The 144,179-nt window shown below is 37.1% G+C and overlaps 3 protein-coding genes across 18 annotated transcripts; 2 read left to right on the top strand and 1 right to left on the bottom strand.

Moving 5' to 3' along the window:
- Positions 1-374: 374 nt before the first annotated feature.
- On the top strand, positions 375-12,916 carry HPF1 (histone PARylation factor 1). Of its 4 annotated transcripts, none has more exons than XM_087963343.1 (9): positions 375-618; positions 1,905-2,026; positions 2,450-2,609; positions 5,107-5,293; positions 6,285-6,383; positions 7,801-7,951; positions 10,624-10,711; positions 11,629-11,801; positions 12,686-12,916. In XM_087963343.1, exons 2-9 carry the CDS (start codon positions 1,958-1,960, stop codon positions 12,815-12,817), a joined length of 1,059 nt encoding a protein of 352 aa, XP_087819469.1. In that variant the 5' UTR covers positions 375-618; positions 1,905-1,957; the 3' UTR covers positions 12,818-12,916. The 4 variants fall into 4 exon arrangements, with proteins under 4 accessions (XP_087819469.1, XP_087819470.1, XP_026534661.1 ...); XM_087963344.1 differs by having other exon boundaries at positions 375-447; XM_026678876.2 differs by having other exon boundaries at positions 375-444.
- A 2,774-nt stretch (positions 12,917-15,690) lies between these two features.
- On the bottom strand, positions 15,691-62,398 carry CLCN3 (Cl-/H+ antiporter 3). Of its 13 annotated transcripts, none has more exons than XM_026678866.2 (14): positions 62,122-62,398; positions 56,119-56,295; positions 41,723-41,886; positions 40,768-40,867; positions 37,552-37,739; positions 35,633-35,755; positions 34,637-34,843; positions 33,851-33,931; positions 31,614-32,159; positions 29,878-30,064; positions 28,161-28,559; positions 24,804-25,020; positions 21,671-21,746; positions 15,691-18,832 (listed from the first exon to the last, which is right to left on the bottom strand). In XM_026678866.2, exons 2-14 carry the CDS (start codon positions 56,276-56,278, stop codon positions 18,674-18,676), a joined length of 2,607 nt encoding a protein of 868 aa, XP_026534651.1. In that variant the 5' UTR covers positions 56,279-56,295; positions 62,122-62,398; the 3' UTR covers positions 15,691-18,673. The 13 variants fall into 13 exon arrangements, with proteins under 13 accessions (XP_026534651.1, XP_026534650.1, XP_087819476.1 ...); XM_026678865.2 differs by lacking the exon at positions 62,122-62,398 and adding an exon at positions 61,856-62,056; XM_087963350.1 differs by lacking the exon at positions 21,671-21,746.
- A 2,576-nt stretch (positions 62,399-64,974) lies between these two features.
- On the top strand, positions 64,975-121,432 carry NEK1 (NIMA related kinase 1). The gene is made up of 28 exons (XM_026678857.2): positions 64,975-65,136; positions 70,417-70,564; positions 70,644-70,740; positions 72,483-72,580; positions 74,735-74,818; positions 77,346-77,413; positions 77,501-77,587; positions 78,448-78,502; positions 79,355-79,555; positions 82,462-82,522; positions 83,161-83,315; positions 86,340-86,399; positions 86,599-86,646; positions 86,789-86,836; positions 86,935-87,009; positions 87,103-87,275; positions 87,358-87,489; positions 96,663-96,765; positions 100,129-100,212; positions 100,606-100,689; positions 102,450-102,527; positions 107,680-107,775; positions 108,632-108,778; positions 111,345-111,407; positions 112,045-112,270; positions 114,506-114,658; positions 119,707-119,871; positions 121,314-121,432. Exons 2-28 carry the CDS (start codon positions 70,448-70,450, stop codon positions 121,430-121,432), a joined length of 2,877 nt encoding a protein of 958 aa, XP_026534642.2. The 5' UTR covers positions 64,975-65,136; positions 70,417-70,447.
- The last annotated feature ends 22,747 nt before the right edge of the window (positions 121,433-144,179 follow it).

The following is a 144,179-nucleotide window of genomic DNA, read 5'->3' on the forward strand; positions in this document are numbered from 1 at the left end:
AAAATAAATTTACAGAAGCCTGGCTACAAAGTAGTAAATTGAATTCACATTGGAGGTGCATACACACACTTTTCACCCCATCAGAAATTCTACTACGGTAACAACTACTGACTCCATTATTCATCCAACCCGCATCTTAAAAGGCGCAGCGGAAGAGACATCGACAGCAGCTTCTACGCTCTCAAAACAGAGACGACTCAAAGATGAAGCCGGCTGAACTCCTTTCTTGGAAACAAAAATAAAAAAAAAGCTCCGACAGCAATTCTCCCGCCCTGCCGGCAGAGGCGCTCTTCCCCGCGAAGCCGGGCAGTAGCACAGGACTCTCTGCTCACGGTTTTCCCCTTTGCTGGGAGGCTATTTAATTCCGCTTCCGTGAGAAAGAGCGAGAAGCGCGAAGTGGAAGGGAGGCTCGTCGTCTTCGTTTTGACCTCGCAAGGAAGCGTGGTAGTTTCCTGGCGGTTTATTTTTAATTTGTCTGGTTTTCGCTCTTGCTTCTAATAAGTTGCCCCCTGTTTTGCTCTTGCCAATTGTGCTGTCTTTCCCCCCACCCTCGTTCTACTCTCCTTTTTATAAGCTGTTTTTCTCCCTTTTTCGCCTCTGTAAAATAGTGTAGGGAAGGTGAGTGTTTTACCTGCTGTAATAAAAAATGTAAGGAAACTTGGATTCGGTCGTTTCCAGATATGTTTTGCCTTCCTTCAGATTACCGTGTGTGGATACCGATTCCCTCTGCCCTCCCGTCCTCTTTTTTTCAATCGCCCCAGTTTCCTCGATTCCTCCTATTTAAAAAAAAGTCCGAAATGCCTTAAAGATAAACACAGGCATGACTGTTATAGACACACACACACCTGTAACTACACTCTAGTCTTCAGGTGGACCTCTGAGGTATCCCAGAATTGTTTAAAATAAGGTTGCTACAAGAACAACGTGCCTACCGTCCCTGTCCTATTGTTTCTTTTATTTCTTTTAATTTTTCTTACATGTATCCATGTATTCATAACTGTGTTTTTTACTTATACCTATTATCTTGTAAGCAATTGACAAAAATAAATAAATAAATAAAAATAAATAAATAAATAAAAACAGGCTTAACACAGCTCTCCTCTTTTAGAGCTACTCCCAATCCGTTCGTTTTGAGCTTGTGGCCTCTCTCTTATTAGCAGTGATCGTCAGAAGGTCAGAACAGCAGCTCTCCAGTTTGTTCTGTTCGTAATTTCCATTTTTTTGGTGGTACAAAAAAGTCCCTCTGCCTTTCTCTTTTACTGTTGAGGTTTAGGAATGATGTAGTAAAGTATTCGCTTTGATAGAAATTTGTATTTGCTTTGATAGAAATTCTGCAGAGTTGGGGGAGGGCATGGAAAGGTAAATACAAAAATGTAATTAAAGATGTCTTCTCAGGGCATAGCTTACTTTTGTCTGTTTAAAACATTTGCTCATCTGATTCATTCCAGATAGGTTAGCTAAAACACCTGTCTCTATGATTATGCTATCAGGATAGTGAGAGTTGGAATCAATTTATCTGGAAGGAATCAAAATGGAAAATGCTGTCCATGTAATTATTTTGAACTTAGCAATACAAATATCTAGCATATTATTACAATAGTAGTTAGAAGCATTGGTTTAATGCTGCTATATGAGATATGAGACTTATTCCTCAGCAAGAATACGTCTAACATCACAACATATCCCTATGTTTTCTGGGAAGTTCCCATTCAGTTCAGTAGTGCTTGCTTAAAAGTAAACATCATATTATGAGCTTAACAGTTTATGAGCAATACTGCAATGTTTTGCTTGCTGCTTCATTTATTTTTGTACCAGTAATCTTAACATTTACTAGCTACCCAAATTGCAGTATGCATGCCGTCTTATCCTCTTCTATTCTTGATTGACTTCCTTTTGTGCAATAGCATCACAAGGAGAACTTGGAAACTCTTACTATTGCAAAAGACAGAATATAGCAATGACCACAACAGGTACCAGAATGGCTGGAGGTAGGAAGCAGAGATGTCATGCAGAAGCACAAAAGCAGGTATCAGTAATATGTTCCCATCTCCATTTGCACTCTATCCAAGATCTGGAATTTTTGTGTCCTTTAATTATTGGGACAGAAAGAGTTCAAATACCATTCTAATATCACCACCCATCCTCGGGATCTTTGATACAATAACAAATACGTTAACGTTCATACAAAGTGTCTTGGTCTCATATGTTGTTTAGAAGCGGGTTTTCGAGGGTAGAATGTGTAACTTCCTTTAACTCGACATATTTTTTTAGTTTGAATCTGTAAGCAGTTGCGCACAAACAATATGGAGAATTACATATTTTTATGCTTATTTCTTAGTTTATCATTTTGCCTAATCACACATTACCCTCCAGATTATGTTCAACTCTTGGTTTCTTTTCCTTGTCTTAAATTATGAGCTTATTTCCTTGATTTTCTGTTTATTGGTAGGGTGGAAACATTAAAGAAATAAAAAATGTACAACCTGGCAAAGCAGATGTCTCTGATTGTGTTCGCCAAGAAATTGAAAGCTGTTACCGACTCAAAATGCCTGAAGATTTCTATCATTTCTGGAAATTCTGTGAGGAATTAGAACCCGCCAAGCCATGTGGTAGATATAAATGTTTGTCTTCTCTATATGAATGTTTGTGTGTTTGTACATATATAGGTGTGTGTGTGTGTGTGTGTGTACGTGTACAATTTTATTATAGGCATAATAATATCTTCAAAATTTTGATATTTATTTTAGAAATTTATGAGGCTACCCAACTGTAAAATGACTGTGGGTAGCATCCAGTAAAAGTAATATACCGTATTTATCGGCGTATAACACGCACAGGCGTATAACACGCATCTTCATTTTAAGAGGGAAATTTCAGGAAAAAATTTAAATTTCTAAATAAAAACTTTGAAGCACCGCCCGGCCTCCGCTTGCCTCCGCCGCACCGCCCGGCCTCCGCCGCACCGCCCGGCCTCCGCTTGCCCTCCGCTCGCACTGCCCGGCCTCCGCCGCACCGCCCGGCCTCCGCTTGCCCTCTGCTCGCACCGCCCGGCCTCCGCCGCACCGCCCGGCCTCCGCTTGCCCTCCGCCGCACCGCCCGGCCTCCGCTTGCCCTCCGCCGCACCGCCCGGCCTCCGCTTGCCTCTGCTCGCACCGCCCGGCCTCCGCCGCACCGCCCGGCCTCCGCTGCCCTCCGCCGCACCGCCCGGCCTCCGCTGCCCTCCGCCGCACCGCCCGGCCTCCGCTTGCCCTCCGCTCGCACCGCCCGGCCTCCGCTTGCCCTCTGCTCGCACCGCCCGGCCTCCGCCGCACCGCCCGGCCTCCGCTTGCCCTCCGCCGCACCGCCCGGCCTCCGCCGCACCGCCCGGCCTCCGCTTGCCCTCCGCCGCACCGCCCGGCCTCCGCTGCCCTCCGCTCGCACCGCCCGGCCTCCGCCGCACCGCCCGGCCTCCGCTTGCCCTCCGCCGCACCGCCCGGCCTCCGCTTGCCCTCTGCTCGCACCGCCCGGCCTCCGCTTGCCCTCTGCTCGCACCGCCCGGCCTCCGCTCGCACCGCCCGGCCTCCGCTGCCCTCCGCTCGCACCGCCTGCCTCCGCTCGCACCGCCCGGCCTCCGCTTGCCCTCCGCTCGCACCGCCCGGCCTCCGCCGCACCGCCCGGCCTCCGCTTGCCCTCCGCTCGCACCGCCCGGCCTCCGCTTGCCCCTCCGCCGCACCGCCCGGCCTCCGCTTGCCCTCTGCTCGCACCGCCCGGCCTCCGCTCGCACCGCCCGGCCTCCGCTTGCCCTCCGCCGCACCGCCCGGCCTCCGCTGCCCTCTGCTCGCACCGCCCCGGCCTCCGCTGGCTTCTTAACATTATATCGGCGTATAACACGCATACATCATTTGCCCCTATTTTCAGGGGAAAAAGTGCGTGTTATACGCCGATAAATACGATAATTAAAATTAAAAAGTCCGCCCCCCTCCGGTAAAGCAGACATTAAAATACAAATTTGCTACCAACTCTAACCCAATTCCTATGAAAAGAACCAGGTTTTCAATGCTCTTTTGAACATAATCAGAATGGAGACAAGATGGAGGAGAGGGAATTACTCTCCAGAAAGCAGGTGTTGTGACCAAGAAGGTACACTTCCTAGGTCCCATCAGGTAAAATTACTTAATTGATGGGATCTGGAGCATGCCAGCTTGCCTGATTGGCTCACTTGACTTCTCACTTGACAGATTGGACTTGACCACAAAGAACAAAGGGGAACCTCTGTTCAATGTCTTTCAGTCCCATATGGTTGACTAGACGGATGCTACGGTTGATACTATGGTTTGATACTATTTAATATCAGTAGTAGTCCTTTCCACATGCAATATAAAATGTATTTATCCTTCATCTTCTAATAATCACCATCTCATGTCAATCAGCATGTTCAGTTCTGGGGGGGGAGGGGTGTGTGTGCCATTTTGGGCTTATTTTTTTATTTTACCAGTCTTTTAATTCTTCCATGTTTGCTGAACTATAGCGCTCTGTATAGAGAGCAATTTTGGCTTTTTAAGGATTTGACTCTAATCTTTGAGAACAGAGAGAATTATAGATATATAAAGCATACATTATATGAAAACAATAACTGTTTTGTATATTTAATGTATTTAAAACTGGCTGTAGGAAACATACTACAGAACTTAAACCCAGAACTTTTCATGTAATGTAGATCAGAAATCCAATATTTTTTTTTTAGTTAGTCTTTATTTTCTCCAACCTTTGTGTAACATAACCAAGGTAGTTATGTTAATTGAAGTTTGGTTTGTTTTTGCCTTGATCTTGGTTGTGTATATTATTTTCATTGTTGGTTGTATTTTATACTATAACTGTTGTTAGCTGCCCAGGGTCGATGTGGTCAGATAAGCAGACATATAAACTGAATAGAATAAACAAATAGTACTTTATTTTGTAAGCTTAATGAGAAGGTGAATCCAAAGTGTTAGCTGCAACCTTTCCATTAATCCTAGGAGCAGAAAGTATAGTAGATAAATAAAAACAATAGCACCTTTTAAATAATTTTAAATGTATATTTTGTATATTTATAGTTATTATGAAACAATAGGTGTTTTTATGTTGTAGACGCTCTCAAATCAAGTATTGGACTTCAGCTTGTTGGACCATATGACTTACTTTCTGGAAAACACATAAACACAAATAAATCAAAAATAAATTTCAACCTTCATTGGAGATTTTTTTATGATCCTCCTGAATTTCAGACAATTATTGTTGGAGAGAGCAAAACACAATATCATATGGGATATTTCAGGTAAGAAATACCTTGGCCCCCAAAGGGGACAGTTATATCTTAAATGTTCTTCTTGCTGTTGCTTTAAAATAATGAGCAGGGCATTACTGAGTTTTCCTTTTTAAGATCTTTTCATTCAACAGGATATAAAGTTGAAAAACATTTCTAACATAAAAATGTTGAGATAATCAAAAGGTATGTTGTCTATCTTGGTGTGGCATTAGGATGTTTAATTCATATGTACTTGCCAAGAATATTTTAGAATAGAATAAGTCATTTTGCCAAGTTTGCTGGCATGTTGTTATTTATTTTGCAGGTGAATTTTGAGTTGGTATCTTCAAAATCTATTGTATTTGTGCTAGATTGTATTATCCAGTTTTGACTTAGGCAACCTAGCTTACAAAATTCATTTTATTGTTTTAAAAAAGATTTTTGTTCTTTTAGCAATTTAGAATGATCCGGTACAACAGAATTTACTTTCATTATACTGATTGTCAATATACAAAATGTTTGTTATGTAACAAACGTTCGTTATCCATTGTGGATGTATTTTTGTAAAATCTGTTCTCCATAAAAAGCTGTTTTCCAATGTAGCAAATTGCAATATTGTCTTTTTTACTTTTTAATAATTTAAATTAATTTAATAATAATTTAATAATTCTTGATAAAATTTGAGATCTTATTAGGTACACTTTAAATTTACAGTCCATTCGTCCTCCTGACAATGTTGATCCAGCTGTGCTAGGGGTAATCAACTAGATTTCATAAAGTAATCATCTGATCTGGAAGCAATTTGGATTGTTCTGATTGGAATCCCATGTCTGAAACATTAAATATTTACAGTTTGAAGGATTCCTTTCAAAATTTTCAGTTTAAAGGATCGGTCTTGCATGTATCTTTTTAGATACTTTTTTGGTAGAAAAAACAGTGTTTGAGAAATCTCTAGTAACATAGCTGCTTCAGCTCTAATTCTTAAATTGTGTTCAGTTTTAATATCTTGTATATTTTATAGAGATATACCAGATCAACTGCCAGTGTGGGTTGGTGAAACTGAAACCCAGAAAGGCTGTACAATTTATCAAGTTGGTGACAATATATTTGCAGCTGTAAAGTAAGAATTTAACATTTTCATCCTGTAAAAAGAGGTTAATTTGGAAATAGCAGTCTCAGTTTGCACGGGACTTTTTTTTTCTTCTACTCACATATAATTAATGCTATGTAGCTTTGTGCCATTTGAATTAGGAAAATACACCCCCACTTCAGTATATTTTACATGTTCTTACTTTGAGAAAATGATTTCGTGGGTAAAGTACTGAGGTGAAGCTTATTCTTGTCCTCTTTTAAAACTGAATACAAGTCACTGTTAACAGAATCCTCTTGCTTGTACAAAAAAACTGTTGCAATATAATCCCTATTTATAAAAGTCAAAATCTATCTCATGATCCAGAAAAAGGTGCTGCACTTTTTTTTATTTATGGCAGGAATTTGTACTTGGCTCAGAATTTAATGGTAGAATATTGCTTAGTTTGCTTCTCAAAATTTCTTATTCAAATAGTTCAGCAGCATAGTTTACATGTTATTTGCTGCTATACACTAATTTGAGAATATTTTGGACAACCATGTAATATTTTTAATCTGTAAAATATTTTCTACAAAGTATGGCTGAATTCTGCTTTTCTGTTGCATTTCTATGAATTGCATTGTTCATTAATGCATTGTAAGAAACTTTCACATAGTTTATATTCTGGTTTGGAATATTGGAGGATGTATATATTACTTTCCATATTTAATCTTTCTGAATATAGTGATGTGAAAATAATTTGTGTATGTTTTTAGCTGTTTGCTGCAAAATATATTCAGCCACATTTTTAGTAGTTTGCTGAAAAATATGTATAACAAAAATTTTTATTATTGTGATGGGCTTTTGCTTGTCTCAGCTTAGCATAAAATGTGATTTTTAAGAGTGAATATCCCAAAAGTGCTTTTTTCAAGAGAGAACGGGACTTTTGGGTTTTCTTTGAAGATATTTCGATTCTCATCCAAAAAGCTTCTTAGATGAGAGGTGAAACAACTTCAAAGAAAAACCAGAAAGTCCAGTTGCCTTTTGAAAAAAGCACCTTTGGAACAAACATGACCTAGATGACTGAGAATCTCCATAACACTTAAGAGTTAATGTTCCACAGAAAATTTTTGAATCAGCCTACTTACAGGGTTGTTTTACATATGGCTATGAAAGGATGAAGATTTTATCTGGTGCCTATTTGTTTAGAAACAGCTATTTAGTTATTAGTAAAATTCCTTTCATAGAACTACTAGAAAAACATTACCATCTCTATAAATTTTTCATAGTACTTCTGATAATTTGCTAGCACTTCTGATCATTAGAAGTCTATTCTGGTACACAGGAGCAACTTTGGGGATTTCTACTAATTGTACTGTTTTGATGTGTGCTTCTGTTAGCTAGTAAAGGCATCTTTGAGTTTTTTCAAGACGAATGAACTGTAGGATTTTGTGCTCTTTTGTTTCAGGTTATTTTTGTCTAAAAAGCTTAAAGAACTGACTAACAAAAAGAGAGGTGGCCTATTAAGGGACATAGATGAAAAACTAACTAAAACAGCAAAACAATTGGGTTACTCATTGGAACAAAAAAGCTTGAAGGTGAAACAGCGAGATAAGAAGGTAAGATTTGATTTTTCCAAACTTAGTAAATTTTAATACAGCATTTATCTTTTTCCTAGTTTGTGCTAAAATATGTTTACTCCTAAGGCTCCTCCAAAACCAGAGAATCACATTTAATTATTGTGATCAACACAGTAAAAAGTTGAATTCATAGCTAGTATAAATGGCAACAAGCATGCTGTAAATATTACAGATAACTTTAAAGGATGTTACCACCCAGTCTTAAAAAGGTAAAATATATTTATTTAAGAATGGAATTAATCAGAAAATACTGCTTCATGTTTATTGAACTCCAGATAATATTAGGAACTGATTGGCTATCAGATTTTTTGGGCTGACAATGTAGCAAATTTAAGGATTCATTAATGATTTGGCATTTTACACCCTGTTTGGTTTCAAGCTATAGCATATATTAATACAAGCTGGGTGAGGGGAGGTGTAACCAATATATGAATGTATATTCATGAATATACCGTGTTTCTCCAACAATACGGCCTCCCCCAATAGGAAGTCCCAGCATGTTTTATAGGCATAAAATCAAATTAAGCTCCTCTCCCAAATTAAGGCCTATATTAAACATGCGAAATGGCGGGGGGGGTGGGGGCTTGCCGTTAGGAAGTACTTTTGCATACCCAGATATGGCGCTGCCTGCGTTGACCTCAGCGTTGGTGGGGCACTTCGTATCGGGAGACCTTCCGCCACTGTTGCTTTCCCTTCTCCCCATGCTGCCGCGGCATTTAGAGCAACACCACGGTGTTTGGTGCAGCCACGCGCGGCCAGCCAGGGATCCTCCCTGAACCGGAGCCCGGCAGAGACACTCAGCTTCAGGCGCTCCTGTCACCGCCTTCCCGGGCATCGTTCCAAGGCAAAGCCTATTCTTTTAAAAACGACGCCCTACTACCGGTACGACAAAGCCTCCCTTGGCCGAGAGGCAGTGCTGCTTCCCTGGCCAGCAGGTCCGGCAGAGAGAGCCCGAAGCCACCCGTCCTTTCCACCCCTCACCCAGCCCATCCCCGTCCCCATGCATCTCCAAACGAGCTGGCAGCTCCAAACGCTGCAGCGGCACGAGCATCGGGCAGAGGCACTCACTCGGCGGGGCTCAGCTCGGAGGACGACGCACCGGCCAGGGAAGCAGCGCTGCTGTCACCTTGCCTCCCTGTCCATGTGTGGGCGCTATCACTGCCTCGGGCGGCCTCTCCTGGTGGCCCCTTCAGGTTTGGGCTGGAGCGACTTGGGAAGGAAGCCAAGCTCAGGTTGGCCCAGCTCTTTCGCTTGGCAGGCGGGCACGCACCCGTGGCTCACTTTCCCGGCTCTGGCGCGGCCCTGGCGGGATGAATGGAGGGCCCAGCGGGGAGGCGCTTGCTGCCTTGGCCAGAGCTCCGCCACCAGGCGGGAGGGCCCGCCTGTCAGCTGCGCTCTTTGCACTCTACCCAGTGCCAGGCAGGGATGGCAGTTGGGCGCTTCTCCCGGGGTGGGCCGATCCTGTGCTGCGGCCCCGGGAGATTTGCCTCCTCACGTGGGGTTGGGCTGCCCTCTCAGGCAGGGGAGGCTTTGTCATACTGGTAGTAGGACGTCGTTTTTAAAAGAATAGGCTTTTCTGTTTATATTCTGGTGCCATTTGAATTAGATGAATAGGCTTCGCCCCCTCCCCTCCACCAGCAATGAGCCCAGGTCGGAGGAAGAGGAGGGGGCTCCGGGCACCTGGCCATTGCACTGTGCCCCATCCTTAACAAAGCAGAGCCCTGAGAGGGATGAGAAAACTGACACCGCCGCCCTGTTCCGGGCCTTTGAACTGGATGGTGAGTGCAGACTTGCTCACTCTGCCACCTCCCACCACCACCAGCCGGTACTTTTCCTGCCCCGGGCCATCCCTACCGCTTGTGGCCATCGAAGAAGAGCCCAGGCCAGGAGAGGCAAGCTGGAAGGTGCAGGAGCAAGTAGTGCCAAGCTCCCTCACCTTCCAGCCATCTCAATTGCCACTTCAGCCTGCCTGTGCCACCAGCCTGCTCTTGCTGCAACAGCATCATTACCTTGTCCTGGCCGGCGAGGGGTGCACTGTTTTTTGCACGTTGCACCATCCACAAATTTGCACATTACAGGTGCCAGCCCCTATGGCAGAGTTTTCCAACCCCACCATGGGACGGTCCCATATTCCAGAGCTGCAGTAGTCACAAGACTGGCCCTTTGGTCATCCTGGAGCAGTTCATCCATGGTAGGCCAGTGCAGAGGCCAGTTCTGTGACTACTGCAGCTCTGGAATATGGGACCAACTTTCCCACTAATGTCAGCAAGACACCGTCAGTCAAAATTCATATTAGTGGTCCGCAGGATTTGAAATTATGAGTTTGGTGGTTCCTGAGGTCCAAAAGGGTGGCAACCCCTGATCTAATGAGTGTAAGCTTGCCATTTGTTTGATAAGACAGTTTATAGGAGAGATGAAATCAGAGGGTAATTATTAGTGGCATTCCTAGGCAATAATCAATTTACCTAAAAGTCTTTCCTTCTCTTTCAAATTAACAGGATATCTTTACTTAAATGTACACTTGACTTATTAATCAAATAAACAATAAAAGCAAAATATATGCTTGGTATTTGAAGACTAGTGTGTTTGCACAAATATCTAATGTTAAGGTTTGTAAAGTACTTGGGTTTTTGGTTTTTTTTTCAAAACAGGTAGTAACAAAGACATTTCACGGAGCTGGTTTAGTTGTTCCTATAGATAAGAATAATGTTGGATACAGAGAGCTTCCTGAAACAAATGGTAGGTATTGTAGAGCTTTTCTCAAAATACAAAATTAAGAAAACTTCCATTTAGCCATTGTTAATGGTGTGCATTTAGACATTTGACTACAGCCAAATGCCTTTAAAAGGAAACAATGAACATATCTTCCCAGTGTCTTATCAGAATGGACAGGAATATTTTTTTAAGGCATAAAGTTAGTAATTAGGTTTCACCTCATGGTTTTATCTAATAAGGCCATATATAAAAACAGAATTCCATAGCAGACAAATAATTATTAAGACATGATGTCTTAATAATTATTTGTCTGTGCTATGGAATTCTGTTTTTATATATGACCTTATTAGAAACAGGATGTTCTTATACTGAGCATATCATTAAAAGCACTATAGTATTTGCTATAGCAACAACTGAATGTCTGTCCTGAAACTCATTAGGCTAGACTTAGATTGGTTGCATTTATTGTTGGGACCATTGTCATAATTTAAATCCCATTGGTTTCAGTGGGACTTTAGGTTGTAATTCTGCACTTATTTTGTAAGATAGGTGATGGAAAATAATACTAATTAACCTCCATTTTATATTAATATTGACCAGGAATATGATACTATCAAAATCTTGAAAGATCTGTGGTATAGATTAGCATATATTATGCAGTTAAAATGATTTTCCTTTAAAATAATACATATATTGCATGTATTGCAGAGAATAATATAGAGGTGTGCAGTGCTTATTTGATTTGGAAGAGGTGCTTCCAAATGTAAAGCAATGTGACGCACAAAGCACAAGAAACAGGTTGCAGCTGCTTTAATGAATTGCAGGCAGTTACAATTTGTGCTCCTGTGCATCCCAAACACATCTCTAAAATCAAATTTTAAAAACTGTATAGTCCTAGAATATATTGTAATATAGTTCTCATGGAATCTTTTTCTTCGTAGCAAATCTCAAAAGAATTTGTAAAACCATTGTAGATGCTCCTAATGATGACCAAAGATTGAAAGCCTTTGCTCCTATTCAGGAAATGTTAACTTTTGTTCATTTTGCGAATGATGAATGCGACTATGGAATGGGATATGAACTGGGCATAGACCTCTTCTGCTGTGGGTCACATGTAAGTTCATGTTTTTCTGTGTAGTACTGTATTTTTTGCACTATAAGACGCTCCAGATGCACTTAGCTTTTGGGTTCGGCAGCAATAGGTGGTGGCGGTGGCGATCCCTGCCTGCAATGGGCCAAAAATGAGATGCGCGGAGGCCGAAAATGGGGGACACGGAGGCGGCGATAGGTGGTGGCAGCAATTGGTGGCAATCCCTGCAGCCTGGAGTAGCTGATCAGCGGTATTCCGGGAGACTGATCCAATCGCCAGTCAGCTGCTTGTGCTAAATCAGGCTGTGCTGAAGCTGACCAGGCTGTTTGCTGCAAGGAGGCAAATTGCTGGGAGGCAGAGGCTGAAGGATGGGTGCTGGCAGGTGGGTGGGCTTCAGCAACATTTGCTCTGTAAGACGCACAGACATTTCCACCCACTTTTTCTGGGGTGGGGAGTGCATCTTATAGTTCAAAAAATACGGTAATTGAGATATGAATCATTGTCTCTATCATAAGTGGCTCTGAAATAAATTGACTCCAAAAGTTCAGTAGTCCAAAAGGTGCTTTTTCAAAAGGCAACTAGATTTCGTTCTTCTTTGAAGACATCTTGCTTCTGATCCAAGAAGCTTCTTCAGTTCAGTCAGAACTTAAGAAGCTTGTTGGATAAGCGAAAGGTCTTCAAGGAAAAACAAAGTCCAGTTGCCTTTTGGAAAAGCACTTTTGCGGCAACTGAATGACTGAAAATCTCCATAGACAAAGGTTCAGTAGAGAATAGCTATCTATATAATAATTTCAGTGCTTAAGAAATTGAGAAAAAGGTGGAAATGAGAAACAAAGCATTTTATGTTGCTCTGAAATGCATTATCAATTTCAATAAAACCATTACCATTGTCTTTTAATTTTTTGCAGTATTTTCACAAGATTATCAGCCACCTGTTGCCTCTTGCATATAGTCTGCTGAAAAGAGATCTGTTTGCAGAGATAATTGAAGCTCATTTAGCTAATAGAAGAAAAGAGAAGGTAGATCTACTTGCAGCATGATAAACACTAAAATACTGTAAAATACTATTTGTGAATTTTAAATGTTTTTTCTACTAATGTGTACTTATTGTGTGATAAATAAACATTTTTTCTAAATGAGTTATTTTGGCTATAGAATCTAAATTATATCAATCATTAATATCTTTTTAGTTTCTAATATAACTTTCACTGAAGATTAATAAAACCCTGTACATTCCTTAATAAGTTGCTATATGAAGACAAACTTTTTCAAAAGTTTCCAATATATAAGAGGTTGTCATAAAGAAGAGGGAGTTAACCTATTCGCCAAAACACCTGACAGCTGGACAAGAAGCAATGGGTGGAAAAAATCAAGGACAGTAGCAACCTAGAACTAAGGAGAAATTTCCTGACAGAACAATCAATCAGTGGAACAAGCTTGTCTTCAGAAGTTGTGAATGCTCCAATATTGGAAAATATTCATGGGAAAAATATTCACGACTAAATGTAATACAAATATTCTTCTTCATGAATATTTTTATTCCCTGGCACTTGGAACACATTGCTATTTCTGAAATTTTGTATAGTGTTTATAGTTTATACTGTAGTTTAGGTATATTTTTGGAAATTCATTACTGCACACAGATTTTAGCTTGCTTTAAAACCTGGTAATTTGAACTATTTACAGTGGATATAAAAAGCCTATATATAATACCTGTTAAAAAGCCAGGTGTTTAACATGTTAAAAAAATCTGGCCAAATCATTTTAGAAATTTTTCCACATTTAATATAACATACAAGCTATACAATTCAGTTGAAATACTGAATCCTTTAGGGAGGAAATAATGTACAATGTGGTATCAATGTGAATATCTTAAGACTTTGTTTAAGCATCTTTTGATTTTCTGACAGCATTCAATTTTTTGAGGTAGGAGCCAAACATGATATATCTTGCCTTGGACATCTGCCACTCTTCTGTGCTCCACAATTGTCTGATTGCGAGGGGATCTCCTATGCACACCTCTCTTCGGGTCACCCCACAGATTTTCAATTGGATTTGGTCCAGACTCTGACTGGGCCATTCCAAAAATTTGGTCTTTTTTCTGGTGAAGCCATTCTTTTGTCAATTTGGAAGTATGCTTTAGGGTCATTGTCATGTTGAAAGTGACATTCCTCTTCGCCTTCAGTATTTTATCAGAGGTCTGAAGGTTTTGTCAAAATTGATGTTTGGAACTGTAATTCCTTCCCATCTTGATCATGGCTTTTGATGTAAGAGGCAACTGAGTATCAGAAAACTACTAGAACAGCTGAATTTTATATGGGCTTGATCAGAGTCACTGTAATTGATGGCAGGCGTGTACTATTTAACATGAGTTTGAATGTGATAGGCTAAGACACATCCATACTTATGAGAGTGTATGAACACTTACACAATCATACCTGTGTTTCCCCAAGAACAAGATTGGGTCTTATTTTGGGCCCCAAAATAAGCACGATATTTTATTTTTGGGGAGTCTTATTCCCTCCCAACCTTATCCGCCCCCAATGTACAGGAGGCCCACTTTTTTTGATTGTTCACACCGAGGCAGTGCAGTGCGCCAATGCCACACTGAAAATAACGTGATTTTTCATGCTGCTTGCAAGCCCTACCCTGGAAATAAGCCCTAGTTAAGAACATCAGCAAGGGGAAATAATAAAGTACAATACCATTTCCCCCCAAAATAAGACCTATCCCGAAAAGGCAGTGTTTTTATGCATGCACCTAATATAAGCTAGCACATATGTGTGAAGGGAACCTTTACCTTAATATAAGCCCTACCCCCAAAAAACAGCTCTACTTAAGAGGCTGCACAGCCATCCATTTTGTCTGGTTGCTCATAGTACCGCAGGGGGTGAAGCTGCCCTATGTACCCCACACCAGCTTACTTCAGGGCCCTTGCAGGCAGGCCACCCACAATGCGGCATTCACAGCAGCAGCACTGGCAGCCATGTGCAGCAGGAGCCCATGTAGTCACCATCCCACTTCTGCTTGCCACAGCCACAACTGAGCAGGAGGCTAAGAGACGACATGCCAGTGCCACGGCTACAAGGCAAGGTAGGAGGATGGAGCTACTCTACGCATACTGCATTGGCTTACTTCAGGGACCCTGCAGCCAGGCCATCCATGCCCTGACACCTGCCTTGCCTTGCGGCTGCAGAACCAACAAACTGCTCGGCCTCCTGCTCCGTTGCAGCCATCGGCAAGCAGAAGTGGGTGGCGGCTATGTGGGCACATGCTACAGATGGCTGCCAGTGCTGCCGCTGTGAGGTGTTGGGGTGTGGATGATCTGGCTGTGGGAGCCCTGAGATAAGCTGATGCAAGGCACATGGGACAGCTCCACCCTACCATGATACCGTGAGGAACCAGACAGAATAGATGGCTGTGCAGCCTCTCAAGTAGGGCTTATTTTGGGGGGGGGGGTAGAGCTTATATTAGGTGCGTACAAAAACACGCTAGACCTTATTTTCGGGGGTAGGTCTTATTATCTCCCCTTGCTGATGACACTTTTAACTAGGGGTTATTTTGCAAGCAAGAAAAATCAGGCTAGGTCTTATTTTCGGGAAACCCGTTATTTGGCAGCATGAAGAGAAAAAAATGAATTATCAAATTCTATTTTTCAGGGTCTGTCAGTTTTGTTGGCACAAGTCTGAATCTAATTTGATGCATTCATTACTTTCACAGTCATCTATTGATAACTATCAAGTTAGATACTTTAATAATTAGCATGATTTTTCTTATTTATTGCATTTGCCCAGTGCAGTTGTGTGGGAAAATCTATTTCATTCTTCAGGTTGAATTTCATTTTTAGGATGTCATATTTTCAGTTAAGGGGACATGGCTTATGAGTACTGTAATTAAATAAAAAAAAAAGATCTAGAACAGTCATACATAAATGTTTAATGTATTTTCTAATGAAATGGTCACAATAAAAGAACTTTATTTTACTGTAATGAAATGCAGTTTTACCACACCAGTATAAATTAAAACATTAAGATCAATGTTTAATACAGTTCTAGAAATAGTACAGGTGCAATTGTCATAATCAGCAACTGAACCGTTCAAACAAGAAAAAAAAAATGTCTCCCCAGGCATCCCATTCTGTTCCAACAGAAATAAGGCTCATTAGTATTATTACAGGTAAAATCCTTTTTGCTGAATGCTCAGATGTGCTAATTTCAAACTCTCTTAACATATGAGCAATGGCACATTTTATGTGCTTGTAAGAAGTTGTGTAAGAATATAAAACACTGCATTAGATCATACTATAGACATGAATTACTAAATTAAAATACATCTGGGATATGAGTTGGTATCACTTCACATCACATTGTAAATTAATACAATAGGCAACTTTGGTAGAGAGCCTATGGCAAATGAAGTGTATTGATGAGAGTTTGAAACTTAAGTTTTAAAAACATGCTACAGGAAAAATCATTTTAGATCTGCATGATTACCACAAAGAATAGAAGGATTAAATCATGTTTAATTTTAGAGGAAGCCTCCCAAGATTCCTAAAATGTTTTTTACATAAGTAAAATTCTGTTAATGGTCATCTATAAACGTAAGAGGTATACAGGTGCAAAATTCATTGTTTAGCCACAACATATACTTTTATGTGAAGGTGTAATCATAATGAACAATTATTGTAGAGAAACATTCTCAAGCATTCTGAAAAGCCATGTAATATTATCTGGGCTATTTAACAAAGCAGTTTGCAGTATTTATTCAGGATTTTTACTCTGAAATATTTTTTTTCAAAGACATGGTTCAGTATCTTTGGATTATATGATTTACACCAAAAATAGAGACTACTTTGGCAACAAAAATAACCTCTTGTTACAAGGACTTGCATGCATAAAGCATCTGATTTTGTTTGCCCTCCTTAAAGTGACTTCCTGTGCAGTTTTGATAATAGTTTAGATATTTACTTTCAAAACAAGCTTATCAATAGAGGTAGGAAGGGCAAACAAAGCAGAAGTTATACTGTGCAAACAAACCTTATAATGTAACTATACTTTATCACTAATTCATGTTTTCAGTAATATTTGAATAACCAAGATGGTACAACCTTTAGAATTTTCAATTGCCCATCACTCATATGTATCAGTTTTATTTGGTAAATAAAACATCATATCAAATATTTGCAATACTTCTCCCTAATAAATGAATATTTAGAATGCAAAAAGTTTATTAGGTAAAGGTAAAGGTTCCCCTTGCACATACGTGCTAGTCTCTTCGGGCTCTAGGGGGAAGTGCTCATCTCTGTTACAAAGCCAAAGAGCCAGCACTGTCAGAAGACATCTCCGTGGTCATGTGGCCGGCATGACTAAATGCTGAAGGCGCATGGAACGCTGTTACCTTTCCCACCAAAGTGGTCCCTATTTTTCTACTTGCATTTTTACATGCTTTCGAACTGCTAGGTTGGCAGAAGCTGGGACAAGTAACAGGAACTCACTCCATTACACAGTGCTAGGGATTCAAACCGCCAATCTTTCTGATCGACAAGCTTAATGCCTTAGCCACTGAGCCACTGCATCCCACAAAAGTTTATTAAGGATGGTAAAATGCAGTTGTTACGTCAGTTCTTAGCTTGTATTTATGTATTACAGAATTTTTCAAGTAACGCAATTCCATTTCAAATCAATTATTACCACTTCAAAATTCCTCAAAATAAACATTTCAAATTATATAATATTTACAAATAAGAGTCTATTAATAATCTAGTTCCTTAATTAAACACAAATGAATTTAAAACTATGGTAATCAAGTATCAGGAAGGGTTACAAAGAAATATAAAAATCCTTTCATTAGAAACTTGCCAAGCTTATGAAGGATTTTGAATATAAAAATCACATTATTAAAGTAAAATCAATCGTGTGACTCATTTAATATATCCTGATCTGTAGAAAAAAAAACTATGATATGCATATTTCATGTAAATTATAACATTTTTCTTCCTTTATTTGATATAGGTATGTAAAACAAAAAGACCTTCATTTCAGGGGAATATTCTCCAGTGCTTGAACATGCAGTTGCTATCAGATACACAAACTGAATGAACAGAAACAGAATTGTTCCAATTATTAGTAGAATAGTAGCATCCTCTGTACATTTCACAAAATTGGTATATAACAGGATTTTTAATAGTACAAAAATTGCATAAGCCTAAGTCATTATTTTGCAACACAAACATAGTTTAAACAGACTTGGCTATTTAATTTGCAACTACTAAACTGCGGTGTTTAACATGCTTCACCCACATTTATTAACCTGGTCAATCTGTTTTTCTTGCAGTAGATCTAAACTGTCACTTTTATGATATCCAAACTCTTAAAACTTTAATGGCACAAGAAATTCTTCCTTCTTGTCATCAAATTCAGCGTGTCACACAGTACATCTCAATATGAGAAACCACCATTTTAATCAGATGCATCAATTGTAAGGAGGCTCAGTTGGGGCTCAGGAGAGAGAAATGTTCTTCTGGAATGTAAAGAGGTAATGCAGAATAACAATACATTTCATGAATTAATCCAATAATGGTCTGTTGTAAAATGGGCCAAATCTTACCATTTTCAAGACAGCTCAATTCAAGATGACCATCAATTTCTTCCATGCTAAAGCAGAAAGGCCCAAACTCGAGCTTATGAACTTCTTATGAATTGACTTAACATCCAACTGCACTATCATGGCAGACCTAGCAATTCAGAGTGCATCCAGTGCAGGTTTTCAGACTTTGTTTTCCTCATCTTTCTTACTTTGTAAAACCACATATTCCTAAATCAACTCCTAAATTCCAGCAGTTTACTTTTCAAAAAAATCCAGCCTTTCTTTTGTATCACAAAACTATGCCTTATATATTAAAGTGTTGTACTGTTCAACAAATGAACCTCCTCTTCACTTTCTTCTCTCTCCTCAGCTATTGAGTTCAGTTGAACATTATTGATGAGGGATCTTGGTTTGCCATCTGGGCCATGTGTCGAAGGATATCTTTTTTTGTGATAATGCCAAGGAGGCGCCTAGAAAGAGACACACAAAATATGGCTAATTAACTACAATATTTAAAGTCAATCAATTTTTCTTGTAGACAAAATCTTTTTTGTTGAAAGGAAAAGAGCAGCAAAGCCTGATTATTTTAAAGAATGCATTTTGACAGGAAGTAATCATCATTTTATTAAAACTATAAAAACTGAAAATAAAGAGAGGATGGTCACTAAACTATTAGCTACTTTCACCTAAGAAATAACCAAGCTACCCCCCCACACACACACCTATTATTTGTTGCTGATTATCATAGGCCAAAAAACGTAACAAAGGCGAAAAAAGATTTGAGTAAATGAAATTGATCCCATTACAAAGATGAAATATAGTAGGCAAACTCAAAATTGGTTGATAATTCAATTTTGAGGAACTGAACAGAATGTTTTAAGTGTTTCTATAAGAGATATGCAGATAAGCTTGAATGATAATCACAATTAAATCCATCTGAAATTCAGATTTTTTAAAAAAGAAATTAGTCATATTTTCCCCAAATTAAAAAGCAATGCTTTTAAAAATCAGTCTTGATATTATCAAAGAGTGAAGCTTTCCTAAGATACACTATTACAGGAGAGGCAGAGAGATATGTTATACTGATTAGTAATTGTACTGCAACTGACTTTATAAGAGGAGGCATGAAAAACTTATGAAGTATTAGAAAAAATGCAAGTTAAATAAGAATGTAAGCTGTTAACTTGGAAAGTGGGGTCTATTTTTAATTTTTTAAATTGCAGAGAGCAGCAATTGTAATCTAAGTGTCTTAAAATACAGCAAAAGGGATAACTGATAAATATCATTCGGGTTCATCGGAAAATACAGGAAATCCTAAGGGAAGATCTAAAACAGTGGTTCCCAAACTTTTTTGGTCTACCGCCCCCTTGGTGCTACAAACTCATCCTCGGTGCCCCCCACCCAGGGATGGGATTCAAATTTCTGTGGGCGTGACCTAATTTGAGAGTGGCTTGCTGGTCATGTGACTGGGTGGATATGGCTTGCTGGTCATGTGACTGGGTGGGCGTGGCCAGGTGACTGGCAAACCAAATACAAGTGGTCCTCACTTAATGACCGGTTGTTCAGCAAGTATTCTAATTTATGACTGGCCTCCTCAGAGCTACTTGACCTGTTTTTGGAGTTTTGACAGCTTTCGATCAGGGGCCTAAATCCCACCCCTGCCTGTGTGTGTGAGAGAGAGGGGGTGAGAGAGGGAGAGAGAGAGGTTAGATCAGATCTCTCTCTCCCACCAACTCCAGAAAGCCATCGTCAGTCAAAATTCATATTAGTGGTCTCCGGGATTTAAAATTATGAGTTTGGGGGTCCCTGAGGTCCAAAAGTTTGGCGACCCCTGATCTAAAGGGGTGAGCCTGAGAGAGGGAAAGAGAGAGAGAGAAAGAGAGAAAGAAAAGAAAAAGGGAAAGAAAGAAAAAGAGACATATAAAGAAGGGGGGATGGAAGGAAGGGACAAAAAGAAAAAGAAAGAAGGAGGGAGGGAGGAGAAAGATAATGAGATATCTATTCTAGTCCAATCACCTGCTCCAGCAGGGTTAGAAGGGAGTGTGTGTGTGTGTGTGTGTTCTCCTTGTAATTTACCAGTACATTTTGGGTTTGCCTTCTTCAGAATTGGCACTGTAATACATTGGGGAAAAGTAATTTTTAGGGTAGAGATCTGGTTCAATGGATCCTGTTTAAAGCCTCAACAAAATGTGAGAGCTTCCTGATAGTCTTGACCATGTTTCGTCCACAAAACCTTTAATAGAAGCCAAATAGGTTTCAATGTGCTGGCAAAGATGTTTCAATGTGGAAAAGGGCCTCAGTCTAAACTAGGCATCATTCAATCTGATGCATCAGGTCTCTCTCTCTCTCTCCCTCCTTCCCTCCCTCTCAGACTGGCTTTGCTCTACTTTCCCGATGTGCCTGCTGGGCCGGTGCTTCGAACATGGATGGATGGATAGAGAGATAGACAGGCAGGCAGGCAGGCAGGCAAACAGACAGACCTTTTGGATGGATGGACAGACAGACAGACAGACAGAATGTGACAGCGGCAGCACTTTGGGAAAACGGTGGCGGCGGCCTTTCCCAACGTGCTGCCGCATTGGAGGCGCCAGGTCCGGAGCGCTGCTAGTCAATGGGTGAACCTGCAGGGCTGGCCGGCACCTCAAATGCCCCCCTGCCGCCTCTTAGCGCCCCTCTGCCAGCCCCCTTGGGTACGCTAAGAGGTGGCGGGGGGCGGCACATCGAGCGCGGCCACGGTGGCATATAATGTGCCACCGTTTCTGCATTGGAGGTGCTGGCTCCGAAGCGGTGCTACAGTCAATGAGTGAATCTGCAGGGCTGGCGTCTTGAACCCCACCTTGCCTCTTAGTGCCCCCCTGCTGGCCCCCTTGCCTCTTAGCGCCCCCCTAAGGCATCCCACTTTGGGAACCACTAATCTAAAATACCCTGCCGTAGATATCAAAACTAATGTGTCATATGCAGGTTAAGTAATACCTAAAATTAAAAATAAAAACTCTAATCACAGAGTTTTGGCAGGTTTTATGTAATTTCACAAAACCGGGGGGGGAATATATGTTGTTATATATGAGAATACCAGAATTTCTAGCACCAAGATAGCTAAAATACTACTTGGATCCTAACTTTACTCAGCATGTTTCCAACAAATGGATGTTAAACAATATGTTTCAAATTTACATATTTTAATTTAAATGCTTTTAGAATTGTATATGATTGCTTGTCCAGATGTTGTAATAGAACACTGAACAATTCACAAGTTTCATGCTTCCTAATGTCTAAAGTGTCAAATGAGATCTGATATATCTAATCACCAAGGGTTCGACGTGTTGCTTTAGTTGCTCGAGATGCTCTAATATGTTCTTCTTTGTGATGATCCCCAAGACAATCCTGAAACAGATCATGTTATGCTAATAACTGTGTGTGCAAAAAAACCGAAATGAAATGAAAACATGGATTGCAGAATTGGTAGTAATGAAAACAGTGAAATGAAAACCTTTGTGGTCAACATCTCTTTCAAAAGATGTAAAATTTACAGTGAGGACTGAAAACAAGAATGAATTTAAACATGATGAACACTGGTTACACATTTACTCCTGTCACTAAAACCTCCAGTTTCCTAAGGCTGTAAAAATGAAATGCAAGAATGAGCTTTAGTATCTCTGCAGCTAGGAATTCTGAGCTTTTTACAAATATCAGATGCTATGCATTTTATCTAGCTTCTTCTGGATTCAAATCATATGAAAGATTTTAAATATGTATTTAAATAGAGCCATTTATTTTGATTTCTGCATTTAGAATAAAGTAAATTGCATACTTTTTTTTCTTTCGAGTATAGTGCAGTATTTTCTTTCCTTGATAATATAAGAAGTATTTGAAAACCATGTAACTGAACTGTTAATCAATTTCTTAAAACAGAAAATTCCTTAGATTTTTCTGACACATATATTTTTACGGTATCAGATTTTCAACTCTTTCTTTAGAGAAATGTCCGAACAGAAAAGTCTACTGCTAGAACTGTTGCACTGATGGTGGAATACATACATGGTACCAGTTAATGAATATTTCAGCTTTAACCACAGCAACACAAGAGCACACAACAGATATAAACTTAATATAAACTACTCCAAACTCGATTGCAGGCAGTATGATTTCAGCAACAGAGTGGTCAATGTCTGGAACTCACTACCTGATTCTGTTGTCACCTGCTCAAACCCTCCACTCCTTTACCCTCAAACTAACCTCTGTTAATCTTACCCCATTCCTAAGAGGTCTGTAAGGGCGTGCATAAGTGCACAATTGTGCCTACTGTCCCTATCCTATTGTCCCCAATTATTAGTTCCTATTTCTTATATTTAAACTTATGTTTATTCTTATTTCTATTGTATTGTAAGCTTTTGACAAAACAAAAAAAAATAGAATGCAGAAATTTGGAAATATTCAGCAATGAAATAAGTCAGGAATAGGTGGCAAAACTGGAAACTCACCATGTAGTTTTTAAACCAGCCCTATTTTTTGTGGCATCTCAATATGTTTTTCTTTTTTAAAAAAAAAAGTTTAAAAAATAAAACAAAAGGACAACCAAACTTTTTTTTAAAAAAATAACCTTGTAAATTTCATATTTCTAATGGAAATGCAGAGACTGCAAATTATACCAAAGCTCCATTCAACCCATTGTGGTCAATATCTGGTTGGAATGTGTAGTCCAACATCTGGAAGTATTAAACTAGAAACAATTACTTAAAAAAAATCACACAGGAGAGATGGATATCTTCTAAGGCAGTGGTGTCAAACTCAAGGCCCAGGGGCCAGATCCGGCCCACAGGCTGCTTAGATCTGGCCTGTGGGGCCACCCTGGAAACAGCAAAGGATTGGTCTGCGGTGCCTCTGCCATCAAGAACAGAGCTCGGGTGGGCTGCACACAGCCCTCTTGAGTTCCTTTTCACTGGCAGAGGGTTGCAGGAGGCCATTGCAGCCGAAAACAGAGCTCAGGAGCCTGTTTTCTCTGGCAGAGCACTTGGACAACACAGGCGCCCCCAACACAAGTGACATCGAACTGGCCACACCCACTCCGCCCCTCTGAGGTCAAATACAACCTTGATGCAGCCCTCAATGAAATCGAGTTTGACACCCCTGTTCTAAGGGATGGAAGGCCAACCTGTAGATATAGGGACATTTGAAATGCTTGATAAATTTCAAAAATATTCTGAGTAGATTATGCAGTGTAGAAAAGTACAGAATAAGAAATAAAAAATAGCAGTTTGCAGGGAATGGGGAGACACTTGTCAAAACAAGAAAAGTGAATGACTCAATGACCATTTTTACTCTAGCCCCAATGATGACTTATTTCACCTCACTGATAACAATCATACAGATCCTAAGAAATTAAGTGGTTTTTGACAGAAAAAAAGATTGCAGGAGCTCAGCCTTGGTAACCACAGTTCATCCTAACAACCAAAACCTGGGAGAGGGATTGATATGAATAGCTACCTCCAAATACATGGTTACTTTCTTGACTGAGCAGAAACTTGAATCTAGACTTAATTGATTATATTCCAGCATTTTACATTACCATACTAGCTTTTTAATAACTTTAAAATAAAATGATACAGAACGAAAGTAGTTTCAAATGCATTGTAAGTTTACAATTGTAAACAATTACCTATTTAAAATATATTTTAAATACAAACTAGAAGAATGACCAAGTTTCCTATGAACTTAATATGATAATGAAATCTAGTATATTCCACCCTATAAGGAAAATATCACAGTAGCCTGTTACTTGCTTTTAAGAGCTGACTAAGAGATTCAAGAAAATTCCAAGAAATTACATAGAACAGGGATGCCCATTACCGGGCTACAGCCTGTTTGAAACCAGGCTGTGCGAGTGATTGGCAAGCATGCATATGAAGCTCCACTCATGTAAGCAGTGGGCCCTTGTGCTCGGACATGAAGCTCTGCTCGCAAAAGCGGGCAGTTTATGTAGGTGGCAGTTGTGCTTAAGCGTGAAGCTCCATTCACTCAAATGGAGCTTTGTGCAGCACTCTCTGCTTGCGTGAGCAGAGCTTCATGCACGAGCATACTCCACTCGTGTGAGTAGAACTTTGCGCATGAGCACAAGCGCCCTCCGCTCATGCGCAAAGCTGTTTGTGTGAGCAGAGGGGTGCTTATGCACGCCTGCCACTCATGCCAACCCCCGTGCCACCAAGATGGAAAGGTTGGGGTCCGCTGACATAGAACACAGAATAGAATTAAAAGGGAACTTTGAGGTCTTCTAGTTTTTATTTTTACTTGAAAAATAAAAGTTATGGGTGGAGCAAATATAATATGTAAGTCTAACATTTTTAACAAAGTCTGAAAGAAGTCATTAAAAAGTCATTAAATAATAATCTGGAAAAAACAAACCTTGGCAGAATACAGAAGAAATTTTTTCAATAAAGAACTCACCCATTGTGTGTTACAAGACACTGTCTTAGGCCCAGTTTGCGGAATATGTCCACCACAATCTCCATTGGTGTGTGATCTGTAACTGTAAAAGGGCTCATATCAAGAATGCTCCTGAGCTTCAAAGGTCGAGGACTTTCTGCTGAAAGTGATAAGGTATGCTGGGCAAAACAGACTCTGGAACTGCCAACAATGCCTTCTTGTTTCTTTCTGGCACTTTCTTCAACAAGAACAAAAAAGAAAAATCAGTATGAAGGACTGGATTTTTTAAAAAGAAAAGTATTGCTAGATTTCAGCCAATTGCTTCATGTGTGTATTATTATTTCAAATTAATTTTCTCTTCTGAACACCCATGTATGCATATAATTCATATTTCCACTGTAAATATGTATAAAGAAATGAAATAGTTGGGTAGCTAACTGATGTGATTAAAAATATCAAAAATTTGATAGCATACATCCAGGCCATGCAATAATTCTCTCCCTATGAATTCTATCTGTATGTACTCATAAGCTCACATGGGAAAGTCAAGGACTTTAAACAATATGATAAAAAGTAGCCCCAATAACGATCTGCTTCTTTAGTGAGTGAACTTTCCTTTCTTTTCTCCTTTCATATGAGTTTTTTTTCTTCCTATTTTTTCAGCAGCTCCTTTCTCTTGCTAGTCTATTGATGACACCTGAACTGTATCTGCATATCTATCTGGTCTCAGTCTCCTTCCAACTAAATCTCCAAGGGAGCCTAATTATGAATAATCCTAAATTGCACATTTTAAAATACTATAAATACCAAATTGGAAAACATTAATGGAGAATAAATTCCAAAGCCTTCTGAAAGAAATCTGTCTTGGACCGGTATCTAAAAGCAGCAGCAGCAGTCCAAAATAGGCTCTGGAAATTCTTTACCCTTTGTAGATTCACAGATATCTGATTTAATAAATAATGAGGATTTAAGGCTTTAAGTATGAATAGCATGTTTAGATAAGATTAAGGAAAGCAAACTGCACTTGCACTAGTATAAAATGAAATGGCATCCAGATATCACCACAGCTAACTCCCTAATGACTCCACCTACATATACAGATGGAACAATTGATTTAGGAGTTAATTCAGGATTAAATTTGTGTCTCCAGAGATTTTAATTGGCTAAATTCCAATGGGTTAATTAATATTTTTATTATGGTCACTAACCAGTATTTAAAAAACACAAAAATAAAGCGTAAACAAAACAAGATAAAATATTACAATTGATGGTGGGTTTGTCAATATATCATAAAGTTGCCCCATTTTACTGGCAAGATAATAAAATTTATGTTCAAAAAGAATGAATCATACTCTACATTTAAAAAAACAAAAAACAAAACAAAAAATGAAACAGAATTTCCAGGATATTTTACCATGTAAGAAGTAATAAGGTGGGTCCTTGAGTCCTGAGTCAAGACTCCTGACAAAGGATACAGAATAGTGGCCTTAAGTTGTACAGATGGTTCTTGACTGATAACCATTTATTTAGCAACTAATCAGTTAAAATGGCACTGAAAAAAGTGAATTAAGACCAGTCCTTGCTCATACAACTGTTGCAAGCACCAAATTTTGACAACCATATTTGCAATAGTTGTAGCATCCTGGGACCCATGGCTGCCATTTTTATCCTTTGTGGATGGCTTCCAACAAGCAAAGGCAATGAGGAATGCCAGGGTTCACTTAACAATGATATGACTGACTTAGCAACTATGGCAATTTGCTTAACCTTGGCAAAAATAAGGTTGTAAAATCATCATGACTCGTTTATTAACTGCCTTGCTTAGCAATGGAAATTCTGGTCTCAACTGTAGTTGCAAGTTTAGGACTACCTGTAGTTTCAACAGCCCCTGGCTTATAAGCACAGTCTTAGCCAATACGAGACTCTTTTGTATTAGCCCTCCAAAACTACTGCGTGCAGAGTGTTAAAGCATGTTGAAATGAGTGCTCTTTGTAATTTAGAAATAATTATGAGATGTAGTCTCTCACTGGTTTATAAAAAGGCTGCTGAGAAAGATTATTTTAGGCAGAGCCTGCTAGTTCTGTTGGAATTCCAGGTCTTGGATATGCAATTTAAATGCCTAAGTGCATGCTATAACCTACTATTGGGACCACTTTCCAGGAGATGCTGATTTTGAGGTTTTTGTGAGATTCCCAATGAGATGCAACCTTATCTTCCACAGATTCAGTTTCAGCTCTCCAGCCACATTCATATAGCAGCATTGTTCACATCAAGTAAAGCAATGGAAACAAAGCTGCTTCCACACAGAACCCCAGCGAGGAGTAACTCATATGACAATGTGGCCATACCAACGATCCTTTATAAAAAAGGAAGTCCCAAAGAGTCTTTCAAAGATCAAGGTCTTGTAAGTAAGAAATGCCCACAACAATCTAGTTATTGTATAGACACCTGGACCTTAAAATGTATGAAATCTCATTTAGTTATCACAAGGCCATAGAAGGACAACTTCACCGGGGTCTGTTCTGAAATTCTTATGTTCTATTCAAAATTCTGGATGGCAAAAGATCTACCAAGCATTTCATCTGAACTTTCGTACCTGCACTGTTCTTAAAACATCTTTGCAATGATAGAATAGCTATATTTGATTTAGATGTGTATGATCTATAAAAATAGTTTGTTGAAGATTCTTCTCCATTTGGCAAGGAAACAGAAAGAATGCAGGACATGTCCAAAATACATGAGAGCAACCTTATCTGCTGTTTGAACACCACGTCCCCACTTCCTTCCTTAGGGTCATGTGTACTTTCTGTACACAGACACAGACTTCAGAGGATAATTAGGACTGCAGAAAAAACAATTACTACCAACCTGCCTTCCATTGAGGACCTGTATACTGCACAAGTCAAAAAGAGGGCTGTGAAAATATTTACAGATCCCTCATATCCCGGACATAAACTGTTTCAACTCCTTCCCTCAAAACAACGCTATAGAGCACTGCACACCAGAACAACTAGACACAAGAACATTTTTTGTCGAACGCCATCACTCTACTAAACAAACAATTCCCTCAACACTGTCAAACTATTTACTAAGTCTGCATTACTATTACTATTAATCTTCTCATCACTCCTTATCACCCATCTCTTCCCATTTGTGATCGTATGACTAACTTTGTTGCTTATATCTTTACGATTTACATCGACTGTTTCCTAGTATGATTTGATTGCTTATTTGTACCCTATGACTATCATTAAATGTTGTACCTTATGATTCTTGACAAATGTATCCTTTCTTTTTATGTACACTGAGAAAATTGCACCAAGACAAATTCCTTGTGTGTCTAATCACACTTGGCCAATAAAGAATTCATTCAATTACCTATTGCAATAGTCAAATCTCTCCTTAGCGCAAATCCTACTAATCTTTGGGATTCTTTTGACATTATTACAGGAAAACCATTATAGCTGGTTTCATTGATCAAATTTTCAATATCATCCACAGTCATATTATCTTGTGTTAATACTGCCAATGGGGCATCATTTCTTCGAGGTCTCATGACATCAGCAGCCAGGGTTGTATGAGTAAATTCTTCCTTAGCATCCAAGAAAGGATATCCATTCAGACGGATGTGTGCTTCATAGATGCCTTCTCTGCCAAAAGCATCTCCAACCCATTTGCTTGTCATTACTGCAGCCATAAGAGGTACAATATACTCTAGTCCCCCTGTTAACTCAAACACAATAACCACTAGAGATACAGTCATCCTTGTCACTCCACCTGGAAGGGAAAATAAAAATGGCTTAATCAGCATCTATAAATATTTCTAGATACCAACTACCAAATTATGCTGCAGAGACAGCAGCTAAACAAATTAACAACAGAAACATGCAAGGAAGATGTTTAAGTAGTATACAGCCAGTTAACTGTGAGGTCAAAATTAAATTGCAACCCTGCTGGTGCTTATTTGTGAGCAGATTTCACTGAGCTTCTACACACACACACACACATGCTTTACAAGTATTTTAATAAAGAACTCTACCAAATCTTACATTCCTAAAAAACCCCAAGAGGTGTTCAAAGAACCATATCTGCCAAACCTTTAACCAGCTGGGGCTCACGGTATCAAGGAGCAAAGTACTTTTGTTGAATTATTTATACTATGCTTAGACTTGCATTGTAAAAATTAACTGAGGAAATTGCTAAATCTAGATTCCAAATATATCACCTCTGAGGTTTACAAGGATTTTTCTTGCTCCTAATGGATAATTATTAATTTGACTTATTGTTTTCAAGATTCTAATTTTTAAAAAGTATTAGGCATGAAGATAGTATACTGCTAAGCATGCTTAAAGCTTCAACTTTATTTCCAATCTGTTTCTGGGCTGTACTTGGTAAGTGGCTACTGTACAGTGTTTGTTTTAACAGCATACCACTTCTCCCCCACCCCCACCCCCAAAAAAAGCAAATGGAATGGCAAGGAATACCAAAGCTCTAAAAAATATATCAAGTAACAACTTCTCCAGCGGATGTAAAGGAAAAGGAGTACAGGTAGACCTTGACTTATGAACACAATTGAGACTAAAATTTCTGTTGCTGAGTGAAACATTTGTTAAGTGGATTTTGCCCCATTTCACATCCTTTCTTGCCATCGTTGTTAAATGAATCACTGCAGTTGTTACATTAGTAACATGGTTGTTAAGTGAATCCGCTTTTCCCATTGACTTTGCTTGTCAGGTCACAGAAGCTGATCCTCTCTGGAAAGGTCATAAATATGAGTCAGTTGCCAAGTGTCTGACTTTTGATCACATGACCATGGGGATGCTGCAATAGTCTTAAGTGTGAAAAATCATCATAAGTCAATTTCTTCAGTGCCATTGTAACTTCAAACGGTCACTAAATGACCATTGTAAGTCGAGGACTACCTGTAGTTGTGACTGGTCAACTCACAATGGCAATTATTTTTTGGTACAGACATCCTTCCATATCATACCACTACAGTTTTCTACAGTTAAATATTTTAGTACGCAACAATCAGGTCAAATATTTGTATCCATTTGTAACATAAAATTGGCTGGTCACTGGCTGTTATAATTACCTAAGCATGCAGCAGCACCAACCATAGCATAGAGGCCCGGAGTTATGCAATCTGCTCCAACTTCACACCACTGCTTGAAGATAAACCAGTCGTGATGATAATACGCCAATTGTTCCACAGCAATTCCAACAATTCTGCCAGCTATTGCTCCAATGGCCATACTGGGTATGAACAAGCCTGATGGAACCTAAAACAACAAAATGTCGAGGAAGATTGTGACTTAGAAAAGTTTTTTAGAGTTCTGAAAAGGTTTGGAAGAATTTGCTTGTACAAAGAATCCAGAAACAGGACACCTAGAAGCCTCATTTCTGAAGAAGAGAATCAAAACATGCAATGCAAGCAAATAAATAGCCTGTAAAAGACTTGAATAGCTTGTAGTAACTACCGTGTTTCTCATATAATAAGGCCGGGTCTTATTTTTTTTTGAGCCCCGAAAAAATGGCTAGCTGTCTTTTCGGGTGACTTATCCCCTGCATCACGCTTGGATGTTGACCTTGGCATTGGCGGCACTTCGATCGGGTCACGCAGGCAGCACCATATCCGGTGTGCAACAAAGTACTTCCTACGGCAAGCTCCCCACCATTCCCCCATTTCACATGTTTTAATATGGGCCTTAATTTGGGGAGGGGCTTAATTTCATTTCATGCCTATAAAACATGCTGGGACTTCCTATTGGGAGGCGTTTGTTGGAGAAACAGGGTATTGTCACCAGTAATCCTTGCTATGCATATTTATCTCCCTCACATACTTCAGAATGGCAGTGCCTCAGACATTGTGTATGCGAACATCCTAGCAATATGCTCTTTTTCATATAGCAGCGTAACAGAATTAGCACATCAACATAACATGTTTTTCTACCATACTGTTTGGAAGCAAATTTTCTACAATTAAATTAGAAAAAAAATTAAAAATGTTAGTCTGAAATTAAAAACTGGCTTGGAGATGAGACAATCAGGGAACTAGTAAATAAGATGACAAATCTCTGTTTCTTTAGCATTTCCGTTAAGAGACAGGATTTTAGAATTATATGACCAAAATCAGAATAAGCTTTTTATCCAGTATTATCCTTTGACTTTAGAGTCTTGACTATGCTCCTTCATCCAGCTATCTGGAATATGCTGCTAAATAAATATAAAGGGTTGAACCCTTTAGTGGCACTGTACAAGCATGAGTGAAGAGTGTACAAGACCCTGAAATCTTACATCAATTTGTCCAACATTATTTCAAAGCAACACAGGTAGTCTTTGACTCACAACAGTTTATTTAGTAATCATTCAAAGTTACAACAGGACTGAAAAATGTGACTTATGACTGTTTTCCAGTTATGACCTTTGCAGCCTCCCCATGATCATGTGATCAAAATTCAGATGCTTGGCAACTGGTTCACACTTATGACTGTTGCTGTGTCCCCAAGGACATAGGATCACTTTTTGCAACCTTCTGACGAAGTCATTGGGACACCAGATTCACTTAACAAACGGGTTGCTAACTTATCAACTGTAGTGATTCACTTAACAACTGTGGCAAAAAGGTTGCAAAATGGGACAAAACTCACTTAACAACATAAATTTTGAGCTCAATTGTGGCCGAAAGTCAAGGACTACCTGTAAACAGTTTATCTTATAGAAATAAATTATCTCCATTCAATTGCCAGTAGAGAGATGGAGAACTAATCAGGGCACTGGAGAAAGAAAAATGAAAGAGACCAAAACAAGGAAAAGTTTGTTTCATCTTACCTTAATACCGAAAGTGAAGACTGTCATTATAATCTTAAATATAAGGGCTAAGCACAGCTGCCATATTGCTGAATAGACTCCAGTGCCTGCTGGACGGTCAGGAATGTCATCTACTATTTTACTAGCGTTCATGTCATTTCGATAATCACAAAGGGACGATGACTCCAAAGGCCCACAGTCTGTGAAAAGTTCTTTAATTAGCTCACTGGTGTTGACTCTGGTATAAGGGTTTGGAAAAGCAATGACAGCTGTTATCGCTGCTACAATAATGACCTCAAGAACTGGATACTTTCCAAATTTGGTTGATTTCCGTCGACGGCACCAAGCAATATTGGCACGGATGAAAAATGCTCCCCACAGTCCACCAAATACACCCAGAAGAATGAAGGGCAGTAGTTCAAATAGATACCATGGAGTGTGATATTCAACATAAAAAAGAACCAGACGACTGTTTCCAAATGGATTGATGGATCTCAAAACAAATGCAGCCACCAAAGCAGCAAAAAACGATCTCCACAAAGTCTTCAATGGAAAATAATAACTAACCTATAAAGACACAAAAAAGAGAATATGAATGGATCTATGGACAAGATTACTTTATTCTACCAGTAAGTAGTCTGTGACACACAGCAGTAACCCTAATCAGGTCTCCAATCTTTATTGCCAATGAATCAAACAGGTACCGTGCCTTTCCTGGGATGTTTCAGCAACCTCAAAGTATCTAGCCTCAAAAGAATCCATTTGAGCTGGAGAGACAGGGCTCCTGTGACACTGGACACTGTAGAGGCAACAACTCTTCCAGTGCTTGTATTATTTATTTATTTGAGTTTTTAATGCACCTTTATTATTTTATAATAAAGGCAGCAAACATAGATAATATTTCTTCTTCCTATTTTCCCCACAACCACCTTGTGAGATGGACTGAGCTAAGAGAAAGTGACTGGCCCAAAGTGACTCAGCTGGTTTTCATGCTTAAAGAGGGACTAGAGTTTATAATTCTAGGGCAGCACTTTAACCACTAAGCCAATCTGGCTCCTTACAGAGACATTCATACTGGCCTGATCTCATCGTTACTGCTTAACCCTTGGAGCACAAAGGACAATTTTACAAGTCCCTGCTGCTTGCAGACATTAATCTTGCTATAACCTACAATGCTGTCAAGTTTTTGGCAGCAGCACTTAAAATTACCGTATATACTCGAGTATAAGTCGACCCGAATATAAGCCGAGGCACCTAATTTTACAAAAAAAACTGGGAAAACTTATTGACTCGAGTATAAGCCGAGAGTGGGAAATGCAGCAGCTACTGGTAAATTTCAAAAATAAAAATAATTAATTTGGGAAACGATCTCACTATCATGAAAGGTTTAATTGATTCACTAACCCAAAAGAAGAAGATGATGATGACAGCGGGAGGCAGGAGTCACTCTCTTCCCCTCCCTCGGAGGCCCCCTGAGTCAGGAGTCACTACCGCCGGCGCGGCCCCAGTCCCGCCGCCTCGGGAAGGGAAAGGCAAAGCGCTTTTTGCCTTTCCCTTCCCGGCTGGGCTGTTGGGAGTCGCTGCCGCCAGAGGCCGCGACTCCACACCATTTTTTTTCAGAGGGGAATCTGACTCGAGTATAAGCCGAGGGGGATTTTTTCAGCACAAAAATTGGGCTGAAAAACTAGGCTTATACTCGAGTATATACAGTAGTTAGAGATGACTTGTGCCATAAAGTAGAATGCTTATTTACATTTTGTAGGTATTATTCTATAACAACCAAGATATTGTCTCACATATTAAGTGGAAAGCTATTTATTTTAGATTTTTAAATGATCATCAGAACAAAACCTTTAACATCAATAATACAGACAAACTATTGGTAGCTATGATTGATCATTGATAACAAGAATAAATTCATGATAAGGATATACATTTACAACAAACTTCAAGAGTTATAGCAATACAGATTTTCCTACATTAAATAGGAATTGTCTCCAGAAAAAGGTTTTATAGATGGTACAATTTTTATTTCATTCTGTTAAAATGATGTAAACGATTGCTTAAATAGATCAAACATATATTGTGTTTCCTGATAATTTACCATCAATTTTCTGCAGAATATGTTGTAAAATATTTCTTTCTATTTGTTACTGAACCACTCTATGCAGTGGATGAAACCATGCTCAGTTACATCTGTAAGTGACAATAACAAGTAACAAGAAAATCCAGGTATTTTCAGTACTGGGTAAACATACTTCTTCTAGGCTGAAAAGAACTCCTCCAATTGGGGCACCAAACGCTACTGATACTCCAGCTGCTGAAGCAGCAGATAATACCTAGAAAACAGATTAGATAGTTTTAGATTATCTAAATACCAATTAATGAAATATGCTAAACTTACGTTCCAAAGGATTTGACCTGGCCTATGCAATATTAAATATTACAATGTGACATTTATTTTTTCCTTAACTCAAACATTAATTTATTTTTTGGGGGTTGCATGGCTATCAAAAAAGAAGAGGAAAAGGCAGAGTTTCTTCATGAAAGTAATGAACAAAGGCAGCGAGCAGCTCAATTCCCATCTATAGCACCTTTTCCACTTTGGATCCAAACAGGTACACAGCCCTGTACAGCACTCAAATAACAAATCCTCTTTGCATCAATTAAAACTCCTTGCGCTTCTTAATTATGCAAAATCCACGTACAAACTTTTCTTCCAACAGAAAGCAACTGCATTTTTATTGAAGTAAGGAAGAAGAAAAGTCTCTTTGTGGTGTATACTTCTACATTTAGCCTCGATTCCTTATCAAATTAATCCATTAAATCAATAAACACTTCTTTCCATGTTACAAAAATATTTACAAGCATGTTTTTTTTTACAACAAAAAGATCCTGCTATACGTGAAAAATTAGAGATTTGTCCATTTAAAATGTAATATTTGGCACACCACCGGCCACATGTAATTTAAAAACATTTTTGAATCTGAAATATATTTCAAGTTCTACTGAAATTAAAAAAATGAAGTTTAAAAAGGATATACCTCCCTTTTCTTTGCTTCATTTGTGCTGTACTTGGGGAAGAGGTACGAAAAGATGTTTCCCCAGCAACAGGCAACATGTACAAGAGGGCCTTCTTTCCCCAAGCTCAGGCCCGAGGCCACCGCCAAGACTAAAGTGACTGTTTTAATCATCAATGTCCACTTGCCCAGGTACCCTCGAATGATGAAGCCGCTCAATATTGTTTTGATCTAGAAGAAAAGTACATTCCAAAGAAACGTTTCTCAAAATATTTTATCATTTTCAGAATGTATGGTTCTATTTTAGTTATTTGTAATTCTTCATGTTTTTGAATCTTTGGAAGGGTTATTTATTTGACTTTATCCGGATGGCCAAATCTATGCATATAGAATTAATTATAAATTAATGTTATAATATTTATTATGGGATTTCTAACATAATACACAATATTATGTAACTTGATTATTTAGATATGTTGACATGCATTATGTAGATATTATTTATATGTATTATTTAAATACATTCTCTCATAACATATATTTTAAGAGCTCATTTTCAGCATATTAATGTTTACTGTAATAATCTCTTCCTTTATCAAATAGTATTTTCCATTCAGTATAGACGAAATAAAAATTAAGATTGCAAAGAAAAACCAAAAATAATCTATTGTAAGGAATTTCTTCTATTTTCTTTCAAATGTATTATACATCTACGTATAGGTTAAGCTGCATTTACAATCATAATATGCTAAGGCATTCAAATTTATAAGTAAGGTAATAACTTTTTCTCAAGTATAATTTAATTTTCCAAGAGCTATATTAATATATTTCTTAATAATATTTGAGAATACTTAAAATCTCTTTCCTAAATTGCAATATTCATATAGCCTGGTCTCTTTTATCAAATTCTAGCTTCTTATTTCTTCTATAAAACAACAATATACAATTAGTTATATACAGCAATATTTTTTATAAATTTATTTTCAGCACAGTTAGGTATAACTATAATTTATTTCTTACCTCTGGTATCCCTGATCCACAAGCATAAGGTGCAAACACCTTCACCAAAGAAACTGCTAAGAAAGCAAAGCTCAAAGCCCAGAAAATGTACATTATGTAGTTCATTATATAGGAACCTGGTCCCTAAAACAAAACAAAGTCAACTTTAGTAAATCACTTATTTTTCAAATAGATTCCCAGCTTTAAAATCAAGCTTACAAACACATCACACTTTATGATCAAACATATTATTTAGAATACTGATGAACCATGAGCATTTGACCTATGACCATAAAGTTACAACAGTAAATGTATGGTGGTTATGACTGGTCCTCAGAGTTTTGTGCCCCATTACCTCCGCAGTGACACCATTCCAATCTGAGTCTTGGCAACTTGGCAACCGGCAACTTACGGCCAATTATAGCGCCCACAATTACACCAATACTATTTGTCACCTTCGGTGCAGGTTTCATCCAAAAGTTAATGGGGAACCTGGCAAGGAAAGTCTCAAAATCACTGGGATAAGTCTTTTCTGTTGTGCATTCTTCTCCCCAGCCCTCCGGTGCTAGAGCCATGCTGGCTTTGTACATCCTCCCCAAACCATATAATGCTTCTTGCACATCCCTGATTCTCACTGCACATTCACACAACTTTCCCGACCCATTCCTCATGCACACCCTCAGACACTTTGACTCATGCCTCACACAGCACCCTAACGCCTGCTCTTGACCTTCACTGCATCATGCCTCCCTGCACACCCCCTTGCTCTTTTTCCTACCTGAGCAATTACTTACCGGTCTACTAGCCTGGGATTTGCAACTTCCTACCGGTTTCCACATTTTGTTTGTGGGAAGCCAGCAGGAAATTGCCTTGCTTAATGACCCTGGGATTTATTTTAACAATATCAACTTGAACTGCAGGATTGCTATCATTAAGCAATGCAGTTGTACTTTACAACTATATTCCTTCACAACAGAAATTCTGGTTCCAGGCTTTCATAAGTAAAAAAAACTACCTGTGTTTATTGTCCAAAGAGTGATTTATAGCATGCAGGGGGGGAAAAAAGATAGGATAAGTTTTAGTAGTACTGTAAGGAGACAAAATTTATGTATTAACTAAAAAAATTTCAATAACATCCATGGCCACCCTGAAAATCTCATACCTCAAATATGGTTAATAAAAATGCTCTTTAATATTTGTGATAAATAGCTAATCCATTACAGAAACAATGCTTAATAAAGTATCATTTTGCCCTTTGGAAGGCCATCAAAATCTAGCATTTTACCCTGGTGTTGGGCTAGAATGAGAATATCTGGAATTGGTTATGGGATGTCCCAAAGGGATGACTGAGGCACCGAGTTTTGTTTTGATAATTTATAATTTTACAGTTCTGGGTTTTATTGTTAATATAAACCTCCAAGAACTATGTTTAAGATATACAGCCATACAAATCTTATAAATAAATTATAAATAGATAGATAGATGATAGACAGACAGACAGCCTGGAGACTAAAACATATGAAGAATAGTTGCAAGAATTGGGTATGGCTAGTCTAGAGAAAAGAAGGACTGGGGGGATGTGATAGCAGTATTCTAGTATCTGGGGGTCTGCCACAATGAAGAGAAAAATCAATTTATTTTTCAAAGCACCAGCAGGTACGACAAGAAACAATGGATGGAAACTGGAAAAAAGCAACATGAATTAAGGAGAAACTTCATAAGAGTGAGAACAATTAACCAGTGGAACAGCTTGCCTTCAGAAGTTGTGGGTGCTTCATCACTGGAGGTTTTTAAAAAGAGACTGAACAGCCAATTGTCTGGAATGGAATGCTTGAACTAGAGGTCATTTCCAGCTCTATTCTGATTGATCTAGAAAAAACTTTCCTATTGTTAGGGTTTTCTCATCAAGGCACTGATTTCTCCTTAAAGACTTTACTTACCTCTGCTTGACCAATTATTAATTCTGCCCATGTTTTCCATAATGGACATTTATCTCTCTCTTCAAATGTTGTTTCATTGGACGCCCAGCAACATTGTTCATGATTGAACCACAGAGCACTGAGACAAATGCCTTCCTTTAAATCAGTCATCCAATCTGCAGCAATATCTATCAATCCAGCCAAAGCACCTAGTGCATAAATACAGAATGTTCCATACTTTCAAAGAATAGACACACTCAAAATTATAATGTACTAAAAACACAAGTCTTACTGAGGTTGCTTTTTTTGTAAGAAAAAATTTAAATATTACTTTCTATAAATAATTTTACAAAAATGCGGAACATCATAACTTTGTCTTTTTCATGTTAAAATATTGAATATTACATCATATCAAGAACATGGGACATACTTTGGAAAAAATAAACATATCGTATAAAGCTTATAATCATGCTGCTTCATGCTAGTTATTTATAATTAACATAAAATTAGTGTAACAAAACATAATATTAGCAATACATAACCATACAATAATAAAAATGTTGGAAGAAGGGATTCTAATGAATAGAGTAATAAATTTGATTCTGGTATTTCTATTCATAAATAGAGATTGACGTAAAAATCCTGATTTCTTCATTCCCTATTTTAACATTTCACTATTAGTTCATATGTTAATTTTTGCTTGGGTAAACTATAAGCCATAAAGTTTATAGCTCCAGCAGTCTGATGCTTTGGGGATAAATAAGCAAAGAAAGCAACCAACGATACTGAGTCAACCAGCTATTGCTAACTTGGATTACATGCTTAATTGCTCATTTCATAATTAAATATGCATGATTAAGGCATGCATATTTAAATATTACAATAACAATGCATGTTTTTTCTAATGGACCTATATACTATATGAAAATAAATGCATAGATTAATATAATTTCTGTACATTCTTTTTAAATAAACAAAATTATACTATCCAAGTTACTCTTCTGCAAAGCTTCTCTATTTGTGATTAGTCACCACTGAATGTTTCTAATTTCTTTTAATTTTCTAATATATCTAGTAACTCCTTCTTCTTCTTTTTTGGAGGACAAAAGAAGCTGCAGTAGAAGAATAGGCATAAAACTCCTCTGTACCATACAATATAACTATCTGGTAGTCCTTACCATCACAATGGAGCCCAGAATTTTAGTCATAAGTTGTTGTGGTTGTTCAGGCACTATGAGAGTCATAAAGTGAGTCACTTTGGTTGTTAGGCAAATCATGTGGTTGTTAAGCAAATCATATGGTTGTTAACAAATCCATTCTTGGAAACTAGCAAAAAACACTAAAAACTGGTAAAAATATTGCAAATTGTAGTCATAAATGCGAGCCTGTTTGCTGAACACCCAAAATGCAACCACATGATCATGGCACAATACTCAATTATGAGACCTGGTTGTAAGTAGTTGTTTTTAAGTACATTGTAACTTCAAACAGTCATTAAATGATGGATCATAAGTTGAGAACCACCTACAATTTAATATTTCCGTAAGATGTTGGGTTATCTGTATCTTTGGGGATATATGCTGGTCCATATGACTATACTGCAGCCATATAACCTTTTGTATTTTTATAAATCATAATTACATTTCAAGAACTAGGAAAGCAACACGTAAACAACTACTAAGCAAATAGATGTCTGTATAAATTGAAGAAATAATTGTAACAACATCTTTGGAAGAGTGAATTGTAAGTGAATTACTGAAAAATATAGTTGACTTAGGACAATGGACATTAGACACACAGTTATTGATAACATGAATTTATGCTGATATAGTGCATGCTGATATATGTGGAACTTAGTATTCCAAAAACCGAGTTCTGATAAAAAATACAACTCTAAAGGAACTTTACATTTTAGCCTCAACTGCAATTCCAGCATTTCCTCCAGGTTATCACCACAGTTCACGACTAAATCCTGTTTTTCAATCTTAGTTTTAAAAAAGCAGTTAAATTGCATTTCCTGGTTAGGATGTCACAAATAGGTAGAAGTTGGAAGAAACAGAAATACAATACATTGCTCTCGTTGCTCATTCATGCTCCAATGAACTGAGGGGTTTGTTTGTTTTTGTGGAACTAATATGATTCAACAAACTAAAATGTACAAGTCTTCAACTAAAATGTACAGGTCTTCTTGTATCCATTGCTTCAACTTTTAAAAAGTTAAATGGAACTTTACAACTTGCTTGATTTGTTCTGTGCCCAAAAGAAAAAACTTATCTAATGTATATAGGTTAATATTTTATTTGGCATAAAACCAAAGAAGATTTTTTTTTCTCAACCAGCAATACTTGAACATTTTATGTTCTACCATAGATCCGTAGTATTTTAGTAGAAATAAAATGTGAAAGGAACTCTTCTAGTGCAATTAGCAGAATTATATGACTGATTCAGGACTGGGAAGCAAAAGTTCTTGTATATAAACTGCATAGCTTTCAATACCAAGCAGACAGAAAAATATGAGAATCCTATCTAGGCTCCATTGCCAATTTTCACTGAGTACTATGGTTATCCTAAGCTTATTTATACAAGTAGTCCCCTTTTAGCAACCACAAGTGACAAGAGGAAAATCACAAGACCATGTCTATGTTTACAATTTTACTTCAGCTTTCCTTTGCTCTACAGCAGGAGTGTCAAACTTGATCCCGTCATGGTCCGCATCAAGAGTTTGTTTGCCCTTGGGAGGCCAGGCTGGATGTGGTCTGGTCATCGTGGCCAACTGGGTAGGATGGGCGGGCCCGGGGCAGCAGGGCCCATTCCCTCGCTGTCTCTAGGATGGCCCCGTAGGTCAACACAGCAGCCTATTGCGGACCACATCCAGATCACGTGTTTAACATGTCTGCTCTACAGCATCAGAATTTAATCCCAAAATGGTGGAGATGATTTCTGGAATGAAACTCGGAGTGAGCCAAGTAAAAGGGCAAATCTTATAACATCTTTTCTCCACTCCCTTGTCGTTTGGAATATTCTCCCCATCCCTAGGATAAATTAGCAAGAAGAGTTAATTTTTTTTATCACCACTGGAATTTTGAATAGTTATTGCCCAAGGCAGTCTCTGAGCAAGATCTTCCTATAGATGGAATCTTGAGCTTTTCCTTCAGAGTAGGTTTCTACTGAATTCAACATGATTTATTTCTGAATAGAAATATTTAGAATTATATAATTAAAAAAACAAGTTCCTACCTGATGCCAATCCAGTTAGTGTCACAACCAGCCATCCTGACCATGCATCATACAAACTCTCTGTCATTTCCCATGCTGATTCTTTTTTCTTGCTATTAATCTAGATACAATATATAATTTAGATTAATACAAATCTTAATTTTATTTACAAAGTAAGATACAGTACAGATAATCCTCGACTTATGATAATTGCGTACCAAATTTCTGTTACTAAACAAGACAGTTAAATATGCGTTGCCCCATTTTTTGACCTTTCTGCCACAGTTGTTAAGTGAATCACTACAGTTGTTAAGTTAGCAACACAGCTGCTAAGTGAATCTAGATTCTCCATTAAATTTGCTTGTCAGAAGGTCACAAATGATCATCATGTGAGCTCGGAATACTCAACTGTCAGATGCCAGTTGCCAAACATCTCAATTTTGACAACATGACCACAAGGACACTGCAACAGTCGTTAAGAATGAAAAACGATCAAAAATTACTTTTTTCAGTGCCACTGTAAGTTTAAATGGTCTCTAAATGAATGGTTGTAAGTCGAGGACTACCTACATTTGTTTCCTTGTTAAACTCAGAGAAGCAGAGAACAGTGAAAGCAATGATGAGCTTCTTATGGATGGGTGGATGACCAATATCTTGTTTCAGAAGGCGGGCAAATGCTTATTTTTTCAGATGAACATATAAGGCAAAATCTAAACAGAAACATCCAGCATTTGAGCATTTAAACTGATTGCTTAAGCATGTCACATTAATGTGAGAAACAACAAGAATTAAGAACTTTTTTTTCCACAAATGAATGTTTACCTATCTCTTCGAATCAAAAACCATTGGCCACCAACAACATGCTATTAATAGCTCTCCTTCCCCTTGCACTCGCTGGTCTTTCTTCCTTCAAATCAATTAACCATAAACAGTTTATAAAAGCATCAAGAAAAGTACATTTACATATTATAAATACCCTTCTGTGTCTCTCTCTGTCTTTGCATTTTTCTCGCACCCAATCAATTGTGTGGAAATCATCATAGGTTCCAACTCCAGGAATGGGCTCTTCAAGAAGATCCAGTAAATGTGTTGTACTGTTAATACTGCCTCCATTTGTCATTGTATAATGAGTTCCTGCAGCTAAAATAGGATAAACAATGACTTAGTTCTGTAAAAAGGAAAATATATAATTCAGTAGCAAAAGGAAATGGGAAAGGAAAGTAAATATACACATATAAACAGACACACATACTACATACAAAGTACAAAGAAAAAAATGGAAAATGATGCCTGATGAATTAGAGAAGCGGCAATATCTTGCAGTGGAACAAATGGGGTGCTGCAAGTTTACTAACCTCCCTCAGGCTTCCCTTCCATGCAATCAAAATAGCTGTATTAGAGGATGTATTGTATTTTTGAATTCAAAATACCACTTTCCTGCCAGATTACTTTGATTCAGCATCAGCCTGCCTCAGTTACATTGAAATGGAAGCTCCATTGTGAGGACATATCAAAGCAAGCTTGTTTGGATGTTATATGGAGAAGTTTTCATTCTTTTGAAGTTATATAAATTGCACTTACTTTATTTAATTTCAAAGAATGAAGACTTCTCCATATACATTGTATGATTCAATATATTGAAAGGTTAATTGAAAATCGATGAGCCATGAAGAATCAAATACTGTAAATTACTACTTTTACTTTTCTTTTCTTTTTTTGCAATAACAACATTTTCAAAAATAAAATAAAATAAAAGGCAGATGATGCAAAGATGTCAAATGCTACAAAAGACACTAATAAGATTCTGGAGGGCAAAGGCAGTGCCATGTAATGACTTGCCTTCCAAATATCGTCAGGATTTTACCCTGAAATACTGTAGAGTGGAGATTGCAGCTCCTGTCTTAGTGCTGAACAAAGAGAAAGCCACCACTCTATTATTTTCTTTTGGGGAAAGGAGGTCATTTTCCCTGCTCTGCATCAAGCAGCAAATATCTTGAAGCAGCTTTAGTTAGGATAGGTCAATCTAGCAATCTAAAAAGCATTTAAATAATAAAAGTGTCGTGCTGACATAAACAATTTGATATATATAATTTGATATATTATAAATAATTTCATTTTTTTAAAAAAGTAGACACCAAGAAGCAATCTATATAGCAGAAGATAAATATACAAGTATTTAGCAAATTATCATTTAAATGTACTTATCTCCTTAAACTGCATTTTACTAAATTAACTATTGTTAACAGTATTATAGAAGGTTATCTAGAAATTATGACAAGGAATAAGACAAAGTCAAGAACAGAGCACTGTATGAAATTAAAGGACCTGTAGAAAATATTGGCATTGCAAACAGAAGGCAAATATACAGTATTATTAATATCCATAAAGAACCCACTTGGGAGATCATCATGACTCAAAGCCCTATCCAACAACAGTAATCAAAAATGGCAAGAGAATTTACTGCCATTCTGAGGGAGGAAATGAAACTGTGAGAGGGAGGGAAGGAGAGAGATATGATTCAGAACTACATGGTCCCAATCCTTCTACATTGTTGCTTCACCCACTGAAGCCAATATTATCACCAAAAACATAAATGCAGCCTAACAGCCACCAAAGCTTATCAGTTTGTGATAAAATTTATTGTATCCAAAATAAAAGAAACTAAATCATGTAAATTGAAAAAAAAAAACCTGAATTGAACTGAATACTTTATTTGGCCATGTAATTAGATACATAACAAATTTATTTCTGGGGCAGAAGCTCTCAATGTATATGCAAAGCAACAGAATAATGATAGTCATAGTACCAATAAAAGGGGGTAGTAAGGAAGATAATAAGAGACCAAATACTAACCATACTGCAGCCGTACTAAATGGGCAAATACACGTAGACATTAGACATCACTATGAGCATTGTTCACATTTGCTAATACCATTCTATCTATTTTCCAGACTTTCATCAAATAAATTTTTTCACACAATTACCTTCCTTGCACAATGTTTTTAGCAATTCAGGAAAGCAATCAGCTGAAGAAATGCTCTGAAAGTGTCCTTGGTAATAACAGGCTCATCAAAATAGGTCACACACTACAAGAGTATTAGCTAACAAGTTTCAAATAACATGTTTCAAAACAAGAGCAGAGAAACTTTCAGAACACCAGCTGTGTGCATGAATGACTTTACAGCAGCCTCCCCCCACCCTAAATCATATGTGTCATTTAAACATATGCAATCATTTCAATGTCCCAGAAACCTAATCTATTTCTTTCAAATAAATATGTATTAATACCATCAAATTCCAATATGGGTATGGCTTTATTTCTCCTTCTTATGGCTATGAATTCCTTATTTTCTTATAATTAGTCATTTTTCAAATAAATACAATACAAATTAATAGCAAACCCATTGTTTCTCAACTAAACAACTTATTGATAACAACAAGAAGCAGAAAAATATAGTGGTTAACAGCACTGGATTAGGATCCAGTGGAGACCAAGATTCAAATCCCCAGTTTGTCTTGAAGCTCACTGAGTGACTTTGGGCAGACAAATATATTTTCTTTCTACAAACATATAGGTAGCCCTTGACTTACAACCACAATGGTGACAGGCAATGGTTAAGTGAGTTGTGCCTGTTTTACAATCTTTTTTGCCATGCTTGTTAAGTGAATCATTGCAGTGAATGTGATTGTCTCAATAACTGCTATGATTCACTTAACAACTGCAATCCGCCTCCCCCCCCCCCATTTATTTAGCTTGCCAGAAGCCAGCTGGGAAGGTTGCAAACTGCAATTACACGACTGCAGGACACTGCAACTGTTATAAATACACATTGGTTTCCAAGGGCCTGAATTCTGATCACATACAGTGGGGATGCTACAGCGGTTGCAAGTGTGCATCCCTGTATCTCAATAACTATTTTTTCCTTCACTATATTTGTTATCTAACTGAATTCATTCTATATTCATTAAGATATACTTGTTATTATTATATAGCATCTCAATAACTACTTCTTCCTTCACTATATTTGTTATCTAACTGAATTCATTCTATATTCATTAAGATATACTTGTTATTATTATATAGCAACTTATATAATATAGATTGCTGAGATACGGGGCTTGAAAACCATTTTATGCTATTCCACCAATTAGAAATCTTAATGGGAAGATTTACTGGGTCTTTTGCTTAATTGGAAGAACCTGGAATAAAATTATGGCTATTTGCTATGTTTTGATTGGCTGTTACTGTGAATCACCATCAGTTCTTTCAATCAATCAATCAATCACAACTGAATGTATACAGAACATATAATCAACCAATAAAAGGCTACAATCTCCATAGTTATATTAACTGTCTTATGTATAAACATGTTTTATTCCCTAGTAGCTTTGCAATTTTTCTACCAAAAACCCTCATTCTTTGTAATACCAAAAAATTCATTCTTTATAATATTTGATCAAACAAATACTTGAAATTATTAACTTCCCAGTAACACGGTCATGCTTATAATTAGAAATGAGAAACCTGATAATGAAGTACAATACAGATGACTAAGACAGTTTCAACAAGAAAGAGATAAGGACTGGCTTGCTGTTCCCCTTCAGTTGTTTTAAATCAAGTCTCTTTGAAACACTGTTGTCTACTAGACATTATAAAACCTGCACATATATCTCTACCGATAGATTATCCTGACTGCACCAACTATTCTTAACTTTTGAATGATTCAGGAATGGGAAGACTACAGGCCTGAATATTCCTTAATCACATACATGTTTCTTTTTTTAAAAAAAGCTGCATAGGGTTTTTTTTATGAACAATATTTTATTTTATTTTTTGTGCTCTGCATTATATTTTAAAGTTAGCAGCAGAATGTCAGAAGGAAAGAACAATTTCTGAGATATATTACAATGTAAGAAAAAAAGAGAACAAAATGAAGTCTAGGTAACCTAGTGTCAAGCATTCAACAGAGCATTCATATTTAATAATTAATTGTAGTATATTTGCAACCTTTAACCTGCATTAAAAAAGAGAGAGAAATGGAATCAGTAGCTCCAATGTCAGCATGACAGGAAAGAAAACTGTTTTAAGATTTCATAATTATATTGTTCAGCTGGCAAGGGTTACATATCTGTTTGGACTAATCGGAGTTTTTCTCTCTCTTTCAAAACATTAGCATCAAGGCTTATCCATTTAAGATGCTTGGAGATTTCAAACACAAAATAACTTTTTCACAAAATACATACTTAACTTGTGGAATTCAATATTGCAAGGCATGGTGTTAGCAACTAACTTGACAGGCTGGAAAAGAAAACCAGATCTACTACTCTGTAGTTTTCCAACAGGGTTAGACCAGCGATCCTGCTGATGTGTCACCTCCCTCAGAAAAAAAGAGGTAATTTTTCATTTATTTTTTTAAAAATACAGTCCAATCATGTGTGTGATCCCCAGGATACGCTGCATGCCACTTCCTTCAGTATTCTCTTTCTATTGACAGGCCCATATAGTCTACCCAATGCAAATCCAGGTCATATAAGGCTTTTGTTCTTAAAGAATGCTCTTCTGCAGCTGCTGAAAACTGCTTGAAAGCACACCTGGTTCTCACATGATTATCAGAAGTTCCAGAGCATGGCTGTCAAACTTGCGGCCCACGGGCCAGATGCATCATCTGCTGGCCATGCCCCCGCCCAGTTTAGCAAAGGGGGGGAAAGTCTTGATACGTCACATGACGCTGCTATGATGACCCGAGTTTGACACCCCTGTTCCAGAGGCCATGCAAAAGCACACCCTATTCTTGCAGGCCTCTGCAGCTTCCAAAAGTAGTTCAAGACTAAAGTGTGCTTTCCAGCACAGTTGTTTTTAGGAGTTGGTGGATGCTGGTGTGTTACCCAAAATGTTGTGGTATCTCACTTTTGACATGTGTATCTTAAAGGATTTACCATCAATGGATTAGACTCAGTAGCGTTTTGGAATATGGCAGTATGTCTTTAAATAGCAATGGCAGAGGATAACTGCAGGAGAAGGATATATCTCCCTTACTGCATAGCTCCAAGAATTTATAGGCCATGGTGAGAAACAAAATCCTGGTGTCCTATGGGCCTTGGCTGATGGCTATCCTTACATTCTTAGAGAAGAATCTCCATTCAAACAAAACAAGATTAATAACTCAGATCAAACATACAGATCAACAAATGCTCACAGATTGAAAATTTACATCAAAATCAAATCACCCATTATACACTGCAGTTAAAGCACAGGATATATTAGTCAAAATATACGTAGAACAAAATATTTCCTTCAGTTTCAATGCCATATGACAGTCACATGAATTTTTTTTAGCAGTAGCTCACCAGAAGTTTACTTTGTCTGGTTATATAAGAATTCAACCTCATATGTTACAGAAAAGATAACCTACTGTTCAGTTTTAAATAATACAAAATGAAAGGCATAAACAGTCTTAGTACAACATTTAGAGCAAAGTCCAGGCACACCCTAATCCTGTTTAAACATTTTATTCATTATACGTATGAATAAAGTTCTCAGAAAAAAGCCCACATACCTTTGAAATAAATGTACGATTTTATTTTAGTTACTGTAATTTAATTTATACTATACTGAGTGCTGAAAAGAAAGCACTTAAAAGAGGAAGTTTCAAGGAAACCCAATATTATAGAAATAAAATATAAAGCACTATAAATATAGTGCTAATTTACTAATTCTTTTTCCTCTAGCTTATAGATTTAAGCTAAGACAGCAGCTTCCTTGATAAATACTGAAACTGGAAAAAGAAACAGTGTTATATTGAAAAAAACCTGTCTATCATATTTGTGTGCTGTTTTGCATAATCATTCCATGTCACAATCACTTCTTTAGACTGTAATAGCCATATTAACCACAAAAGTATATGTCTGCTATTTAAAATACTATTTGAACAGACTATGAATTGAATCAGCTCCCTCAATTACACCTTCTCCTTCTCCTTTCTCCATAACCTGAAAACTGCTCATCTAACAATGCTTTAAAGCACCCGGTATCGGAAAAAAGCATACAAATATCTTATAGCATACAGCATACATAATGGCATATCAGTAGAAAAATAGCACTGAAATCAAAACTTCCCGAGATTGAAAATAAAAACCAATATAATCAATTTTGTTTTTACAATAAAGGTTTTTAATCATGCAGTACATTCATATTTTACCAAGCATTCAGAGTTCCATGAAGGCGTTAAGGAGTTAATGCTAAACAGCACGTAGAGAGGCTTCAACGCCTACTAGGAACAGCATTCTCTTTCACCGAGGAGTCAAAATAGCTTCCTTAACTAATTCTGGTCATTCCAGTTCTTTCAGCCATTACTGTGGGGTTATAGTATTACACAATTTACATCAAAGCTTAAGTCTTCTATTTAAAAAAAACAAAAAACAGATACCAAAGATGGAGTCACCTGCTGATGATCTTAAGGAAAAAAAATGGCTTATCAGCAAGGAAGCACAACGCATGTAGGTAGATCTAGTGTAAAACAAATAGGAGAGGCTTGCCAAAAATGCAGCTTTTAAAAGAAATAAAAACACAAACCTTCTCTCTCACTCTGAAAGCAACTGGCCACATGACAAAAAGATAAAAGAAACTAAATCACAACACAAATTTGCTATACCTCTTTTATGCAACTCTCTTAATGGAATGCCATCTCCTCCCCCATCGTATGGTAAATAAGGATCAGAAGATACTTCCATGAGCTTGACAAAAGGGGCTTTAAGAGCACAACAGCGAGATGGTTTCTTATAGCACAGTAGCAGGCTGGGAAGCTGCCATATTCAATCAGGATTTGGACTGTGTGCGGCTTATTGCAGCAACTCTGTTCTTCCACGTTCGATGATGTCATCAAAGGGAAATTATTGCAGCCTGGTTGCTACTGACTACAAACTAGGAGTGCTTAAAGGTAGAACAGCAGATTTAATTTATGAAATCTGGTGTTTCTGAAGGTGACTAAGCAGAATGAACTGGTTTAAGGAAGTCCAAGCTAAATCAAGCAATATCAGCTTCTAAGCACTAAGTCTAAGCACTGAAAAGGCAGCCAAATCAGCCTTACAGCTTGTTTTTTATACAGTCCAAATATTAGAGATTCATTTATCTAAGAAAAGAATAATAAATACAACCTCTTCTATCCAATGCTCACTTTTTATGTTTAGATCTAGATCTGTAAACTATTACAAAGTAACAGACACAACTCACAAAATGGCTTAAAATAATTAATTTATATTCACATTCAAAAAATGGAAAATTTGCAGCCATTTAATATATTTCATTTTAAGAACACCATTGTAATCACTTAACCAATGCAAAAATCTAAGTAAAACATTCTAGTTTTAAAGCTTAAAGGTTTTAAAGCTTAAACTATTGAGATTTACAACTGTGGTATGAAACATAGAATTTGTATGCGTATCACTTTCCATATTCTTTAAGCCTGGAAATAAACAGCTGAATTCAACTTTTGAATCTCACGTCTATCAGGATAGTGGCTTCTGCTTCTGCAACATACTAGTTTGAAAAAGAGTGAATAACCAAGAGACTCAACATAAGGATTTTTGGCAACTGAAGTAGGAATGCTATTATTTCTAGAAGCCCAATTGTGGTTTTAAGCTTTAAAAATGCTTGGCAAGTTTTAGAGTTCAAGTATACTAAGTAAGGATCTTCATTTCCACAGCAGAAAAATGCTAGACATATTATTGTTCATTATTTTCAAAATCATATCCAAGAGATTGTTGTGGAATAATCCAAATTTGAACAGAGAGAGGGGGGGAGGGGGAGACTGGTCTGCCTTAGCAATCCTCAGAGATACCTACCAATTCAAGATCTTTAAGAGATCCAAAGTTTGAAGTGAAACCAACAACTACAACTCTACTTGATATGAAATAGAAGGAAGGCTAGCATTAAATAACTAAAGTGTGGAATACAAAATTGACATATCCAATTTTAGAAAAACAATGGATCTACATTTTGAGAACCATAACACATATTTCTCATATAAGAATGAAGTTAATTCATCAGAAAATTCAATTTCTTATCAACTGGATCTTGTACAGCTATAACTGATTTCGTTTCAATTCACAATTCACAGACTAATAAAATTTTAGAAAGAAGTGTAACTGTTGAATATCAGGATATGAGTCTGTTATTTGTTTCTTAAAAGTCTTTCTTTTCTAAAATATAAAAGTTTAAAAATGAGAGGATGTAGCAGTATGTTAAGACAAACTTAATTAATTCATCTTGACACTCAATGGCCATTATATGAATCTGTTTTGCTTTCTATTAGTTATTTTTATATCCACTTTTATATAGCAATGATAATCAAATATAGCAATGATTACATTTATCAATAAGTAATATAAAATTGATGTATAAAATTGATGATATAAATAAATGCTTCAATAAAGGACTCAAAATATACAGCTTTAATAATTAGAATTTAAATTATTTAAGTCAATTGCTTCTAATTGTTAAAAAAAATGCCAATCCCACTTTAAATATATTATTTCAGGGAGCATGCATTATTGTACCACTTAGTCAGGATATCCAATTTATTTCCATTATTTATTATTTTGGGCCCCTTAGTAAATCTATCTATACAGTTCCTATAACCTTTAACTAGATGAAACAGTTGCTCGATAGAGCAACAATTTTTGAGGTAAGGTATCTCAAATGGGCTAACTTACAGAATGTATCCAAAATCCACAACCCATGACTCTTGTGGAATTGAAATTTGGCAAATTTTACAAAATATTTTATGATATAAAAATTACCATAAAATAGTTTATGACATAATACAAAATGTCATAAAACACTTCCAGAGGTCAACTCCTGTTGTTTGAGTCTGCAATACAGTTTAACATGAGTTACTTTCAAGCCAGATACATTTCTGAATATCTCCCTGAATTTTTAAAGATATTTCCAATATTTCAGAAGCTCTGACATTGTTGAAGACATTTATTTATTTATTTGTTTGTTTGTTTATTTATTTAGCATATGGCATATCACACATAGACTAACAATATATATATATTACCATTTCACCTAGATTAGTAAAACACAATATAAATATTCAAAAGATGTAAGTTCAAATACCAATATAGGCCATTTAACTATTGAAGCACAGCAAATCAGATACTGGACTGGTATATGCCCTCAACTTACATCCAGTCAGGATGTGATCTACAGTTTAACATGTGACTCGTTACATTGAGGGAAGCATACTATGCAGATGCCATGTGAGGTGTGAATCATATTCAGGGTTGTCCATTGCTGATATAGTAGTTTCAAAGCTTGGCATTGTTTTTGTGGGGTTATTTATATGTCTTCCTATATCTGGATGTTCAGCAGCCATTTGGCTTTCCATTGGGAATCAATGTTAAAGCTGTTGGGCAAATGTTATGCAAGTGTTAGTGGGTTTCCTGGATTTGAGTCTTCCGGCTGATAAATGAGGAAAGTTGGCATGCACTGGTAGGAGTGAGATGTTCATAATTTTTCTGTATTCTCTCACTAGTGCATCTTGCCTTTGTAAAGTTGGCAGTGCTATATGGCTCAGAACAAGAAGCCATCAAGTCGGAGTGGTTTTAATACATTTGTTTATAATCCTCATGGTGTCGCTGACTCTGGCATCTACCTAACTAGTATGGCAGATGTTAAGCCATGCAGGGGCACTGTATTCTCTAGGTCAGGGGTGTCAAACTTGCAGCATCACCTTGTTGTCATGTGACATATTGCGACTTTTTTCCATTGCTAAAATAGGGTGGGCATGGCCAGCGGGTGACGCATCCAGCCATGGGCCGCAAGTTTGACACCCCTGTTCTAGGTGTATCTTATAGGAAAGACTTGGTACAATTTTATTCCAAGTACTTTGGATGCAGATTATAGGGGAGTAAGTTGTTGTTTAATAAACCTTTGGGGCTTCATATGCCACTTTATTGTTAAGACAGGAGCATAGTTACCATTTTGCTTAAGAGTGAGCCTGCAGTCTGTGAAGAATTTTCCCAAGATTTTAAGATCTTTGGACAGGAGACTGTCAGCTAACCTCCATGTGTTTTTCTTATACTGCTATACCAGGGGTGGGCAAACTTTTTGGCTCAGGGGCCGCATTGACTTTTAAAATTTGACAGACGGGCTGGGTCAGCACAAGATTTTTGGGAATCGCCCCCCTTCCCCCCTCTTCTCCTCCTTCCCCTCCCCTCGGAGGCCCCTGAGTCAGGAGTTGTTGCCTCAGGAAGGGAAAGGCAAAAGGAAGAGCCGCGGCGGTGCTTTGCAACGGGAGCAGCGGCACCGGAGGCTCAGGCTCAGCGGCTCCTGGTTTTGACTTTTCCTTCCCAAGGCAACGCGGGACTGGGCCGCACGGAGCTGCGCCGGCAGTAGCAACTCCTGACAGCCCCAGCCGGACACCTGAGCGGAGCCCGGGCGAAACTGCCTGTTGCTGCTGCCGGAGCACCGCCGGGTCACCTCCTCCAAGAAGCCCGCCCGCCCGCCGGGCTTCCCTCTGCCGCGCGGCTCGGGGCCAGGCGCGAGCGCCCGCAAGTTAAAAAGGAAGCCGAAAGTTGCTGGGAAGTTGCTCGGGTGCTGGGAGCAGGCTTTTAAAGTGCCGCCCGAGCAAAGTTTAAGCAGCCCGCCCGCCTGCCGGGCGGAACCCTTCCTGCTCCTCGGCGGGAACGCTCCAGCCTGCAAACTTTGCCTTTGCAAAGTTTAAGTCTGGAAGCCCCGAAACCCAAGCAACTTCCCAGCAACTTTCGGCTTCCTTTTAACTTGCAGGCACTCGTGCCTGGCGGAGGAAGCCCGGAGCCTCCTCCAAGCAGTCCACCCGCCCGCCCGCTGGGCTTCCCCTCTGCCGCGGCTTGGGGCCAGGCGCGCGCCAGAGTTAAAGGAAGCCGAAAGTTGCTGGGAAGTTGCTCGGGTTTCAGGCTTCCAGGGCTTTGCAAAGGCAAAGTTTGCAGGCGGGAGTGTCTTCCCGCCGAGGAGCGGGAAGGGTTCCGCCTGGTGGGCGGGGCAGGCTGCTGGAGCGGGCTGCCGTGCGGCTCGGGCGAGGTGCGGCGCCCGCGAGTTAAAAGTTGCTGGGAAGTTGCTCGGGTGCTGGGAGCAGGCTTTTAAAGTGCCGCCCGAGCAAAGTTTAAGCAGCCTGCCCGCCCGCCCGGCGGAACCCTTCCCGCTCCTTGGCGGGAAGGCGCTTCAGCCTGCAAACTTTGCCTTTGCAAAGCCCTGGAAGCCCCGAAGCCGAGCAACTTCCCAGCAACTTTCGGCTTCGTTTTAACTCGCGGGCGCCGCGCCTGGCCCCAAGCCGCACAGCAGCCCGCTCAAGCAGCCCGCCCGCCCACCGGGCGGAACCCTTCCCGCTCCTCGGCGGGAAGACGCTCCAGCCTGCAAATTTTGCCTTTGCAAAGCCCTGGAAGCCCGGAAAACCGAGCAACTTCCAGCAACTTTCAGCTTCGTTTTAACTCGCGGGCCGCATGGCGGGGGGAAGCCCGGGCGCCGCCAGGTTGCCTCCTCCAAGCAGCCCGCCTGCCCGCCCGCCTGTTGGGCTTCCCCCTCCTCCCGCTGCGCGGCTCGGGGCCAGGCGCGAGCGCCCGCGAGTTAAAGCGAAGCAGAAAGTTGCTGGGAAGTTGCTCAGGTGCTGGGAGCAGGCTTTTAAAGTGCCGCCAAGCAGGACCGCCGAGCCGGGAAACGGGGCACCAAGGCAGGGCAAGGCTCCACCAGCAGCGGCCTAGCTTTAGGTGGCTCCAAGCAGCCCGCCCGCCCGCCGGGTGGAACCCTTCCCGCTCCTCGGCGGAAGACGCTCCAGCCTGCAAGCTTTGCCTTTGCAAAGTTTAAGCCTGGAAGCCCCAGAAAAAAAGGGGATCGGCGGGGACTCACCTTCGGAGTGGTCGCACTCGAAGGTGATTTCGAACTCCCAGCCGAGGCCTTTGCAAATTTCTTTCTTTCCTACCCTAGATCGCTCCGCACTGTTTTGCAGCTTTGGGGGCCACGCGGCACAGGGCAATCGCCACGCCCAGCGATTTTTTTTTTCAGGGCGGGCGCATTGGACAGACCAACGGGCGGATGTGGCCCCGGGCCGTAGTTTGCCCACCCTGTGCTATACCAAATCATCAGTGTATTCAAATTTGCATCCCCTTATCGCGGCATATCTGATATGTATAAGTTGAATAGTATAGGTGCCATTACAGAGCCCTGTGGGAGGCCATTGTTTAATCTTCTTACCTTACTTACATTGTCCCCCATTATTATCTGAAAGGACCTATCACTCAGCATGTTATTAATTAGTGGACAGAAATTTTTGCAGGGATAATATGGCAGAGTTTGTATAACAACCCATTCTTCCAAACTGTGTGTATGCCGCAGTTAAGTCTACAAAAATGGCCATGGTTTTAAGACCTCATTGGAAACCTACTTCAATATAACCTGTTAGGCTTAGCACCTGGTCTGCACAGTTCCTGTCTTGTCAGAAGATGGCTTATTCCACGGGCAGATGTTCCTCTATTATGGGACCTATTCTGTTTATAATTAATCTTTCCAGGAATTTGTAACAGATCAAAAGGGCGATTGAGCGTAGCTTTCAACTCTGCCTTTAGTTTGCCAGGTTTTAGAAGTGATATTATTTTAGCTTTTTTGAATTCTGGTGGGAGGCTGCCACTGGAAACTATATCTGAAAGGAATTTACCAATCCAATTCTGCATGCACCTCCTGGAGTTTATCAGAATTCTGGATGAATGCCATCAAAGCCTGGTGCTTTACCACATTCCAGAGTAGCAATGGCAGTGTCAATTTCCTTTACAGAGAAGGAACAAGGGCTCTCAGAAAGCGTCCAGCCCCACTGCTGAAAAGCTGAAAGCGCTTTCTTGATTATAGTGGAGTGTCCTTTCACCCTTGGAACTTTGGAGAGAGCTACAACTCAGGAGTCTATTTGGTCAGGAGTTACATTGGGTGTTTGTTCTGTGGGTTGTCTAACTTCACCCAGTTTCCTTAATAGGCTGCAAGGTTTTCTGCTGTATTTGCTGAAATTTCGTGATTCTGCGTATTGTTTCCACTTCTTACTTCAAGCTGCATCCAAGCTGTATAAGAGAAGAATATCTGGTAGAGTCCTTCAGTCTCTTTGTTCCAACCTGAAATGTACTCTCTTCTAAATCCTCAAGGAATATGTCTTTTTGCACAGGTGATTATTGCTTTCATAAATCTATAATATAGTGCTGAATACTTGGTGGAATTTACTGCATAGTTTTATCAAGATTTGAAGGCATTGAAGAATCTATACGGAAATATTTCTGAGACGATGACCCAATGGGTCACAGGTTGTCTAATTTCAGTTAACAGTAATACTGTGAAGCACAGAATATCTTGTGATACTGCACCACTAGTGATAAGATAGGTTGGATTTAAAATAGCTAAGTGTGGCAATTATTAGGTATTTATTCTGACAGGAAAAGAAAGCTATTTCCAGTAAGCTGGTTTAATTCAAAACAAATGTATAACAAAGCATAGTCATATCTTTAGTTTGCTATGATTGGAAACACCAATGCATCCTACAGAAAATGTATCTCTTTATTATCAGTCACAAGCAAATTGTTTAAAATCGTATTTCTGGTTGCTCACAGAAAAAGTACTACTGCACATGGAAAACTGGTAAGCATTCCCCAATTAACTAGACATTTTATCTCAGATTGCAGCACCAGTAAGTTTTGCTCTCAAAATGAAGCTTAAGTTCCTGCTTTGCATTACATCCATTCCATTTCCAGATTCTTCTGAGTTTTTTTATTATCTACAGTTGTGATATCTGAATTTAGCAATTATAGCTATCACAGCTCATAATTTGCCTCTAAATCCAAATCAAAGACCTAATTCAGCTCATGTTTGCAATTGTAATTGGAGACAAACAATGATTTGCACTAATCATAGTTTTCCCAATTTAGAGGTTATATCTAAAACTATAGAAATCAGAACCAGGAAATGTAAGAGGCATTGGGATTCATGGGTTCAAGCTGTAGCTTCAAATACAAGAAAATCATATGACATATTACAGTTATTTGTTTCATTTTATCTTACTACATTTATATAAAAAAGTCAATTTCTATTCTGAATGCACCACTGCCTCTAAAAAGGTTATACCATAATGCTAGATTACAGCAGGGGCTGCATGTTGGGAAACAGGTTGTGCAAGTGGCGGGCAAGTGCACCAAGCTTCATTTGTGCATGCGCAGGAACTAGGTTGCATGCACAAAACCATGCCCTCCCCACCACTGCCATCACTGCTACTGCTGCAGGTCCATGGAATTAGAAAGTGTTAAGAGGATATAAATAAAATTAATTAATTAAAGAACATATACAGCAGTAATATACAGACTCACCAATACATATGTCACCATCTAATAAATTGTCATCCTCAGAGGTCTGGAAATCCATGATAACACCAGCTCCATCTAGCAATTCTTCATCACTACTAGCACTAGTTATGCTGTTGTAACTATTTCTATAGTAACCTCTATGGAACAGTTGTTCAGACTCCATTTAGCTTCCTTTGTAAGCTAAAAGAAGAAGACAGAAATAATTAGATGTACACTTCTTTTTAAAGAGGAAAAACAAAAAGGATTTTTGAAGTAATATACATGTTAAAAGTGGAATATTTCAATGAAGCTATAATTAACAGAGAGTGAGGGGTCCTTGATGCTCTTTCAGCTTAATTGTTTTCTTGCAAACATTTAATTAGCCAGTAACATCATCAATGCTAGTCCTGTGCTAGTCCACTAGCTCATGTTACCTAGTTTGGGCAATGAAATGTATGAAAGAAAACAACCCCACCCAGAGGACTCCCTCATGTCAACTCTGAGCTACACATTTCTCCCTTATTGTTAACAGAAAGTATTATTCAGACAGGAGCAGATGCTGAAAATTATTTAAAAGCAGATTTGAGATTTTTTTAATGAAGTTTTGACTTTAATATTTTGAATGCTTCTGGCACTAATGTATTATTTATACTACAAAAAAACTACAGAACTTCAAAAACAATTTTCACTGCCAAAAACATTTTTTGAAATGTATGCTTAAGAAAATACATTTCCAAAAATAATGACTGAAGGGAAGATTTCTTAATGGAAGGACAGAAAAAAGATAAACATATAAAATCTAAGGCATGTATGAAGAGAGCTTCTTTTGAGCAATGGAAAAAAGGAGGACTGAATAAGTATAAGACAGAAAAATGGAAAGTATAAGTGTGATGAGAACAAATTTCTAACAAATTAACCTGAGGGCATATTTTGTATCTAATGGTGATTTGACTAATTCATAATTTTCTATCAGACAATCTTCATAATTATGACACCTGAGTTTCAATACAGGTAGTCCTTGACTTACAGTGATTCATTTAGTGACCAAAGTTACAATGGCACTGCAAAAAGTGACATGACCATTTTTCACACTTATGACTACTGCAGCATCCCCCTGGTTACATGATCAAAATTCAGACACTTGACAACTGGCATGTATTTATGACAGTTGCACTATTCCATGTGCAACCTCCTCAGCTGGCTAATGACAAGCGAAGTCAACAGGGGAAGCCAGATTCACTTAACAAGTGTATGATTCACTTAACTGCAGTGATTTTCTTAACAACTGTGGCAAAAAGAGAATAAAATGGGGCACAACTCACTTAACAACTGTCTTCTGTCCTAGCAACAGAAATTTTGGGCTCCATTGTGGTCATGGTTATCTGTAGTTTACAGCACCATTGCCCTAATTCACTAAAGCATAATAAGCAGAAGACATTCAACCTTCAGCAAGTAGAAAGTTTTGCTTGCAAGTTTAGCTCTCTTAACATTTGCCAGGAGGGAAATTGGTGAAATCTTTATGCTCAGAACATGGAAAATGGTCCCTAAATTTCAGCTAATATTAAATATGTGTGTCTATTGTTTTTAAATTTAACATGCTATACTGATGTATATTACATAAAAATGGAATTCACGTAATCTTGGAATCAACATGTTTACTGAGTTTGTCTGGAACTAATTAATTTTATGATATACAGATTGCCACTGAATTTAATTCTATTTTGTAATTCATCACATTAAAATACATTTTTTAAAGAAATGGCTTTGAAACTGTATTATTGGAACTTTTATTTTCAGTTCTTCATCTAACAATATTCAACATGGAACATTCTCTTTTCCTAGCAGCCTCACACAGCAACAATATTTTTTTTGTATTATCTATAATGAAATCTTTGTCCACTCATTTGCTAACAAAACAGAGTCCATCCGGGCAGTGGGGTGAGTGGGTGTGCAGACAGCAGCATAATTCTAGAAACAATCATGGTAACGTGAATGTGTCATAATCAAGTGCTACATTCACATTTCCACACATTTAGAAGTACTTCTTTGAAAATAATTCAGTAGCACTACACAGTCCAATTAGCACATAACCAAGTACATTCAGTCTAATTTTTTTCCTATCACAATGAACTATAATCTTTAAGACTTACAAACTAAGTTAGCAGCTGTGCATTTAGCAGCTTTGGGTCTGAAAACTTTGGTATGTATAATTTATATTTACATACCATTCTCAAACCCAATTGGGTTGATTGAAAGTATTGTGAAGTAATCTGCATAATCAAAAAATATGTTACCTTAAGTTAAAAAAAATAAAAGTATCAGTAAGGGCTTTAACCACAGAACTACTGTAAAAGTCGAATAAAAAAAAGACAGAATATTTCTCCTTGTTTCACACTTCAAGATGGGATCCCCTTGAAAGATGAATTTGCTGTATAAATACATGCCAGTAGCCAAATCCTAAATTTTGATCACATGACCATGGGGACGTTGTAATGGTTTCAAGGGCAAGGACCAGTTGTAAGTTACTTTTTTTAGCACTGTCATAACTTTGAATAGTTCTTAAACAAATGGACATAAGTTGATGACTATCTGTGTAGTCATTCTTTCCATTCAGTTAAAACATTGGTTTCTTATACCACAGTAATTGCTTGGTGTCACTTAAAATTTAATCCATACCTTCTTTTCTGATATTTCTACCACCAATTGTTTTATTTATTTGCAAGGTTTATAAGCCATTTTAAATGTATCAATAAATAAAACATTTTAAGGAGTCTACAATATGCTATCTTTGAAAAATTCAAATTGAAAACAAAAATGAATCAGAATATAAATAATATAGGGCAAATCTGTAAGAAAAAGAAAAAATGTAAAAACTGTGAATATCACACTTAGTGGGCGATCAATAAAAATACTATTTCTGTGCAGATTAAGCCCTAGCCAGAGAATTCCAGCTCTCTGGCCTGATGGAACTGCTTTAATATGTTTTAATGGACCTTTCTAGTCAGGAAGGAAGGAGCCATTCTGATGTCTGTATATCTAAGCATCTGAATTCTCTATCAGACTCCAAAAAGTATACAGGTAGTCGTTGACTTATGACTACAGTAGAGCCCAAAATTTCTGTTGCTAAGCGAGACAATTGTTAAGTGAATTTTGCTCCATTTTACGACCTCTCTTGCCACAATTGTTAAGTGAATCACTGCAGTTGTTAAATTACTAATATGGCTGTTAACTGAATATGGCTTTTCCATTGACTTTGCTTGTCAAAAGGCTGCAAAAGGTGATTACATGACCTTGGGACACTGCAACCGTCATAAATGTAGAATCATGTGACCATGGGGATACTGCAATAGTCATAAGTGTGAAAAACGGTTATAAATCACTTTTTTCAATGTAACTTTGAACAGTCACTAAATGCACTGCTTGAAGTCAAGGACTTCCTGTACTATACAGGTGTTATGTGGGCATACCATGGAACTCTACTACTGAACATATCACTGCATTATGGACCAGCTGAAGCTTCAGAATGCTCTTCAAGGACATATAGCACTTTGTGATTATACAAGTAGAATGGGACTAAGGCATGAGTGACCATAAGCAATACCTCTTGATCTAGGAATTGGTACCACTGGTGCATAAGACATAATTGTGCAAAGCTTCTCCTGACCACGCTGCCATCTGTTCGACTGTTACCCATCCAGAATCAATTATAGAAAAACATTGGATTTTGCCCTTAAAGCTCACAGTCACTCAGTCTTATCAAGGTTGAGCTGAAGCCAATTCCTTCTCATCCAGACCTACACACCCTCCAGGCCTGAGAAAGCACATCAACAGTATCACTTAAGTGGTTCAGGCACAGCTGTACCTGAATATGGTAAGATACTTAATTTTAATATTTCAGTTAAGTACAAATCAGACCAGAGGTTTCTAAATCTTTTCAGGACAGAAAAAATGATAGTTAAAAAAAATTATCAGAACCCCCTAACTGACAGGGACATCTCTAGTGATAAAAAATGGGTTCATTTTGTTGGTCTTAGACTCCCACATAACCTCATCAAGTTCTTTTGAAAACTAGAAAAGTTGAAAAAAAACTTGAATTATTTTAAAGAAATCCAGAAAATTGAAAAGTAGCAAAGTCGTTGCCAAACTAATTAGTATAATGGTCCAATTCAATCCCTGAATTTTACAAAATATTTAATTCATTCTTCTTGAATGACCATCTGTTATATTATGCATACATAATTACAACTCATGAGTGTCATATGACTTCAAAAAATCTTATATTATAAAATCTTATTGAAAACTCATATTGTTAGCATTCCTAACATCCCTATGTATCCACAGTACTGTAGGGTTGGCATATTTGCATTATTAACCCTAACATTTTGATTACCGCCAATAGGAAAATAACTTTCAATAATTTTTATTCCATAAGAAACTGGATAAAATCTATCAAACATAAAAGCTATTCAATTCCACAAGCACAATAAAAAAGTTACAGATTTTTAATCGCAACAGCAGACTTATATACCACTTCACAGTACTTTACAACTCCCTCTAAGTAGTTTACATTTAGCATATTGCCCCCAACAATCTGAGTCCTGATTTTACTGACCTTGGAAGAATGGAAGGCTGAGTCAACCATGAGCCAGTCAGGATCGAATTCCTTAATCCTTAATTGAACTTTTTAATCAAAAAGTTTTATAATAAAATTTGGGAACATTTTCAAGGAATATTAAGATCTAACATACCAAATCTTTGGTATGTTAAGGCACATAATAAAAGGAGAACCCTGTATTGTTTATATCAGCTATAATAGCTATAGTATCTTGCTCAGCTGGATAGGTCTGTCCTACATCCTGCAATAGGAAAATACCATGGCAGGAAGAGAAATATAAGGACAATGATTATGCAACTTCAAAATTAGATTCAAAATTTGGAACAAAAGAAGATCAAGCACATAGTCAATTGGATTAAAACTTTTCTAGTGAAAGATGGCCTTACAGAAGTAGTTTCATATACATAATATTCTAAAACATGCTGTGCTAGGCTTAACCTGTCTCCAAAGTCACATCAAGGCAATGATTTTGGTTAAAACAGACAGCATTAAACATAGCCTAAAAATCATAACAACCTCCTCCTTTTGCTTTCTTGGGAAATTCAAGTAAATTTTAAAAGAAATATTATAGGATGCATCCTACAGAAACATTTACCTATGCATGTCTTCTTTAATTCAGTTAAAATTAATCTTTCACAAGTATTATTCAATTCACAAGATACAATCGGCAATTTAATGAGGACATTTCTCACAGGACAGATTCCAAAAAAATATTCATGGAGCAAGGAAGAAATTATTGAATACCAGAAAGATTGTCCACAGTTTTTCTTTTTCATCCATATAGTAGGGATATTTTGTCCAATAAGATACCATATAAAGTTCCTCCCTTTTTTCCAGAAAGGAGAAAAGGAGAGCAATAAAAAGTAAAGCAGCATTAAAGTCAAGTTTAAAATCCCTGTAAAAGATTGCCTTTATTTTAAAAAAAATGAATCACAGCACAATCTATGATTTCTAATGTGCTAAGACTGTAAACTCTCAGAATTTTCTGTAACTTAGGACTTCTTGTCCTAACATATCCAGAAAGCACCAGGATGAGGAACGCTGGCTTCAGCATTTCGCAGAGAAAAACTTTTATTAGTTAACCTCCTGCTACTATAAAGTCAAGGGTAGAACAGCCAGAGCCTTTGAGACCATGCCTCAACTTACATTTTCGTTCCCGTTTTAAACGTAACATATATTGAAAGGCAGGCTTTCCTCCACCATCTCTCTTGCAGTTAAATGGCGGCAGGAGGTGGAGGGAGGAGTGTGTCTGTCTGGTGAAGGATGCCGGCAACATCTCTAGCTAGACCACATCTCTTTCACTCACGCACACCTACTGTAATGTTTGTCACACTCTAGTTCTGCGATTACGTCTCTGAAAATGATCCCTGTCTCTATCCCCGATCTAGCGCCCAGGTAAAAATCCACCCTACCTGGCCGCGTGGCGCCGCCTGGTGATTCCCGGAGAGGTTCTCACGCATCCTCCTGCTCCTGCGCTAGGAAGAAAAAAAACCCACCACTCTGCGAGAAAGGGGGCGGGACTTCGTTAGAAGCAGGACCAATTTCTCGAGATCAAATCCTACCAACCAATCAATTGCCGACGCCGTTCGTGTTACAGCTTTTTTTTTTTTTGACGGAAAGGTAAGCTTTCTGTGCTGCGCAAGCGCAACGAAGGACTTTATAATTGGACTGGCAGCAGACGCCAGCTTCCAATTGGTTTGCGACTTTGCGCATCCGCCTAGACTGGTTTGTCAAATACCCAGCGTAAACTTGTTGACCCTTTAGTAACAACGAGGGGTTTCTCAGTCCCATATCTGCCAGATGTCTTAAGATTTGAACTTCCAGATAGGAGCTAATAGCCTGAACGACAACTGGAGGACACGTATTTGAGGAAGATAGACAAACTTAACACATATAGCTTGCATTTTAACACATACACCCTTTCTAGTTTAACAAATGCAGTTTGTAGTTCCCCAAAATGTATGTCTATTAGTTTCCTAAATATTATTGCAAACCAGTACCTTTAACTCAATTTTACTTTTGTTTGCCTTAGAATCAGTGTTGATTCCTGGAAATTGCCTAGATTTTTGTCTCTGCAATTTCCTTCGCAAGATTTGGAAGTGATGTGCCATAGTCTTCTTCCAGGACTGAGAGGAGGGACTAGCACAAGGTCTCCTAAATGATTTTGTGCTGAGGCTGGGCTAGGACTCAACAGTCTCCTAGTTTCTAGCCTTACCCATTTCTTAGGGCAGGGCTGTCAAACTCCCTGCCCACAGGCTGGATGCATCATGCACTGGCCATGCCCACACCCAGTTTAGCAAAAAGGAGGAAAGTCCTGACACATCACATGACACCACCGTGACAATGTGAGTTTGACAGCCCTGTCTTAAGAGCATCTCAGACTAGTAAAGGATGAGGATCTGGAATGAGTGCTTGTAAAATAACGTTGATGGCACAACAGTAATTAAAATATAATTTTAAATCAATATTTAATAATTAACACTTTCAGTAGTAAGGATTTATTAACCTCTTCATGCTTTAAAATCAACACAGCCAAGGCAGAATTGTGCAGAGAACTAAATGAAAAACAATGATCACTAGCAGAGATTCAAAATTATTTTTGAAAATAATCTAGAATTTCTACCTCCCAATCTGCCAAACCAACACAATAGTGGATCTGTTTAGCAGGACTGCAGTATTAGAAAAGATGTGAATGAATAGTGAACATGGAAACAATGTTCACTATTCATTCCAAACAAAACTCTGCATTTTGGGAAATGCTTTGAGCAGCAGAATCCCAGCCAACCAAATTATGTAGTATAGATGGCTTTGATGAGTCCCCAAATGTACAAGTAAAATATATTTTGCTCTCATTCTAGGAAAATGAATCATAAACCAGTTTTCTGGAGGGTTGTGTTTTTTTTGGGGGGGGGGGTTGCTGCCTGGAAATACCAAGAGACTGTGAGCTCTACAAAACCATGATTTGTTTTTAATGGTAATAGTTCTTTTAAATGTTTTGTAACTTCATCAAGGATTTGTGTTTCTATATGACTGCTGAATTTGGTTAATTTGATAGGAGTGCGTTTCCTGACCTACTTTCCAAATTATGGATATCTGATAGCTGAATACATCAAGGTATGTTAGTTTGACTTGGAAATGGGCAATTTTTAAACCGATTTCTGAAGTTCATAATTTTGCTTGGAAGATTTGAGTATTATAATAGTTATAATATCCCGATTTTGTACGATTAATAAAGTTAATTGATTTTGATGGCAAAAATTGTTCTCTCTAGCCATTTTAAGGAAATATTGAATTGCAAGTAAGTAATGAAATGTTTCCAGTGAAAATTGTGGACATTTTTGCAGCAAAAATAAAAACAATTCTTACAAACCCAGAAATTGGACCAACGTAGCTGGCTGGAGATAGGCATATGCAGTTCTAGTTTGTTCTTGACAATTTTAGAGTTAAGAAGTGAATTATTCTTAATATTGAAAGGATTAGAATTTTCTTCTGTGCTCATCTATAATGAGTGCTTACTTTAAACGTGCCCACTGGGGTACTTACCTTCAATAAATTACAAGATTATTTGTGGCTTGGTTTCCACTGAGTTAATACTTCTACTAATTCTACATTTGTAGAATCAAGTATTTTCTTATTAGAAAAAACAATGAAGCCACATAATGTATAAAAAAATATTTATTTATTTATTTATTTGATTTGATTTGCCAATTGTTTACAAGATAATAAGTATAAGCGTATACATAGTTGTGAATACATGAAATGGGTACATATAAGAAAAATAAAAGAATAAGAGAAACAATAGGACAGGGACGGTAGGCACGTTGGTGCGCTTATGCACGCCCCCTACAGACCTCAGAAATAAGCTTGTTTCGCTTATAAATAATAATTATTTATTATTGTTAGGCTTTGAGCTCAGAAATAAGCTTGTTTCGTCAACTATTTCATCAACGGTTAATTTATATGCAAAAGAAATAATATAATAAGAATTAAGGTTCTGACTTAGTACACACAGCACTAACGCGTGCAATGTAAACTACAGCATGCAATAGAGACGAATCTTACGTTCAGCCAGCCTGCGCTGCGCTCCCCCTCCTTTCTAAGGCTTCCACGTCGTCACGTGGCCTTTCCCTCGCCGTTGCTAGGGTGAAGCTGTAAGCAATTAATGTGGCGCTCCCTGTCTGGTAAATCCAAACTCATAGGTCCCGTTTCGTCCAATGAGAGACAAAGTTTTAGGTCGCCTTCCTATAGCAAACCGAAAGGGGTGGGACCGAAGGTTGAGGCTTCGGCTGAAGTAGTTGAAGAACGAGATGGGCTCTCTAATGAAGTGCAGAGACGTGGGAAGTTTCTTGTAGCGGGGCTCGGATGGCTTTTGTCATATTACCACAGGTTTGATATTTGTTCCGTTGTGGACGGACCGCTGTTGCCTTGTAAGTTGCCTCAATTTTATGTTTTAGTTCTTTCTCTGGAATGGGTGTGTCCAAAGCAGAACTGCAGTGATCATTCTGAAGCGAGAAGGCCTCTCGTTACCAATCAGAGTCGGGCAAGCTATGTTGGGAGCCAGGAAACGCAATTTCGGAAGATATTGTAACATAAATGATGATTTAGGGAATTCTTCTCTACAGCTTATTAAACGGTCATTAGCATTCAGAAACTACCATAACGTGAAAGTCTGCTGGAAAAGTTAAAATCTCGCTTTGTGCTATCAATTGCTGTTAAGATGATTAATTCAAGGATTAACATTCTTGAAAATGTCGTTACTGCAGTTTAATATAATGCAATAGGTTTTTTTTCTTTGAAGTCAAAGAGAAACGACTTGCATGTTATAAACAAACTCATGAGGGATTTCTCCCTCAGTCTTCTATGATGGGCTGGGGAAGATGATCTACCTAGAAGCATCCAAGTATCAAACCTTTATCTTAAAACAGTAATATAGCTTGTTTTGAACAGGAATAGCTGTATAACAGATTGGATAAGGCTGTTTCTCTTAACGGGATTTCTGTTTGCTACCTTTTAGCTACTAGTTACCAGGTGTGTACACAAGACACTCAACCCTATATTCAGGAACTTATTTATGCCAGCAGTTTCATAGACATGACACAGCTAAATGTTTCCTTATTCCACGCAAGTGAGATGTGCAGAAAATCAGCAGAACAGAGGAAATCAAGCCATTTGCCTCGCTCTGCTTCAGTACTCGGCATACTTGGATTCTGGGCCTTGTCCTCTCATTTTTTTTTCAAGTCAATAGACGTTTGTCCTTTTTCCCAGCCTTGAGAGTTGGAGACTAATGTCCTATGTTTATATAAGCATTTCCCCCCCCTAGTTTGAATGCTGTTAGTTCCCACCTTAGCAAGTGCTGCTGGAATTTAGATTTACCAAATCCTAATTTTCTACCCAATGACCTTAATTATTCGTTTTAGGTAGACGATAAATGCTTTTTGGTAGTTGGAGTAAAATTTTGGTTCCCTACAAACTAATTTCTTTGAGGCAGAATAAAACTGCTACTAATACATTCTGCCACTCATCAGGTGGTAAAATTGAGTTTCTGCAAAAGTTCCACCTTTTACTATAGACATTCGAAGAGGATAAGCTGATAGAACCGAGAACTCCAGATCCAGAAAAATCAATAAGTAATATTCTAGTATATCAAGACATTTTCATTCTCTAAATATGATTAATCCCTAATAGTTTAAGGCAGTTAAGCATCTTATTTTACCCATAGTTTATATAAAGTAATATTTAAGTCTCCTAATTATAAATGTGTTCATTAACAACCCAAAATTTTACTTGGGAGCTATTTCCAAAGAAAACTTGAATGTTGGAAATAACTAATTTAGCATAAACCTAATTTAGGTAAACATACATAAGACTAATTTACATAACTGAGATTGAGATTCAGACTTAATGAAACTGTTCAAAAAATCTAAACTATCTTTGGTTAATTCAAGCTATACTAGTGCTATACTAGTATAATTAAAAAGTTATTGCTTTGGTGATGTGCCTTATCCTTAGAAATGACATGCAATGTCATCTAAAAAGTTTATATACTGTATAAGTTATACTGGCTCAGGACAAACTGGGTAATTTTTCTATCCTGGTTACCCCCAATTCACATATCTAAAATTTAATTGATAACACAAAAGAAAAATGTTGATACATAATCAGTTTCTAAATTCTCTGTTTTAGACGGCTTGTGGCAACAAAAAGTAACCTTACTTTAATTTAAAAGCAAAATCTTTACACTGAACTTCCGAGTTTTTTTTAAACTCAAAATTGTGAAAACTATCAGGATACTTCGTAAAGTGTATTAGTGCAAGGGAAGCATCCTCTTTGAAGCATTATGCCAGTGTGTCTTTTGCAAGGGTTAATATGGTTATATGCTCTCTCTGTTTATGCATGTACAGAAAATGCTATTGCAGTGAAGCAAAAATGCATGTATATACAGATATGCAAACTGTCTGGGAAACCTTCAAATAGCTACATTGACCTTAGTAATTGCCTAGAAAAGTTCCTGCAGTGTTCTTGGCAAAGTTTTTCAGAAATAGTTTTTCTCTGCCTACTTTCTAAGGTTTAGACTGCAGGAATGTCAAACTGGTGGCCCTTGGCCAGATGCTTCACGTACAGGCCACGCCCACCCCAGCTCCGCAAAGGGAAAACCATCGTAAAACGTCATGTGTTGGCAATGTGACACCACGAATTTGACCCCCCTGGTTTAGAGAGATTGACTGGACCAAGATCCCCCAATTGGCTTCCATTTTCTAGCCTGGTGCCTTAATGTTTGGTGTTGCACTACACCAAACTGGTTCTGATTCCTGAAGACATAGAAACTTTAATTTGAGGAGGACCTTTGTTTATACTAATATATTCTGTGAAGCTGCATTTAAATGCTTTGCACTGCTCTAAAATTTCACATGCATGCGCAGGGGGGTGGGGGTGGTTGCATGTGCATTGCATTATGGGTGCAAGTACACATGTGCATGTGTGCACGCATGCACTTTTGGCACACGACGCAAAAAGGTTAGCCCTCACTGGTGTAGGGTCATCTACGTAACTGCCTGTATCTGGGCATTCAGCAGTCCATTTGGCTTTATACTGTGAGTTGATGTCAAAGTTGTTAGACAGCTGTTGAGCGTGTGTCAGAGAGGGCTTCCTGGATTTAAGCATGCCAATCGATTGATGAGGAAGATCAGCGTGCACAGGAAGAAGTGGGTTCTCATAATTTTGTTGTACTTCTTCACTAAGGCTACCTGCCTTCGTAGGGCTGGTGGTGCTATGTGGCTCAAGATGGGAAGCCAGCAAGTAGGAGTAGATTTTATGCAACTGCTTATGATCCTCACTGTATCATTTAGTCTAGCATCGATCTTGCTAGTGTGGCAGCTATTAAGCCAGATGGGGGCGCAGTATTCAGCTATGGAATAGACCAGGGGTGTCCAACCTTGGCAACTTTAAGACTTGTGGACTTCAACTCCCAGAATTCCTCAGCCAGCAAAGCTGGCTGAGGAATTCTGGGAGTTGAAGTCCACAAGTCTTAAAGTTGCCAAGGTTGGACACCCCTGGAATAGACCAACCCTGGTGCTGATATTCTGAGAGTAGAGGCTGAGGCTCCCCATCTAGATCCTCTTAGTTTCTGGAATAAGTTGTTCCTGGTATTGCTTTTAGCGGACATGTTCTCTAGGTGTTTCTTATAGGAGAGAGTCCGATCCAAAGTTACCCTGAGGTAAATGGCATGAGGATCATAAGGGAGAAGGTTGTTATTCAGGTAGGCCTTTGGGGTGACATTGGCAAGTTTGTTGTTGAGATGGAAACAGATAGTCACTGTTTTGCTGACACTGGGTATGAGTCTCCAGTCAGCAAAGAATTTTCCCAGGGACTTCAGGTCCTCAGAGAGGAGGCAGTCCAATATTTCCAAGTTTTTATCTTGCACTGCTACGGCCAGGTCACTTGCATACCCAAATTTACGTCCCCTTGTAGCTGGCATATCTGAGATATAAAGATTGAACAGTGTGGGTGCCAGTACAGAATCTTGTGGAAGGCCGTTGTTGAGTTTTCTTAACTTGCTGTAAAATTATGGACTGTCCCCTGGCACCACTAAACGAAATCGCCAGGACCCACTGCCTTAGCAGAGTGAGGAAAATCCTCAGGGATGATTCATACCCTGGTCAGCACTTCTTTACTCTTCTACCTTCGGGCAGGAGATATAGAAGCAGAGCCAGCCAAACGAATAGGCTGAAAAATAGCTTTTATCCGTGGGCTGTCAGACTTCTGAATGCAACATAACACCACAATTGAGTTTAATATGACAGACTTGCAGGGCCAGCACAACATACAACATGTTCATACTGGTGTAATATAATGTTACATACATATGGGAATGTGTATTAGTTATTTATTTGGGTTTAGGGATTCTATTTCTTTCATTTATTAAGTTATTGAGATATATATTTTATGTTTTTTGGGGGGGGGGCTGCACCAAGGAAGGCTCATTGAATTTCATTGTACACATGTTGTGCATTGACAATAAATTGATTTGATTTGATTTGCTAACACTGTCCCCCATAATGATAAGAAAGGATCTATCGCTGAGCATGTTGTTTATTAAATAATAGATTTCACAGGGGATGATGTGACTCAGTTTGTAAAGCAGACCTTTCTCCCACACGGTATCGTATGCCGCAGTAAGGTCAATGAATACAGGTGTGATTTTTAATCCTCACTGGAAACCAGCCTCGAGATGTTCTGTTAGGCTCAGCACCTGATCAACACAACTGTGATTACGACAAAATCCAGCTTGTTCCACAGACAGAAATGTATCTGTTATGGGTCCAATGATAAGTTTCTCCAGAAATTTGTAACAAGAACTCAGAAGGGCAATGGAGCAGTAGCTTTCTACTCTGTCTTGTGGTTTGCCAGGTTTCAGAAGCGATATTTTTGGCTTTTTGGAATTCCGGTGGGATGTGTCCACTAGAAAGTATGTTTGAAAAGAATTTGCCGAGCCAATTACTTGTTAGTCTCCCTGAATGTATTAGAAATTCAGGGTGGATGAACCTGAAAAGCTACATACATAGTTGTGTTCTTAACTGTGGTGGCCAAATACCACACAATTATGGCACAGCTAAGTATGTCTGAAGGAATATAGAGAATGCTTTTCTACTGTCAACCTCCACAAACAACATGAAGTTGTTTCAAAATTAGGTGATCTTACAATTGTCAACATTTACAAGCCACCTCAGATATCCTGGCCACAGCATGTTTTGGACATCAAACCTCACCCTGCAATTTATGCAGGTGATTTTAACAGCCATCATGTAAATAGGAACTATTGCTCTTCTGACGAAAATGGAGATCAGCTTTATGACTGGGCTGTTGCAAATAAAGTCAACTTGATTTCTGATGCCAAAGACAAAGGCGCTTTCCAATCTGCTGCCTGGAAATGTGTAACTAACCCAGAATTGTTAGTAATGTTGTATATTTTGTAAATTATTAATAAGCCAACTATTCCTATGTTTCCCATTCTTTGAAAAACAACTATAAAGCAAAGCAAACAAATAAACACAAACTAAGTATAGCTTAACTGAAACAAACAAACAAAAAAGCTTCTGGCTATAGTATATTTAAATCTTGATAGTATTAAACTGAGTGATTCAGAGCCCAGTTTAGAATGTAATGTTGATATAACAAATGCTAAAAGAATAAACTGATTTTCTTCATAGCTTATGAATAAGGATGCCTTAAAAAGCTACTATGGACAAATATATTAAGGTGCAAAAAATTGGTGAAGGATCTTTTGGAAAAGCAATTCTGGTTAAAGCAAAGGAAAATGGCAAACAGTATGTCATTAAGGAAATTAACATATCCAAGGTATGTTGCTCAAATTATGTTTCCTTTTCATTATTCTATTTACAAATACATTTTAATAAGTAGTGCTTCTTTTTTTAAGATGTCAAATAAAGAAAGAGAAGAATCAAGAAGAGAAGTTGCTGTTTTGGCAAATATGAAACATCCAAATATTGTTTTGTACAGAGAATCATTTGAAGGTAAGTCTTAATGATAAACTGATACTTTGAAGTCAGGCACAGAAGTCTTAAAACACGAACTTGATTATAGATATTAAATTGTCAGAATTTGCTTAAGTAGTATTTTTACTACTCAGGTTTCCTAGCTGGATTTCTTTGTTACAATTCCATGTCTGCTGACGAGGAATAAGCTAAGCCCCGGGTTATGAGTTCCTCCCCTAGTGTTTATAAACATGAGATAAAGCCCCTAGTGTTTATAAGCAAGTCCAAAAATTACGACATCACAACAGTTGTTTGCCCTTACAAACAAGTGTAGGTCTGCAACATTCACCCTATTTCCCTGCTCCCCACAACTGCTTCCCCTTCCCATTCGGCCCTTCATTTTCAAAGGCCTCATAGCAGTGGTGGGATTCAGCCAGTTCTCACCAGTTCACCCAAACCGTTAGTTAATTACTTATGCAATTCGGAGAACCAGTTGAAAATATAGTCCAAGAGAGTTTTTTTCCCCTTCTCCTTTCAGTTAATAGCTCCGGGCAGACAGTCAAGAACCACTTAACAGTTGCAGCTGGAGTACAGCTGACACATACCTTGAACAACAGAACCTGACAGGATTAGGGCAAGGAAATCCATCAATCACCCATCTAGGGATGGGATTAACCTCTTTCCTTCAGGAAGAAGGATATGATTACAAACATTTTCATTATAAAAAGTATTACTGTATTTTTCGGACTGTAAGACACACCAGACCATAAGATGCACCTAGATTTAGAGGAGGAAAACAAGAAAAAGACTAGACTTTTGCCTCCGCATGTCCCATTTTTGCCCTCCCTGGTCTCTGTGCGTCCTGTTTTCAGCAGGAAGGGAAAAAAACGGGACTCACAGAGGCCTCTGGAAGCCAAAACTGGAGGTTTTTAAGAAGAGATTGGATAACCATTTGTCTGAAATGGTGTAGGGTCTCCTGCCTAAGCAGTCCTTTCGGGTTGGATTAGAAGACCTCCAAGGTCCTTTCCAATTCTGTTATTTTATTCTATTCTTCTATTCTTTTATTCTATTCTATATTTATTGGAACAGTGCTATTTTATTGTGTTATTTTATTGTGAGTTGAACTAAGAAAAAATTTCCTAAGGGTAAGACCAATCAAGTTGGCCACGCCCACCCGGTCATTTAGGGCAGAGAACTGGTTGTTAAATTATTTGAATCCCACCACTGCTTCATGGGTGCCTATGGAGCATTTCAAAATGGAGGGATTTGCTCCATTTTCAAAGGCCTCATAGGCATCTATGGGGTGTTTCAAAAGGCAAGGAATCCCTCCATTTCCAAAGGCCCCATTTGCACACAGTTGAAGCACCCAGTCTCTGTTAGGTCTTCTGGGCAAAAAGTGTCCCCATGGTGGCAGAAAGGAATTAGAATTTCAAACGTTTATTGTCAGAGTAGAACATGTGTACCATAAAATTGGCTGAGCTTCCCTTTGTGCATCCCCCCCAACACAATACAGGGTATGCGCGTGCCGACTAGCTGGTCTTCGCACATGCATGCGTGCCAGCAAGCTGGTCTTCACAGGCTCGTGTGCATTGGAAACCAGAAGACCAGGTGGCATGCGTGCCGGGAATCTAAGGTTCCGGTTTCTGGTGCTCCCGCATGCACGTCAGGGAGCTGTTCTTCTGGTTTCTGGTGTGCGCTCCCGTTTCAGCACTCACTGCCGAAAAGGTTAGCCACCACTGGCATATAATATAAATAAACACCAACTTTTTTCTTTGTTACAGAAACTGGCTGCCTTTATATAGTAATGGATTATTGTGAAGGAGGAGATCTATTTAAAAAAATCAATGCACAAAAAGGAGTCTTTTTTTCAGAAGACCAGGTAATAGAAGGACCCTCTATGTAATTTCTCCCTGCCTGCCAATACTGATTAAAACCGGCTACAGAGAAATAAGACAAACACATAAAATGGTGCCTCTTACTCCCAGTCCTGAAAGCTGGTCGAAAAGGATATTAAGGTCAATTGTGTCAAAAGCTGGTGAGTGATTGAGGAGTACGAGAATGGTCACACCCTTCCTATCCCCCTTCACCATAGGTCATCAACAAGCGTAATTAATGCCATTTCTTGAACCCTGGCCTGAACCCTGACTGGAAAAGGTACAAATAATCTTCCTCCAGAATCCTCTGGAATTAAATTCCGACTCCTGTCTCCACCATCTTTTCAAGAAAAGGAAAGGTGGAGAGTGGATTATATTTGTCTAAGATTGTTAGATCTAGCTATGTTTGCTTGAATGGGTTACCATTGCCTTGTCAAAAGCTGAAAAACTGCACATTCCTTCAAAGACGCAAGCTAGCTTCTAGGCGGCTTTGACAAGTCTAGAAAAATTTGTGTTAAATATAAACGGCTTTGCTTGTTTAGAAAAGAGAAGACATTGATTCATGAATATGCAAAATAATGTTGAAAAGATACTTAATCTTTATTATTGTCACTGACCATATTTTTAATGACTTCATTAAAAAATGGACAAGTATGAAAAGCCACAACATAGGAAAGAAAGCATAAACAAACTCTATCTAGAAAGAACAATAAAAAGGTTAAAGTTTCCCTTTTGTGTCCAAGGCTAAGGCACAGTGCTCCGCTCCATTTCTTGACTGAAGGAAACAGCATTGCCCAAAAACATTTTCCATGTGGCCAGCATGGCTATATGCCAAAGTACACATAAAGGTGCACAGGATGCTATTACTTCCCACTGAAGTGGTATCTATTAATCTACTTGCATTTGCATGCTTTCGAACTGCTTCATGGGCAAGAGCTGGGGCAAGTAACGGGAGCTCACCTTATTGCACAGAGCTTGGAGCTCCAACCCAAGCTGTCAGGTCTCCAGCTGACAAGCTCAGCATCTTTAACCACTCAGTAAGACATCAGTATGATGAGTTGCTGATATTCAAATTGATTCTTTCAGTCTTGGTAAATTTGAATACAGGTAGGCCATATTTAACAATCATTGTTGAACAACCATCCAAACTTATAACAGTTCTGAATAAATGGTACTTATGACTAATTCTCAAAGTAGTTCTGACTGTTTCAGTGCCCCCACTGTCACATGATCATAATTTGCAATCTTCACGGCCAGCTTTTGACAAGCAAAGTCAAAACCTGCAAAAGATCATGTGATGTCATACAGCATGAGATTTGCTTAACAGTGGCAAGCAGAAGTACTGGAATTGCTGTTACTAAGCAGCACAATTATGTGATGTTGCACTTTAGGACCATGTTGCTTAGCATCAAACATTCTAGACCCAATTGCTGCTGTTAGCTGTGAAAGAAAAAAAAAATGTGGAAACCATATGATCTTGCCTATGTATGTTGTGTATTCCAATGGCTAGGAACTGAAGATCCCGAGCTGTCTTTAGGACAGTTCCTGGCTTCAGATTTGCAGTCAAAAAGAATACATAAGAAAATAGAGAAGGAGAAAGAAGGACAATGGTGATTGATGGTGGTGCCTTGAATCTCAATTCAGTATTTGTTTTTCAGGGGGGAAATATCTTACTGAATTACCATATTTGTGGGTCTGATATTATAAAGCTCCACTCTCGTGAAGCCCTGTCTATGAGCAACATAGGGGAAAAAGCAATTCAGGGTATTTGAAGATGCTTTTGCCTGAATGTTAGCTTGATCACTTCTTGTCTTTTCAAGAGGAAAGAAAAGGAGCCAATGAAGCTGACATTCCCATTTATGGGAATTTCATTCTCCATTACTTTTCCTTATTCTTAGAGGGAAGGACTTATTATGTTATGAGCACTGGCAGCATTTTGAAATGATAAGTCTTGAGAGGTTTATGAAAAGGTTCCCATTCCTCCCTTATGTAGTATTTTGCAATATACTACCTTTGAATTTTTTTTCTTTTTGTAAAAAAATTAAAGTAATTTTGAGAGTAAGTCATTGGGAATAAGCATCTCCCTGAGATTAATATTTACTTTACTCTCATGCTAAAATATAATTTTCTAACAAAAAGTAATTTCTTTGTAACTATAGATCATGGATTGGTTTGTACAAATATGTTTAGCACTGAAGCACGTACATGATAGAAAAATTCTGCATCGAGATATAAAATCACAGGTAAGTTAGATATAACCATTTTTGGTGGAATTTTAATAGGTATGCTGAAACCTTATGCTCACAAATATTGATGAAATAAGAAATCAAATCTGAACAATTCGTCAAACTGAAGAGCTGGCTTGTTCAAAGCAATAGTTATGCTGTTGAAATATAGTATTTCAGAAATGAGCTGTACTAAATATCAAACTCATAGTTTTTCTTTCCACTTTTTTTTGTATATATATATTTTTTATTCATAAACATTTTGAATACAGTGTATTGTCAGGTCATATCATTTACAGAAAAGCAAAGTAAGAACAAACAGAAATATTAATACATAACACTAATAATAATATTAAAATAGTTTTAACTAAATTTCTCTTTGTATTAGCTTATTTATAATTCTGTTGATTATATTGGAATATTTATAATTATAAACCATCTTTATATTTGATTCATACATAACAAAAATTTTCATCTAATTTTTACCTCTTATCCCTAACCTCTCATAAAATCAATTCCATGTTAGGTAATATTCTGTGTCTTCTTTCTCCTTTATTTTCCTTTATTTTCAATCTATCCATCTCTGCACAGTCTTAATATTTTCTGAATTACATCCTCATCTAACGGAGTGTTCTCATTTTTCCAATATTATGCAAATACAATATTTGCTGTAGTCAATACATGCAAAACTAAATATATAGTCCCTTTATCATAACCCTCCATCATTATATCCAACAAAAATATTTCTGGTTTTAGATCTCTATGTTATTTAATCATCTTTTGCAACTATGCATAACCATTCCTTTTATTTCTGGATCTTGTCTAATATTTCTGGTTAAAACTTCTAGTGTTAATATGAATAATAATGGGGATAATGGACAGCCGTGTCTCGTACCTTTTTTTTGTACAGAAATATTCTGTCGCATCTCTATTCATCATCACTTTAGTTCTCTGGTGTGTGTAAATTGCCCTTATCATATTTATAAATTTTTTGCCAATGTTCATACATTTTAATTGTTGCAACATAAATTGCCAATTTACATTATCACACTTTCACTGTCTACTTCATAGTACTCCAGTGTATTTAAAATTATTCTACCATTGTTTCTTCCCACTTTTTTCATATGTGTAGCTATGAAATGTTAAAGTTCTAGATTTTAAATAAATTATTGTTTCCTGTTATGCCTATTTGCAAATTTATTTAAATAAGGTTACAAACAAACTGGAGGTTTTAAGCAAGTTTTCCAAGTTTATACTTTTAGTTTCGTCCTCTTCCATTAACAGAAGTGCAGGAGCCTTAAGCTAATTTTAGCTCATAATATGAAACCAAAATTCTAGGCTAGAATACCTTCTCAGGAACAAGTTGTCCTCTAAATGAAAGTTAAATGAGCATTAAATGATGTAGCTGATGTTTAGTTAGGTTAACAGTATACAAACTATGGTTGTCCTAAGTATTCAAAAGAGGAGCTTTTCTAAATATTTTAACATAAATAAAACAATTTGTTAAAACGGATCCTTTGCAGAGCTTATCAGTTGGTTTCAAATCTGTTCCTGTTTGTGTACATGCACATAATTCCACTGTTAGTAAAGCAGCTATGCATGAAGGTCTATGCAGAGACAGCTGGGGTGTCTTGTTGCAACTGTGTTATTATTTATTTATATCCCATCTCCCACCGTTATTATTTTTACAAATAACTCCTCCTTTCTCCTTCTATTTTTCCCCAACAGCAAATTTGTGAGGTGAATTGGGCTGAGAGAAATGACTGGTCCAATGTCACGCAGCTGGACATAGTGGATTGCAGCCTAGTTCTATCATGAATTTAATAATTTTATAATTTAAAACATTTAGTATTTATTTCATCTTATCTTAGATTTCTTCACAGGCTCAAGGTTAACTCAGCCTTCCATCCTTCCGAGATTGGTAAAATGAGGACTCTAAACCGCTTAGAGAGAGCTGTAAAGCACTGTGAAGCAGTATATAACTACATCTCTCATCTCTAACTGCATCTCTCAGAAGGACTACAACTTTTTTTTTTTGAAAATATGCTATTTGTATATTAACTGTTACATGATCATAGTTAAGCAGTTTGATGACTCTTGCACTTTAATCAAACATTTTTTTTGCTTAGTGGCTGACATGTATTTTAAGTCATAAGATGAGATAAGTTTCTAAAGAAAGATTACTTGATTTTGTGCATTAATTTGCTTCAAAATAAAAGGTTGGAAAATAGCATAGGAAAAATGCAAGCATGCTTCACTTACAGAAGTTTGGGACTGAATTGTTGGATTTGCACTTCACATTATGTAGCCATGTTTGAATACAGCAAAATTGCTTCGTTTTCTACAACATATATTATAAACAATGGCTCTTTAAACCACAGTGATTGGATTAACAGAATACAAACCAAAACTAAACATTATAAACTGTATGTTATCTCTGAATAATATAATGCACATTCAGCCAAGAGTAATTTCTAACTATAATTGTAATCAAATTATTGTTCATATTTTTTAAAAGAATATGTTTTTTCTTCTTCTATTTCAGAATATATTTTTAACCAAAGATGGAACAATACAGTTGGGAGATTTTGGAATAGCTAGAGTTCTGAATAGGTAATGTTGAACAATCCCCATTGCCTCATTTCTAATAATATTATTAATGTGGTTATTTAACTAATACCATTTTATTTTTTATTTTAGTACAGTGGAACTTGCTCGAACTTGTATAGGAACACCATATTACTTGTCACCAGAAATCTGTGAGAATAAACCTTACAATAATAAAAGGTAGCATTTAACTACTTTCCATTGTAATCTAGATAGATACCGTGACCTTTTATTGTGCTATCACTTTTTTCATCTTGCTTGTTCTCACTTTGCTCTATTTTAGTTTTGTAGAGAAATTAGTGTGCTTTTATTTAGTCTTAATATAATAGTTTTTAGATAAAGGAATAAAAATATAATTTTTGACTACTAAAAAGCTGTAATATGTAGTTCTGACTCTATAAAGCAGTATATGTTCTACAATTAGTTAGAAAACCTAAGTATATAGTAAACATTTTAAAATACCATTATATATATTTGTCAATCAAAATATGTCTTCATAAGTAGCCATCTCATTCTGTGTAGTTTACTATGGCACTAGTAGGGATTGCTGCTGTTTCAGTAATATATTATAGAATTTTATTTCTTTCTAGAGGCTGGAATAAATGGCCTAGGAGCAAGTGGAACAGAAGCAGTAAGCAGGCAAATAATACTTAGATTGCAATCTGAATCCACTATACAGTGAGCCACAATTTCTTTATTTAACCTTTGAAAATCAGTCAGTAAGTCACAGTGGCTTGGATCACATAAAATGCTATATCATAAGCATGGTTTACACACCACAGGTTGGATTCACTGATAAATCCGTGTTCTGTCTTAATATAGTATAAGGAATCTAATAATTTCTTCCTGTTTACCTAAGTGAACCAAAACAGAATATATTTCAACTGTGGCATTTTTCCATGTTCTCAAACTCATACAACAATCAAATAATATTCCTACAACTGACAAGTATAATATATTCCTTTTTTATGGAAGGGACCAAAGACAAAATTGAATTTTTAGCTGCCATTGTAAATGTACTATTTGTCTTTGTTTCTTAGTGACATGTGGGCCCTTGGGTGTGTTCTTTATGAAATGTGTACATTGAAACATGCAGTAAGTTAAAGTTTAATATTCTTAATCACTCTTCTGACCATTTGTATCCCTTCCTGATAATATTTTTGATAATTGGTGTTGAAGAAGACATAAATAATTGCCTTAGTTATTTTATCATGACAAATACTATTCTCATAGTATTGTTGTCATGACAAATACTATTTTTCTTTAACAATATAAATAATATGTTTTTATAATCTTACATTCTTGCATAAAAAGCTGTTGTACTTTATACATATGTTGGATGACTTGAATGTCCAAACACAGCTTGTACTATTTTGAGGGTTCAGATCCCATATTTAGATGCTACAAAGAAAAGGTCACAAAATGTGAGATTATAGCTAGTAATGTTAAGATTTAAGTTATCCATTTATAGTCATTCATTCTTTATTCATCAACTTTTCAGCATAAATTAACATTAATATGCCAAGTTCCTTCTTCCTTATAGCAATTTGTATTTCTTAAGTATGTTTACTGAGATAAATCCTAGTTTTAGTGTGCCAATTCTTTGTATAAATATAACCTTGAAATAATTGCATGGAGCCTGTTTATGTTTGCAAAGTGCATTCTTTATATTTCTTAATCACTATGAAAGGTAAATCAACTCCATATCTGTGAAAAATTACAGAATACAATGAAAATTACAGAACAAAATGATCAGTTGTTTTTAGTTCTTGTAAAACTTCCCAGTTTATATACATAATTTGCAAATATTGAAAAACAATCTGTGAAAGTTTCCTATAGAATGAAAAAAGTTAATATCTTGAAAAATATTTTAAAGTAACTTAAGGATATCACTAAGTATACTTAACAGCATTGCTATTATCCAATAAATTCTACTTTTCTCTCTAGTTTGAAGCTGGTAATATGAAAAATTTAGTTCTCAAAATAATCTCTGGATCATTTCCTCCTGTTTCTACACGTTATTCCCATGAACTCCGGAGTCTAATTTCACAGTTATTTAAAAGAAATCCAAGAGATCGACCATCTGTTAACTCCATATTGGAGAAAATGTTTATAGTTAAACGCATTGAGAAATTTCTTACACCACAGGTATGTATTTGAACCTTTAGATCTTGGCAGTGAGTTCAAAAGTCCAGTTTATTTTTTCTTTACTTCCAAGAATCATAAAAAATTTCTTTATCAGTGATTATGTCAATTATTCTTCTATTTCATAAAATGTTTAAAGATATTGTGAAAACAGAGGCAATTTTCCCCCCTGACCAAGAGGAAAAGCTTCAATTTACAATAGCTAGGGGAAAAAATGAAGATGTTGAAGCCTCAGGCAAATGGACATAGACTAAATAGAGAATTCTATTAACAAGGAAGAAAGGGCAAAGAAAGATATGTCAACCAATAATGTCAATAAATAGGACAAATGGAAAAAAGTTGCAAGGAAAGTTCGTAGCAAATGGAAAACTGCATGAAAACTTTGTAAGATTCTTATGAAACCCAGTTTGGTTTAATGATTAAGATAGAGGACTAGGAACAGGGAAATCAAATTTTAGGCCTGGTCTAGACACAGCCTAATTGGCCTTCTCCTCAGTTAAAGGTGAAGGTAATAGGTAGGTTTGTTTATTGGCTAAAGAAACAATAAAGATAAATGGAAAAATAGAAGAGAACCAAGAAAGATGATGGAAAGGTAGAAGAGTAATTCTAGATGGGAAAGGAATGACAACTTGAAGACAAGATGATGGATAAGAGTATTTTAATGACATGAATCATGTACCTCGGTTCTAATTTACGTGAAAGCTGGGACATGACCACTGGAATAAAGATAAAGATAGAGAAAGCTTGAACAGCATTCTTCAAAATGAAAAAGGTTTCTGCAATTATGACATAAGCCTAAGGTTGAAAATCAGGCTTGTCAGATGTTACATCTTTTCTATCCTCTACGGAGAGAGTTGGTTTCTGACAGAAAGCCACTTGAAGAGACTAGAAGCATTTGAAATGTGGATTTATAGACTGCTGTTATGTATAAGTTGGGTTGACAAAATCAGAAATGAGGAGGCGATAAGCCACTTGGGAAAGGCAAAGGAAATCATCAAAACCATTAAAAATGAAAGTTAGAATATTTCGGACATATGATGCAACACCCAGAAAAATATGGCATGCTTCACTTAATCCTCTAAGGGCAGTGGTTGCCAACCAGTGGGCCAGGGACCACTGGTGGTCTGTGAGAAAATTTTGCTGGCCCACAGAGAAATGTCCCCCCCAAAGTAAGTAATCCAGGCTGCGTGGGAACACAAGGCTACACCGCCCACATGGCCCGTGGGAATACAAGGCTTGCGTCACTTACATTGCGAACAACACAAGATAGTGAGGGGAGAGGGGAAAGGTCGGAAGGGGGGAACTTGCGCCTGGCCTGGCCACCGAGCTGCTTCTTCTTCTTTCTTATGATTCTGGCTGCACGCAAGGAAAGCAGCAGAAGTCTTTCTTTCTCTCCCCCAAACTGTCAGAAATGAATCTTTAGGATCCTGTAAGGCATCCTGCTCCAAGAGGCTGCACTGGCAAAGACTCATTTCTGGCAGAGTTTGGGGGGAGAGAAAGACTTCTGCTGCTTCTGCTGCTTTCCTTGCATGAAGCCAAAGGTCTCTCTCTCTCTCTCCCTCTCTCCCCCTGAGAACAGAGCTAGAGATAGTATCCTGCGATCCCAAATAAAGAATGATTAACCGGTAGGAAAATGGGGTTGGGAATTTTCCTGCAGACTTTTTGGGGGGTTTTCCCAGGATCTCTGCTGCTTTCTGCAGAGACCCTGGGAAAATGTCAGCAAGCCACTGTCAGTCAAAATTCATATTAGTGGTCCACGGGATTTAAAATTATGAGTTTGGTGGTCCAAAAGGTTGGTGACCCCTGCTCTAGAAAAATATTGAAAGCAAATGAGAAGAAGAACATCATGGCTTCAAAATCTAAGGGACTGATTTAGACAAAACTCAGCAGCACTTTTTAATGCAGCTGTTGATAAAAATAGGATCGCCAACATGATTGCCAACATCCAATGATGGATATGGCACAAGAAGTAGATGATGTACAACTAAGAAAACTAGATCTTGAGAAGGAGTGAGAAAAGGGCATATTGAGAGAACTGTGGACTTGAAGAAGAATCAGCTAGTCTTGGACTAAATAAAAACTGTTGATGACCAGCAAGCAGAAGCTTGGATATTTTAGGCATATGAGATCAGCAGGTTTAGGATTAGAAAAACCTATGCTTGGCATGTGGAGGAAAGTAGAAAAAGGGAAAGAAAATTAATATAATAAATGGGATTTAAGATTATTAGAATTTCCTCAGAGAACTATGACCATCAAGCTGTCAAAATATTAGCCATACAATCACCAAAAACTGAACTTGGTTTAATAATACTAACTAACTGCGGAATATGCTGAATTACTATTAAGCTAGTGGCATCCTGAGAGTTACAGCTGATGTGGCAAATTTGGGAATAATTTAAGTCCAGTTCAAAACTCAATATATTCAAAATACAAATGGAGTTCTTATTAAATATCAGTATGGCAAGTTTGCATGTATAGAATTACTGCCGAAATATTCTGGATTTTATAGAAATAATCATCTTTGAATCAGATTGTGGGCTCTTTCATGGTTTAAAGCTTTATAATTCATATATTAAGTTTATATTTTGTCCAGAATATAGGGTGGCATAGAATAACATTTCATTCAGCTCATTTTTCTTCACAGACACAAGTTTAAGAGGTAGAGTGAGTTGGGAATTAGTGACTATCCAAAATTATTCAGTGTTTATGTAGGCTGAAGGTAGACCTGAATCTGATTCTTCCCAATTACACAATTAAATGATGGCGTCTGTCAAAATGTGATACTAAATAAATGCTTATTAATATTAGTATTCTTAATAATTTTTCTATCATGAATGCAGGTATAAAATGTTTTATTTTTGTAATTAACTTTAACTGCATGTATTTTATTCAAAATCATGTTCTTTTAGCTTATTGCAGAGGAATTCAGCCATAAAGTGTTTCAGAAGTTTGGACCTCATGCTGGGCCAGGTAATTTATAAACTAGTAATTCTAGCTAAATATATAACCAACCAATAAATAAATCTTTGTATGGCTGATCTTTGAGCAATTACCATAACAATGGCTTTGTGTACATGAAATATTTTATTTATCGTACATGGTTAAGAATGATTCTGGATAATCTCTGTATAAGAGAAGCTATTATTGGCCACACTTTTGTTCTTGAGATGATTTAGTAACTTTCATTATCAAGCTATTTTATGACCTTAAAATAAAACTTGCTTTTATTGGTTAATTGTATGTTATTATAGTATGTTATTAAAATAATTGCAATTCAACATTTCATGCTAGATTTGTTCAGTGATTCTTTTTGTAAGGCATATATTAATCTTTGCTTTTTGTACATTATGGAGTTTCAAATTATAAATAATTTCCCATTATTTGTCAAAGTAAGAAATTGTGTAGTTTGTCCCTGATTCCAGCATGCATTTAAACATTTCAGTTTTGTGCATACCTCTGAAGCATATGAAAATCAGTGGGATTTATTGTATAAGTTTAGGCTAAAGAATGTTTTCTGAATATTCCTCTCAATATTGTTTTACTATGAGCAATATTTTATCTATCTAATTTTGTGCAAAGAGTTGGCATTGTTATTTTGTCTTGCATAGCAAAGAGACCAGCCCAAGGACAAAACTTAGCTTCTGCTGCACCTGCTCACAAAATTACCAAACCTGCTGCTAAATATGGAGTGCCTTTAATTCTTAAGAAATCTGGGGATTCAGCTAAGAAGTTATGTGAGAAGCCTATAACTAAATGTAAACAGGTGAGAGCCTATTTAATAATAAAAGTATTTTCAGTCTTTGGGGATAGGAAAAGGATACATTTATTACTGTAAGTGTTTTATATTGCACTTTTCAGAGTCAATTTCACCTGCAAATTCCCTAACAGGAATTGAAACATAGTATATAACTAGTTTTTGTACATAGTTTGATATGAATGCTGATTCAAAATATGTAACATATATTTCCACTGACTTTTATTTGTCTACTATTGTAGATGAAATATGTATCATATTTGACTAAATGTATATGAATACATGCAGATACCGTGTTTCCCCGAAAATAAGATGGGAGTCTTATATTAATTTTTGATCCAACAGATGCGTTGGGGCTTATTTTCTGGTTAGGTCTTATTGGGGGAGGAAATATGATACTAAAATGCATCTGTCTGGCTGACGATCTTAACTGGGGCTTAATTTTTGGGGTAGGGCTTATATTGTGAGCATCCAGAATAATGCTAGGGCTTATTTTCTGGTTTGGTGTTATTTTCAGGGAAACACAGTATATGTAGATCAATGGTTAAAACAGCTATGAAGTAGAGCAGTGCTGAAGTTTTATATTAGTGTCTTTTTCATATGTCTTATTTAAAATAGCAGTAATTCAGAATCCTGCCAGTAAATATTCCTGAAAAATCTAAAATACATAATATCTAAAAGCAATAGGTTCTGGTTAATTGGAACCAAGTGATTAACTTCTAAAACTGCAAAATAATGCAGTTTAGTGGGTCTTCCTGAATATATTGTGACATTATATATTACATGTGCTAGTTGTCACCTTTAAAGACCTTCATGGCTTGGGACCAGGTTATCTGAGAGACCATCTTTTGCCGGTCACATCTACCCAACCCATCAGAGCAGGGAGGCGGGGAATATTGCAGGTCCCATCCCCAAGGGAGATACCCCTGGTGGGGCCCAGAAGAAGGGCCTTCTCCATCATGGTGGCTCCCTCTCTCTGGAACATCATTCCCCCAGAGATTAGAACGGCTCCCACTCTAATGCTCTTCCGGAAGGCGCTGAAGACCTGGTTTTGCAAGCAGGTCTGGGGAACCCAAAGCGGGATGGAGCCCATTAAATGGCTCATGTGATCTGTCACTGGAGGGGTGATTTTATTATATTGTACTATATTAGTTTATTTGATTTTTTTGTTAGTTTTTATTGTTTTAAATTTGGTTTTATATTCTGTAAGCCGCCTTGAGTTGCCATGAGCAAATATGCAGCAATATAAATTCAATAAATAAATAAATAAATAATTATGGCAATATATGCAACATTATGTTACATGTTCACTGTTGGACCTCATACCTCTCTATTCAAAGTAGGACATTGATACTTAATTGACTAACAGTTAACTATCACATTAAGGTTGAGAAGGATAAAATTCAGTTGCCACTTAGTTATAAGCTTGGACATGTCATTTATTTTTAGAGTAGTATACTCATCTGATTGATAAAAGGTTGAAAATGTGTGGATAAAAGAGTGTGCAGGTTGATGAATCTCCTTGGAGAAGAGGCAACTTTTGAAATAAAGTCATTGTATTACACATTACTATGTTTAAATTTCTAGGTTAGATTTGGTCTATATGCAAAATGCAAATGAGTTAACTCTAGACCTGTCTGGGTTGGCATCTTCTTTAAGGCCCTTAGATATCATCAGTTACATTTTTTGTCTAATCTCATATACATGTTTTAATCCCCCAGCTTTTGAACAGATCAGCTGTTACTTTTGATTGGGTGTTTTAGGTTGTATAATTGTGTCGAGCCCCAATCTGGAGAATTGTGTTGAGCCCCAGTCTTTGAGAATTGTTTTTACATGTTTGGCTGTTATGTGGTATAAATGATTTTAGAAAAGATTTGTGCCTGAGGCTTTCAATAGTGAATATATACCATGGTTATTCTGAAATGAGAGCTTACATTTTCTATATATCAGTAGGATTTTTACAATTCTGTTTCCATTCATATGGAAATAGAATATGATATTAATAATACTTTCTATATATTCTATATATTCAGACATACTGTATTTTCTTTTGTGTTAACTTGTAGCATAGTTTCAGTGCTGATTTTTGCAATCCTTTGGTAATCTCCTTTATTTAACTGATTTTTAGAAAAATGTCATGGCTCTTATAACCATTTTTTTAAAAAGACAAGATAGAACCATTCATTTAAAAAAAAAAACCTCTGTAAACTGTAAAATATGGTCTTAAACAAATATTGCTTAGTAAAGCAAGCTACTAATTTCATAAGATTTATTGGCTAGTATTAAAAATGCAAGAATGAGTAGTCGTTAACATGACTAAAATTAAGCCCGGAATTTCAGTTATAAGTCATACCGGTTGTTGGGGGGCGGTGTCACCACATTACCATGCCCAATTTAACCATGTGCAGGCTGTTATGGTTGTTAAGCAAATCCATTTCCACAATGGGTATTTTTTGCAAAAAACTGGAAGTAAAAAAGTTTTCTACACAGAAAACAAATTGTGTGACTGCAGGATGTTGCAAATGGCCATAAATACAGTCTGGTTACCAAGTCCCAAAATGTGGCATGCCACTGGGGGGAGTCCAGCTATTGAAACTTCAGGTCCAGGTTGTAAGTTGCTCTGCAGAGGTCTGTCATAAATTTGAATGGTTTCTAAGCAATTGGTTGTAGGTCAAAGACCACCTATGTTCCTACATATCATCTGAGAGAGTAATTGCTAATATTTAATTGGAAATTACTCCTTTCCATCTTTTTTGGTTACATTTAACAGATAATTGAGAAAAAAAATAAGTCACTATTTAAAGTAACTTTAAAATAATAAAGCATTATTATTAGTAACCATAACCCTAAACATAAAAATGACTTTGTAAACTATAAGCCTGTACTAATTTATCTGTGAAAAGTCTATTTATTCATAGATATGCACCGGGCCCACAGCAATAATTGTAAAGTTTAATTTTAAATTATTTATTTCACATTCTCAATATGCAATATGTAAGTTCTTGCTAATTTGCAGTTTCACTTTTTATTTAGGGCCTTCCACCTCCACTGAAGAAAGGGAAAGTACTAGACGAAAGGAGGAAAATGTTTGAGGTATATAGACAAGGAAATAAGAAATTAGGCTAGAAGCTTTTAAAAGCAATAAATAAAAATCTTGAAATCTTTCCTCCTCATTTCCTTACAATAGAATATTTCCAATTTATAAATGAGAATACACCTTTGTGCCATTGAGTCATTACTATCCTAATCAGAATATGATAATTCATACTTTAAATCAGTTTCCATTTTTCAGGAAGCAGTTAAAAAGAAAAGACTAGAAGAAAAACAACAGCGTGAGCAGGTAAATTGAAGGCTTTGCTATTTCTGTTTTTCTTTTTGGTTGTTGACAGATTGTAGGAATCAGCAACATTCTTATAATTAATTGTGGATATTAAATAAGTTAAATTGCTGCTAATTAAAAACATTTTCATCCTTAATTTTAGATCAGTTATATGAAGGTTGAGCAAATGAGAAGACTTGAAAAAGAAAGGGTAAAATGTTGGACTTTAAACATTAATCAGGAAGTTCAGTTTTCAGAACTTCCACTGGATTCCAAAGTCTAGTTTTAATTTTTCCTTCTCTTCTCCAGATGGAAAGAATAAACAGAGCCAGAGAGCAAGGATGGAGAAATGTTCTCAGCATAAGTGGAAGTAGTGAAATCAAGGTTGGGATCTCCTACCTTTCTATATGAGATTACTTTTTCTAGTTATTACAAATGTTAAGAGGAACAAACCAGAACTACTTTTTACCTTCATAGGCTCAGTATTTTGGTGGGGGAGGAGCTATTATGCCTTTACCTGTTCCTGATCGAGGGCCATATGAACACTACCATGCTATTTTTGATCAGATACAGCAACAAAAAGAAAATCTTAAAATAGAAGGAAAAGATGTAAAGTTGAATGAAAGGTTTTGTGTACAGCCTATTCAAAGGTATGTCTACCTTCATTAAAAAAATCATAATATGTAATTCTGGCCTACGATATTGAAAATTACTGTGTATATTTATCTACAGAGGAGCTCCACGTGGAATTCATGCAGGAATTCATAAAGGGCCTGCAGCTTACCATCATTCATCTGATGCAGATGCTATTAAGAAAGGAATGAAAAGATTGGAGGAGGTCTCTAGACAAGCCAATGCAAACAGGTTGAGTAATGATACATATCCTGTGTGTGTAAATGAAGGAACACTTAATGTACTGAGAATCACAGACATGGGTGCTCAAAGGGATACCTGAAAGAAGTACATTAATTATTCATGCTTCATGCATTGCTTCTAAAGACATGATGCTCTATTTCACCCATTAAACTACATTTTTTTACATTACATTTCAACGTTATTATTCTTTTAATTTTGTGAAGCCACACAGAATTATGTTCAGCTGGGCAGCCTCCTATCAAATCTTTATTGTGATCATAAAACAGCATAAACAGGTGGACTACGGTCATTGAAAAAGCACAGAGGATAGATCAGAGTAAAAATAAATATATAAAAAATTATAAAAAGCTAGAAGATATAAAAGATACATGAATTAAAAACAAAGTATATCGAAAAACAATATAAAAGAATTGATAGGTGCATTTGATAGGTGTAGAGGAACACAAAAGGTTAGTATGTGGAAGACTATATCAAGTTACCAATTTCTCTAATATGGTAAAGATGTTCATTAAACATAGCTTATATGACTGGTGATTATGTGATGAATTTTAAGTGCTGCTCAACATTGCCAACATTGGATGGCAACATTGGATGTTGTAGCAAGATGGAGAAGCAGCCAGGGCTGATTCTCCGGTGCCTCACTCTTGTTGGAGCTTCTTCTGGCCCTTGTTTGTGCTGGGCGTGCCTCAGTCGCTTGGAGAAACACGCAACCTGCTCTCCGCCCCGAGACACTGGCCCAACCCAGCCATGACCAATGCCGGCCTCGCTAACATGAGGGCTTGCATGGCGGGAATAGGATCTGGGAGGACGGGACGAGAGAAAAGGGGACGGGCCCACAACGCCAAGCCGTGGCTTTAAGAAGCTTAGGGCAGCAGGAAATGGGGGTTGGCCCCACTGAACTTCGCACGCCCACCCCAGGCTCAGAGAAAGCCGGAACACCATCCCCAAAGTCACTCCCCCATCAGCCAGTCTCCCCTTCTCTCTGTATCTCTTCTGTATCTCTCTCTCTTTTTTCTCTCGGAAAGCCAAGGCTGGGCCAAGCCAATAAGCTCTCCTTGGGGGTCTTCACTACTGTTTTATTTCTTCTTTTTTGAAATCCGGGCTGGCTGAGGAATGAGTGCAAGCCATGGCGGAGCTTTCCTCCTCCTCCCCCTTGCCGCCCCCTGGCTGGCTGTGGTGGGGGAGGGAGGATGTGTACACATGAGGAGATCCTCAAGCGAGAGCCCGGCCACCCCGTGCACACCTTTGCTGCACTTTGAACGAGCTCAGCCTCTCGCTTGAGGAGGGTCTCCCAGCACCTGCGCACCCTCCTCGCTCCGCCACAGCCAGCCAAGCGGTCACGGGAGGAGGAGGAGGGAAGCTGCTGCTGCTGCTTGTACTCGTTCCTCAGCCAGCCTGGACTTCCAAAAAGAAGAAATAAAAGGAGTAGCGAAGAGCCCCAAGGAGACCTTGCTGGCTTGCCCCAGTCTTGGCTTTCCGAGAGAGGGGAGAGAGAGGGAAATATAGGGAGAGGGGGGAGAGAGATACAGAGAGAGAGGGAGAGAGATACAGAGAGAGAGGGAGAGAGATACAGAGAGAGAGAGAAGTGGGAGAGGGAGGGGGAGAGAGGGGGAGAGAGAGATACAGAAAGGGGAAGAGAGGCAGAAAGGGGAAGAGAGATACAGAGGGAGGGGAGAGGGGGAGAGATATATATAGAGAGTGGGGAAGAGAGAAGGGTTTTGTGGCTGGGTAGGCCTGGCTAAGAGGTCATTTGGGACTTTTTGTTCTCTGGGTGTACAAAATGCAATGATCTGATAAGTCTAAATTGTCCTGCATTATTTTATATTGCATTAGAAATCATTCTGGGAACTAAAACCTAAGTATCATCAAACACTTTCTTAACTACAGATAGTCCTCAATTTACAACCACCGTTGAGTCTAAAATTTATGTTGCTAAACGAGAAATTTGTTGTGTGAGTTTTGCCCCATTTTACAACTTTTCTTGCCACATTTGTTAAGCAAATCGCTGTAGTTAAATCAGTAATACGGTTGTTAAGTGAAGCTGGTTTCCCCATTAACTTTGCTTGTCAGAAGGTTGAAAAAGGTGATCATATGACTCTAGGACACTGCAACCGTCATAAATGTGAGTTGGTTGTCAAGCATCTGAATGTAAATCACATGACCATGGGAATGCTGCAACAGTCATAAGCATGAAAAATGGTCATAAGTGTCATTGTAACTTTGAATGGTCACTAAGCAAACTATTGTAAGTCAAAGACTACCTGTAGTTTAAATATCATTTTAAAATAAAATATTAGGATATATTGGATTATTCTTAGTTTTGAAGGCCATGATAACATTGGGCTTTTTTTTTTATTTTTCTCCCCCCCTCCTGTTTATATTGGTAAAATCATACTTCAAGTGTTTCAATGAAAGACTGAAAATAATTTGGGCAAAGCCCCTACTATCTACCCTAGCCCACACCAGTGAACCCACTCTGGAACTGAACAATTGCTTTCATAGCCTTTCCCTGGAAGAAAATATGCAGAGACACAACCGAGCATTCCTATGACAGGAAGAAAAGTATCCCAGACTTCCCTAGGAAAAAAAGGCAATTATTGGTGATTGGAGATTCAATTATTTGGGGAACAGAAACAATAGTCTGCAGACCGGACAGTCAATCTAGGGAGGTATATTGTCTCCCTGGAATAAAAATCAAAGGTGTAAATGAGAACCTTACTAAAATAAACAATTCCATGGATTACTACCTCTCTCTTCTACTACATGTGGGGACCAATGACACAATGAATCTAAAAACAATATGATATTACAAACAGAGAAAAAAAATCAAAGAATTAGCTCAAGTGGTGTTTTCATCTATACTTCAAACAAAAAGCTAACATCCAATGAGGGAGCAAAGGATTTTAAAAATGAACCACTGGCTTAAAAACTGGTGTCATCAAGAAAACTTCAGTTTCCTAAACCATGGTCTGCATTACCTACATGAAGAGCTGCTGGCAAGGAATGGGGTCAACTCCACAAGAACTAGAAAGAATATATTCAGAAAATGACTTGCTCATATTATCCGATGGGCTTTAAACTAAAACTGAAGAAGGGGGAAATCTTTAAGACCTGTGGAACCTAATTGCAGACAAAAACCACTAAATAACTAATCATGTAAGGAGGTAGGATGTAAAGAGAAAGAAGAGGAAGAAAAGAAGGAAAAACACCTAAAGTAGAGAGTGATGGAAAGGATGGAAAATCCAGGTACAAAGTTGGAGATATAAGAAACATACTCAAGACCCATAAAGGATTCAAATGCCTATACATGAATGCTCAAAAGTTTAGGGAACAAACAGGGCGAATTGGAAGTACTAGTACATGAAGATAAACATGATATATTTGCCATTACTGAAACATGGTGAGTTGAAACTCAAGACTGGAATGTACTGATGAAAGGATACAAACTATTCAAAAGAAATAGACCTAACAAAAGAGGATGTGGAGTTGCAATATATTTAAAGATTACTACATCTCTACAGATATCCACAAAACCAAGGATGAAAATGTCCTAGAATATGGGTCAATATAAATTTTTTAAAAAGAATGACATTGCTATAGGTGTATACTACAGCCCACCCAACCAAGTAGAAGAAATAGATGAACTTTTTGCTAAATAGTTAACAAATGTATATAGGAAATATACCACAGTAATAATGAAGACTTTAACTACCCTGATATCAACTGGAAGACAAACTCTGCAGCAAGTGGGAGATCAAACAGTTACATAACCAAACTAGCTGATAACTTTTTCATCCAAAAGGTAAAAGAAGAAACTAAAGGAAAATCTATACTGGACCTAGTTCTTACTAAACAATAGAGGGAGTTAAAGTTGCCGGAACTTTGGGCAAGAGTGACCATGTCATAATGAAATTCAATATAATGCAGAAAAAAGCAATAGAACATAATCCAGCCAATGTCTTAAACTTCAACAGAGCTTATTTTAATGAACTCAGAGCCTAAGAAAAATTCCATGAATAAAATTTCCTAAAGACAAAAACAACTCAAATAGCATGGCAAAAGCACAGTCTACCACAATACCACTGAAAAACAAGAAATCCAAGAAGAAACCAGCATGATAGCACAACAATCTCTCTGATAAACTAAAAACAAAAGGGACAAGTACAAAAAATGGGAAGAGGGACACATAACTATCATGTTTCTCAGAAAATAAGACCGGGTCATTTTCTTGTGGGCTCTGAAATAAGTACTAGGGCTTATTTTAAGAGGATGTCTTGTTTCTTTTGAGTACTACTGCCGTGAGGCAGTGGGGTGGAGCTGCCACATGCTCCCCCCCCCCCACTGGCTTACCTCAGGCCCCCATAGCCAGGCCATCCATCCACCTGCCTTGCCTCGTGGTGATGGCTTCAGCAGCCCCGTCCAGTAAGACCCCGCATGGCCACTGGCCCACTTCTTCCAGCACAGCACAGCCACAGAGCAGGACCAGCACAGCCCCTGTAGTCCAACCTACCAAAAACATAACTGTAAAAGGCAGACTAGAAATAAAAATAAGCAAGAAAATGATTAGAGGATACCTATCTGAGCTTGATGAATATAAATCACCAAGACCTGGTGGATTACATCTCATAGTTCTGAAGAAAAGAACTAGCAAAGAATCTGTTACCTCCGAACCATATCTTTCAAAAATCCTGGAACACCGGGGAGTTACCTGAGGATTAGAAAAGAGCTGTATGTTTTCCATCTTCAAAAAAGTGGGGGGGGGGGAAACAGATCCAGAAAATTACAGATCAATCAACTTAACATAAACACCTGGGAATATACTCATATACATACCCTAACATAATAATAAAACAGACCTGCAAACATCTAGAAACAAATAAAAGTTATAACTAAAAGTCACCATGGGTTTGTTAAAAATAGATCATGCCAAACCAATCTTACTTGATTCTTTGACAAAGTGACTAAATTAGTAGATCAGTGAAATGCTGAGTATACTGTATGTATACTCAAACTTCAGCAAGGCATTCGACAAAGTATACCAGAAGCTACTCCTTGGCAAGCTAGAAAAATGTGGGACAGACAGCATCATCATCAGATGGATTTGACAAACTACACAACAAGTAATCCGCAAATGGTGCTATATCTACCTGGAGGGAAGGAAGCAGTGGGGTACCACAAGGTTCCATTTTAGGCCCAGTACTCTTCAATATCATCATAAATGCCTTAGATGAGGGAATAGAAGGGAAACTCATGAAATTTGCAGATGACATTAATTTGGCAGGAATAGTCAACACCCCAGAAGACAAGCTCAGGATCCAAAAAAGATCTTCATAGACTTAAGCAATGGGCTCTATCCCACAAAATGAAATTTAATATGGAGAAAAGTAAGGTTTTACAGGTAGGCAGGAAAAATCAAAGGTACAAGTTCAGATTAGATGAAACCTGCCTCCAAAACAGTTAACTGTGAAAGGGACCTTGGAGTCCTAGGCTTAAATATGAGCCAACAGTGCGGCAGTAGTCTAACAAGCTAATACAGGTGAAACTTGAAAAATTAGAATATCGTGCAATTTCAATAATGCAACTTAAAAGGTGAACCTAATATATGAGATAGACTCATTACATGCAAAGCAGGATAGTTCAAGCCGTGATGTGTCATAATTGAAATGATTATGGCTTACAGCTCATGAAAACCCCAAATCCACAATCTCAGAAAATTAGAATATTGTGAAAAGGTTCAATATTCTAGGCTCAAAGTGTCCCACTCTAATCAGCTAATTAAGCCATAACACCTGCAAAGGGTTCCTGCGCCTTTAAATGGTCTCTCAGTCTGGTTCAGTAGGAATCACAATCATGGGAAAGACTGCTGACCTGACAGTTGTGCAGAAAACCATCATTGACACCCTCCATAAGGAGGGAAAGCCTCAAAAGGAATTGGAAAATAAGTTGGATGTTCCCAAAGTGCTATATCAAAGCACATTAATAGAAAGTTATGTAGAAGGGGAAAGTGTGGAAGAAAAAGATGCACAAGCAGCGGGGATGACCGCAGCCTGGAGAGGATTGTCAGGAAAAGGCCATTCAAAAGGGACTTTCACAAGGAGTGGACTGAGGCTGGAGTCAGTGCATCAAGAGCCACCACACACAGATGGATCCTGGACATGGGCTTCAAATGTCGTATCCCTCTTGTCAAGCTGCTCCTGAACAGCAAACAACATCAGAAGCGTCTTACCTGGGCTAAAGAAAAACAGAACTGGTCTGTTGCTCAGTGGTCCAAAGTCCTCTTTTCTGATGAGAGCAACTTTTGCATCTCATTTGGAAACCAAGGATCCAGAGTCTGGAGGAAGAATGGAGAGGCACACACTGCAAGGTGTTTGAAGTCCAGTGTGAAGTTTCCACAGTCTATGTTGATTTGGGGAGCCATATCATCTGCTGGTGTTGGTCTACTGTGCTTCATTACGTCCAGGGTCAACGCAGCCGTCTACCAGGAGATTTTGGAGCACTTCAAGCTTCCTCCCGCAGACGAGTTTTATGGGGATAATGACTTCATTTTCCAGCAGGACTTGGCACCTGCCCACACTGCCAAAAGCACCAAAACCTGGTTCAATGACCGTGGGATTACTGTGCTTGATTGGCCAGCAAACTCGCCTGACCTGAACCCCATAGAGAATCTATGGGGCATTGCCAAGAGAAAGATGAGAGACATGAGACTGAACAATGCAGAAGAGCTGAAGGCTGCTATTGAAGCATCCTGGTCTTCCATAATACCTCAGCAGTGCCACAGGCTGATAGCTTCTATGCCATGCCTCATTGAGGTAGTAATTGCTGTAAAAGGGGCCCAAACCAAGTACTGAGTACATATGCATGCTTATACTTTTCCGAGGTCCGATATTGTTCTATGTACAATCCTTGTTTTATTGATTGCATGTAATATTCTAATTTTCTGAGATTGTGGATTTGGGGTTTTCATGAGCTGTAAGCCATAATCATCATAATTATGACACATCACGGCTTGAACTATCTTGCTTTGCATGTAATGAGTCTATCTCATATATTAGGTTCACCTTTTAAGTTGCATTACTGAAATAAATGAACTTTTGCACGATATTCTAATTTTTCGAGTTTCACCTGTACAATCCTTGGTTGTATAGAGGCATAGAATCAAAATCAGGTGAAATATTAGTACCGCTTTATAAAGCCATAGTAAGGCCATACCTGAAATACAGTTTTGGTCACCAAATTATAAAAAAGATGTTGAGATTTTGGAAAAAGTGCAAAGAAGGGCAACTAACATGATTAAAGGCCTGGAGACAAAAACATACAAAGAGTGATTGAAGGATTCGGGTCTGGCTAGAAAAGAAAGATTAGGAGGGATATACTTTAGATAGCAATATTCCAGTATTTGAGAGGTTGCCACAAAGAGGAAGGGGTCAACTTATTTTCCAAAACATCAAGGAGAGAAGCAACCTGGAATTAAGGAGAAACTTAAGGAAAAACTTTCTGAAGGCAAATTGTTCCACTGGTTAATTGTTCTCACTGTTAAAACATAGGTGTGCTATATCTTGTGCTGAAAATTATGCAAGTTAATAAGCAATGCAACATCAAATACAAGAACAACAACAATCAGCACCACGGTACTTCCGGTTTGAGCTTCTTCAGCAACAAACTTAAGCCTCGTCTCTGCGAGGTTTTGATCCGTGCTCGCCGCTGGAGCGCCCCGAGCCGGCTGGTTTCGGGGCTAAGCCACCCCGTAGAGGTGGTGAAGAAGGGGGAGACTGCCTGCAGGGTTGAGGAGAGCCGCATCTCTCCTCCCTAGCTGGCCATTACTCCCTTTCCCGAAGGTGGTTGTAGCGGTGGTCAGAAATGGCCACCACAAAGAAGAACTCAACCAGAAAAGAATGTGCAGGAGGAATATAAGAAGAGAAAGTTTTGGTTGACCGGGTCAAACAGCAAAAGCAACAAATAAGGTACCCTGGAATTGAAACTATTAAAAAAAACAATAACATTGTTCCCTAAGATTTCTAAGCTGCGAAGGAGAGAGAAAAGGGAAAAGATTTGGTTTTTTTTTCTCCTTTTCCTATACTGAAAGCTAAGAAAGCTAAGAGATTTAAGCAAGAAATTGGAAAAAAATCCACTTTGACATTAATAGGCATTTAATGCTGAAAATAAAAAGTCAAAGGGATAATAAAGATTTCTGGATAATAAAAAGCTTTTGAAAACAGGAAAGGAGAGAAAAAGAATAAAACGGCAGGATCTGGAAGGGAGGAGACTGCCTGGAATTAAAAAGAACTTGCAGCAAAATCTCAACAAGACTTCCAAAAGATACATTTTCACTGAAACATCGCAACAAAAACCCCAGGAAGAGAAAGTGGAAAAAGAAATAAGAAGAAACAGCTTGGGACTATTTGGATTACTTGATGAACTCTGGATTTTTGGTTATTGTATTTGAATGAGTAAAATCAGTCGGGTGGTTGTTTAAAACTGTTTAAAATGGCTCCACTTTTAGAAGAACTGAAAATGGAACTTAAAAAGTACAAAGAAGATGCACAAGAAGGGAGAGGTTCTTTTGGCTTCGTATTTCAGTTCTTAGAAATGGAGATTTGGAACTATGAGAAACAACAAGAAATGCCTGCAGAACTAGAAGATTGGGACAAAGAAGAAGCCATCTTTAATGAACAAGTAATCTTAGGTCGGGGGAAAAAAGAAAAGGGGGGAAAGAGAATGGAAAGTTTAAGATTGGGAAAAACAACTCCCCCCCAAAAATAGTGAAAAATAAGTATAAAATCAGAAAGCAACAAAAGAGGGAAATGCAGAAGAGAGAATTAGAAGTAGAGAAGTAGGGGTAAAAAGGGGAGGGAGAAGATGACAGGGAAGAAAGAAAGGAAAAGAAGTTATAAAGGACAGCACTTAACAAGTAGCAGCCCAACTTGAATGGAACCAGTTAACAATCACAGTGACTTCCTTCCATATATTTGTAACTTCCTCATATAAATAGAGTTTAATGTTAAGTTTCATATTTCATGTGAAAATAGTTTATTGGAATTCTATTATTGTGTCTTTATTATTTTTATAAGTAACTCAAGGCAGCACACATACATAAAACTCTTTTTTTTTTTTTTAGATATATTAAGATGTATTAATACATTCAACTTTCATATTGTACTCAGGCAAAAAGGATGGGTAGCTGCAGAAAGAGCTAAACAAGTTGAAGAATTCTGGCAACGGAAGCGAGAAGCCATGCAAAACAAAGCCCGCGCTGAAGGACATATGGTATGAAACATTGACATTCTACTTTGCAGGCATTTGAAGTACCTTTTTTATTGTTAACTCTGTAATCAATCTTCTATAATCTATTAAAATCTAATAACTTTTATGATAAGACAAATATAATTTTTACATCTTAGAATCTTAGTTAAATAGTCCATGAAATATAAATAAAATTGTTTTTATTTTAATACATTAAAATAAATAATAAATAAATAAATATTAATTGTCAAACTATTTTATTTCTATTATATCTTTTGCATCTTCCTTTTTATTTTCTTTAATACAGAAGGATTGTAGTTTGCAGTTCATATGGCAATAATAGTCATAAATCCTAACATGTATTTTAAAATGCAGTCATGTATGTGTGCATGTATGTCCTTGAGAATAATTTCCTAACTTCTGATTAATCCAACTGCATTTTAAATTAATTTTAAAATTTGGGCAAACAAGCATTCTCGCTTTTCCCAATAAGTTCCTTTTAATTAAATCACTTTTCAAATTATATGCTACGACTTAAGGGAGTGATGGATAATTAAAGGAGAAAAAAGAAATCCTCCAATATATATGGATCTTGGCTTTCTTTAATACACCTAAAACAGATTATTCCAAAGTACATCTGCATAGCTGATGTTATTTTAGTAGTCTACAACCTATTACCTAGCTGTTCTAATTAACATGCTATACTATTTTTTGATATAGGTTTTATACATAATAATATAATTATTGGGCTGGTTCATATGAAAACAATAGCTTCCTACTATTATGAACAAATCATGATGAGCTTCTCCCCTATTTTCCTTCTTTTGGATATCAAAATGGAAACCAGAAGTTTCTACTTTTAAATTGGTCATGAAGAACTATAATTTGCCTGGAATTACATGCAAAATCTTCTACCATTCTTAGTACTTAAAATGATGTCTGTGCTTAGCTTATTTGAAACTTTATTATACTACACTATATTTTAATTTGGTATTTGTTACCTTTCTCTCCTGATTCCTTCATGAATCAACTTTCTGTTCTCAATTTATTGTAGTTCTACTGTATATAATGCCCAATATGGAAACAGACAAAACATGACAGTGGGTTAGATGGTTCACAGTTTTTAATTTAATTTGTTACACTTCAGTATTTAAATGAAAAACTTCAAAACCCTTTCCTTCTAGTTTTCTCCTTCATTAAGGGCATTTTGTTTACCACAATTCCTCTGCAGTACATCCATTGTACTTTATGGACATTTATTCATTCTTTATAATAATTGCTAGCAGTTTTATACTGATTCTGAAGGTCAGGCCCAGCTTTCAGAGGGGAATATAATAAACCAAATAGAATATCATTTTCTCTTTTTAGCCAATTTCGGTAGGTGTTATAAATGACTATAAATATGTGAGAAACACTTGGTGGCATATACCATATTTTTTGGAGTATAAGACTCCCCAAAGTATAAGACACACCTAGCTTTAGGGGAGGAAAACAAGAACATCTGCCTCTGCCTCCCAGCAATTTGCCTCCTTGCAGCAAACAGCCTATGTCAGTTTCAGTATTATTTCAGCCTGATTAGCACAAGCAGCTGATTGTTGGTTGGATCGGCCTCCCAACAGTCAGCTGTTTCCAGCAGCAGGGATTGCCATAACCTATTGCCGCCTCCGCTCACCCCATTTTTGACCTCCACATCCCATTTTCAGCCTCCACACGCCCCATTTTTTACCCATTCTAGGCGGCGGGGATTGGAATGGGCAGAAAATGGGGCAAGCGGAGGCCAAAAACGGGGCGCACGGATGCAGCAATAGGTGATAGCAATCCCTGCAACCTAAAACAGCTGATTGTCAGGAGGCCGATCCAACCAACAATCAGCTGCTTCTGCTAATCAGACTGAAACTGAAACAGACTGTTTGCTGCAAGGAGGTATATTGTGGGGAGGGGGCAGAGGCCAAAGGGTGGGGGCTGGCAGGTGGGCGAGGCTTTGGGAACATTTGCTGTATAAGATACACAGACATTTCCACCCACTTTTGGGGGTGGAAAAAGTGTGTCTTATACTCCGGAAAATACGTATATTCTTACATATGCACACGTCTTTAGAGTACAGTGGGGAAAAATGAACTGATCAACTTTAATAATATAGCCACAATTATCTGAATTTTCATAATTTATTTTATTTTAAGGCAACTTTTTATCCCTTCAACCTAACATCATGAGAACTCTGGCATTATTAGCAGGTTGAAATGAATTACCATCAATTTTACTAAGACTTAGGTTAGTTGTGCATCCACTGTCTATGGAATACAATGAGATTGGCAATCTGTTCTAAAAATTTCCATAAGAAGGATTTATCAAAATCAGATATTTTGTATTAGTATTTGTATTAATATAAAACATTTTAGGGTGGGACAGAGAAAAGAAAAAAATTGCATAGATGCTTTTTGCTAGCAATCATGTGAACATAGTCCTCTGTGTAATAAGGCTACAATTTTGCATTGGGTAAGATTGTACCTTTTTTCTCATTGAAAACCCTTGCACTAAATTATGTTGCATTCAATTAATATAAGAGAACAGGAATAGTCTGACAGTGTCATTGCTGCACTACAACTTAATACCAACATATATAAACAACATTTTTGCTCTGCATAAAACTCTCTTAAAAAATAGTTTTGAAACATGCAGTATTAGGGCTAAAATGGGGTATGAAAAGCTCAAAGCTTGTGAACTTTATCTTCATGATGTTTATATTTAGGGGGGGAAATGATCTAATTACCTTGACTACTGGTAGGAAATGAAGATTCCTTTTATACTCTTTCATCTAAGTGAAAAAATATTTGTTGAGATTTGAGTCCTGATCAAGCTATCAAAAGATTACAATTTTATTGCTTTTTACAAAATAGGAAATGGGATTTACCACATGGATCAGAATAATGAATATAATACGAAAAGCAATCTGATTAAATGAGCAATTCAGAAAAAAATGATAATTTCACTAAATTAAATTATATGTACATTTCATTCAAAACATTTCTAAACTTTACCAATGTATTATCTATAATACTCAATTGCTATGATATGCATTTATGTTATGAATAAGAATTCTAAAAAGATTTTGAAATTGTAGTTGGAATATTTTCAGTTAGATTTTTTTTTTTGAGATAAGCAAATATTAGCATTCAGCAAATATATCCATTGATTTTACAATTTTAAAGGAAATAACTGGAAGATATACACATACAAGAAAAAAAGGAAGAAAAGTGATTGTTTAAGAAAGCATTTTCTCTTTAACCTTTTTATTCATTGATAATAATCAAAATGTTGATTGATGTAAGACAAGATAATATGATGGCCCTAGCTATTATTGAATTTAATACATTAAATGGTGAACAGGACACACTACAAAACCTGACAGCTATCTATGGAGGCAGGTCCATTTCTTCAAGAGGAAGGAAAGCCAGAAACAAGGAGGAAGAGGTACGCTTCCTGCATGTTTTCTGCCTTCATTGCATACATAGAATCCCATTCTCTGCCTCATTTTTTCTGCATGGATATATAATAAAAAAGCCTTCTTTAAAGTTTTAATTAGTATAAACAGACAGCTCCTAGAGATGGCCCTTTGACAAATTATTGTATTTGTTACCTAAATTCTGTCACCAGAAAAAAGTAATTTATTTTCTCTTAAAACACAACCAGATTTCATTTCTTTTGATAGTTATTAACCTCATTTCATGATACATCAGTGATGTGTCTGCTGAATTCACTTCTCTTCCAAAGAGACTTGACACATTACTAGTTTGTGGAATTTGGAAGAATCAGCATTGCTGAAACTTTCCTCAAGCAGAAAGTTCTCTTTTTATTTTCTTTCAGGAATACTTGGCAAGACTGAGGCAAATTAGACTTCAAAACTTTAATGAACGTCAACAAATAAAAGCAAAACTTCGTGGAGAAAAGGCAAGTTATTTTCTTTTTATTTAGAGTAAGTGTAAGCATTTGCAGTGCCTCATGATTTTGTGCTGTTTTGGATTAATTTAAAAACCACTGCATAAGAAATTAATTCAGACCCCCTGAACCTCTGTGTTTTGTGCTTCTGCTTATTGTGTGAAGCCTGTTGATTCAGAAAGAAGAGGGTTTCAGGAGGGAAAAAGAGGTGTCCCCATTCACGTGTAGCCTCCCAGGCGTTATATCTGAGAGAATGCAACACTTGAAAAATAGTGGCCCACTTCTGATTTAGATTATTAGTGACATCGATCAACTGGAACATGATCAGTATTGAATGCTGTAATCTACACAGCAAACTATCTTACCTGGAGTTTAAACTAAAAAGAGGTGAAATCTCTTCAAAAAGGAGCATAACTCCTTTTGATTTCAGTGATATCTTCATGTAGTATTGTCTTCTCCCAGTCTAATCTGTAGCCTGGGGATTACCTAGTACTTGATCTGCATTCAAGTACTAGTCAAGTCTGTACCTGCTTAGTTCTGATGATATCAGCTTTGCTCATAGAGAAACAAAAAGATAGAATTCCATGACTGTATCTTAAAATAACTGCTATTTTCAGGCAGTGTGAATTTTAACCTTCCATGTTGGCAAATAAACCAATTTTCATAAGCTTGGGGAATACAGAGAAAAATATAACTATGTAGGAGGATCTATGACTACATATAAACCCTCTTTCCACACTGTCAAAAGCTTTTAGTGATATTGTAAAAACATTTTAGTTGCTTTCTGATTCAAGAATAGTTTTACATTGTTTCACTGTACATATACTGTATACTTTCACTGTACATATACTGTATACTGTATTTCATATCTGGACAATTACTGTATTTTCTGCTTTATAAGATGCAGTCCCCCCCCCCAAAGAAAAGTGGGCGGAAATGTCTGTGTGTCTTATGGATGGAATATGGTGAATAGCAGCCGGGCCGTAGTCCTTTTACAGTGCTGAACCCTGCCTCTTCTGTCTCTTTTCCACAGTGCAGGAGTCAATAGGCAGAGCTGGCACATGAGAGGGCATCTATCTATGGTCCTTTCAGGCTCCAGTTCAGAATTTTTTTTTCTTATTTTCCTCCTCTAAACCTAGATGCATGTTATGGTCAGGTGTGTCTTATGGAGTGAAACTTGAATCAAAAATAAATTATTTTAAGATTGAGTGAATCCAGCAGTTGGGTGATTCCATCAGCTAAGTGAAAAAACATTAGTCTCAACATGCATATGAGCTAAATTATTCATTTAGCAATCAGTAGAAGCTAATAGCAAGATGAGCATCAATCAGTGCAAGTAACAATATTTTTATATTGCTGGCCTGCTACATTAGCTATATTCTATTTCTTCATTGAGAAGTGGAAATATATCCAAATACTGTATCCTTGAATTATCTTACAGAGCTGTCACAATTGTAGTTATTATGCTGTGGTTTGGAAATCTGCAAGTAGGATGTTAATATTTGACCTGCCATTTCATTTGTCCATAAAATCTGGGTTGGGGATATTTTTGTTTTTAGGTATATCTATCCACAGTGGTTCCATGTCATATAAAATATGTTGTAATATAACCAAAAGAGTTGTGGTCTCTTTAAATAAAGTCATTTTTCTTTCTTTTAAAATAAAAAGAATCTTACTTTGAGTTTGAAATGTAGTTCAGTTATATTGTTACTTTTCTGTAGTTTCAATTGGCATTAAAAAAACTGATGTTTTTTGAAAAACATTTTTTTCAGAATGAAAAGCATGGTTCTCCTGTCCATGAAATAAATGAAGAAACAGAATTAAGGCGTAAAAAAATTGAAGCACTAAAGGTAATAGTGAAAAATAAAGAAGAAAAATAGCTAAGTTGAATAGTAGAATGCAGTTATATAGATTTTACATGTAGTGCAATACCAGTGCATATTAATAATTTCCAGAAAAGAAAAGGGCCGGAGAGCTTAGATTATTAGTAAACTACAGGTAGTTCTCAATTTACGACTATAATTGAGCCCAGAATTATCATCATAAATAATGATGGTCATTAAGTAGGTCACCATGTGACCATGACAAATTTAAAGAGAACTTTGGATTCCTAGGCCACGGACTGCATTACCTACAAGAAAAGCTTCCAGCAAGGGAAGGATACCATGGATGAAAAGGGGGAAACAACTCAAGAAGCTTGGAAAACACTGAAAAATATGCTTATAAAAACCCAGTCCAGCACAACAACCCTGAAAAAGAAAAATACGAAATCAAAGAAGAAACCAGCATGGTTGTACAAAGAATACTCTGATAAAGTGAAAGATAAAAAGGACAAGTATAAAATGTGGAAAGAGGGACACATAACTAAGACAGAATACCAGTATCTAGCATTAGCGATAGCACTAGAACTAGCAAGATATCTCCACCTCGGGTGACCCAAATGATGCTGTGACTGCCCTCTTGCGGTGCCTGGAGGCTGTGGGGGCCTGGATGGTAGAGAGTAGGCTTTGGCTGAACCCTGGCAAGACCAAGTGGCTTGTGTGGAGCTTCAAGATCCAGGACTTTTAACATCTTTAGTTCTGGATGAGTTGTACTACCCTAGACAGAACTTGTCCACAACTTGAGGTTTTTCCTGGACTCAGGACTCCTGTTAGAAGAGCAGGTGGTAATCGCATGTAGGAAAGCCTTTGGATATCTTCATTTTGTGTGCTAGTTGCAGCCTTTTCTGGGTCAGGAGTCCCTGCACTCAGTTACTCAAGTCCTAGTCATTTCATGTTTGAACGGTTGCAATGAGTTCTATATGGGACTATCCTTGAAGAGCATTCAGAAGATATAGCTGAGTTCAATATGGGGCTATCCTCGAAGAGCATTCAGAAGATATAGCGGATAGAATGCAGCAGCATGGGCAGTTTTTAGGGCCCCTATAATGGCCCATGTTACACCACTGCTTCGCTAGCTGCACTAGTTGCTGGTCTGCTTCCAGGTACAATTTAAGGTATTGGTAATCACCTTTAAAACCCTGCATGGCATGAGTCCAGGCTACTTGAAGAACCGTCTCACACCAATGGGACTGACTCATGCTGGCAGAGGGGACATGCTACAGATCCTATCAACCAAGGAATTTCAGCTGTCAGGCTCTAAGAGAATAGCCTTCTCTGCTATGACTCCTGTTCTCTGGAACATCCTATCCCCTGAGGTGAGATTGGCTCCCATCTTCCAATCATTTTGAAAGAGCCTCAAGACTTGGCTCTTGTGATGACCCGTACTCTCTCAAAATAACCGAAAACCCAAAACATATATTAAAGTCCGGTAAGGCCTTCAACTTAACTTCACTGTTTTATTAGGCACAGTTTAAAGTCACAAAAGTAAATAATGAGGCAAACAGAAAACCAAAACAAACCGCATTGATGAGAGTTCCGAAGCAAGCCAAGATAACTAATCATAAACTCCAGGAAAATAATCGAGAAAAGTCCATGGGAAGAACGCCAACAAAGATAAACCTCTTTCAAGGTGAACACTAAATTGACTGCTGCAAATTCTAACTGCACAGTTGCAAACTTATATACATAGCTCCCACCTGCAAGCCACGAGGAGGATCATGGTAATCTCCTCTTGAGTAGACCTCGCTTTTCCCTGATCCTCTCCTCCCTGTGTGACCTAGGATGGATAGGGGATGGGCCTGGATCCTCCTCTGACTGCTCAGCCGGCCTCTGCCCTTCCCCAGCCTCCTCCACCACCTCTGGAGCCACACTCCCACTCCCTGTTGGTTGTTCCTCCTCTTACTCAGAGTCAGTCTCTACCAGGGGCATGACAGCTCTATCTGATGGCTTGGGTACTCAATAGGGAGCTTAATACTGGAGGTGTTGGTTACAACCTAATCCCACCTGTCCAGCCCCCACCTTTCCCATCTGGTTTTAATGGTTTGTAATTGTGAATGGTTTTATCTGCTGTGTGCCCTATTTTAAAGTTTTTTCATCTTTAATGTTTTATGCTGTAAGCCACCTAGAGTCATTGGATATGAGATAGGCAGCAAATAAATTTTCTAAATAAAAATAAATAATATGGGTTGCTGCAAACCAGCATAAATGTGAAGTGGTTACCAAGTATCCAAAATTCAATTGCATGACCCTGTGGGTTGTGCGTGGCCATCAGAACTCCAGAACTGGGGCCTCCGGATTGAGGTTGCTGTGTGATTGGCGCAGGGGAGCGGGGTTCTGCATCCCTACGTTGAATCCTCTTAGTCAGAGGGCCTCCCAAGGGGCTAAAGTCACCCTGTAGGGGTGACTCATAAGAAGGGGCACCCTGCTGGTCGCGGAGAGTGATGGCTTTCCTGCTGGACCCAGGGTTTTTCCCTCTTTATCAAGAACAAAGACAAGGTGGCCAAAATGGCCGCTGTGAAGCTGAGGCAGCTGAAGAAACCAAGACTGTGCTGGAGCGAAGAGAATGGATAGTGATTGGATCTGGGTACGGTGATTTTCAACTTTTGTTAATGATTTCCCCAAAAGAAAATTATCCAGGAAGAGACTCTTTGGAATACTTTTAAGCGACGATCAGAGAGTAACAGAGAAACTGCACCCTAAAAGCTAATAGGCACCTTAAAGTGCTGGATATCTGACTGTTTATGGGATATTTTAGTTGGATTAACCTGAAAGAAATTTAAACTGGATTTTTAGTGTTGATTTTTGAAAGCGGATTCTTAACATTGATTTTTAAGCTGAAGGTGCCATCTACTGGTGAATGGATATATATTACATCATACTCCTAGAATGAAAGCGACCTTGGACAATTCTGATAAAAAGGAAATAACACCTGGAGGTCTGCTGTAATATTTACTATTCTATACTTATCTACTTTATGATGACTAGAGGAGCTACCTTGAAAAACCTGGAGGATAATCTAACAGAATGACTTTTGAATGTTGGAATTATTTAACAAATTAAAAAGTGGATTTAAAGAACTATTTGGAAAGTTCCCTGGATTGTATAAATGGAACATTGATTAATTGTGGGACATAAAGAACTATAATTATTGTATCTCCTGATGAACAATATCAAGACCAAGTAATCTGCTGGCCTTGGGAAGTCAAAAAGAATAGACTCTGGACCGGTGACAGATTACTGACAGAACATTGAATACTACCTGGACTTTTTCAAATAAGGCGAGATGGCTCATCAGGAAGAACTGGACACACAAAAAGAAATCATGATGTTATTTCAAAACATGTATGACACGATGATGGGGAATTCTAAGGAGATAAAGGATTTATTACATGAGATAACTGGGAAGACTGAAAATGTGCAACAAGGATTTATCAAACAAAAAAATAAAATAGAACAGATGACACAACAAATAAAACAAAGAGAAAAGAAGGAGGAAATTATAAAGCTGGAAGAAATAACGTTGGGAGAATACACACAAGGACACACAAAACGGAGCTGAATAAATCGAAAGGTATTTTTGGAAAAAAGACAGAGGATTTGGCAGACTTATCGGTGGATTGGCAGCAAAAATATTGGGGAGGGATATAAAGGTTGAGTTAAATATGAAAGATGTAGATAAGGACCTGAGGGAGGAGTATGGGGAGCAAGCTAAAAAGAGAAGTGGAACTTCTAAGAGGATGAGAGATGATGGATAGGAAGGATTAAAAAAAAGAGAGAGAGATTGGCCTAAAACTAGAATAGATGGAAAATTTAGAAATAGGGGGAATATTGTTATACATACTTTACCTAACATAATATTTAAAGAGAATATTAGAGACTTTAAAATTAAAATAATTATAATAATAATAATAATAGGACTAAATCACAAATGCAGTATGATTCAAGACAATTACTGCCTTGGAAAAGAAACTGCTTCTCAATCTATTAGTCCTCATTTTAAGACGCCTGTAATGCCTCCCTGATGGTAACAGATTGAAATATGAATGTCCAGGATGAGAATGGTCTGTGGAGATTTTTAGTGTATGATTGTTACTGTCTCAGGAAGCTTTGGTCAGAACAGACTGTGGCAAAAAGGTTGTAAAAACAGGCATGACTGCCTGACTTAGCAATGGAAATACTGGTCCCAATTGTCGTCATAAGTCAAGAACTACCTGTACTCAAATCTGCTCTCTTGCCAAGTTCTTAAACTTGTTAGAACTAAGTTTATTTGAGTCATTCTTGGATCTCCAAATATATTAAAATGCCATGTTACATTTGAATGTTAGTTTGCTTCAATTTTTCATTAATTTTAATTTTCTTCCCTGTAGGTTTGGTTTCTTTGGTCCTTAAGGATTGCTTTTAAAACATAGCTTAAGAAAGTCCTTTGGTTTTCTCAATGGAAATCCTCTGCTCATAAGACTATGGAAATGTTAGAACTACTGTCAAGTAATAAATAGATCTGGGAAATTAACCTTCTATCATCCATTGTAACAGTGAAATTTTGTAGAGTGGCAGGCACAAAAAGAGTTTATGAAGAAAGAAAATAGTCTGCATTTATTTACATTTGAAATGTGTCAGATATAAGTGTTTGGTTTTTTCATTCAGCATTAATTTCTAATAAAGGAGGATGCATCTGTAATATTAACCAGCAAGGCACAAAGACAACAGCTTCTCTAATTCCTTGTTCATCAACAACTATATTTACACGTTTGCACATTCTCTAGCCTGTACATACAATACTTTGTTGTTAAAAGTGTGCTGCTATATCAGAGATGCGATCTATAATGCTAATAAAGTAAATATACAGCAGAAATAGATTTATTTCACAAGGCCCAAACTCCATGGGTGAATAGTTAAAATGAGACAGACACCTTGAGAACAACAACTCTTAATATGCATGAAACTGAGATGTAATAATATGCTTTGGGAATCTAATAAGTTAAAATTCAATACAAAAATATTTTAAACAGTTTTATAAATATAAAATATAGAAAATCATAGAAATGAAGTTGGTAATTAATTTCCATAGAATTAGAATAGGGTTTCTTAGTTTAAAAAAAATACTTTTTTGATCACATTCAAGGCACAAGCAAATGCCCGGGCTGCAGTCCTGAAAGAGCAGTTAGAGCGAAAGAGAAAAGACGCATATGAAAGAGAGAGGAAAGCTTGGGAAGAGCATGTAAGAAATGTTATCCTATTGGATGTTTTCTATGTTCTTGCATTTTTTCTTCGAAACTTTAAATTAAGTGTTGCCTTTTAGTGCACTAAGAATGTGTAAATAGTACAACGTTCTTAAAACAGAGATTTTGATTTTTTTTCTTTTGTATTTTGAGAATCTGGTCACTGGATCTTCTTGGACAGAAAATTGTCTTAAGCAGTGTCCTGTCCTTGAGTAAGGCATAATTGAAACATATCCTCCTAAACACTATTAATTTTATTGCCTTTATTCCTCTCTTGACTTATTTCATAATCATCTCTGTGACTTGCCCTTTAAGCCTCTCTGAGACATATTTCAGATGCTTATTCAGATTATTGAATTGATTGTGTTTAGATGACAGAGTAAAGAATTCCTATATCCAGGACCCATAAATGTTTGGTTTAATTTCTGTAATCATCATCTGTCCTCTTCCCAAGTACTTGAATGTGCAGAAAATGTAGATGAAATTGAAGTTGTTGTTTTTTTGTTTTTCTACAAAAGACATGAAAAAGAAGTTGTTTCTAGGCAACAATAAACTCGTAATTTCTATGTGGTTTAACTACAACAAAATGTTTTACCTTCATAACTCAGTTTTCAGTAGGAGAGTGATTTTAACTATCACGCTTACCTAATGATAAAATGAGGTAGAATTTAAAAAACAGAAAAGTATTTTAGTAGTTTAATTATAAAAATGAAAATCAGTAATATTTGGAAAAATATAAAGCTGTTCATTGAAGAAGAAATGAAAGTATTTCTATCTTTACATTTTTGTGTTAATATTTGATTCTTCCTTACTGTCGTGCGTGTGTGTATGTGTGTGTGTGAATTATAATTACAGCTGGTATCCAAAGGGATAAAAAATCCAGTAGGAGCTTCAGAATTAAGTCCTACACATACTAAGCAGGAGGAAAGTTCTCCTACTAGACTAAAGCTCAATTCACCACGAATCATCACAATAACGTCAGCTTTGAAGGAAGTGGGTGCAGTAAGTAATATCATTTGCAAATAAGATGGTTTAGAGTTTTGGATAAAAATTTGTTCCGCTATCTCACAATTTCTTATTCTCAATATGATAAAAATGGATCAAAACAAATTTGAACATATACATAGCATTGATACCACACATGAAATAAACATATATATATACCCTGTTTCTCCAACAATACGGCCTGCCCCAATAGGAAGTCCCAGCATGTTTTATAGGCATGAAATGAAATTAAGCCCTCCCCAAATTAAGGCCTATATTAAAACATGCGGAACGGGGGGAATGGTGGGGAGCTTGCCGTAAGGAAGTACTTTTGTTGCACACCCAGATATGGTGCTGCCTGCGTTGACCCTGATACGAAGTGCCCCACCAACGCCGAGGTCAACATCCAAGCCACGCTGCCCGACCACCAAGATGCAAGGGGGGGGAATTAAGTCACCCTGAAAAGACGGCCTAGCCATTTTTGGGGGCTCAAAAAAAAAAAAGACCCGGCCTTATTATATGAGAAACACGGTATCTGCAGGCAGTGGTAGGCTTCAATTTTTTTAACAACAGGTTCTCTGCCTAATGACTGGCTGGGTGGGCATGGCTGGGTGGTCATGTGACTGGGCATGGCCAACAATGTCACTCACGTGGAGGGGCGCTTAATCTTGCCCAGCCTTTCATGACATAGGATGCTGCAATTATCGTAAGTGTGAAAAACGGGTCAGTAGTCACTTTTTCCAGTGCCATTGTAACTTTGAATGGTCACTAAATGAACTGTTGTAAATCAAGGATTACCTGTACAAAAATACAAAAAGCTTCTTTGTTTGCAAAAAGCTGCCCTAAATACCAATCATTAGATTAGAAATGGGGAAATGCACACTGAAGATCAATGAGTCACTATTGTCATGAAAAGCTAAACCATTCTATCTGAATACCTTCCTTTTTCTCAGCAATACCTGCAACCCAGAATTACAAATCAGGCAGACTGCCAGAGCACATTGAGAAATTAAATTAAATTAAACTAGTTAAAATACAGCCAATTCTTGCTTATAAAGCAGAGAGGTCATTTAAGTTCTCCAGAAAGTGGGTGGGTGTATTTGGACTACAAAATGCCAAGCTAAAGAGACAAATTAACATTCTCTTGAGTGAGAGCTAATCCCATTCTGTCTTTGTTCAGACCTTGCTGCGGGGAATTTTTGCCTATGAATATAGGTATCTCTTTACATCTTAAGTGCTGGCATCTGCTGTGGGCTATTAAGGAAGGTGGAGTCTGCTTTCTCCTTCTAAGAAAACATATTTCTCATCCAGGGAAATACTTCCTTTTTATTATTTTCATTGTTTCATTCATATGTTTCATTCTTCTACGAAAGGGGTGGTGCTAACTTTCTACAATTGGTGCCAGGTTACTATGCCATATCATCATGAGAACAAACCAGAGGTGGTATTCAGCAGGTTCTGACCAGTTCTGGAGAACCGGTAGCAGAAATGTTGAGTAGTTCAGAGAACCAGCAAATACCACCTCTGACTGGAGATTTTACAGTATTCTTCCCCTGCCACGCCCACCAAGCCACGCCCACAGAACCGGTAGTAAAAGTTTTTGAATTCCACCACTGGATCAAACTATAACAAATTGGAGGGAGGATCCACTTATCAGTGAGCAATCATGTGCCTTGGCCACTCTGAAGCAATGCAAGAGACTCCTGTCACAAAGGTGCTTTTTCAAGAGGCAACTGGACTTTCTGGAAACCAAGAACAATTGCCTCTTGAAAAAAGCACCTTTGGCACAACTATGACCTGGATGACTGAAGAATCCTTATAGACAAGAGACATCTGTGCTCAGTGAACTGACAAAGCACCTAGGAGCAATCATTAGTTCCATTTGCACCACTGTCCTAAGATAATCATCCAGATTTAAGGAAAAATCACATGCCCTCAGAAAGGCAGTAAAAAGATCAAGACAGAATGCCAAGCTTGCATCCTATCTCTCAGCCATTTCTTCTATGGCTATGCCAACCTTTCTGTAAATAGCTGTTCAATCCCCATGAATAAAAGAGGGGGGACACGGAGAAAGTCTGGGCTGACTGAACCATTAAGGCTGTTACCAGAGGCTGCTTAACCCAGAGGCAGTTTCTGAAAACACTTAAAGCAGCAGGGGTGGCAATTAAGATAAGGATTAGGCTAGAAATACTGGCTGTGTTCCTTGCAGGATTAGCCCTGTAAAGTGAGAAAAAATTTATTCGGACAACAGTTCTCCAAACTGCTCAGAAAATTAACATACGGTTCCAGTTATTAGAAGAAATCTTTTCCCACTTTACAGGAGCCCACCACTGTCTGCATGTCCATGAAGACGGATGTTCTGTCACAGTTTGCATGCTTTTTAGAATTCATAACTGTGTCAAATAAGTAGCACAAAATTAATCTTGTTGTATAAATTTAAATTATCATAGCTGAAATTTGGATTATAAGGAATAAGTAATTTTATGTCAACATATTGATAGAATGAAATGACAAACGTTGTCTTTTCCAGTCTCATGACTATCACTTAATGTATTTGACATACAATTTCAATCTGGATTTGTAGGATGAAAACGCAATACTTGCCCAGGAAGGTTTAGGGGATATTAAACCTGATCTTTCTATAAATGTAAGTTTAATTATATTGTTTTGTTCTTACATTTCAATTTTTAAAAAATTCAACTATTATGTTATATAAAATCTCTAATAAAAGGTTTGTTTGTATCCCAAATCATTCTTAAATCTAACCTTCTTAAAATTCTAAATTGTTTTTTCTTTTTACAAACCTCCTCTGTTGCTTTTTTTTGTAGCAACATTTCATTTAGTCTCCACTAAGGAATTAGATGTTATTTTATATACAAAACTTACAGGATATTATGAAAAAGTATTTCATAATATCACTGCTTTAGAATCATTAACAGACAAGTTCTTTGAAAACCAAGTCATGTCTATTTTTTAAAAGAATCCATGTCTTTCAGAAAAGTATATTCTCTAACTAATAGTAATTCATTTTTTGTCTGCATATATCAACTAGCTCTACAATGCCTATCAAATCAAAGAAAAAAATGATAATTTTGCTTGAGCTATTTTAATATTTTTCTCAGAGAGTCTGCTAGTTCTGGGATATTACTCCATTCCAATCCCCCGTCAACCACCAACTTCCAAGAAGAAACTTGTTTTATAAATGACTTATGGAGAGAGTAACAATATTTTGTCCTCTTTGGGGACAAAGTTTATTTTGTTGTAAACATTTTTCTGCTTTTTAGAACAAGCGAGAAATACTTCGAAGGCTGAATCAAAATCTTAAAGCACATGAAGATGTGAAAGAGAAAAGGGAGCCTGAAGAAACCTCTGAAGTCCCTGTGACTGGCGAGAATCATCAAGCAGTAATATGTCCAGTTTCAGTTGATCGAAAGAAATGGGAACCAGGGGCACAGCTTGTAGTTCCACTAGCACAATTAACAATGGAAGAATCCTTCTCTCTAACGGAAGGTAAATTGCCTTGGTTTTCAAATTGCTTTTGTAGCAACATATAGATATTTATACTACCACATAACCTAATGATACTTAACATAGATTGTGTATACTTCACTAAATGTATTGTGCAAATTGCAATGGATAATAGATCAGATGTGAGACAGTATTCAACAGTGAAATTCCTACCACCCAAGAAAGGCAACGACATGATCCAGATTTTTTGCCTTAGTCTAGGGCTCTATTTATTTATTTTATTTAGACTATTGATGGTTCTATTAACCTAATCTCATAAGTATTTATTTCTTTATCCTAGATTCCTATTTTTGGCAGAGCTCTGACTTTTACTCATTTTCTAGTTTGATGCATGGCATTATTAAGAACATAACCTAGTTTTCAAAACAAAAAAGTAAGAACATACCAACACTATGTGTTGTTAGAGCATCCAAAGAAACCTGTGCATACTCATGAATCATACCATCTGATAGTGATCTAGGATTGTAATAAACTTTAAATATAGCTTACTAGTTAAATCACCTGTTTCTTCACTTAGAACTGGCAGTTTTTCTATTAATCTATCTGTAGAACCAGCTGTTCAATCTTTCTCTGTGCTTAACTATAATGGAGCTAAGAAAGGAGTTCAGTGTCATGCCTAAGGCAAAGAATCTGGATCACATCCTTTCTGCCTGAAAATAAGGTTGAATGCCTTGTTGCATCAAGCTAGAAAGCATCTTCATAATACATCGTCATTATTTTGTTTACTCTTTAAATTTTGTCCAGAGTCTCACTATTACACTAATGTTGAGCATATAAATATTAATAATCTTCATTTTTATCGTTGGAGACTGTTTTTCCCCTATGTAACATCTGTTCAATCTCAAGTTGTTTGGATATTTTGTTAAGTTCAATTAGGTTCTTTTTGGATCGATGAAAAATAGCATATATCCTATCAATAAATACTTTAAAATGATTTACTTGCTTTATTTTCCTAATAAAATCATCTAAAACAAGTTGGAGACGATGGTTTAAGCCAGGGGTAGTCAACCTTTTTATACTTACCATCCACTTTTGTATCTGTTAGGAGTAAAATTTTCTAACTGCCCACCGGTTCCACAGTAATGGTGATTTATAAAGTAGGGGACAAAACCCCTATCGCCCACCATAAAAGCTGGAACGCCCACTAGTGGGCGGTAGGGACAAGTTTGACTACCACTGGTTTAAGCAGTGCCATATTATGAAGTTTGGAAAGTCTTTTGCTATCCTAGTCTTATTCCAGATTTTCTCCCAAGCATAACACTGTTAAAATTATTTTGTTATACTACTGTTATTGTTACATGTTGATACTTCTGATAACAAAAGTATCAACATGTAACAATAATAGTAGTGTAACAAAATAATATTTATTTATGTATTTATTTTTTTAGTATCTGTTTTGTTTTTATTTTCCTAATAGGAAAAAGCAAAGGAAAAACAAACAGATGAATAAAAACAAAACAGATACTAAAAAATAAATAAATATTATAAATAAAAAAGAGAAATGCCAGCCAGTGGTGTGATTTGCCAGTTCTCCGAACTCCACAGAATCGTAACAACCGGCTCAGCCAAACCTGTCTGAACCGGTAGAATCCCACCCCTGGTCATATGTTTTTGCTTTTTGGTATTGTCCATGGGGTTTTCATGGCAAAGATACTGGAGTGGGTAGCCATTTATTTTTCTGGTGGATCACCTTTTGTCAGAACTCTCTGCTATGACCTGTCCGTCTTGGGTGGCCCTGCACAATATAACTCATTGCTTCATTGAGCTGCACAAGCCCCTTAGCCACGACAAGGCAGTGATCCATGAAGGGGTTCACTTTATTAGTATGTGTGAAAAATAACATCTGTTATGTCATTAAAACTTTTTCTTTCTCATTTATCTAAAAAGATGGAATAATAGTTATTCTTGAGTTCTATAGAATATTTTGCCAGCTAATACTAATCAGTCTTTTTTAAATAACATTTATTCACATAAATTTAACTCATATTAATTTATACCAAATGAAATTGGCTTGATAAGATTGTTATATTAGAAATACATTTACAGGCCACAACACTGTCACTTTATTCATTTTAAGGATCATTTAAAGTTTAAAAACAATGCGGAGATATTCAGAGATGGCTCTCTCAGCTTTTACTGAATGTACAAACAAAATATCTTCCCATATATTGTTTTTTAAAGATACATTTTGGCTAACATGTTAAATTTTTCCTACAGCACAAACATTTGGAGAAGTTATTAAATTAGAAGTTGCTGAACCCCAGCGAAAAGTTTGGGATAATAGTTCTATTGATTCTGTACTGAAGAAACTTGGGGAAGTTGAATTACAGCTTCAGACTGATCTTATGGATAACTTAAACATTACCAATGGTAAGGCTAAATTAAAGCTATCATTTGTAGTTTTGAAATCTACATGCTTACATTTTTGAATTTTTCATGAATTGTAGTTAGCAGAACATTAAACTAATGTATGGTTTTACTTGATTATTAAGAGTAAAACGTCTTGCACAAAACCTCTTCACTTTGGTTCTGAAAATGGCAACTCAGAGTAGGGACCTTTTTTTAAGCTAAAAGCCATTAGCTAATACAGGGGTTTTCAAGCTTTTTCAAGCCACAAAATCTATTTGTTATTTTAGAAATTCTTGGAATCTGATCAAGAGTGATGTAATTTCTAGATGCAAGCCACATCTTTCTACTACAGTATAACTTAGTGACTAAGGGAAAGAAAAACCTTTCTACAAGAAGTTGGTGTGGGGAGACTTGGTCCCCCCCCCCCCCGGCCGCCGCCATTATTTTAGTCCTGCAGATCCCATTGAAATATTTAGGTTCCATGGGACCTAATTTAAAAATCCCACCTTAATATATATTTTATTTCTGGGTCGGGTGATGTTGCAAGATTATCTGGGTCTCATTAATCATGTCAACATGATTAATATGGATAAGGTGTCATTTAACGTGCTCATAATTCTGGGCTAGATCTGTGTCAGACGCTTGGAGATAGTGGAACTGTGACTACCTGGTTGTGGGAGATGTCAGTCCTTTGCTTCAGGCCTACTGTTCTGGCCTACCCTTAGACCTTCTGTTCTGGCCAACTTTCATAACTATTGCCTGTGACAAAATATTTGCAAAGTACCCCATTAGATTGTTTATTATCAATGTTTTTGTTATGTTTCTTATTGTGGATAGTTTTATTGCTGTCCTTCTGTAAGCTCCTACAAGTCTGTGTGGACAAATAAACAAACTGCATTTACTAAGCCATTTCCTCAACCTTTCTGGCCTTGCAGACCATCGGGGAGAGGAGGAGAGAGGGGATGGTTCTACTCAAGAAGCCAGCAAGTGTGTGCGCGCAGCTCCATTTGCGCAAGTGCCGTGCATGTACATTTGCTGCTCATACAAATGGAGTTTGCATTAACGTGCTTGTGTGTCCTTGTGTGTGGGCAGGCAGGCATGTGCTCACCCACCATTTCTGCAGCCTAGTTGCAAAAATCTCACAGCCCAGAGATTGAGGACCCCTGTGCTAAGCAGAATGATGCAGAATTCGTAAATACTTGTAAAGATTTTTAGGTGTCTACTTGACATAAAGGTAGTCCTTGACTTATCGCTGCAATTGAGCCCAAAGTTTCTGTTAAGCAATGACAGTAACAAGACAGTTAAGTAATGTTTTACCTCATTTTACAACTTTCTTGCCATAGTCATTAAATAAATCACTGCAGTTGTTAAGTTAGTAACATGGTTGTTGAGTGTATCCGGCATCCCCATTAACTTTGCTTGTCAGAAAATCACAAAAGCTGATCACATGACCATGGACAGAACAACTGCAATAAATACATGCCAGTTGCCAAGCATTCAAATTTTTGTTCCCAATAAATTTTTATTTTTATTTATTTATTTACATACATCATTGGGAGAACAGTGTGGTTCCAGGTCATTTAACATTCCAATCGCAAACATGATCCTAATTTCATATTCATATTATCAATTTTCTTATCTAATATTATTACATGTACCAGCTTTTGTTATTCCATATTCTCATACATTGCTTTATATCACTCTCTATATTTTTGATATCATTTTTGTATTATACATATTCTCCTAATAGTCATATTTGCAGAATTTAACAAATTATATCATTCAGGTAATCATTCATATATTCATCTTAGGTTGTATTATCCAATATTTATCCCCTTTTAATGTTAGTTGTGCCACTGTTATATTTTTAGCATAAGACCGTCTCTAATCTCATTACAGTACATAGGTCATATTTTCCATCTTATATTCATTTAACAGGCTATACATTCTAATAACAATATGTATGTTGTTATCTATTACTATACCTTATATATATCTATATTTCCCCCTCAGATTCCACATGACTTTCTTTCCCCATAATATATTACTTTTACATATATCCCATTAACAATTACATGTCTTAAACAGTAGTCTTATAATAAAAATTCCATATTAATTCCAATTAAAATATTCAACCTTATATTTCTTCTGGTTAACAATTTACATATCTTTAATATTAGGTCTTGAATTCCCATTTTTCCCATTTTATCAAAATCAATCACTAAATATCTTAGCTCTTATAATATCTCTTCATGTGGAATCTCTATCCTTCCTCTCTTTAACCATCGTCTCTTGCTTTTCTTTCAGCATTTATTAATGTCTTCTTACTTTGCCTCCCATTTTGTATCATTTTTGACCCTTTCTCTTGCTTATTATAAGGAGCCTCTGTGGCGCAGTGGTTAGAGTACAGTATTGCAAGCTATTCCTGCAGCCAGCTGCCTACAATTTGGCAGTTCACATCCCACCAGGCTCAAGGTTGACTCAGCCTTCCATCCTTCCAAGGTGGGTAAAATGAGGACCCAAATTGTTGGGGGCAATATGCTGATTTTGTAAACTGCTTAGAGAAGGCTGTAAAGCACTATAAAGCAGTATATAAGTCTAAATACTATTGCTATTATTCCTCTTTTTTCTGTTTTTTTCCTCTGCTTCTCTTCCCAATTATCTAGTTTTGCCCCTGTTCTCTCAGAAACCTCTCTTTGAATTTCCCTCCTTTGTTGTTTAGCTCTTCAAATTTCCTTCCCTGGGTTTATTACCTCAATCATTAACATTTTACGTTTTATTTCCCTTTTTCCCTTTCGCTTTGTTTGTTGTTCCGTCTGCTCTGCCTTGCTGGTTTCTCGTCAATTCGGCTCCTCCTCCATCTGCCCTTCTTGTTTTTCTTCTATAATTTCTTCTGTAGTTTGCATCGCCATTTTTGAATTTTCTTCCATATTCTGTATTTTACTCAGTAAGTCTGTAATGTTTCTGTTCATCATTTCTCTTATAGTTTGTAGCTCCAGTACTATTTCTTTGCATATTTTGCTCATTTTTATTTGCTTATTTTATTTTTCTGTCCAGTTGTCCAGCGTCTTCATTTAAACCAACATTTTTTTTCTTTTTCTCCTGTCTGTAAATCCAATATCCACCAGTCTTTATATCCCAAAGTCCATCAATCTATTTATTTTCACATATCCAAATCTCAGGGGAAATCTTCATATATTCCTTCACTGATTTAAAGTCAATATTCCAATTTTCTGGGGCCTTTTAACAATACAATTCCTTTTATTTTTCTTTAATTTTAACTTTAAAAAGTCTAGTTGTCGGGATCTACAGGATTTTTCTTTTAACAGCAGATGGTGCTCTTATATCAGTTTCCATTTTCCACCTTGTTTTACTGTTTCTTTAATCTTTAATCTTTTGTCAAATTTATCAGTATTGTCAATTGTTAGTTGTTATATTCTTTTTCCACAGTCAATTACAGCATTTTAAGTAATGTTTATCCAACACCAAATCCTGTACAATCACCAGTTCCAATTTTATAAAAAAAAGATATAAGAATGTTCCCTGTAAGTTATTTCCCTTCCGTTTCAGTTTTAAGGATTAAGTTCTTTCACAAATACTTCTCTATCTTTTAAAATCGCCACCAGTCCCAATCTTTATGAGTTCTCTTTTTTGTTATTTTTATCGGGGTTACCTTTAGTAGCTCAGAAGTATTTTCACCCAGTTCTCACACTGCTCACTAACTTTTCGCTCCCAGCACAGTCTTAGGTTTTCAGATTGCCTCCTGCCTTCATGACAGCCATTTTGACTGTCACTGCAACTCAACTTCGGAGGAGGTTTTCCTTAACAGGGAGGAGAGATGCAGCTCCCCTCTACCTGTCAGGCAGTCCCCCTTTCTTCACCATCCCTCTAGGGTAGTTCCAGTCCCATATTGGGACCTTCCAATGAAAGAGCTCAGAGCGAAGCTGCAGACGATCGTGGACCCCACTCTGAACACGGTGGAGCACAGCCGGAAGTCCACCAAGCATGCAAATTTTGATCATGTGACCATGGGGTTGCTGCAATAGCTATAAATGTGAAAAATGGTTGTAAGTCAACCACTACTGTAGTTTAAGAGATTGATGTTCACTGTCAGCCTTGGAAGCCATATTAGCACCAGAAGCTTCCATGCTGCCACATTCCTATGTCTGGGAAATTGGGAGGAGGGATGTCTTAGAGTGTATGTAGTTAGACATAATAGCATTCTTCTTTTCAGTCAAGGTTATGTCATCCTGCACCTGGTCAAGGAATGGTTAGAGGAACGTCTCCAGTTGGGACAGATGGTGATTGGGCCATGTGATGAACTGAGGGGTGCAGGGGATGGGTCTTTGATTTTCAATTACTAAGGGAAAACCCTGAACTCTCAGATTAGAGTTTTCCCAGATGTGCCAGTATGACAACTCTAAAAAAATGGAATTTTGAGAAAATGCCTGTCTCTGGGTTTTTTGGAGTTGGAGTTTGTTTTCTAGAACACTGACATTGGCCTTTAAAACCTTAAAGTAGGCTTTAAGTCTACTTGAGCATCCACCTTTTCAACCTTGAACCTGCCTAGATTCTTAGATTGCAGAAGTGGCCCTTTGGAAGATGTTCTCATTGCCAGAAGGTTAGTTATCATTAACGGGGGGGGATTACTTTCTTGTGTGGATCCAGGGATGAATACATTCCCTAAGAAATAGTCTAGCACACACCTGTCAGAATTTATGAAAAAAGCAAAATTGCTGTTTTTGTCCAAAGTGTTAACTGGTAAACTGATTTTGATCTCTGGATTTTAAATGAATGGAAAAAGTGTTTGCTGTTAAATTTATTCTTAAACAATAGTACCTAGATTAAAGTTAAAGTTATACCTTAGTTCATTAAAGATATTCATTTTTACTTAATAATTTCTTTTAAATTCCAAGATGGGATAATCTGTGGATTTTTATACAATTGCAGTACAGTTTTAAAATAACATGGATTAAAAATTCAGCTTCCCGAATGCTACATTTCATGCCTGCTGAAAGGAATTCAGTAAGAAGTATGTTTCAAATGATAACATGGTTGTTTTTCTGTAGAAGTGTCAAAGACAACTTTAACAGCAGGAAAGAGTGATGATACTAGAGCAGGAGCCTCTGTTGAAGAAAAATCATCTGTTGAAGCTGAAAATAGTGAAAATATGGCAACAGCAAGGCTTCCTGGATCTGAGTTATCCCAGTTATCTGAACCTACTCTGATGGAGGGTATGTCTTGCCAATTCTCAATTTAAGTATATGTGATGACCCAGGGGATACAAAACAAACACAGTCACAGAAAACAGGTGAAGCCCCTTTTATTCTTTCACTTTGCTTCCAAGCTCTGAATATCCTTGTCGGAAGACTCCCACACAAACAGTTACAAGAAGCAACACAAAAAGCAACATAAACCAGGCAAGATAAGGGCTGGAGGACGTCCACAAATAACACATACTGGGAAGGACGCCAAACTCAGAGAGGAACCATAAACTAGAGATATTTCCACACTTTGTTTCCAACATTTGCCCATATGCAGATCTGTCCTCTTACTCAGTTGTCACAGCTGCAGCTCATGAAGAGGATCAAGGCCCTCTCCTCCCGAGTAGACCACATCTCTCCCTTATCCTCTCCTTCCTGCGTGCCCTAGGATGGATAGGGGATGGGCCTGGGTCCTCCTCTGACTGCTCAGCCGGCCTCTGCCCTTCTCCAGCCTCCTCCACAACCTCCGGAGCCACACTTCCATTCCCTGTCGGCTATTCCTCCTCTCTCTCAGAGTCAGTCTCCGCAAGGGGCATGACAGTATATTTAAATATTATTATTCTAATCAAGCAGGAAAAATATGTTAAAGAAACTTGACAAGAATTTGTTACTTATATGAAGTAATCTACCTAACTGTTTTATTCCAGCATACTTTTGGTCCTGATTGATTGTACGAGAGTATTTTAATTATATTTATTTTTTATATATTCTTTACTTCTGTTTTGTTTCTATTGTTCTTATTGTAAACTGTCCAAGGTGTCAGTGCATTGGATTAGTTGACAAACGCTGTTACAGGTAGTCCTTAACTTATGACTATAACAGCAATTCCTGTGATGGTCATAAAGTGGTTCACCCAATGACCAACCCAATTTCACTATCTTCTTTGTGGCACTTGCTAAGAGAATGTGACAATCTTTTGCTGTGAGGCATTTTTGCCCAAAATAGGAACTAACTGGCAAAAACATAGGAGATCATCATCATGTGATTCCATGACACTGCAAACAGCTGTAAATGTGCTAAGCACCCAAAATATGATCATTTGACACACTTTGGGGGTGGGGGGGAGAGAGCTGCTGGGACTTTGGAACTGGATCATAAGTAGCCCTGAGAGGTCTGTTGTGAAATTGAATGGTTGCTAAGCAACTAGTCATAAGTTCAGGTCTATATGTAGTTGAATAATTCAATCAGCCATAATTGAAACATGTAAAGATAACACAGAGAAGTATTTAATAACATTTCATGTGGCATTTTTAAATATGACTTGACTGGTTATAACTTGCTATTGCTATTTTTGAGTGCTGTTAAAGATTTTTAAATGATATTCGTGCTTAATATTTCAAAAGAGTGTATGCCCTTCTGCTGAATTTACTGTGTGTAAACATTTTTAGAAGAGCTAAAAATTTTCCCCACAGAATCAGATGATTTGGAAACAGAATTGCTAGAAGAAACCCAAACAAACAAATGTCAAACAAATATGTTTCCTGTTGCTGAAGTGTGGGTTAATGAAGGAAAAGAAAACAAAACAATGTAAGTCCCATATTTTATACGCCTCCATTTGAAAATCAATTTTTGACAAACTAATAATAAATTATTTGCTTTTTTTTCCTGTGATCCTCCCACAGGTCAGAAGTTCATGCTGATAATTGTCACTACGAGGACAACAAAGATCTTGCTGTAGAAGATGGAATTCATAAAAAAATACCAATCCATGATGAACAATCAGTAGGTCAGCAACTGCAGTTGTTTAAAGCGAAACTCCCCCCAAATTTTTGGATTGATTGGTACATTTGGAAATTTCAGAACATTTGTGGGTATAGACACAAAATAGATGCTATTAGAGAATTTTTCCAAAATAGCTGGCATGTAGGGACAGAGGTAGTTACAAAAGCACTGAGAATATATTGATGATCCCTATTTATCTTGGTGAACATTGGGCAGCAGTCATCTAACATTTCTATCTTTAGGAACATTTATGGATTTATTTAATGCCCTTCCTAAAATGAAGACATTTGAAGATTCCCTCATCTTAGCTAATTTAACAGATTATTTATTAATTCTAATGCTATATCTATTGTTTACTGTTTTATACTATTTTATATTGTAAGCTGCCAGAGTCCGCACAAATACATTAAATTAATAATAATGTATTTTGCAGCCTCTGAGATTCCCGCTGACTGATAGATTGATATGTATGCACATACATAACACACATGCATGCACACAAGACACATTTAAAGTACCAATAAAGCAGAATATTTGTAGGTCAGGGTTGAAATGAAGGTGCGTAGCACTGATTATGAAACGTGTGCAAAAAAAAAAAAAAAACAATCAGGCTCAGAGAACACCAAAGACCCCACACATTTAAAGTGTTCCTTCTGGAAGGGAATATAGTCGACCATAAGACATCCTTACATAAACTAATTAACATCCTTAGGTCTTTAAATGTAAAATGGGACTGGATTGGGTGTGTCTGGATATTTATTTATTTATTTAAGTACATGTATACGGCAATCCATTTACAACAAATCTAGGCAGTTAACAATATTAGGAACATAATAAAACCCTAATAATACAATGGCAGATGAGAAAACATTTGCATCCTTAACAAATCTGGCCCGCATGCCTAGATAACAATCCTGTTTAAAGGCTTTTCAGAATGCTAGTTGGGGCCAGTCTCACCCTCATTATTTTTTTCTTTGTTGTTTCAGTGTAAATAGGAAACCTGTGTAACAAAATCCACCTACCTGAAAATAAACCTCTTGTAATCCCAATATTCTTAGGGAACAGAACTGTCAGCAGAATTTTGTCTTTAAATCTGATTCTTTCTGATAAGTACAAGGATTTAGAAAGAAAAAAATTCAGATGACACAGAAAAGAGATCATGTGATGAGTGAAAGAATTCTTGTCCTTTTGCCATTTATCCTGCTGAAAAATATCCACTTTTCTCTCACACAGGGTTTCATAGTCTATGGCGGTATGGAGGACAGTTAATTTTTACTGCTTAATTCCAATGAATTATGAATGAAGCACAAATTTAAAAAAATAATTATAGAAAAGCTAACTATTGTGGTTACAATGAAAACATTGTATTAAGACTTTGATATCTTTACTATTAAAAGAGGATTTATAAGTCTGTCTTAAGCACTGGAAGTGCTATTAGAAATTATAATGAAAAATGCAATAAATGTTATGTAAACTAAGTCTGGAATCTTTTACACAGGATAGTTGATAGTAGTAATCCTGAGAACAAGGAGAGGAAGAATCCAGTTGAACAGTCTTTTAGAATCAAGTTTACCTGCTTTTGTTCTTTTTGTACGATTGTCAGATGTACATAATAAGCCCAAAACTTGGGACTGATCATTATTTGTCTTGAGCTGAGCAGCAATTCTTTTTTCAACAGTATTGCAGTAGAAACAGTCATGAATTAAAAAGAACCAAATTTGATTGACAGAACTTCTTAACATTCATTAGGTGGATAAAATTTAATGGACTTGAACATAAAATTAATTAAAGTTAACTGATAGCAGGAAATGCTGATGGATTGTTTTAATAACAATGTACAGTATTCATATTTTAATTCTAAAACGCTTGCTAAATAGAAAATTCCTTCAGATGTCTGAATCATGTCATTCTTTTACTTAATTGGAGCCCTTCAATTACTATTGCATATGTATTTGTAAAATAATTTGGTCTTTATCATACCAGAGACCAACAGCCCTGCACTGCCTGAACCCTTTTTTCAGAAGGTCCAGGGACACCAAGCAAGACTAGTAGCTTTTCCAGTTCTTTCAGCACAGTCTTCCTTTGAAGATTCTCTTCCAACAAGGTCACGCTCTGTATCACCAGAGAAAACAAAAGGCAAAAATTCAGTGTTGATAGGGCTTTCTACGGGTCTATTTGATGCAAACAACCCAAAGGCAAGTGTTAAAAATCTTTAATATCTTTCACAATCTAAATTCCTATAATTGAAAGCAAACACATTATTTTATGAACTAATTAATCCACATAAGCTAATATAAAATGTTGGGTTTTGGTTATTCTGTAAGCTTATGACTTTTCAGCTTCTCAGTTTACATGAACATGTATGGATTTATTTGCTAGTAGATATAGCATTTCTTTTAAATGATTATAAAATTATGATATCTGATCTGTATAGCAGGGCTTCCCAACTCCTGGGACACAGATCAGTACTGGTCTATGGCCTATTAGGAACCGGGCTGCATAGCTGGAGGTGAGCTATGGATGAGGGACAAAATAAAAATCATTCCAGCCCTCTGCCTCGTCCCCTAGTCTTTGGAAAAAATGGTCTTCCATGAATACCAGCCCCTGGTACCAAAAGGTTGGGAACCGCTGCTGTACAGCACAAGAATTACATACAAAAGTTTTTATATTAAAAAAGGAGACATTTTGTAATGTTGGAAACAGATGGCATTCTGGGAAATTATGTTTGAAATCGAAATTTAGTTTAAGAATTTAAAAGTTGTGAAAAAGTATATTGTAATAAACTTTTATTACATAATGAGAAAAAATCAGTTTTGTCATGAAAACTAACATAGTTTAACCTATTATAACAACCTATAATTTCTTCCCATTGCCAAACAGTATAGTTGCTTCATTCTTAAGAGATAAAAAGTAATAAATAAAGATAAATTTGTTACAATATTTTATATTCAAATCTTGATTAAGATTCTATGTTATCTTGATATAAGCTTTGTTTTTTTATTTAATCTATTCATGTAATGCACTATTTCATTTCAGTTGCTGAGGACATGTTCTCTTCCAGATCTTTCAAAATTATATAGAACATTAGTTGATGTTCCCAGTGTTGCAGATGTCCAAAATCAAGAGAATCTTGAAATTGATGATGTGGAAGATGTACCAATTAAAGAACATTCAGATTCTGAAGAAATGTGAGCTGTCCTACTTCACTAAAAATATTTAGAGGATGTGTTTGCAATGATTTTTATGAGAATTAAAATAAATGATAGTATTAATAAAAGGTACATTTTTAAAAAGGGGTTGTTTGCTATCTCAGTCTGGTACTCTTCAAAGGACTTGGACTGCAGCTTGCAGAGGTCCAGCTAGCATGCTCAGTGCCTCTTTTGTTTGAGTGTTTGGTCCCCAGTACGCTTGAGGTGCACAGCTTGAAGAAGTCTAGGTTATGCTGTGGATGTTGGTGTCTTTAATCAGGAAGGGAAAACAGTTTGGATTAGAACATATTTTGAACAGTAATAAAAATGCAAAAGTAAAAAATCTGTAACTATTTTTTTATTTCTTTACAATACATTAAGTTTTAATGTACTTGATGGAAATCATTCATTACTTTAATTGTAGAATATTTTAAAGTATCTTATTGGAGAAATTGGAATGTAGTAATCACAGAAGGGTGATCACCAATAGAATGGCTGGGAAAGAAAACTGAATATCTGTTGCTGCAAAAAACATTTTGGAAGTGAGCACAAAAGGTTTTGAGAAACAGGCAGAATGTCTATAGACTTAGACATTAAAACAAGTTTTCATTTATGCACTTTGTTATCTTCATTAGCAATGATAGCAGGGCTTGCTGAGCTTATAGGTTAGTAGGCTGGAGAACTTTCCTGCCTCCCACCCTCACCCCAGCCTTTATATCCTGGATCTGATATTTATTTTATTTGTCAAGCAAATATTAGATAACAGGTATAAGTATAAACATGGTTATGAATACATGAAATGGATACAAATAAAAAAAACATTAGGACAGGGACGGTAAGCACGTTTGTGCACTTATGCACTTCCCCTACAGACCTCTTAGGAAAGGGGTGAGGTTGATGGTAGACAGTCTAAGGTTAAAGTTTTTGGGGTTTGGGGAAGAAACCACAGAGTCAAATAGAGTATTCCAGACATTGACCACCACTGTGTTGCTGAAGTCATATTTCCTGCAATCGAGTTTGGTGCAGTTTACCTTGAGTTTGTATCTATTGTGTGCTCTTTTGTTGTGGTTGAAGCTGAAATATTAATTGACAGGTAGGACATTGCAATAGATAATTTGATGTACTACACTTAGATCAGACTGAAGGGGCATAGTTCTAGGTTGTCTAGGTCTAGAATTTCAAGTCTGGTGGCATAAGGTATTCTACAACTAGTAGAGGAGTGGAGAACTCTTCTCGTGAAATATTTCTGGACTTTTTCGACTGCATTAATATCTGATATGTAGTGGGAGCTGTATTCGAGTATTGGTCTAGCAAATGTTTTGTATGCCCTAATTAGTAGTGTGATATTACCAGAGAAAAAACTACGTGGGATTAGGTTAACAACTCTTAATGCCCTTTTGGCTATGTAGTTACAGTGGGCTGTAGCACTTAGATCATTAGAGATGGGTATTTCAAGGTCCTTGATGGAGTTTGGATCATCCACAAGGTCTTGACTATTCAGCTTGTATTTTATTTTCAGATTTAGTTTACCAATATGTAAGACAGAGCATTTGTTTGTTGAGATTTGAAGTTGCCACTTGTTTGACCATTCTGACACATAGTCGAGGTTGTTTGAAGGGTAGCAGTATTGTCAATGGTGTTGAATAGCTTTACATCATCAGCAAAAAGAACGCAGTTGCTCTTAATATGATCACAGAGGTCATTTATGTAGCGTATAAAGAGAGTTGGTCCTAGAACTCTGCCTTGAGGGACACCACTGTTGACAGGTACAAGATTTGATAGGGCGCTCCCTATTTTGACTGTTGGTCGCCTGTTTGACAGGAATGCAGCTATCCAGTTATGCAGGTGTCCGGAGATACCATAAGATTTTAGTTTTAGAAGTAGCACTGAATAGCTTTACAGAAGTCTATGTATATAGTGTCTATTGCTTTGCCCTGATCAAATTGTGTAGTCCATATGTTTTTGCAGTGTAGGAGTTGCAGATTACAGGATAGTTTTTTTCTGAAACCAAATTGTTTATTAGAGAGTAGGTTGTTTGTCTCTAAGCGGAGGATAATGGATTGGTTAATAATTGATTTAATGACTTTACAGGTGACGCAGCATAAAGAGATTGGTCTGTAATTTTTAACTAGGCTGGGGTCTCCCTTTTTGAAGATGGGGATGACTGTGGCTTGTGACCATAGGTTAGGCAAGGAGCTGGTCCTGAAAGATTTTTCAAAGATTATGCTTAGAGGTTCTGCTATGACAGTGGATAGCTTTTTAAAGAAGTAGGCACATAGTCCACCTAGTCCAATAAATAGAGATGATTTTAGATTGCATAGTGCTTTTTCAACATTATCTTCTGTAAAATTGATATGTATTAGATCATTGTAGTCTGTGGTTCAATTAGGAAATATTGGGCATGATCCATTGCTGTTTACAAAGTTTGAGCCAAAGAATGGTTTACAAAGGTTGGCTTTAATGGTTTCATTGTTACAGTCTTTATCGTTAGGTCCTTTTAAGGGTGGGATGGACCTCGAGTCTTTAAGTTTGTTGTTTACAAAACTGTAGAAAGCATGGGTGGAATTTGTGTGTAGAAGGTTTTCCTCTTGTTTAATGTGATAATTTATGCATTCAGTCTTTATCTGGTGGCATAAATTTTTGCATTGGACTGATGATGTAGAGTTGGATGCTGAGTTGTGGGTCCATGACTTACTTTTGATACAATTGGCACGGTAGTCAATGTATAGGTCCTTCTCTATATCTATTGGCTTGGTTATACTTGCCAAGGATCTCCTCTCATGGCACCTATCTCCTAACAATGATGTGAGAGATAGGACTTTCAGAACTTGTGCTGTCTTTTTGGTAATTATCAGGTAAACTTGTATATTAAAATGTCAACATACTTTTTGTAGCAGATAAATGAAGACCTATTCCAATCAAAACAGCAACTTTAAAAGAGAATTAACATAAGAACTCGCACTATTTTAGGGAATACGTCAGATAGTAATGGTCTGTTACATGTTTTCATTTTAAATACTATAGAGAAATTGGAATGAAATTTCAGTTTATTCCAAACCACAAAAAAAAAATCTTAAGAGAAATTATTTCCTCTGGCGCAGTCTGGAATATGCATAAAAGTACAGAAAATTATTGAGCTGGCAAAGATAAGATATAAAATGAGGATTCAAAACAACACACAAAAGCAAAACAATCATCTGAACTTAATCCAACAGCTAGTTAAAACATATTGACTTATTTCTATAGAAATAGTAGTTTTTCTTGAATTCTATTGCTTCCTTTTAACTGGGCTTTACTTTTTTTCCTGGAAATTCCAATTTAATCTGAAGCTTTCAGAAACTCTGTTAATTTTTTTTCTCAGCTTCAGTCCAACAACAATTTCTTAATTTCTTCATCAACTTCTGCTCAGTGTTTAAAATTTAGATTTTTCCTTTTCAAATACAGAGCAATATACCTTTTGTGTATGTCAGAAGCCACCATTCAGGAGATATGTATATTTAAACTAAGATACTCGTTAGCATGTAAGCTAATGTCAGGTATTAGTGGTGAAAGTGAAGATTTGCAACCCATATTCTCACCAAAGTAGTACATCCAGTTGCACAGTTATTTGTGAATTTCTTGATTTATAAAGCAGTTCTTAAATATTCAAAACTTATGTCTTGTAACAGCTAGTATCTCTTCTCCTTTGTCTCAGTGGCTGCATACCAATTTCATTTTGTAAAAACTAATTGTTTTATTCATGGAGAAAAATAATCAGCACTCTTAATTAGAATCTTACTTTCTTACATTCTTCTTGCAAAATGGTTTGAGGAATTCTATTTTAGAATTTGAGATTTTCCATTTATTTGTTGTAACCAAACACTCTGTTCTGAAATAGTGACTTGTTTCTCAGATATATCATACTTAGGAAAATTTCTCTTCCCGGTAAGGCCTCAGCAAGCCTCTTTGCTAAGAGCTATCTGTATGACAATGAGATGAAGAATAAAGTTTTAAATTATGACTCCTTTTAAACTGAGAAAATGACATTAATTAAGATTGTATTGGCTTCTCTTTGTCAGTCAAATTTCCTTGCACTTCCTATTATTGATTTCAGTGTTAAAATGGTTTTACTTCTTAAGTAAAGAACCTCAACTGGTTTGAATTCATAAGGCGGGAGTTAAATTGAATAAATGGAACAGAAATTATCTGTAAAATGTTCAGTATTCATATCAGTATAAAACAAGGTCCAATTCATGTGATATATTTCAATCTATAGTATATTCTATAACGCTGTTCACTTAAACAAAATCCAAAATTAAATTTATGAATGAGTTGATAACTTAACATTTCTCATATCTGTTTGATACTTCTAATGCAAAATAATACTTTTCTGATAATTATCCACATCAGATTAGGGTGCCATTTGCAATTATATAAAAAATCCACAGAGAAGTGATTTTAGTGCAGCAAGTACATGACAGAATAACCACATGGCACAGTCTTCGTTGTCTATGATCAGTATTGGCTATTATTGTGGATAAAAACATGTTTTGCACTTTTAGCTTCAACATTTCTGAAGAATTCACTCTCTTGATTAAAGTAATAGCCAAAAAATTTGTGTTGCAGTATTTTTGGGGAGACAGATACAGATTTGCAAGAGCTTCAAGCATCAATGGAGCAGTTACTTCGAGAGCAACCCAGTGATGAATTTAGTGAAGAGGAAGAAGCAACATTAAAAGCCGAATGCCTACAAAATGATACAGAAGCGGAAGATGATGGCAACAATTTCAGTAGTGAAAGTGCTTTTAATGAAGAATGGCATTCAGGTATGCTTCAGTTCTGTAATTGTTTTATAGAAAGGTAAGTATGAAAGTTCATGAGTCAGTAATCAGCTTGTATGATGTTTAAACAAAGTTAACCTCAAGGACAAATCATTAGGACAATGTTCCATATATATCCATTTATCAAATTTACTCAGCAAGCATTTTATTTAGCATTAATTGAATTAATAGGCAGCTTGAGATTGAACTATTGTTGTCCATGTAAATAACTGCAAAATGGCCATTAAAAAGAGAATAGTGTGGTACTCAATTATTGATTGCCCATTACTACAGGTATGAACAGGAATTTTCTTAATATAGGTCATGCTGAAGCTCTGTCCAATCTACCACTGCATATTTAGGACTAATGTGTCAGCATCCTTCAAAACTGTATTTCTAATTTTACAGAGCAACAGTTTACAGGTAGAGAATGTCTTGCTACATTTGACTTTGAGATTTGTGCTAAGTATGGAAATTGTTGAAGGTGTGTACAGTCCTAAGTTATTTAATTGGATACACAAAATAATTAAGATATATGGCAACTTTTTGAAACTTTTTCACTTAAGATAATGGGAAATAATTATTTATTTTCCATTGGTTAGAACCAATCTCAAATATTATGTCCAGTTCTGAACAATTCAGAAAAATTGCTAAAAACTCAAAGAACATGATTAAAAGTTAAAACTTACAAAAGGAGATAGAAATAACTGAGGATATTTAGAAACAACAATGGAAATTCATCCTTCAGATACCTGAAAAGATGTAAGTAATTCAAGACTTGTTCTTTCGCACTCCAGGTACAGGACATAGAATAATAGATTTAAGTTACAAGAAGTTAGATTTTGATTAACTGTTAGAAAAAAATTAATTAACAGAGCATTTAAATTATCCAAAGCTAGTGGGTAGCTCTTAATTGGATCAGTTTCAGCAGAAAGTAGACAGTGCCCTTCAGGGTCCTTTTCTGATCTATGATTTTAATATTGTAACATTTATTACTTTCATTAATGCTATTTTATAGTGAGCAAACCTTTAATAAATATTATTTTGCCATTGCCATAGGAATAATCTGTTGCTATGTCACCAGAACTCCATTGTTGTGGGAAGAACTTGATATAATAAGCTGAAAAAGATCTGATGAAATTCAAGGCAGCACAGTTTGAATATTGTTTTCAATGCATAGTTACCACCTTGCAGACTAAAAAAAATATCACATTTCAGTCTATATAGTTATTAATGATTGGTTGCAATCAATGTTCATTACGTAGATACAAGATCTTGATGTGAGTTAACTAATGCTTAATAGATGTAAATGTGAATTGATTTTTTTTGTTTTTTAATGTTAAATGCTGCTTGAGTTTGTGTGCTTCATTTTTTTTTATATTGGGGGTTTATGTCTATGTTCTTGAATGTCAGATTCCTCCCCGCTACCAGGAATGTTCTGTGCTTGCAGATGCCTAGACAAGATCCCTGTGGTTAATTTTTTTTTACCCTGTGGTACATTGTTTTCTAAACTTGTTATTTTTGAAATAATAATTGTAAATGCAGTAGAAATGAATATACATTGTAATTAGTTCTTAAAGTAGTTGAATTTAAACCAATTTATACTAATTTAAATAATAAATCTTCAGATCACATTGTTCCAAGACTGACTAGTGACTACTACAGGAGCCATGATGGTGCAGTGGTTAGAATGCAGTATCACAGGCTGACTCTGCTCACTGCCAGGAGTTCAGTCCTGACTGGCTCAAGGTTGACTCAGCTTTCCATCCTTCTATAATGAGGACCCAGATTGTTAGGGACAATATGCTGACTCTGGAAACTGCGTAGAGAGTGCTATAAAGTGGTATATAAGTCTAAGTGCTATTACTATTGCTACTTTGACACTTAGATATGCAGCCATATTATTTTACTGTAATATTTGCATATAGTCATATGAAGCTATAGAATATTCATAATAAGTCTTGAGCATGCATATGACAACTTCAAAATTTAGACATGAACTGGAAAAAGGATAAAATAAGTAATGCTATAATAAAAATTGGAATGCTAAAATGTTTTCTCATATTTCTTCATAGACAATAGTGATGGTGATAATGCCAGCGAATGTGAGGAATATAATAGTGTGTTCAGTCATCTAGAAGAGCTGAGATGTGACCTGGAAAAAGAAATCGGCTTTGAAAAATTCATCAAAATTTATGAAGAAATAAAGGTTTGTAGAATGTTTAATGTGAAGAAAATGGAGCAAAATTACCATCTAGTAATAATGATCTCCTTTATAATATGAGAACTTTTAAAATGAAATTAAGTTAATATAGTTATTTTTCAAATGAGTTTTAACATACAGTTTCTTAGAGATGCTCTAAGTCAGGGGTGTTAAGCTCGTTGCCCAAGGGCTGGATAGTAACATGCTGACCACATCCACCCCCAGTTTAGTGGAGGGGGAAAAAGTCACGAAATATCACGTGACGACGGCACATGATGCTGCAAGTTTGACACCCCTTCTCTAAATAATTCATGTGTTCAGGAGCTAGAGGCCCATTTATCTGATTCTTGATAACATATGGCTGGTGGAGTATCCTGTATGTTTTCTGCTAATCATTTTCTGAACAATAAGATTTAGAGACAGTCCTCCATAATTGCTAACTTCTACTACCCTTCCCAGATTTCCACTGAAAAGGTAGCTTAATAATGATAGCTTTACTTAGATTTATGTTAAGAGGTACACTTTTATGCCTTATGTTCTAGGCTATACATGAAGATGAAGATGAACGCATTGATATTTGTTCAACAATAGTTCAAAATATTTTAGGAAATGAACATAAACATCAGTATGCTAAAATTCTCCATTTAGTAATGGCAGATGGAGCATACCAGGAAGGTAAATATCTGACAAGCACATGTTTTCTGTTTTCTGCTGACTGCCAATCCATGGTTAGCTAGTTATTGTGTACAGTGCTGTATTTTGTTGCTCAACAGTTGTTTCTATATATACTAGAAAGTTATATACAGTATTTTTAACTGGTAAATGTTAAATATAGAACTACTTCTTTAACCTTTTGCCAAAATTCTGCTAATTGATAGGATTCTATCCAATAGTAATATCTTCAGTTTGGGTTTGCCCATTATTTGGATAGAACATAGTCCAATTTGTCATACTGCAATTTGTAATTGTACATTTTTCTATTTAATATTTTAATGGAAATTTTATTAGATGTGTTCATACTGCAGAAAGTAAATATGCTAAAATATATACAGGGTTTTGTGTAACTATGTTATTGACTTGGTGTGATGTTAATATTGATCTTGATCTTTTGCCTATTATTAAAAGAGGCAAAAACAGGATTTTGCCAGTTCCTGACATTCTTTCATAACTAATATGAAACAATTTTACAGATGTCTACTATTAATACAAATTGAGTTGTATTGTTACTAATACCTCTATCAAATCTAATTTAAAGTCTATCTAGGGTTATCATTAAATTGATGTATGTCATATGCTAAATAAATTTGATGCAGATATAATATTGCATCATGGTTAGCTTCTAAAACAGAGATGGAAGGTTGCAGAAGTAAAGGGGGAAAGGCACATGATTCTCCTACAAGTTAAATACTAGTCTTCTGATTGATATCTAAATGTTATATTTGTACCACGCTATTTATTAAAACTAGCTTTTTGTTCACATAGGAGAAGTATACGTCTCTAAAACATTAATATATAAAGCAACATGAATCATGGTAAAATTAAAAATTAAATTGAGAAGACTTTAACTGAAGTATAAAAATAGAATTTGTTATTTACTTAATACTTTTCATTATTTCTTAGAGGGCAGTATTTGTTGTCTTTTACTAGATTAGCAGTTTTGAAAATCTGTTTGCTAAAAACTGTTTTTCCCATAATTAAATATTTTAAAATCTTTCTTTGCAGACAATGATGAATAACATGCTTTGGTGACATTCTAAGCAAAAGCAGGTGCATGGATCTTATTCTGTAATAACAAACTGTACAACAAAAATAATACTTTATTGGAACAGACACAAAATGTTGTTGGTTGCATGAAGAAAATAGAAAAAAACATGACTCTTTTCACCAATATTGCTTCAATCCTTCAGTAACATATTGAAGACTGTTCTATTTAAAATGAATTACAAGGAATAGAAGGACTGACTCAGAAATCATTTAAGTTTGAAAGTATCATGTATGAACAAGCACATGATCTAAGCAGTAAAAAGGAGCAAACAGAATAATATATTTTTGTGCTCCTAACAATCTTCTTAAAAACCTTGACTGCTATTGATGAAATTCTTAAAGATGACTTTGTTTCTGCTTAGGATGACCATTTTTCAGTAATACTACTTGATTTTCAGTGCATACGATTTGGAAGTAATTTCCCTGAAATTAGTGGAACATTTTACATGCATTTAATATTAACTTTATTTTTTAATTTTGCTGTAGAATATGAATGTGAAATTATTTACAATTCTCAGTATTTATGTCATTTTTCTCTTTGAAATCTCTCAACTCAGTTTCAATACAGTTTTTGTTAGCTTGCAGCATTGATTTTCTACTGTAAATCAAAGAAGCTTTCAGAAAGTACTCTGGTCGCAGCGAAGTCAGCTGCTTTTTTCAATCGCCTGTAACAAGGCTATCCTAGCAAAAACAAATGCAGTATTACTGTTGTTTTGAAAGTTAGATTCATATTCTACAGTTGGGTTGTTTAAAAGGAAGAAGCTGGATTTTTTTCCCCTCTGCTCTTTTCTCACTGAAAAGTAATTATTTAATGGGGAAAGAGAATTTTTGCGAGATGATGAATCAAAGCATTTATAATATGTAACAGTATTGACCAGCTGAATCAGCTGTATAACAACGGTTTATGTTGAAAATATAATTCTGTATTTCCTGGCTAACAATGGAAAGTGGAATGTATATAAAGTACAATTAAAATTTTAAAGTAATTATAACTATATGAAATAAATATTGGAGATGTTTGTATGGTAGTTTGGATTTTCTTGATTTATGCAGCTAATGAATTTCCATGTTTATATTCCAGGAAAAAGAAATAAAATTAAACATATTTTGTATTTATTTTAAACTAAAATTTAGTTTGCACTACAGGCAATTATAGAAAAATGTATACATCTATTTTATGAAAATAAATGTAGGTTCCAGACGGCAAAAGGCAAGAAGCTTTCTTACTGACTATATAATCATTAGTTGAAGTAGAAATTGCTTTCCATGGAATGTTCCCTCCATAGATATAAACAAAATCTACAAGAATAGACAATTTGCTGGATTTAAACCAACCTTCTAAACTAAAAGATAGAAAAGAAAATTTAAAAGGCATTGTATATAGTTTTCTCTTCATCTCTGGAATATTCCCTCCCTGCAAATTCTGCATGTAGTAATTTGGTCTTAGTCAGCCTGGAGTAAATCCTGCTTGTACATAGTTTTGCCTTGTCCAAATTGTGTTAATATATCACAGCCATCTCAGAACTACTGCCAGCCGTTCTCTGTAAAATTCATACTATATCATCTCCCTTTGTGGAACAGAACTATCCAGGTTCCTTGGACATATACAGATAAAGAGATTCCACTTAGCCATGATTAGTATTGTGTTATAGTAGAACTTACAGAGCAGTAGCAATTGCTGGTGGTGGAAGCATATGTTGTTTGTTGTTAGTCGCGAAGTCATGTCTGACCCATCGTGAAGAAATTCCTTTCTTCAAACTGCAAGGCATGCGAAGGAAGCAAGGCAGCTAATCAGTGTGAAATATTTCTTCCTTTAGAAAGAGATAGATGAATTACTTATTTTCAGTTTTAAGCAGGATTAACAAGCCCAAGTAGTTTGGGAATGAATAGCTGTAGTATCAATCCAATCCAAGAGTATTAAAAAATAAGAAGTAAAGCAAAGAGATTACCCCACTGGGATTTGCCTCCCCCATTCATGCCAGCACGGGAAGCATGCTGTAAGCCCCCCCATCAAGGAATTCCAGCTGGCAGGATCCAGGAGAAGGGCCTTCTTTGCTATGGCTCCTGTTCTTTAGAACATCTTACTTCATGAAGTGAGATTGGCTCCCACCCTTCTGCAAGAGCCTGAGGACCTGGCTCGGCCAGATGGCTTGGGGCCCTACTGGGGGAACATCACATTGGATGTGGTTGTTGAATTAAATGTAATACCACCACCATTCCCATCCTGTTTTTCCTCCTCCATCTTTTAACTATGTTTTATCTTGATTGGATTTCTATTTTTATTTTTTAAATATATTTATGTTTTAGAATTTTAATGATGTAATGCTAAAAGCTGTCCAGAGTCTGCTACGAGATGGACGGCAAATAAACTCAATAAATATAAAAATAAGAAAAGACAATCTTCTATAGAGATTTATTTTTTATTGATAATGATTGTAGACCAAAACTAGATCAAATAACATACAGGAGCTAGTCACTTTATACTGTACAGGCTGTACATATAGTGACCACTTGTTCAGTGATTGTTCTAAATTATAGTGACACTGAATGAGGAGACTTAAGACTCGTCCAACATTTCTAATCATGTGATTTCAATTTAGGAGCTTGACAACTGACTTCCCAGCGATCATCTTTGAAAAGGACTTTCAGACGTGCCCCAGTCTGTTCTCGCAGGAGAGTAAGACTCATGATTCTATTTGGTTGACACAGAGAACCTTTTACTGAAAGAAACTGGTTGCAGTAAACTCATGTGCAATCTAGTGTTCCCATGCAAAATACAAAACTATTCTTTTCATTTCCCACTCCCAACAGTCCCCTGGCTAGCCAATGCAATGCTGGTAAGACGTTTTGGGAAACCGAAGTGTCAAACTGGTAACATTCCATTCTCGGTAAACAGCCTTGAAGATCTTAGTACAAGCTGGTTTATCAGCCTTCTTTCATTGTCACTCCCCCCTCCCTATTTCCCATATTTGAATTAACAACAATAGCACCCAGTAACACGTAGCCTCCCTCCCCTTCCTGCCCTAATGGCAGGACCCCAGCGAGGCACAGCCGGCAATGGTGGACCTGACATGATACTCCCCTGAATACAGACTTTAGTCCTGTAGAAACAAAAAACAATAAAAGGGAGAGAGAAAAACTCAAGACAGTTAAATAGTTAGCTTGCTTAGGTTTATTGGGATACTGATTGTGGAAATGTTTTAGGAATCTGATGGCTTTAACATAGCACCAGTCAACCCACTTGGTTTTGGAAGGAGGAAAGTCTTTCCATGCAATTAAATACTATATCTTCCTTCAATGCCTACAGGAATCTAGAATATCTTTAATTTCAACCTCGATCATGAGGGATTCAGGCAGTTGAAGCATTGTGGGGCACAGCAGTGATATAATTTCAAGTTTGAGGAGCCTGCAATGAAATACCAGATGGACTCGCCTAAGGGATTTTGGCAAGTTTAACTGTTACTAGATTTATGATTTGTTTGATGGGAAACTGGCCTATATACTTGAGTCCTAGTTTTTTGGCTGGCTGCCTAGACTGCAAACAACTTACTGAAAAGTAGACCCAGTCACCTATTACAAAGTCTTTTGGTTTCGTGTTCCAAAAGTCTTCTGATTTACTCAGGTGTAACTTTGCAAACCTAAGCCATGCTGCCATCTTCTTTTTAGAGGTATCTCCTGGCAATCCTTCCACACAAACCATACTTGTTCAGCCTTTTTCCAATTATACTGTCATAAACTTTCACATTTAACATGCTAACTGAAGCTTGTACTGTCTAAGATGTAACTCTTGGATATATATTTTTTTCCGATTTCTCTTGAGCATTGCCCTTGGGGTGAATTTACTGGGACGTTCATTCATGGAAGATTGGCAACTGTCTTGAATGTTTTTCACTTGTAAATAATCTTCCTCACTGTGGAATGATGGACTTTAAACTGTTTGGAAATGTCCTTATAATCCTTTCCAGATTGATGGGTGGCAACAATTGCTTCTATAAGATCTTTGATTTCTTTATTGTTTAGCACAAACCTCATTGCTGGAGACCAGCAAACTCCTAAAACTTTGGCTTTTATAGAGGTAGTCACACTCACTGATGATCAATTGACCAAAGGCACTTGATTAGTAGTACAGGGCTGCTACTTAGCTTCTTCATACCTATGGAAGCAGTAAGGATGTACATAGTTTTTCGCACATGGCTTCTCCATTTTGCTTTTCTTTTTGTAAAATAACTGATGATGTGGTGTTATATATCATGCATTATTCATCTGATGTTACTGTATATTTAAGAACTACTAAGGGCCAGATGATTTTTACGATGTCCCAATACATAAAACCATAGTGTATTTTCCTTTACACGACTATAAATTAGATTTTCAGATTGTAGTCTATCCTGTGTCTATTGTGCCTTACCAACCAAATATCCTTGTCCTCACAGGCCAGTTCCCTTATTTTCAGATTTTTGATTGTCAATGCCTATTCAAAGTTATCTGCATTTGTTTTCCTCCATCATGATCGAAGATGGGAGCATGTGGCATATAAGTTGTAATATACAAAACAAAGTGATATCACAACTGCCAATTCTTTAGCTAGTGCTGACATTCATACACCCTGAGTTCTTCCCAAGAATCTAAGATATCCTAATATATCACCATAGTATATTTGTGGATCCAAGCAATGTGGCCTTTTGAAATTGGCAAATGGAAATTTTGTCAATGCTCGGGTTTTCTAAGTGCCATCCAAGATTTTTTGGTATTGTAAGTAGGGCAATAGCTGCTGGGAGCACTATTGCTGATTTATTCTATAATCTTTCGATTTTTGTGTCAAATTTGAACCACTTTGCTTCTTTCAAAAATCTTAATGCTTTTCAACTTGTCAATAAACTGGGAGGAGGGAAGGAGAAAATAGAATGCAGAGATTGTGAGAGTATGGAAACCATCAAGGTCACCACTGCAGGTGCTTGAGAAAGAGGTGAACTGTTTCCATAACAAAAGGGCATCTCATAATTGGACAATATGATCACCCAGGGGTGGGGAGAAGGGGAAGTTATTGTTTAACTAGGCAAGCATTTGCATGGGAAAACCAGAGCTGGTTTTGTTTCTTCAGTATCAAAATGGTGTATCCAATAAAGTTTTACTTTTGGGAATTCAAATCTCCCAAGAGATTTGTTTTGGGTTCACTAGTTGGACAGTTGACACTTTGACTTTCAGATCTTGATCTTCAATTCTGTCATCTATTCTATCATTGCCACATCAACTTTCTTGTTCTCAATCACAGTTAAATATTGTGCATTATGGGCCAATATTTTATCAGCTTTTATTTGGAAATTCACAGTATTTTAACTTGTTCTTTTTTAACTCTATATTCCAAGCAATTTTTCATTAGCAGCACATGATTATTTTTACAGATGTTCATTTTGGCAAGTGTGTTGTGCCACTGTTTACAATCAGTTTGTGCAATCTTTTATTTTTTATTATTTTTTTCAATAAACATCCACATTGTGTATGAACAGAGTTGGTTCTGGATATCATTCATATTAATTCAGTTCATCATAACAATATTAATAATCTCTATCACATTTGTAGAATTTAAGTAATCCCCATTATGTTGTTTAAATATACATAAACTAAAAAAAATCTAACTCTTCATCTTTATCTCTATCTTCATCTATGTCTTTCTTGTTCAATCTAAACATTTCTTTATATATATAAACAAAATTAATTCTAAGTATCATTCATATTGATCCAATTCAAGCTAACAATATTAATAAACTATCACATTTATCAAATTTAAGTAATTCTCATATTATTTGAAAAATACATAAAAGAAAATGCCTAACATCTGTAAACTTCTAGTCTTTCTATATTTTTATTCATTCTATAAAAGATTATATTCTGATATTTTCCCTATCTAATTTTATTTCTGCCTCCTTTAGCTTACATACAGGCTACTTAAACATTTAAATGATAATTCTTTTTATCCATCATCTTTTCTCCTTAGTGCTTCATTTCTTATCCATTTTTTAATTCACCTCTCACACTCATCTTTATCTCTATCTTTCTTATTCAATCTAGACATTTCTCCCAGTACAATCTTATGGTGCCAATTCTCCCAAATATCTATCCATGTCCCAATCTCCTTATCAAAAGTATATTCCTGTCTCTCCAATTGTCGATTTATCTGTTTTATTTTCTTCAGTCTTTTTTCCTTTATCAGCGGATTTGTCAGTCCTATTTTTTGCTCCAAGTCCTTGTTTTATTTGTTGATGTGGCCAATCCATCTGTTCTTTCCGCTCCTCTTGCTTGCCATTTATCTAGTCTTCCTCTTCATTGAGCTGTTGCTTCATTTGCTGTTTTTTCTGATCCATATTCTTTGCCTGTTCATGTTCCATTTGCTGGCTTACGTAGTCCATTTCATCCAGTCTTTCTTTTGATTCCACCAATTCATGGGCAGTTTTGTCTTTATTCATTGTTCTTTGCAAGATATTTTCCATTTTCTCATCCATCCTATTGATCAGATCCATAATATTTCGGAACAACAAAAATGGCTCATTGAAAAGTCCTCTCGGTTTTCACAGCTGTTCCTTCAGCTCCCATCATAGTAGCAATGAAAGTGAAATAAATGATCACGCCTCAATCTGATTCAGAGAGTCCAAAATTATATAAGTATGGTTTACTGGACCTCTGCGAACCTGTGCTGAATCTTCATTTGAGGGACCCCCGGGGGGCTAAAGTCACCCTGTGGGGGTGACAAATAAAGGAGTGGTACCCTGCAGGTTGTGGAGAGCAACAGCTCTCCAACTGGATGCAGGGATTCCCTCCCATCCAACAACAAAGAAGAGGCAGCCATTATGGCTGCCTTGAATCTGGGGCAGCCAAAGAAATAAAGAAAGTGCTGGAGTGGTGTAGAACAGTGATTGGAACTGGGTGAGGTGATTTCTTTCTACTTAGAACCTAACCCCAAAGAAAAGAAACCCTGGAAAAGAGACTCTTTGAAATGCTTGTCAAAGTGGCAATTGATTACAGAGAAAAACTACCTCGGGGGAAAAAGGAACTAAAGGAAGAAGGAAAAATCCTTACAATACAGAAAGATTGGATTTTTAAATTTTATTGGCAATATTTTGGCAAAAATATTATTTGGCAATAATATTTTGGAATCACTTGCTTGAATACTATTTGTAAAAAACAGAAATAAAGATCGGTCAATTTTGTGCAACGTTGAAATCTAAGCTGAAAGCACCATCTACTGATGAATGGAATATATATTAAACTCCTACAACCTTGGGAAGTGCTGATAAGACAAGGATACAGAAGTGGAATTAAATAACATCTGGAGGTCTGCTGTGTTATTTACTGCGCTATATTTTTATTTTATGGCTATTGGAGGTTTAATTGTGAGACTGTGAAAGACATTTAAAGTAAGTTATTTTTAAATACTAGGATCTATGACTGAACTTACAGAATGGACTTAAGGAGATATTTGGAAATCCTCCTGGATCATTTAAATGGAACTGATTAACATTGTGGGATACAAAGGATTATAACCATTTCATCCCCCTGAGGGAGCAACACCAGAACTGAGCAAACAATTTCTAAGCTGGCTCTCAGCTGTGATAGACAATTGAGACTCTGGGGTGATGGCAGACTATTGACAGGCTATTGAGCAATATTTGGACCTATTAAAAGACAAGATGTAGCATCAGGGGGAGATGATTTCAAAAAGAAATGGTGTTGAACTGTTGATGCTTCAAAGTATTTATGTTAAGTTGACAAAGAATCAACATGGGGAAATCAGAAAATGTTGAACAAGGGATAACAAATAAAGGTAAGAAAACGCAGGAAACAGAGGAAATAACAGACCAGAAGAAAAAACAGACCAAAGAAAACCAAACAAAGCAACAAGAAGAACAAGAAGAGGGACAGGGACAATATATATTAAGAGATCAAAAAATTGGATTGGACAAAAAGAAAGGCATTTTTAAAGAGAAGATAGGGGCTTGGGCAGACTTCCCAGAGAGATGGCAGCAAAAGATAGTAGAGATGGAAGAAATATTTGGGTTAAATAGGAAAGATGTAGACAGAGACAAAGACTCAAGGGAGGAGTTTGGGAGGCAAGCCAAAAAACAAATAAGAATTAAAATACTAATGCGAACAAGAGATGATGGTTAGAAAGGGAATGTTGTTTAATATAAGATTGTTTTATTGAAAGCTAGAATAGAGATAGAAATAAGATTAAGGGGGGATATTATTATATAAATAGAAGTAATAGCTACATGTAAAGATTAGATGTTGAAAGATGATATCATTATGAATGTCTAAATAATATTGTGATTATTATTAGAATGGCGCACCAAAACACTGAACAACTAAACAATGAAGGAACATATTCTAATACAAATATATACAGTATATAATAACACCATAATTCCATGATTAATGTAACAAATATTAATATTTAGAGGTAGAAACAAGATTAAGGGGGAATATTATACATATTTTTATATAACTATTAAAAGTAATAGCTAGACATAAAGATTAGATGTTGAAAGATGGTATTATGTATGCTTAAGCAATATTGTGATTGTTATTAGAATGGCGCATAAAAATACTGAACTAAATGAAAGAACACACTTAGATATAAATATGTATAATGTTGTAACTACACAAGTATGATTACTGTAACAAATATTATTAATATTACTATTATTATTATTTGTACAAATTAATGATACCCAGATACTTCACTGTTCATATAATATTGATGTATATTTTTTAAAAAATTAAAAATAACACCAGATACAAGTATTCAGATTGGATACTGTTGTGAATAGTCTTATCTCCCCACCTCTGTCCAATTGTGAAAGGTTAGTCTAGGATTTCCACTGCCAATTACATGTTTAATGTTAACATGGGGATTATAATTAAACAAATGTAAATTGAGCGTGCATATATTAAAATACTAATACCCCTCTGAGAAAAAAAAGGAAGAGAGAGAGGGGCTGCCAGCCTTGGTAAATGCTAGAGTATGCAGGGCAGAGAGAGATCTGCCAGATTAATGGAGAAAAGGCCCCAGCCCTCTTAATGGGCTGCACTGGGAGGAGCTATTTAGCATGGCAGGCAGAGGGAGGCATTGCTGGAAGCAACGTGTGTTGGTTGTAGCCAGACGGTTGTTTGTGTTTCCAGAACTCTGCAGCTTGTGGATTTAATTCAGTTACGGAGAGCATTTATGTATGTGTTTGGAGCAGCCGGTTATCTGTCAGGTGGACTAATTGGCCATTGCCTTGAAGGTTAGTCTGGAGCTTGTTTGTGGCTGGCTTCACTGAAAACAACCCCTTGAACTCCTGGCTTGGACAATTCCTGTGACTTCTTGCAAGCCCTGAAACTGGACCACCGGACTTATTGACAAACCTCAGTGGAGGCCCCGGACCTCAGAGGGGATTTGGGCTGTTTATTTTTGGAACCTACCCAGGTAAAACCTTTATTTTCAAAACTGTTTTAGATTTGGCTGTAAGTTTATTTTGTTTTTGGTTATCTACTTGGTTGCGAGCCAATTACTGTACTAACTTGCAGCTGGGGGTTAACCGAAAACCTGAAATAGAACTGTTGGGGGAACAGACTGAATAAAACTCTCGACACCAAACCTGTTATGTGGGTGAGGGGGCACAATGGCTCTCTAAGATTCCATCTCTATCATTGGATAAAGCGAAGGGCAACTCAAAGCAGCGAGCACCCCCAGCCCCAACAAAGTGAAAGAAAAAGAAACATGAGAACAGTATCTACCCATGTCTCTTTTCCACCCCTGAACAGTGCACTTCTCCTAAAGGCCTCTGGGTTTGATACAGTCGCCTGCCCTGCCTCTTTCTGTGGTGCTCCTACCATATTCAGGGAGTGAGCAAGCGACAGAAGAGGTGGCCATCTAGGGCTCCCTTTCCAGGGCTATGCGTGTGCAAGCGGTGGGGGGGAGGAGGGAGGCAAGCCAAGGCTGGGGTAAGCACTTCTGACAAGGCAATAAACAACAAGAAAGTCCAAACAAGCTGGCAAGAGTTTTATTCCTTCTCAGTGTAATGACAGCAAGAAGTAAAAAGAATATCCGATTAAAGTCAGCTCTGAGTTTTTGCCGACTCAGAGCCTCATTTATCCAAATCCGTAAGTGCCCTGCTTCCAATATTCAGTCCCACCCCCTAGAAGCCAGCATCCCATTTGCTCCGCATTTCTCTAATGCCCACCACCACTCAAGCACCTCAAACACCTTAATAAACTTCAGATATCCTCCACCAGTGTCGCTATCTGCCACAGCAACCTCCAGGTGTTCATGATCTTCATTCCATAGCCCAGAGCTTCGGTTCCTCTGCAATCATCTGGGCGTCATATCGTAGCTAGTCAGTCGACACCCTGCTAACGTAACTCAGCCACACCTGCTGCCATCGGCACACAGATAGTCCATGTCAGCTGGCAAGCGGCCCAGTAAGTCCATGGATGGGAGATCATGGCGGTGTCGTACATGGCTCGAGCCGAGTGCGACACTTGCTCCTTTGCAGAAATGGTGCCTTCACTCCCCCAGAGTGGAAGGTGGAGGGAGGGCACAGGATCATCAGCAGCTTTCCTGTC

This window comes from Notechis scutatus, chromosome 4 (assembly GCF_049901735.1).
Source record: "Notechis scutatus isolate UNSWTSFEM ecotype Mainland chromosome 4, rNotScu1.2, whole genome shotgun sequence".
Taxonomy (NCBI): Eukaryota; Metazoa; Chordata; class Lepidosauria; order Squamata; family Elapidae; genus Notechis; species Notechis scutatus.

Bases quoted from the DNA above. Each gene is read 5' to 3' on its own strand.
- HPF1 (XM_087963343.1), top strand. From the start codon at position 1,958: ATGACCACAACAGGTACCAGAATGGCTGGAGGTAGGAAGCAGAGATGT. The intron at 2,610-5,106 runs GTAGATATAAAT...TTTATGTTGTAG, and splicing joins AGAACCCGCCAAGCCATGTG to ACGCTCTCAAATCAAGTATT. The intron at 10,712-11,628 runs GTAGGTATTGTA...TTTTCTTCGTAG, and splicing joins AGAGCTTCCTGAAACAAATG to CAAATCTCAAAAGAATTTGT.
- CLCN3 (XM_026678866.2), bottom strand. From the start codon at position 56,278: ATGGAGTCTGAACAACTGTTCCATAGAGGTTACTATAGAAATAGTTAC. The intron at 40,868-41,722 runs GTATTTATAATA...TATTGTATCTAG, and splicing joins ACAGAGAGAGACACAGAAGG to ATTAATAGCAAGAAAAAAGA. The intron at 37,740-40,767 runs GTAGGAACTTGT...TTTATGCACTAG, and splicing joins ACTAACTGGATTGGCATCAG to GTGCTTTGGCTGGATTGATA.
- NEK1 (XM_026678857.2), top strand. From the start codon at position 70,448: ATGGACAAATATATTAAGGTGCAAAAAATTGGTGAAGGATCTTTTGGA. The intron at 70,741-72,482 runs GTAAGTCTTAAT...TCTTTGTTACAG, and splicing joins GTACAGAGAATCATTTGAAG to AAACTGGCTGCCTTTATATA. The intron at 114,659-119,706 runs GTAAGGCTAAAT...GTTTTTCTGTAG, and splicing joins TAACTTAAACATTACCAATG to AAGTGTCAAAGACAACTTTA.